The 144,179-nt window shown below is 33.8% G+C and overlaps 3 protein-coding genes across 7 annotated transcripts; 1 reads left to right on the forward strand and 2 right to left on the reverse strand.

The window, feature by feature from the left end:
- Positions 1-16,618: 16,618 nt before the first annotated feature.
- On the reverse strand, positions 16,619-60,950 carry LOC141544482 (uncharacterized). The gene is made up of 7 exons (XM_074270725.1): positions 60,538-60,950; positions 43,931-45,076; positions 41,917-42,016; positions 40,063-40,308; positions 23,681-23,814; positions 18,956-19,079; positions 16,619-17,572 (listed from the first exon to the last, which is right to left on the reverse strand). The coding sequence occupies exons 2-7, from the start codon at positions 45,048-45,050 to the stop codon at positions 17,413-17,415; spliced, it is 1,884 nt and encodes a 627-aa protein (XP_074126826.1). The 5' UTR covers positions 45,051-45,076; positions 60,538-60,950; the 3' UTR covers positions 16,619-17,412.
- A 4,648-nt stretch (positions 60,951-65,598) lies between these two features.
- Positions 65,599-108,712, forward strand: PRP4K (pre-mRNA processing factor kinase PRP4K). 5 transcript variants are annotated; one of them, XR_012482616.1, is made up of 16 exons: positions 65,599-66,423; positions 74,251-75,450; positions 85,274-85,450; positions 86,443-86,598; positions 90,690-90,771; positions 92,415-92,625; positions 93,903-93,976; positions 95,149-95,239; positions 95,799-95,946; positions 97,209-97,346; positions 100,005-100,158; positions 103,486-103,600; positions 104,255-104,406; positions 106,138-106,224; positions 107,193-107,954; positions 108,463-108,712. XR_012482616.1 is itself a non-coding variant. In XM_074270738.1 (15 exons), the coding sequence occupies exons 1-15, from the start codon at positions 66,299-66,301 to the stop codon at positions 107,394-107,396; spliced, it is 3,114 nt and encodes a 1,037-aa protein (XP_074126839.1). In that variant the 5' UTR covers positions 65,599-66,298; the 3' UTR covers positions 107,397-108,712. The 5 variants fall into 5 exon arrangements, 2 of the variants coding, with proteins under 2 accessions (XP_074126839.1, XP_074126853.1); XM_074270738.1 differs by having other exon boundaries at positions 107,193-108,712; XR_012482617.1 differs by lacking the exons at positions 106,138-106,224; positions 107,193-107,954; positions 108,463-108,712 and adding an exon at positions 103,696-103,857 and having other exon boundaries at positions 104,255-104,370.
- Positions 108,713-116,005: 7,293 nt separating this feature from the next.
- Positions 116,006-137,846, reverse strand: FAM217A (family with sequence similarity 217 member A). Its single transcript, XM_074270790.1, has 7 exons — positions 137,199-137,846; positions 134,951-135,056; positions 133,150-133,234; positions 133,012-133,025; positions 132,274-132,345; positions 132,114-132,184; positions 116,006-117,543 (listed from the first exon to the last, which is right to left on the reverse strand). Exons 1-7 carry the CDS (start codon positions 137,816-137,818, stop codon positions 116,316-116,318), a joined length of 2,196 nt encoding a protein of 731 aa, XP_074126891.1. The 5' UTR covers positions 137,819-137,846; the 3' UTR covers positions 116,006-116,315.
- Between the last annotated feature and the right edge of the window lie 6,333 nt (positions 137,847-144,179).

The following is a 144,179-nucleotide window of genomic DNA, read 5'->3' on the forward strand; positions in this document are numbered from 1 at the left end:
GTACAAAAGATTTTTAATTTGATGTAATCAAAATCTTCTATTTTGTGATCAATAATGATCTCTAGTTCTCTTTTGGTCATAAATTCCTTCCTCCTCCACAGGTCTGAGAGGTAGACTACCCTCTGTTCCTCTAATCTATTTATGATCTCATTCTTTATGCCTAAATCATGGACCCATTTTGATCTTATCTTGGTATATGGTGTTAAGTTTGGGTCCAGATCTAATTTCTGCCATACTAATTTCCAGTTTTCCCAACAGTTTTTTTCAAATGATGAATTCTTATCCCAAATGTTGGTATCTTTGGGTTTGTCAAATAGTAGATTGCTATAGTTGTACCCTATTTTGTCCTGTGTACCTAATCTGTTCCACTGATCGACTAGTCTATTTCTTAACAAATACCAAATGGTTTTGGTGACTGCTGCTTTATAATATACTTTACATCAGGTACAGCTAGCCACCTTCATCTGACTTTTTTTTCATTAATTCCCTTGAAATTCTTGACCTTTTATTCTTCCATATGAATCTTGTTATTTTTTCTAGGTCATTAAAAGAGTTTCTTGACAGTCTGATTGGTATAGCACTAAATAAATAGATTAGTTTGGGGAGTATTGTCATCTTTATTATATATATATCGCTCGGCCTATCCACTAGCACTGAATGTCTTTCCAATTATTTAAATCTGACTTTATTTTTGTGGCAAATGTTTCGTAATTTTGCTCATATAATTCCTGACTTTTCTTTGGTAGATGGATTCCCAAATATTTTATACTCTCGACAGTTGTTTTGAATGGAATTTCTCTTTGTAGGAGAATACATATTCATTAGTTATACTTGAATTATTTACTTGTAACAAGATGCCCAGAAAAACTGGATGGGTGCAAGCCTTAATGAGTTCCATAGCAGCTATTAATTATATTTCCCTCAGCTTCACAGTGAGATGGATTATGCCACTTTAGAAGAAAAACCTAAGGGTGGAAAACTGATGTAAACAATCTATTTCATTCACCATTTTTACTGATACTCACACTTAGTGCTTTAAGGTTTATCAAGTGCTTTCTCCTAAAGCAACTATATAGATAGTGTGTAGAGTTGAAGTCAGGAAAAATCTTGTCTCCTATACTTATTGTGTGACCCTGAGAAACTAAAAACCTCTTTCAATATATTTCCTTATCCATAAAATAGATAATAACAGCATCTACCTCCTGGGATTATTATGAAGATCAACTGAGAAAATAAATACAAAAATGTGCTAGATGATGATAACTGTTATCATCCTCACAACTCTATTCTATCAGGAACATAATTATTCAAGTCTGGCACATAATCTGGGGTATGGCTAATAACTTCCCACAATAGGGAATGTTTGGGCCACAGTAGCTTGGACTGCTCATTTCTGGTTCTGCTGTAGTACTTTGAAAAGGGGAAATTAACCTTTCTTGGCAACCAGAACTAAGTCAGTTTAGCTTGGGGAAGAAACTTCCAGGTTTAAGGATGGTAGTTCATTGGACTATTCTTATGAGAGGGGGAAATTTTTGGTGGATAAGCTTTTTAAATTTAAGCTCCTGCTCTAGGCTATGAGGACTCAAAAATAGATGTAAGAGCTGGCAATTCATCCCCTTTGGAAGGACCCTGAAGCTACAGATATGGGAAAAGGAAGACATGGAGTAAGTCCTTCAAGAGAAAGGTATGAAGATAGATCTATAGGAAGGTACAGGGAATGTTAGGAATTAAAGTATTAACACAGAGATGAGGCCTTAAATAGCAAACAGCCCTTTGTAGATATCTTGACAAAGACATTACATGCCAATGGACAAAGAGATAACATTTACACACACACACACACACACACACACAGACATTCTTATAGGTTTAAGTCAAATTCTCCCAGAGACGTAAAAAAACTCAGTTTGATAGATATCAAATAACTTGGTAGTGACTATAGATAGGTAGCAGAACCATTTAATTGTAAAAATAGTGTTTTTTTTATTTTTTCAGTGTTTTTTCTATTAAAGTACATTGTATTTCTGAACCTTAGTTGTTGTTGTTCAGTTATTTTAGTCTTGTTCAACTCTGTGATTCCATTTTGAGGTTTTCTTGGCAAAGACTCTAGAGTGGTTTGCCATTTGCTTCTCCAACTCATTTTACAGATAAGGAAACTGAGGCAGAGTTGAGTGACTAGCCCAGGGTCACAGAGCTAGAAAGTGTCTGAGGCCATATTTGAATTTCAGTCTCCCTAACTCCAAGCTTTAGATCTTTATCTATTACTCTACCTATTTACAGAGCTTTAGTTTACCATATCTTTAAGATGAGAATATTCTAGGGGCAGCCAGGTGGCACAGTGGATAAATCACCAGCCCTAAAGTCAGGAGGACCTGAGTTCAAATCTGGGTCTCAGACGCTTAACACTTCCCAGCTGTGTGACCCTGGCCAAGTCACTTAACCACTCCAATTGCCTCAGAAAAAAAAACAAAACAAAACAAAAAAAAAAACAGAAGGCTATTCTATTTGTATGTCCCTGCAACCTGACAGTATACTAGTGCCATGCCAGGAAGCTAAATCACTTTCATTTGAATTGTCTTAGGAAGATTCTGATGATCAATTGGGAAGATAAGATATCATTTACTAAAGTCCTTTCTTGAAAAACTGCCAAGCATTCAAACTCTACTGCAGAGAGCACAACTCGCTGGGCTGGCTATCTTATTCGAATGCCAAACATATGCTTGCCAAAAAGATTATTTTATGGAGAACCCATACAGGTGCTCATAAGGCAGTCAAAAAAAGCAATACAAGGACACTCTTAGGGTCTTTCTTAAGAACTTTATTATGTGACCAGCAGGATGAATACAGAGAGGCTTGGAAAAACTTAGATGAACTGATGCTGAGTGAAATGAGCAGAACCAGGAGAACACTATACACTTCAACAATGACACTGTATGAGGATGTATTCTGATGGAAGTGGATATCTTCAACATTGAGAAGATCTAATTCAGTTCCAGTTGTTCAATGATGGACAGAATCAGTTAAAACCAGAGAAGGAACACTGGGAAATGAGTGTGAACGGTTTGCATTTTTGTTTTTCTTCTCAGGTTATTTTTATCTTCTGAATCCAATTCTTCCTGTGCAACAAGAGAATTGTTTGGTTCTGCACACATATATTATATTTAGGATATACTATAACATATTTAACATGTATAAGACTGCCTGCCATCTAGGGGAAGGGTTGAGGGGAGGGAAGGAGAAAGTCAGAACAGAAGTGAGTGCAAGGGATAATGTTGTAAAAAAAAAAAAAAAAATTACCCATGCATATGTACTGTCAATAAAAAGTTACAATAAAAAAAAGATTTGCAAAAAAAAGAATAACTTTATTATGGATTGTACAACATGGGAGACATTGGCATAGGACCATCCAGCATGGGGTGCTCTCATCAGAGAAGGTGCTGTGCTCTATGAGCAAAGCAGAACTGAATTAGCTCAGAAGAAACATAAGATGCACAAAGTTAGAGAATCCACCCCAAATGTTCAGTGACTATTTTTGGCCAAACTGTAGCATTCCGAGCTTTTTTGAGCTGATCAACCATACTCAGACACTCTGTAACTTGACTTAAACAAAGTGATATTATTTTAGTCTTCCCTGAGAACAAACCCTAATAACAACCAATCAATTATTCTTATTTGTATTATTTATTTAAAAAAGCATTTAAAAAGTGATTAGTGAACTACTTATGTTAAGTATATGTTAAGTATAAGTATTAATAGCCATTAATGAATGTTGAGTATTAATTACTAATATGTTAAGGTTTAATAGTATTAATAGCCAGGTTCTTCTCTTATCTCTTGAAAAATATTTTTATTGAATTGTAGTTTTATGGTACACCTTTGATCTTTGTGGCAAGTTGACACACAATGTTTACATGAACACTTTTACAAAACTACAGTTGAAGACATTGTCTACTGATGCCCAAAGTCTCTTTAACAAGGATCCACATGATAAATTCTCCTGTGTTTAGTTCCCTGAAAAAAAGTTTTTCTTCTCTGTTGACAAATAATAATTTGTTTTGGCAGCCAATGAAAACTCTGTAATCTGACAAATGTCCCTTTTTGGCTATAGCTGCCAGGTAGTATAAGTGTCAAATTCAGTACCTAGCTATAGCAGTTAATTCATTCCAGGTAACTGGCAATATGTGCAGCTTCTTTCAAAACTTCTTTTAGAAGATCTATTTTAATTTTATTCTCAATTGTCCTATTTTTATATTGTTTAATTTTACAAGTTTCCTCAAATCCTTTTAGAATTACACAGTTCTCCCTTATCCCTCATCAAAAATTAGTTATTTCAATATCTTAGTTGATTTTGAATGAATGTTTAGAAGATATATTTAAATTTAGTATGATGACATCTAATATTCATCATTTGCTTTCCTGTAATTCAATTTTTTGGGGGCCTGGCCATTTTGAGAACTGTTTCTAGAATACTTTGTTGTACTTGGTCATCTAACCCATTGCCTACACTTGGCTTTAAATATATGCTGAGTGTCTCCACTCTTTCCAATTTTTTTTCTTTTAAAAACTATTACTATCTTCCACCCAAGATGGCAGAGAGGACACACATCTACTTTAACTCTGTCTTGCTCTCAAAATATTTTTTTTCATGACAAGCCTCTTGAATTAGTGCTTTGACTGAAAAAAACCATAAATAATTATCAACAGAAGGTATCCTTAAAATTCGCCAGAAAAGGTCTGTTTTTGCTCCTGGGCAGGGACAGTTAGATTGGGCGCAGACTGAAGGCAGGCAGCTGCAGCACAGCAGAGTAAGGCAAGCAGCTCACAGCCAAGTAGACCTGAGATGGGGTACAGTGGGATCTCAGCCGTTTCTGCGGGGAGAACTTTAATACAGTGTTGGCTACTTTGCCCTGGCAGCAAGCCATTAGATCAGCAGAGAAGCTAAAAACACAGGGGGTGAAGACTATAACCCAGAAAAGCTAGGGTCTCTCGGGACCTGACCACACCCACCCACAGTGACTCAACAAGATGCTGGTAATTAATGAAAAAAACCAATCAAATGAAGGTGGCCTAGCTGTACCTGATCTAAAGCTATATTATAAAGCAGCAGTCATGAAAACCATTTGGTATTGGCTAAGAAATAGATTAGTTGATTAGTGGAATAGGTTAGGTTCACAAGACAAAATAGTGAATAACTGTAGCAATTTAGTGTTTGACAAACCCAAAGATCCCAACTTTTGGGGTAAGAATTCATTATTTGACAAAAAGTGCTGGGAAAACTGGAAATTAGTATGGCAGAAATTAGGCATGGACCTACACTTAACACCATACACCAAGATAAAATCAAAATGGGTCCATGATTTAGGCATAAAGAACAAGATTATAAATAAATTAGAGGAACATAGGATAGTTTACCTCTCAGACTTGTGGAAGAAGAAGGAATTTGTGACCAAAGAAGAACTAGAGATCATTATTGATCACAAAATAGAAAATTTTGATTATATCAAATTAAAAGGCCTTTGTACAAACAAAACTAATGCAAACAAGATTAGAAGGAAAGCAACAAACGGGAAAACATTTTTACAGTTAAAGGTTCTGATAAAGGACTCATTTCCAAAACAGAGAATCGACTTTAATTTATAAGAAATCAAGCCATTCTCCAATTGATAAATGGTCAAAGGATATGAACAATTTTTAGATGATTAATTGAAACTATTTCCACTCATATGAAAGTGTTCCAAATCATTATTGATCAGAGAAATGCCAATTAAGATAACTCTGAGATACCACTACACTCCTGTCAGATTGGCTAAGATGACAGGAAAAAATAATGATAAATGTTGGAAGGGATGGGGGAAAACTCGGACACTGATGTATTCTTGGTGGAGTTGTGAACTAATCCAATAGTTCTGGTGAGCAATCTGGAATTGTGCCCCAAAAGTTATCAAACTGTGCATACTCTTTGATCCAGCAGTGCTACTCCTGGGCTTATATCCCAAAGAGATACTAAAGAAGGGAAAGGGGGATGTATATGCCAAAATATTTGTGGCAGCCCTTTTTGTAGTGGTTAGAAACTGGAAAATGAATGGATGTCCATCAATTGGAGAATGGTTGGGTAAATTATGGCATATGAATGTTATGGAATATTATTGTTCTGTAAATGACTAGCAGGATGAATACAGAGAGGCTTGGAAAGACATGAACTGATGCTGAGTGAAATGAGGAGAACCAGGAGATCATTATACACTTCAACAACGATACTGTATGAGGATGTATTCTGATGGAAGTGGATATCTTCAACAAAGAGAAGATCTAATTCAGTTCCAATTGATCAATGATGGACAGAATCAGCCACACCCAGAAAAGGAACACTGGGAAATGAGTGTGAACTACTTGCATTTTTGTTTTTCTTCTCAGGTTATTTTTACCTTCTGAATTCAATTCTTCCTGTGCAACAAGAAATTCGGTTCTGCACACATATATATTGTACCTAAGATATACTATAACATATTTAATATGTATGGGAATGCCTGCCATCTAGGGGAGGGAGTGGAGGGAAGGAGGGGAAAATTTGGAACAGAAATGAGTGCAAGGGATAATGTTGTAAAAAATTACCCATGCATATGTACTGTTGATAAAAAAAAGTATTAAAAAAAAGAAAAAAAAAAAGACAACCAGACAATCCTTTTATATTGTATTAGAAATCCTCCTAAGAGTAGCTGATGATGTATTTACTTTGAGTACAATTGTTTAAAACAACTATTGATATGCCTAATTCTACTGTTATCTAGATTATGAGGGGATTATGAGAAATTTTGTCAAATCCATATAATTATACCTACAGCATTGCCTTGTTTACCAGTTGAGTAATACAATAAAAAAGAACACAATTAAATATGTTGTACTCTCAAAAAAAATTAATTAAAAAAAAAAAAAAGAAAGAAAGAAATGACCATCAAGATGAATACAGAGAGGCTTGGAAAGACTTACATGAACTGATGTTGAGTGAAATGAGCAGAACCAGGAGATCATTATACACTTCAACAGCGATACTGTATGAGAACACATTCTGATGGAAGTGGATATCTTTGACAAAGAGAAGATCTAATTTAGTTTCAATTGATCAATGATGGACAGAATCAGCTATACCCAAAAAAGGAACACTGGGAAGTGATTGTAAACTGTTTGCATTTTTGTTTTTCTTCCCAGGTTATTTTTACCTTCTGAATTAAATTCTTCCTGTGCAACAAGAGAACTGTTCGGTTCTGCACACATATATTGTATCTAAGATATAGTATAACATATTTAACATGTATAAGACTGCCTGCCATCTAGGGGAGGAGGTGGAGAGAGCAAAGGGAAAAATCAGAACAGAAGTGAGTGCAAGCGATAATGTTGTAAAAAAATTACTCATGCATATGTACTGTCAATAAAAAGTTATAATAGAATAAAAAAAACTATTACTACCTTTCTATTATTAAAACACAATTATCATAGCATTTGGAAACCCTGGTTTTCTCAATTTTAGTAGATATTCTATATTTCTGAATCAGCTGGCCCAGAGACTGACTTTTGTCCTTAGTGACCTATATTCCTGAGTCAAAGAACCTATGATTTAAGAACAGAACCTATGATTTAAGAGTTCCCTTCCATAGGCACTCCTATGACCATAATTTTTTCTGGAAATCACCTGAGGGATGCTAATCCTGTATATTACATCATACTAATTAGAACCTAGTGCTGATTTATTATATAAACTTCTTCCAATTTATTATTTTCCTTCTACTATACTAGAAAGTCCTTCCAGTTCAACCTTTCCTCTATAACTTTCTGTTCCCCTAATCCCTGTCATTCAAAAACTATGCTTTTGGTATAAATCTCTTACCTCTTTTACTTTTATCACTATTTATCCTACATCTGAATTCAGTTCTCATGTCATCCCTTTTTTTTTTCCTTTCTCCTCCTATACATTCCATGATATATTCTGGAAAAACCTACTTTTTAGTCAACAAAATACTCATCCCTAGTCCTCTCTTAAACTCTTGCCATATATTGACATTAACTGAAACTTAACTTACTCCCATAGCTCTTCCCCAACTTAATTGCTGGTTTTCCCCTCTTCGATCCAGTAATGAGTATAAATCTAATTTTCTGTTGCCACTTTTTTTTTGCTATGCCACCATCACTGCTTCAGCTTTGCAATTCATATTACCTCCTGATACTTGTCACTACCAATCTATCAATACCCTACTTTTATCAATGACTTCAGCACCTGACTTCCTAACCTATTCCCTTCCATCATCCTCAGAGAAATTAATATCCATATTAATGACTTTCTGATAAACTAGCTTCTCAAGCCACAAGTTCACAAAATTTAAGAGTTGGAAAGGATCTCAATGGCCATATAATACACCTCATACATGAAATGTATTCCCATATTAACATTCACAAATGTGAAGTTCCTAAATTGCTTTAAATCCTACCATGGAAATCTCCATTCTATTTCATTCAAAATAAAACTATTCATCCTTCAAGATCCTGAATTCTACAATTTCCTCAACCACAATAACTGATCCCTCTTCTTATTTCCTCATTATTTATCTTCATCAGGACCTCCAATCTCTTGATTCCTCCCTTTTCTCTTTCTTTCACTCCTGTTTTAACTTCACTTTTCTCCCTTTATAGTCTTTAAATAAGCAGCCATTTTATCATTTTATCTACTCCATCTTTAGATCTATCCCTAATTCCTTCAATCCCTATCATGCTAATTACCACAAATGACCCAACCAATTTCATTCTTGTGTCCTACTCCCAGGTCTTAAGAGTTACAATAATGGAAATTGTGTAATTATTTTGAGTCTACTTTTTGTTGAACTGTTGCACATTTTTTCAGCCATGTTAACTCTCCATGACCTCATTTAGGGTTTTCTGGCCATTTCTTTCTCCAGTTCATTTTATAGATTATGAAACTAAAGCATGCTTGCCTGGGGTCATGGACAAGATGGGTGTAGTAAGTATCTACGGCCAGATTTGAATTTAGATAGATGAGTCTTCCTGATTCCAGATCAGCATTCTGTCCAATATGTCACATAACTGTCCTGAGTCCACTATATGTTTATATTAATTTCAAGTGGGTCTTTACAGGTACATCATCATACTTTCTTATCATATTTCCTCAGCATTCTACAGGTCTCCTCCAGTTCTTAGAATTTATGACTTTATAAATTTTTACTTTAGGAGGCTAAACAATTTTTCTAATGGTATTATCTTTATTTTAATAATTTTTAAAATTCCTAGAATAAAAACATAGACTCATAAGATCAGTCACTAAACTTTTATTAAGTACCTATATGTCAAGCACTGTACTAAGCACTAGAGTTACAAAAAAGAGGCAAAAAAATAGCCCCTGTCCTCGAGGAGCATACAATCTAATAAAGGAGACAACCTGCAAACAAATATATTCAAAGCAAGCTTTATACAGGAAAAAATAAATAATTAACAGAGGGAAGGCACCAAAATTAAGAGGAGTTGAAGATTTTAATTGGGACTTAAAGGAAAGTAGGAATATCAGTAGTTGGAAGTGAAAATGGAGGACAGTATTCCAAGTATGGAGGACATTGAGAGAAAACGTCCTGAGCTAGGAACTGATTTGAGTGTCTATTCATGGAACAGTTAGGAGGCCAGTGTCCCTGGACTGAAGAGTTGGTATTGGGGAGTAAGAAAGGTAAAAAAGTAGGAGAGAGCTAGATTATAAAAGGGTTTGAATGCCAAACAGAGCATTTCTATTTGTACCAAGAGGCAATAGGGAGTCACAGGAGTTTATTGATTAGGAGAGGTGAAGTGGTGAAATTTGTGCTTTTAAGAAAATCACTTTAGTGGCTGAGTGGGGGATGGATTAGAATAGGGAGAGATTTGAGGAAAGTAGACCCACCAAAGCAGGTTATCGTAATAATTTATCTGTGAGATGATGGAGATGTAGAGTGGTGGTAGTGTCAAAAGGGAGAGTGTATTCAAAAGATGCTGCAAAAGTGAAATTAACAGGCCTTGGCAAAAGCTTGGATATGGGGAATGAAAAATAGTGAGGAATACAGGATTACTTCTATGTTGTGAGCCTGCAGGATTAGGAAGGAGGATGGTGTTGTGCTCTACAGTAATAAGAAAGGTAGGAGAGGTGGGGAGGGTTTGAAGGAAATTGAGCAAATTGAGTGGGAAGGAAAGAGTGATCCTTATCTTTATGTGTATGAGTGACTTTCATGTGAATTGAATTTAAGGATGTCTATAGGCAATCCAGTTTGCAATGTCTGGAGATCCAAGATTGGAGGTCAATAGAGAGATTGGGAAAGGATGGGAAGATATGAAAATCATCAGCACAGAGATCTGTGTTAAAAGGAACAACAAGAGCTCTTTTAGTCAACTAATCCTGAACTAAAGGGAACACATTCTACACCATCCCTACCAGGTGGTCACCTAATCTGCATGTCAACATTTCTAATAATCAGGAATTTACTAATATATATCCCACTTTGGGACAATCTTCTAACCATCAGAAAATCTTTCCTTGTATACCAAACTGAAAGCTACCTTTGCAATTTCCTATACATTACTCCTATACATTCCTATACATCAGCCTTCTGGGGTCAAGTCAAATAAATCTCATCTCCTTTTCACATGAAAGTCACTCATATACATAAAGATAAGGATCACCCTTTCCTTCCCAATCCCACCCCACCCCACTCTTCTCTTTCATCTAGCAAAACTTGCTCTATATCGCTTGGAATTGCCCTTGGTAGTTTTGAGCAACACACAAATCAGCTTCATCGCTTTATATTCCCATTTTTTAAAATACAAAAATACCTTACTGAACTCTGGAGAAGAAAATTACAAACTCCTCCAGTATCTTTGCCAAGAAAACCCCAAATGGGATCACAAGATTGGATACAATTGAAATAAATGAATAACAACTACCATCAATTTATTTATAAAATTTATCTTTGAATAACTTGATTATTTAAACCCTATTCAAATTACTAAGAATATTCCAAAGAATGTGTTGCTGTCTTTGAAGGTCCTTTCAAAAGTAGTTGTTCCAAAAATGTTGTGACCTGAATCACTGGAATTACAAAACTTTTCAAGGTAATGATTCTCATTTGTATCCATGCAAGTAAGTTCTGATATGTTTCTTAAAAACCAGTCTCATCTTGCCATTATATCTTACACAATAAACTCAATTTAAAGGGCACAGCCCTCCTATTTTCTTGGCTCCTGAGTGAGCTCTGAGTGTAAATATGAGACAAAAATTCACCTTACTTATAATTGGATTTTGTTATCATACAAGAAATTCCTTGACACCAGAAAAGATGCAGTTGGGTCTATGAGACAGCTCTCTTCTGTTTAAAATCTAAATGCATCCAATGAGTAAATGATAAACATTGAATCTAAACAAACACCTTTTTCAAAGGCCTTCTTGACTTTAAGCCAACTGTGTTGGTACTGTGCTTTCTTGGGTTAGTTCTTCATAAAAGTCTTTTCCTGAGTGTGAAAGGAAAAGTATATGAGAGAACAAAGAGGGAAAGTTGGGAAAGGGGAAATAGGAGTACAGGAGACTTTTGTTTGCAGGTGACTTGTTACTAGCTAACATCAACAAATGATGTTATTTACAATATGAAAGTGCATGTAACTCAAGAGACCTAAATTATGTCAATGGAATATATGAAATTGAGCTAAAACTTTACAGTTTACATTATGTAAATTAGGAAGTGCTAAATATTACTTTCTAAATTTAACAGCAATTTGAACTTGAGTCTTGAGGCATATCATTAAATGTATTTCAACTAACAAAATAATATGTAATATAATTATCAATTATTATTGATATAAAGTCATGTTATTACATAGTAACAATAATTATTTTTATATTCACTGATGTCTTTAACAAGAAGCTGCATTTTACTTCAATGATTAATTCAAACTGAATATAAAATTTTTTTAATTCCTGTCACAGGGACTTAACAAGATCAGCCAGCCAATCAGTGACAGTGAGAGAAAATCTTTTATTAATAACTAATTATTGAATCAGAACCAAGGTTCTTCCCTTTTTCTACATTTCTGTCCAGAAATCAACTAGTGTGGGAAAACTTGGGCAGAGAATTGGTGAATTTCTGTTTATTTGTTTGGTCAGACAGGTCTGAGGTCGAAGTGGACTCTCTCTTTTATATTTATATATGTAATAAAGTCTCTTTGACCAAGATTTGGGTTATCCAATTCAGATACTCCCAAGACCATCATTGGAATATAGCCCAGCCCCTCATTATATGTTCATTCTCATTGTTAACCAATCAGAGTTGATTGTCACCCTCAGGACATCTAGTCTTCTAATGGCATATAAATAGAGCCTACCACCATTAAGGGTGTTTGGTTTAAGAGAGATGGTCAAATGATCATCCTCTTTTTTAAAATGCTAGTATTCTTAATAAAATTACTAATTAGTCAGAAATTATGTCTCTCAAATTTCCTTTTCTACTTAAATATTTCTATTAATCACTAAGTAAGCACTTTGCATCTTTTACAATCTAGCTTTCCATTCTTACACATTACTCCCCAACACATAATTCAGTTCAGTGACATTGGATTCAATGGCTATTCTACCAAAAAAAAAAAAAAAAGACATCTCTTGGCTCTGGTAATTTTCCTCTGGCATTTTTCCTATGCATGGAGGAGTCTTCCTCCATTCCAGCAACTGACCCCTTTGGTTTCTTTTAAAGTCCCAACTAAAATTCCATTTTTTACTGGAAGCCTTCCCCAACCTTCTTAACTCCAGTGCCTTTTATTATTTCCAATTTTCTTCCCCTCTATATAGCTTGCTTTGTATATATATTAGCATGTTCTCTCACTCATTACATTGTAAGCTCCTAGTAGATATGAACTGTCTTTTACTTCTTTTAGTATCCCCAGTGCTTAGCAGTGTCTGAAAACATTTATAAATGTTTTCTGGTTGATTGGTTCATATTTAAATTATGTATCAAACTATGGTCATCATTACTTCAGGGGGTTAAATTACCAGCAATATTAGCAAAGTAATTACTAACTCAAATCAAGCACCACTCTATGGGACCTTTTTTAAAACTTTTACTGTGTAGTATGGTTATGGGAGATGCAATCTTTGATTTAGTAGGCTTTTTTTTTTTAATGAATAAATTTACCTTTAGCAAATATAGAACTGTTGGGTTAAGGAATGGAAGAAAATAACATCTCTGTAACATTGAAAACCATTAGTAAAAGATGGAGAGGGAGACTCAGAAATTGAGAGGTTAGGAAAGATTTTATGGTCATGGAGTATCATATAAATACATAGAAATTTGACTTTTAAGTAATTTGTAGATAGCTTCTTTATCTGATGAGGGAAGCATAAAACAATTTCTTAATCTTCCATTTTTAAAAAAAATTAGCAAGGACATGAGCATTAGAGCCTATGGTAATACTCAATAATCTCATTTCTTTAAAGCTAAAGATTACACAGTAATTGGGCAAATATCAAATTGCTTGATTGAATTAATGCATACAAATTATTGTGCAAATGTGTATATTTATAACATACTAACACAGAGAGGGGTAACCTTTGTACTGTTTCTAAATAATCCAGAATCGGCCAGTTACATTAAACAAATCATTAAGTTGTCAACAAAGGACTCAAATACAGGCTTTCTACTCATTTGCTGCTCAGCTGGTATTAGTTGGTTATGGATAAATTATTTAAATTATATTCATCTTAGATTAGAAATATGAAGAATTGATAGAGGCCATTCTCTTGGTTCTAATTAGTTAAACTAAATCAATTTTTGAACTTCTATGAGAATTGCAAGACACCTGTTAATATACTTATCAATTTTTAAACTATGGCTCAAAAGTGATTAAATTATGCATAGCCTTTGATCTAGCAGTACCAGGTCTATAGCTCAAAGAGATCAAAGAAACAAGAAAAGGTTCATTATGTACATAAGTATTTATAGCACTTTTTTATAATGGCAAAGAACTGGAAACTAAAGGATTGCCCATCAATTGGGAAATGACTAAACAAAATATGGTATATGAATGTTTTGCCAGAATGTCGAGTACAATTCCAGTAGAAACTGATGCAGAATGAAATGAACAGATTGAGAAAAACACTATAAATACCACAAAAGTAAAAAAAAAAAAACAACTTTTAAGTCCATTAATAAATATTTATTAAGCCCATGTTATGTGCCAGGAACTGTGCTAAGAACTGGAGATACAAATACAAATGAAAAGATAACCCCTACCCTCAAGGAGCTTCCAATCTAATGGGATAAGGCAACATAGTAAAATTGAAAATTGGAGATTTGGAAGTGATGGTGGTGTGCTTACAATGTATTTGAGAAACTGACTTATCCTGAGACCCCTCCTTAAACAAAGGTTTTGGAGCACATGGTTCCACCCAGAGGGTAACAGTGAAATGTATATCAAGATTTTCTTCATACACTAAATAACTCTGATAAACCCAATAACCAAATATATTTCCAAGGGACTGAATAATGAAATATGGTTCCCATATATCCTATGAGAGAAGTGAAAGACTTGGTAAAAAATTAGACATTTCTTGGACACAAAATTAATTGTGGGAACTGTAAACAACTGTGTATTGTCATGAAGGATTTAATTTTGCTTTTTTTCTTCAAAAGAAGGTAAGGGAAGAGGTGGATAGGGGAAAAACAAGATTTTCCGCAACTAAAAAAAATATGTATATATATATATATATATATATATATATATATATATATAGAAAGCTTTTGCCAGGTGTCTTGCAGATTGAATCAAAAGGACTTCAAACTAAAAGGGATGAGAATGGGGAAGGAAGCCTTCTTATGTACATCCTTACAAGTTAAGTACTACAGAAAAACTACAAAGAATCCAAGTTTTCAATAGTAAAACCAATCAATGGTCATAATTGACAAAGAAAACCTAGAGGTCCTAACACAAAGAGGTAAAAGTTACTTCTTAGGGATCACTAAGATTTGGTGGGTGATTGGACTAAGGCTCTAAATTTATATCTATATATGTAATACACAAACACAAGCTTCATATGTCTCCTTTGTCATAAGTTTGTTCCATTCTTTGACCTTGAATCTCAATCACCTACAATCACCTAACAAAGCATTTGGCAAAAAGTAACTATTTCAATCAATTAATGAATTAATGAATTCAAGTCACCTGGCCTAGAATTATATACTTTTCTGGAAAAAAAGGCCTGACAGATGTAACTTTTGAATCAGTCAATTAACAGTCACAGGCACTGTGAGAAGGGATGGAGATACAAAAAGAGTCAAAAGATTTCTGATCTCAAGGAGCTCACAATCAAATGGGGGAAATAACAAGCAAATATAAACAAATAAGCTATATGCCAGGTAAATAGAAAATAGCTTAAAAAGGGAAGTCATTAGAATTAAGTGGAATTGAAAAGTGTAATGGAAAGACTTCCTAGAAGATGAGGTTTCAGTTGAGACATAAAGGAAGGCAGAGAAGCTGGCAGGTAAAGATGGGGAGGGAGAGAAGTCAAGGCATGGCCAACAGTCAAGGAAAATGCCTAGAGCTGAGAGAGGGAATTGTTTTTAGAAAACAGAAAAGAGATCAGTGCCACTGGAATGCAGAATATTTATATGGCAGGGAATGAGGGCTAAGAAGAATGGAAAGGTAAAAGGCATTATGAAGGGTAATACTTTTGCATTTCACAAGGATGATAAGGGAAAGGCATGATCAGAGCATTTGATGAAATATATCTGTTTTAAGCAGACTAATTTTTAAGCAGACTCTAAACCCACTGAGTCAGCAATGTGCTATGGCAGGCAAAGGAAAAAAAAAGGGGGAGAGGGGGAGAAATTTGGGCTGCACTAGGAGAGTCATGGATTCCAAAAAGGAGATGGATGTCAATCATACTATATTCTGCCCTTCTTAGGAATACTGTTCTGCTCTGAGCACCACAATTTACATAGAACTTCAATTATTTGGAGTGTTGAGAGGAAGGCAATCAGGATGACAAAAAGCCTAGAATCCATATCTTTTGAAGATTTGTTGGAGGATGTTTAGTCAAGAGAAGAGAAGGTTCTTTATAAAAGGGAAAAAGTCAGAATATTAAAATTATAGTCATGTAGTTGAAAGGGAATATTGTTATGGAAGAGTGATTAAACAGATTCTGTTAGTTCAGAAGGCAAAAGTTGGAGCTGTAGGTAGAAGTTCCAAAGAGATAAAATGAGACTTGACATCAGGAAAAACTTACCAACAATCAGGACTGTACAAAAATGGGATGGGTAACCTTAAGGAGGAAGACTGCCACTTTCTTGATGTCTCCAAAGAGAAGTTGGATGACAACTTGAAGGGTATGTTATAACAGGGATTGGTTTTATGTATGGATTGGACTAGGTGACTGCTTTGTTCTAATATTATTCTAAAATTCTACCACTCTATGAATTATGACCACCATAAAAACACAAGCTTCTTGCCACATTATTGATTTTAGATTTGATGGACAGTTTTCCTAAGAGTTAAAGTAAGTGTGTGTGTATCTGAGTTTCAAATATACCCAAAATATGTAATAGAATGAGACAACTTAATTTGTAAAAGCAGATTTATTGGGTGTTTCTTTTAGCATGCTTTGTACATTTACTATTTCACTATTTGACCAACAGTGAATAATCTGCATGTAATAAATAGTATATTAACTAGTCAGTGCTTCTTAAGTATCTTTTTTACTTTGATAGGATGGGAAAGAATATTACGTCAATAATGAATGTACTCTGACCATTACTTTAAATGATAGCCCTAGGATTTGATACTACCAAATTGATATTTTGATTAGTTTCCATTTTCCTTTCAAATTACCCCAGAAAGCAGCAGGAGACAAAACTCTACTCAATCCTGTTCTACCACATACTTTTAGCACTTAGAGAGTGCTAAGAAGTTAATAGCAGAGAATTATATATGATATAAAGTTAACTCACATTTGTATAGAAATTTAAGGTTTAAAAAGCAATTTCCTCACAATAATTTTGTGAGGTATACAGTGCAAGCATTAGCTCCATTTTACAGAAAAGGAAACTGAGGCTCAGAGAGATTATAACTTTTTCAAGGTCCCAGATTAGATGTCACAGCCTAAACTCAAAGGTAGGTCTCTTCAGAGTCCAATAGCAGTGTTTTTCTACCTCATTGTACTTCTGCTAAGCATTTTGTAAGGTCCAGCAGTACCAAGTTGTATAAATAGCCATAAATTCTTATCTCTTGTCACAGATACTCCCTCTGGTTATAGTGATAAAATCAGTAATGATTTGAGAGTATTATTATAATGACATCCCTTTTGGAAAGACTTCTATAAGGGAAACTGTGGATTAGTTTGAAAGTCATGGTTGGTTAAGTGTCAGCCAATGGAGTTTCCAAATTGAGGTGGTATTTTTTAATATGTTTCCGTAGGAGCTGCTTATCAGGAGAGGAGTAGCAGCAAAAACTACAGCCAAATGTCTCGCCTGTGTGGTGTCGCCGTATATGAAGGTCCAGGCTTTTCTTCTGAATGCTGTAATAAAAAAGAAAATGAGCAAGTCTTTTTTTGTGAAATTTTCTTAAAATGGAGGCATAAATATTTCTGTTTTCTAAAAGCAGTGCCTTTTGAAAGTTTTTAGAAAAAGACTAAAAAATAAAACTTCAGAACTTTGTAATCTGAACCAGAATGTTATAGGTATAGTTTATGACTGAGAAACTTTCCTAATGCCAATTACTGTTTCAGTCAAACAAACTAAAATGGAACATTACAGTTTAGCTTTATTCTACAGGGCAGAGAACTCTATCTCTAAATCTGTTTCATGGAACCTATTTACTTACGGATAGTTAGGCTGCATCCATATGTTTTGCTATGTTGTTGCACTGTTCTTATCCTTGAGAAAATTATCAATTTTTTGTAATTTGTTCCTTGAGTCACTATTTTTTAGGATTAATCTCCATGTAACTTGAATTCTTTCTTCAAATGCCCTTCATTGATTACACTTTTTATTACATTTTGGTATAATTATGAGAGTTGTTTTATGCCACAAGCAGTACATGATTATTTTTATAAAAGTACCATACGCAGCAATTCTCTCATTTTGCAATCAACATAATTTTCCATATCTAGCTTTTCTAAGATTCTCTTCAAATTTTATTGATTTTTTGGTTGCCTGTTTCTTCTTATAATTTGAATAGTTCTTTTTTAAAATATTGAGATGTCATGACATTTTTTGCTTAATATAGTCTCCCTATTTATCTTTTTTAACCATCTCTGCTTTTCCTATTGCCTTTTCTGAGATTTTAATGGCTATACCAGTTTTTCTGAATTTCCCTTAAGTATAATAATTCTTCCCTGACCACTCATTTTAATTCTGTGTGATTCTTTATATTTTAAAATTTTGTTATAAATTTATTGTTGGATGTTGCCTTCTAATCTGTTAAGCTAATTTCATCTATTTTATGGGTAAGTGTAACCACTTTACATTCATGGTCAGAACAATAATTTTGTCAAATGCAGAAAAGATAAAAAAATTATCCTAAAAAATATCCTTTCCATAATCACTCCAAACCACAGCAGGTAGCATAGAACAATCAACTATAAACATTTCACATTATTATAGGAGAATAATCCTTTAGTTACTCATGTCAATATTTCTAGAGGATAGAGCCTTAGGGGAAGGCAAAGAGAATGAATATAATAACTGTGAAAACAACAGAAAAGGTATCCTTACAAGACAGAGACAATTTTAATAAGATAAACTGTCATGTATAACATATTAAACTAATAATTTTGTTATAATATAAATAAACATATATGACTGACCTTTTTTTTTTTCCTTTTCTTGCCAGGAATAGCAGAGTCTTGTCTTCTACTTAATTTTTTTTTCTTTTAGAAATGGGAAATTTGTTAACTTACCTACTATATGAACAAAGCTGGCATTTGTAGGGTCTTTCCCGTGTGTGGGTCCTAAAATGTCTGCGAAGGGAACTGGCATCAATTGAAGCATAGGAGCAAATTTCACATTTAAAAGGTTTCTCACCTATTGAGAAATGTAAATAAAGTCACAAAAAGAGACGTCAATTGCATACAAAATATCAGCTCTTCAAGATGAAAATAAAATATATTCCAGAATTTTAGAGAATCAAAACTGGAGGAAAGTTTTAAGTAGTTTAGCTCTTGCTGATTATAGTTACACAAAGATTCTTAAAGGAGGAAAAAGGAAGAAAGGACTGGAAAGGAAAGGATAGGAAAAAGAGGGATTCCTAAACAGACACACTATTCTGGGCAAATGCTATCAATACTATTAGTATCTCAAGATATCTGAATAGTCAATTCCATGGACATTTTCTATTTATTTTTCAAAGAAGTAAAATAATTTAGTACCATTTAATCACTTGGAAATTAAATTGGTAATATTTCTGGTCACCATAAATCTAAAAATAAAAAATGTCAAGAATATTAAAATGACAGTCAAAATCACCCTATGATATTAAGAGATTTGCTTTATGTTTTATTCTTATAAATATGCAACTATGGGCCATATTTAGTTTCTGAAAAGCAGGCTGGATTTGGAGAAAATGACTGATGTTATGACAAATTATCAAAATAAAATTATTTTATAAGTAATCTGAAAACACCCAAATTAGAAGCTCGAGGAAAAGATTGCTGGAAATGTAAATCTCTGTATCCCTGATAAAAACATGAGAGTTGAAGCTGGGACAAAAGTATTTACCTTGGGAATGGAGTAATCCATGGGAAGATACTGCAATTGGAGACGGGAAAGGAAGAGAGGTTGAAGGAAAATTAGTATGGCACTAAAGACTAATGAGGAAACAGTTTCAAGAAAGATCCACCAAAAGATCCAGGAAAACGTGACTTAAAAAGGCAAATGTATCATTTGTTCAAAGAGCAATTCAATAGCAGCAAGAATTCTCTCATTTCAGAGAATTAGAGAAAAATGTAAGCAGTAGCTGTGGTCCAACTCATTAAAGATATTTGAAAGTAAATGATAGAGAAACAGATATTAGGGCAGTAGAACTAAGAAGTTTTTAATTTTATTTTAAGGTGAGGGAATCTACATGTGTTTAAAGACATCAGAGAAAGCCTCTATAAGAGAAAGATTACAGATAAGGAGAGATGAAAGATGAAGTTACCTAGAAGCAGGAAAGAATGAAATCTAGAGCAAAGATGAAGTCAAGGAGCATTGTTTTGTGGGGGAAGTGTGATACCTTTTTTTTCTGATTTCAGGGAATTGCACCTATTTGCTCTCTCCCTCACAATCTAAAAGTCCCTAATCTTTCATCCAAATTAGATATCAGATTACTTAATGTAATTACTTGATTAATTGTTTTTAATGTATAAGAGTCTGTCTCCCCCCACATTAGGGTTCTAATGCCAAAACTGAGGAATGTACATATAATTCCTCACATAGAAACCTGACATAACCAAAGCTAAAAAAAGATCACACGAAGGGGCTATAACAATGTAAGTAGAAAGAACAACCAATATAAAACAATAAAAAATGAATGTTGCAAAATTACAAAGCATCATAGTTTCAAAGAAGAACTATGAGAAGACAATTCCACTTTAGTCCTTTATGGAAATGAGAGGTCCATGGATACAGAATGTATACATTTTCATCCTTTTTCTATTTAATAAGTTTGGCTCATTTTTTTTTTCTTTTTAAGTTTGCTTAGTATTCTACATAAAATATTTTTATTAACTGGAGAGTATGTTGGCCAGGCTTTTTCAGATATCTTAATAATTATATTTAAGTATATAAATGCTGCCTGAAGTGACTAATTAGCATTGTTTACATATATGTGTATGTATGTGTGTTTTTATGCGTGTGTGCATATGTGTATCAAAAAAGACTACATCACTGGGGGAATTAAATCCAGAGTGTATCATAGAAATATTTGTTCAAATTAGGCTTAGGTCAGTCATGATTTCCTTGGTTCTCAATGTCACAATATTCTTTAAAAGAGAAAAATAAAAATGGCCAATGTCTTGGAATGTCTAAGAATCCCATATAAAACTACATTAAAACAACACTTTGTAGTAATCCAAGAACTCTATGACTGCCACTTATTTTCCAAAAGGAAGAAGGAAATGGGTATAACTATGGAAATGTATTTTCTATAAACATAAGTCTCAAACAATCCTCTAACTCCACCAAACCCATCAACATCAATGAAATAAGGGTCCTACTTCTCTAACAGAGAACTTAGCATTATATGAAACAGTAAATGAAAAGAAATCTTTCCTGAAATGAAAACTTCTTCAAGAGAGCCAATCTCATACTTTTAAAGCTGAGGCAGATGCCTTTTATTTGAGGAAATGAACAACTGTTAGGAACTATAGAAAAAGGCTTTAAAAAAAAAAAAAAAGCAGATTATGTATAGCACATAACCTAAATTTTGCCATCTTGTCAAAAAAAATTACAACTTAATTATACTGTGATATTTCAGTTCTGGGGTAGATTTAGCAATATCTGTTCTATTTGCTGACATGGAAAAGGTATGTAGAAGAATTAATAATATTCCTTGATTGAAACCTACTTAGAAATACCTGGAACCCAAGCAAATTTTTATAAGTTGACACTTTCTTGTGCCAAGGGGCTGCCTATCATGTCAGAACATTTTTTTTTCCTTTCAACTAAACCATTAAGATGAAGAAGAAAACAAGATGCTCTTTCCTAAAGGACCATGGGGAAACTATTTTTACCTCACCCCCTAAACTCCATCTTGTGGCTCTAAAATAGAGCACACTGAGAATGGGGCTTAAAGAGTATTTCTCTGCCAGGGGCTAAACTGTGGGAAAAGACAATTCATAGCAGGAAGGGAATGAATATTAACTTAACTCATGCACTTTTTGAGTCACTATGAACTTTCCATTCATTTAAAGCCTAGAATACACTATGCCATATATATGTATAAATGAACATTTAATAAATGTTTAGTGACAATAATAATTCATATTTTGAAAGGTACTTGGCATATAACAAAGAACAGTGAATATGCAATCAGGAGCTAGACAAAACTATAAAAATATGATATATCATTGCCAATGGAAAGGAAGAAGGGATTATTTATAATGGCTGTCAGAAGCCACCAGCACTAAAATTCTATTCTTTCCTAGCTCTATTTAGAGAAACAACTTTACTGGCTAAGTAACTGAAAGTTCTTCAAAGACAGGAAAGATGAATGAAAAAATTAAAATTTATTAAGTGCTATTATTGTGAAAAATGAAGAGGTATGCTAAGAAATAAGCAAGATATCATCACTTCATATATGTATAAAACTTAGATTTTTCACATCCATTATTTCTGACCCAAAGAGCTTATATATACTCCAGCTCATTTTAATTTTAGAGAGCAAAGGAGGATCAGCCTTTCTCAAAAGTAGGAAACAATTTATTAGCAAGATAGAAATGGTTATTTTTAGGTAAAGGTTGACCCAAAAGTTTTATGCCAATACTGATATTTCAGCTTTAGGCATAAACATTTTAAAACAAAAACCCCAACTCTTCAAAACTAAGCTGCTGAAAGAGCATGTTAGAAAAGAACAAGGACCAGAATATTTGTTGAAGAGCTAATTCTATTTTTAGGCAACTCTCTCTCAGCTCCTCTAGACAACAACAAAATAATCACAACTTAATGCTTCAAAATGATAATGACTGAGCTTGGTCTTAAAAAAGACATGTGGGGAGTTATCTCTCCTGATATCTTTGCAGAAGTAAAGTCAGTACATGTGGAACACTGCATATTACTTTTTCAATATGTTAGTTAGTTTTGTTGGTTTCTCCCATCCCCTGCCTTTTTTTTTTTTTTTTTTTTAAAGGGATGACTCTCTAGAAGAGAGAGTGAAGGAGGATATATTGGAAATTGCAGATGAAAAACAAAATATACCAACCTTTCTGGGCCTCAGCTCCTTTATTTGTAAAATGAGTGGTTTGGATTAGAGCTGCTAACATTCCTCATAGCACTAATACAATGCTAATTTCTCCAATAAAAAAAAAGGACAGGAGAGTTAGAAGTTCTGTATATTTAATACAGTGATATGATTGAATTTATGACTTTTTTCTAAGGAAACAATACCTGGGTACTTTGAAAGGTTCTTTTTTACTATTTTCTTTTCCTTTATCCCCCTATCTCTTGACAGTTAGCTAAACCTTGCCTTTGTTGTAAGTGGGAGTTCAGTTAAAATTACTTAAGTGCTTTAGCTTCCAAATTCTGATTCTGGTTCTTGCTTTCCCTTTTCATATAGACCTAAAAATTCGAAAGGCTTATTTATGGTGACTAGTCAAGATTTAGATAACTGTTAAGCAACAGGGAAATAAAGGAAAAGAGAATAGTGAAAAAGGACCTTTCAAAGTACCCAGGTATTGCTCCCCTAGAAAAGTCATAAGCACGATCATGTCACTGTATTAAATATACAGAACCAATTTTTTAAAAAAGAAGAAAAGAAAAAGGGAAAGGGGGGAAGAAGCCTGTTCTAAAAACTGTAAGATAGGACTAGAGCACCACCTACTGTAAAAGAACTGGCTCTTTATATAAAACAATGACTTAAGGATTTAAAGGGCTTACTGAGTGTTTGTTGAAAGGCAGTTCAAGCAAGCAGAAGAAAACCACTGGCTTACCAGTATGAATCCGCATGTGTTGTATCAATGAAGCCTTCAGTCTTGTTTTATAGTCACAGTGCTGACAATGGAAGGGCTTAACTCCAGCGTGTATACCCATATGTCTCTGCAAGGCCAATTTGGAGGAACATTTCCTATTGAAAAAGAAACAAGATTTGTCAAAATATAATAAGATAATTTTTTAGTTACTCTTCTATAAAATGGAGGGGTTAGAGTAGGTAAACTTGAAGGTACTGAAATCTAGATACTAAGATATCAAGACTATTTCTACACTTTACTAAGGAATATGAATCTAAAAGTATGACTACAATTTTAAAAAATCACCTGGAAAGCATCAAAATATCACTGCAGATGTTACTTTTCTGATCTAAATGTCTAGCAAGAGGATTCTTTAATTAGGAACACCACAAAAAGTAATTAGTGGGTGGCAGAATGGATAGACCACTGAGCTTGACTTCAAAGCTATGTGACCTTGGAAAATCACTTCAGCACTCTGTGCCTCAGTTTCCTCATCTACAAAAAGAGAGGGATGGACTTGATGGCCAATAAGTTCCCTTATGGCCCCAAGTCTATGATCTTATGACTCAATGTCCTCTAACGATTTTTAAATTTCACATATGAATGAGCACTATCAGAAATGCTTATTAGGCTGCCAATTTATCATGGAATCTTGTTAAATTTTCTACTCAGAACAGCTCATATTATAAAAAAGAACTTATTGACAAAGAGTACATTCAACTAACAAGCATTTATTAAGCATCTATCTTGCACAGCATGGTGGACAGACTGCTAGATTTACAGTCAGGAAAACTTGGGTTCAAGTTTTACTTTGTAACAATGAAAAAAATTCCTACATCAAGTATTTGTTAGAACAAAATTATAAGAAAGGAAAGGGACCTGTATGTGCAAATATATTTGTGGCAGCCCTTTTCATAGTGGCTAGAAACTGGAAATTGAATGGATGCCCATCAGTTGGAGAATGGTTGGGTAAATTGTGGTATATGAATGTTATAGAATATTATTGTTCTGTAAGAAATGACCAACAAGATGATTTCAGAAAGTCCTGGAGAGACTTACAAGAACTGAGGCTAGGTGAAATAAGCAGAACCAGATCATTATACACTTCAACAACAATACCATATGAGAATCAATTCTGATGGAAGTGGCTATCTTCAACAATGAGAGGGTCCAAATCAGTTCTAATTGACCAGAACTAGCTACATTCAGCGAAAAAATACTGGGAAATAAATGAGTGTGAATCACAACATAGAATTTATACTTTCTGTTACTGTTTGCTTGTCTTTTGGTTTTTCTTCCCAGGTTATTTTTACCTTCTTTCTAAATCTAGTTTTTCTTGTACAACAAGATAACTGTATAAATATGTTATACATATGTTGTATTTAACATATTTAACATGTATGGGACTAACTGCAATCTAGGGGAGGGAGTGAAGGGAAGGAGGGGAAAAGTTGGAACAGAAGTTTTTGCAAGGGTCAATGTTGAAAAGTTACCCAAGCGACACTGATACATTGTTGGTGGAGTTGTGAAAGAATCCAGCCATTCTGGAAAGCAATCTGGAATTATGCCCAAAAAGTTGTCAAACTGTGCATACCCTTTGACCCAGCATTGCTGTTATTGGGATTATATCCCAAAGAAATACTAAAGAGTGGAAAGGGACCTGTATGTGCCAAAATGTTTGTGGCAGCTCTTTTTGTTGTAGCTAGAAACTGGAAGATGAATGGATGTCCATCAATTGGAGAATGGTTGGGTAAATTATGGTATATGAAGGTTATGGAATATTATTGCTCTGTAAGAAATGACCAGCAGGAGGAATACAGAGAGGCCTGGAGAGACTTAAACCAACTGTTGCTGAGTGAAATGAGCAGAGCCAGAAGATCACTATACACTTCAACAACAATAATGTATGAGGATGTATTCTGATGGAAGTGGAAATCTTCAACATAAAGAAGATCCAACTCACTTCCAGTTGATCAATGATGGACAGAAATAACTACACCCAGAGAAGGAACACTGGGAAGTGAATGTAAACTGTTAGCACTACTGTCTATCTATCCAGGTTACTTATACCTTCGGAAGCTAATAATTAATGTGCAACAAGAAAATGGTATTTACACACATATATTGTATCTAGGTTATATTGTAACACATGTAAAATGTATGGGATTACCTGCCATCGGGGGGAGGGAGTGGAGGGAGGGAGGGGATAATTTGGAAAAATGAATAAAAAAAAAAAAAAAGAAAGAAAAGTTACCCAAGCATATGTTTTGTCAATAAAAAGCTATTAAAAAAAAAAAAAAAGACTTGAACACCATCTAAAAAAAACCAAAAGAACAAAATTATAGTTATGCCACCCCCCGAGGTTTTTTTTGTTTTTTTTTTTGCACTCAGGCAGTTTACATTTGCATAGAGTAGTGACAATCAAAAGACAGAGAGCTAAATACTATTGATTAGTTTAAGTTTAAAATTTATTTTATGTTAATAAGATAAAAGTTGAGAAATTATAGCAAGAAGAGTATCAGAAACAATAAAATTTATGCTAAAAAAGCTTTTCTTGTTCAGTTGTGTCTAACTCCATGGGCCATAGCATACTAAAGCTATCCATGGGATTTTCTTGGCAAAGACACTGGAATAGTTTGCCATTTCCTTCTCCAGTAGATTAAGGCAAACAGAGTTAAATGACTTGTCCAGTGTCACACAGATATTAAGCATCTGAGCCCAAGTTTGAACTCGGGTTTTCCTGACTCTAGGCCTGATGTTCTCTCTACTGAGCCACCTAACTGCCTCCAAGCCATTTATTAAACTTTAAATTGGAAGCTCAGAAATTTTCTAGAATTTTTATAAAAGTCCATATAATTCCAGTACTCATAAACTAGAAAAAGATAGGAAGCCAAAAAATTCTATTAATTTAACAAAACTGACAAAATTTAAGAGCAAACACTTATATTCTGAAATTCCGATGCCAGCAACTATGTCAAGGTAATGTACTTAAACAATGTTTTTTATGTGACAGTCTCAAGAGCACCAATCAAATCAATTTCTGACATAAACAGGACAGGCAGTGGATGGAACATCAGGCCTAGAGAGAAGACCTTATTTCAAACCTAGCCTCAGATACTAACTAGCTATGTTATCTATTCCTAGACAAGTCACAACCTTGTTTAACTCAATTTCCTCAGCTGTAAAAGAAGCTTGAGAAAGAGATGGTAAACCATTTTAGTATTTTTGCCAAAAAAACCCAAATTGGAGGGGGTAGATATGACTGAAATGACTTACCTGTTATACACAATACCCTACAAATCACTTCATAATCAAGACTGAACTGATAGAGATTATCGGTGTTATATAAATGCAGTTATTTATGTTAAAATGTTATCTCTATGGTTGTTTCTTCATCTGTAAAATGGTGATGAACCCATAGCTTTACAAAAAAAAATCTTGACAAATTCATCTTTACATCTCTCCCATCCATTTCTAATTACAGTTACTACTCTATTTCATAACCTCACTTACCTTTTACCTAAACTAATTTTCACTTCTAATTATTCTCCCTTTCCCAAATTCTTATTTCACACAGATGCCAAATTGGGCTTTAAAGCACAGGTCAAGCCATGTCACTCTAATACCCTTTTTCCTCTAGGAAAAAACACCCACTCTTTTATTTGGTTTTTCAAGTTTTTTATAAACTTGCTCCAGCCTATCTTTCCAGACTTGATGTCCATCATTTTCTTTCATGTACACTGTAAACCAGACAGTCCAGCTTGTTGTTCTATTGCATGGATTTCCTCCATGTCTGGATTGTACTCATTCCTCACCTCCACCTTATAAAATCCTTAGCTTCTTCCTTTGATCTCAGTTCAGTTTCCTAAGAAGCTGTCTTGATCCTGCCCTATCTCTAAACTTCTGGGAGTGATGCCCTCTTCTCTCCAAACCCCCACGTTAGAAAGTATATGTATAATATATATATATATATATATATATATATATATATATATATATAATACCTATTATGTGTATTATACACATAAATTATGCATATATTGTTTTTTTCCAATTAAATGTAAGTTCCTCGAGAGAAAAGGGTCAATTTTTTCTCTGTACTCCTAGCATTTGGTACAATGCCTATCACAAATGCTTAAGTGTAAAATGGATATCAGAAATTATTTCAATTTTTGACATATTTTAAAAGGTCCTTTTGAAAAATTCTTAGTGATGTTTCCTACATCAAAATTACTATATTCTTATGAGAGAAATCCTTTAAACTTCTACTTAAAAAAAAAAAAAGGTTCTACTTTTAAGTAACTATAAAAAAAAAAGCTGAGTTCAAATCTGTCATCTGTTAAATTCTGCCATTTCCTACCTATGTGACCTTGGGCAGATTATATTACCACTCTGAGTCTTCTACATCTATAAAATGAGCGTTTTTAAGTGAATGACCTCTGAGGTCCCTTTCTTTACAGGTTTAGTTTTCTTTTTTCAAGTTGTTTTTTTGAGAAAGACTTTGTTCATTAGTTCCTTGAAGCTTACTATGTTCTAGTGACAGAAATGAATGAGGCATCCAAACAGCCATGATAAAAATCAAAATAAAGGGCATCTTAAACCACTTATTAGAAATAAGTGAAGTGGAGACTCATTGGGAAAAGCAATTTAATCCAAAGTATCATTTGAAAATGCCTTATTAACCCATCTGTAATGCCATTAAAACCTGGGTATAGAAAAATTTAAATGATGAAAGCTGTTAATAATGACTGCATAGTTTACAAAATAAGATTTGATATTTTTTTAAATATGGAGAAATTACAGAATAAAAATCTTAGAAGCAAAAATATAACACCCAGTATGAAAAGTTATGTGACATAAAAAGACTTGATTGAGAGCTGACGTAGTATATAATTGAATCCTGATTTGCCTTCAAAAAACCAGAATTCCTAGGATCATACAACTGGAGCTAGACAGGCCCTTACAGGTTACCTAGTCTAACTTCTTAAAGATAAAACTGACGCAGGAAAAATTAAGTAACTTGCCCAAGGCACATAGTTTGAACTCATGCTCTCCAACTTCAATGAACCCAACAATATTCTTACCCTAACCTCCCAGCCCAAGTCTCCTACTTCCAAGCTACAAGGCTCTGCACAAGACAATGACCTTCTCAAAGTCAGTGTCCTCACAGATAAAATAGGATTAACACTTATAATACTAACTTCATTCAAAGGGTTGGTGAAAATACAAATGAGAATATGTAAAAAGTCAACATAACTATTCATTGTTAAGCAAATAACATTTATAAATTGTGTATAATTTATATAAGAGGATCACAAATTCCTGTGACAATCCTTCTTCATCTACATTGATGGCAGGTGACGGTTATAGAAGAAGCAGTTCAAAATTACCATTTTTACATTTTCTATAAACATTAACTTGTTGGTTTTTTAAATGAAAGATTAAAAGAAATTTGTAACCAAATGTAAAGATAACTTACAAGTTCCCCTAAGAAAAATAGAAATACAGAATTGTCTTAATTGTTTATCAAAATATAAGAAATATTTTACAAGACATTTGGTGATCTTGTATTGGAGTGCTTCTTCTGTAATGCATTTGCAAAATTCCATCATGAAAACAATCACATCTTATGTTCCAATATTTATTACAGAGGATATAGAAATAGAAATTCTACAAAGAACTCAAATCTCCCAACTCTTCCCCAATTAAATCAACATATACTGTAATGTTTTTCATTTTAGTGCAATGGTAAGCATAGGTGGTTCAAAAAAGTAAGAGAGGCCAAAGCTTACAGACTTACACTGAGATCACACATATCCTCATAAATATGAGGATAAAGTCAGAAGGCATTGAATATGGCAAATGCCAAACAACAGAACAAAAAATTAAATTGATTTTAATATATGATATTACATATATGATGCTGATTATAATGTGGCCAACTTTTCTAAATCAGCTACCTATTGTGAGACCATTAACTGATCAATTCTAATGAGATTAATAAGGATCCTGAACAGCTACTACTAAAAAAGAGCTGAAAGACAGGATACCTAGTGCTTGGAAAAAGTCATGTGCCTTCAATATGGAAAGCTACAGATTCATCTTATATACATTAAAAAAAAAAAAAAAAGTTGTTTTGTACAAAGATCTTCAATTTCACAAAACAATTCTCTTTTTCTCTTTCACTATTTATCTATTAGGTAAGATGTGCAAATTTAAAGATATATCCACTCCAAGTGGACTATCTGTGCATAGCCTTCTGAACTTGTATTGGTATGATCAAGTAGAATTGAACACACTGTACCTTGACTCCAACATAGTGATGTCATTTTGGTCCTCTTTTGGAACAAAAGGCAATAACTGATGAGGACGAAAATGAGGCTCAAAGGGAAAGATGGTTCAATGCTTCCTTTTCCTCCTAAGTACCAAGGCCGGGTCCATTAGCGAATGAATTCGCTACTCAGTGCTGTGTTAAAACCAAATCTTTATTGGTTAGGAAAGGGATAGACAGGCAATTGGCCTCCACGGAGAAAGACCAAACTGCCTGAAAGGGGACACTGCAGCAAAGTTGATGGGCACAAGGCAGAGAAAAGCCTAGTGCAAGGAATAGAATTTTGGAGATTCATTTTATACACAATCAGGGTCATAAAACAAAGTTGTATTTGAAAAGGACTTTTCTACTTCCTTCGGATATAGAGATGTTTGTATATCAAAGAGGTTCCTGAGAGACTTGTAAATAAGATAGGAATTTCTCTTATGGATGTAAAATTCTATTAATCATTTGTGTCTCAGGTTATCTCCTTTAACCTCTTCTAAAACAGGAATTTCTCTGTTAATCATTTGTGTCTTGGGCTATTTCTTTTGATCTCTTCATAACCATATATAGACAAGTATCCATTTGATTTAGTGTTTAAGTTCGGAAAGAAAAAAACTTATTTTAAAAACCCTGGACCTTATTTTTTTATCCATCACCTACCTTCTGAGGGAATAAAAAACAAACAAACAAACAAAACCTTTCTATCACTTAGTCTATGACAAAAGCCCCAAATCTGTAAGATGTTTATCTGTAAATATGTCGATAACACTATTAAATTTTGAGATGAGAATAAGAAGGCTTTCAAGAATATTAGTATATACCTTGCCCATAACAGGTCCTTAATAAATATTTGATAACTAAAATATTTGATGACTAAAATATCATCTCTACAAGTTGTTTTGTGTGTGTGTGTGTGTGTGTGTGTGTGTGTGTGTGTGTGTGTGTGTGTGTGTGTGTGTAGGGCATTTGGCCTTTGAAGTTGGGAAAAAAGAAAGAAGTATTTTCATATTACTATTTAAATTTTTAAAAATTTACTTTCTTTTTTTTTTCTTAACTGAAATCATGAATATATTAATGTAGAGACTTCTCAATGGAAATTCCTTCTAATGTCACAGATTATCATCTTCTCTTTAACAAGTAACTTTTTTTTCAGGGAAAAGGTTCCTTTTTCTTTTTAAAAACTATTTGTTTTTAGCATTCTTCTGTGAAAAAAAATTTGAGTTCTAAATTCTCTCCCTCTACTCCCTCCCCCATCCTTTGAGAAAGTGAGCAATATATCAGTTATGCATATAAAATTATATTAAAAATTTTTCGTATTAGCAATGTGCAACATGTTGTGATTGTTGTTATTTTATGAGGCAAGTAGGGTTGAGTGACTTGCCCAGGATCACACAGCTAGTGTCAAGTATCTGAGGCTACAAATCACTATTGATCAGAGAAATGCAAATTAAGACAACTCTGAGGTATCATTACACACCTGTCAGATTGGCTAAGATGACAGGAACAAATAACGATGAATGTTGGAGGGGCTGTGGGAAAACTGGGACACTGATGCATTGTTGGTGGAGTTGTGAAAGAATCCAACCAGTCTGGAGAGCAATCTGGAATTATGCCCAAAAAGTTATCAAAATGTGCATACCCTTTGACCCAGCCATACTACTACTGGGCTTATACCCCAAGGAACTACTAGAAAAGGGAAAGGGTCCTGTATGTGCCAAAATGTTTGTGGCAGCCCTTTTCATAGTGGCTAGAAGCTGGAAGATGAATGGATGTCCATCAATTGGAGAATGGTTGGGTAAACTATGGTATATGAATGTTATGGAATATTATTGTTCTATAAGAAATGACCAACAGGAGAAATACAGAGAGGCTTGGAGAGACTTACATCAACTGATGCTGAGTGAAACGAGCAGAACCAGAAGATCATTATACACTTCAACAATGATACTGTACGAGGATGTATGCTGATGGAAGTGGATATCTTCAACATAGAGAAGAGCTAATCCAATTCCAATTGATTAATGATGGACAGAACCAGCTACATCCAGAAAAGGAACACTGGGAAATGAATGTAAACTGTTATTTTTACCTTCTGAATCCAATTCTTCCTGTGCAACAAAAAATTCGGTTCTACACACATATATTGTATCTAAATTATACTGTAATATATTTAACATATATAAGACTGCTTGCCATCTGGGGGAGGGGGTTGGGGGAGGAAGGGAAAAAATCTGAATAGAAGTAAGTGCAAGGGATAATGTTGTAAAAAATTACCCATGCATATGTACTGTCAAAAAATGTTATAATTATAAAATAAAATAAAAAATTAAAAAAAAATCTTTCTGAATATCAGGGAAAAAAAAAAAAGTATCTGAGGCTAGATTTGAATTCAGATCATCCTGACTGAGCCACTATAGCTACCATGAGCATTTAGTCTTAAAGAACTGCCTGGAATAACCTGTTCTGAGAGGTTAAGTGACTGTCGTGAAAATTTAAAGGGGAGCTCCATTAAAAGAGAGAAACTTAAATCTGAATCATTGAGCATCTATTAGGTGCCTAAATGGCAGAGCTGGGATTTGCCTCCAAATCCAGTGTTCTTTATGTTACCAAGTCAACAAGCATTAAGCAACTACTGCATACCAGGTACTGTATGTACTGTGGAAACAAAGAAAGTAAAATAGTCTCTCCCCAGGGAATCTCAGTCCAATGGGTGAAAAAGCATAAAGCAACTATGGCACAAACAAGATTTACACATGACAAACTGAAGGAAATCACTAGCATTAAAGGGTATTAAGAAAAGTTTCCCAATTCTCCTTCAAAGGTAGAAATTTGAAGGATTTCAAAGAAATCCAGAGATAAAAATGAGAAGGGAGAGAATATCCGATAGGGAGGATAATTAGTGAAGATGCACCAAGTCAGGAGTAGTATTGCGTGTAAAAAAACAGCAAAAAGGCTATTGTGGCTGGATTTCAGAGTACTTGGGCAGGCAGTGCAGTAAAAGAAGACTGGAAAGATAGGAAAGGGTAAGGTGTGAAAAGCTTTAGACAAGTCAGAATGAAAACTTCATACTGATTCTGGAGGTAACAAGGAGATACTAGGATTTATAAATAATATATGTCTATATAGGAAGAATGTATGTGACATGGTCAGATTTGCCCTTGAGGATATCAATTTGACTGCTAAGTGGAAGGTGGACCAAAGTGGGGAGAGACTGGAGGGAGGGAAACCAACCTGAAGATTGATTATTGCAATGGTAGAAGCATGAGGTGATCAGGATAATGGCAGTATTGGGGAAAAGAAGGCAGCCTATGAAGAGAAGTTACAAGAACTGATAGGAAGCCTATAAGAGTCAGTAGTTTCAGAAAAGGGAGCCAGGAAGAAGACAGGATTTGGGGGGAAAGGATATCGAGTTTGGTTTTGGAGAAGTTTAAGATGTCTACATAACATCTTAAAAGTTAACAGACATGATGTCTACTACATGCAAAATGTCCAATTGGCAGTTGAAATGTGAGAGGAGGTCAGAAAAGAGGTTAATGTTGGACAGGTAAATTTGAAAATTATCAGCAGAAAGATAATTGAATTCATGAGAAGATGGACAAGATGGAAGCCATAAGAGAAAAGAAGGTGATCAATGACAGAGACTTGGGGCTACATAAAAAGACAGTTTGATTTTGCCTCTCTATTAGGCCGGGAATTATTTTTAGCTAAGAGAAGAGCCTGTAGGGTTCCTACAAATGTTGTGTTGCTTACAGATGGCTTATTCATATTTCAAAGTGGAAAAAAAAAAACAGTAATGTAAGCAAATTCTAGTGAATTATATACCCTGGATGCCCAGGGAAAGTTAAAATCTTAAAGTCATAAGTCTATGTGGACCATCTTTATTCATAATGATGGCCATCAAACTGTTAAACGAGGCTCCAGATATCTCACTGTCCTAGTTCTTTATATCATCTCTGTGGCTGAGAGCTTACAGTTTGTTTTATGTCATAATACTTTCAAAACATTTAAAATAAACCTTTGAACCATGATACATAAACATTATTTCTTGAGGTCTGTTAAGGCCAGAGTGGGGAACTATTTTTTTAATGAGATCTTTTAGTGATAGAAAATAAATCAACTGTTAAAAACAAATTAAGTTGGTTTAAAAAGTTTTGGAAAATGACTATAAATATTTTAGCTAGCTACCTTAAAATTAAGATCAAATTCATGAAAAGCAGCAAGGATTGTCATATTTCAAAAATGGTACTGAAACCAGGAATTAATGGAAAATATAAAAATACAAAGAGTCTGAGATTACAGGATCTCAAATTATGTTACAAAATATTAATCATCAAAAAAAAGATGGGAGAAGTAGATCCAGGAATAAGATTATAAAAACATGATCTAGAAGAATATTAACAATATTGCTCAATGTTTCTTAATTCCAAGAACTATTGAGCAAAGTATTCTGCTTCAGAAGTATAATTAGCAAAACCAAAAAATGATTCAGCAGAAAATAACTTTAGACCAAGATATCATTCTATCACAACCAGCTAAACCATGACTAATGTAATTCAATCCATAATGTTTTGTTTGTAGATGCTCAACCTTTCCTATAGTGATATTTTGACTATTTAGGATTTTTTAAAAACTAAAATAACTACTTATTTGCCATCTTCTATGATCTTTTCAACTATGTATCTAAAATTATATATACATGTAAAAATATTGTAATATATGACTTTTGAATCTTGCATCTCTTCCTCTGCCTCATTCCCCACATTTCTTTATAAAATTTATCACTTTATAATATAATATTCCATTGTCATATCACAATTAAATGTCATATCCCAATTGTAAGATATATTATTATTTTTTGGTGAGGCAATTGGGATTAAGTGATTTCCCATGATCACACAGCTAGTGAGTTTTAAATGTCTGAGCTCACATTTGAACTCAGGTCCTCCTGACTTTAAGTTGGTGTTCTATCCACTGTGCTACCTAACTGTCCCCTACCTTTTTTTTAAGGAAATGTATTTTTAACCAAATAAGAGAGAGAGAGAGCTAATTACAAACTATAAAAAAGATAACATTGATTATTTGAAACTGAAAAGCATTTGCATTAACAAAGTTTTAGTACACTTAGGATAAGACAGGAAGTGATCTAATAAGAAAAGAAATCATATATATCAAAAGTCTCTGGATAAAGATTTTAAAACCCAGTAAAAACTAAACACACACACACACACACACATCTGTATGACTAATAGCCATTTTTCAATAGATTATTAGGTAGCTAAAGGATATAAACAAACATTTCTCTGAAAACTGTAGAGAACCACAAGAAAAAATGTTGAAATAACTAATAATGACAGAAATGCAAATCAAAATAAACTTGCGATTTTATCACATACTGTGCAAAGTGGTAAAAAATGACAAAAAATTGGCAACAGTCAATGTTGGAGGGATTGTAGAATGATAAGCACACTAATACACTATTAGTGGAGCTGTAAAATAGTCAAATGGAAAGCAATTTGGAATCATGCAAATAAAGTTAACTAAAATGTCCCTATCCTTTGGACCCGAAACTCTATTACTGCTTTTATACCTCAAGGAAGTCTTACATAAGAAATCCTCATAAACTCCAAAATATTTATGGCATCATTATGTGGAAACAAAGTAGATCCCCATCAATTGGGGAACAGAGCAACAAAATGTCATTTATGATATAAAAGTAATAGAGTATTATCATACTATATGAAAAAATGATGATTGTTGTTATGGTACAGGAGTCACCTGCCAGTGGCTGCTGGAGTTCTAACTCAGACCTGTAGTATGGATCTCTTCATGTGAGAGGATGTTAGGATTTTTATAAGGTGCTAAGTCACTGGAATGGATATAATTATCTAATTTATCATGGTACTTAATAGTTACCTAGTTCAGTAATGTATTTACTAGAATTCCATGAGATTCACACTTTTAAGAGAGCATACTTTCAAGGAGCTCCCATAAGCCCAGGGAGAACCCACAAGCCCACTCTAGGAGGTAGAGTCTGATTCCCACACTCTAGGAGATTCAGAGTCAAGAGAGTCATTCGAGATTCCACCATGGTGCTGACTAGAGACACTGGGGAAGACGAGAGGGAGCTAGAGGCTGAAGCTGGAAGAGACAAAGGACTAGCAGCAAGAGCTTTTGGGAACCAAGGAGAAAGGAAGACCTCCAGAGAACTAGCCGATCCCCCAAGTGAAGGAGCTAAGATTTGGGAAGAGACAGTAAAGGACTTTAACTTCTGGCTGGATTTGGGATTGTTGAACTGAACTGAAACTAAGGCTGCCTCCAGGAACTCCCTAAAAAATCCTGCTCCAAGAGAATGATTACAATTTAGAGAAATAGAATTTTACAAGAGGATGATGACGATACAAGGAGACTGAAAGGAAGTTGCTGTTCTCTGACCTCTCATTGAGGGAGTTACATTGTCTGACCTCTCTCTTCTTTCCTCTGCCTCCAATTTATTTCATTCCCAGTACACAAGCAAGTCTTCCCTGCAGCTCCTTCAGATGTTATGATCCACAGCTGTGGAGGCTGTAGGAGAATTAATTCATCTGCCCCTTCACTTAGGCATGGTCCTTAACAAATTGTGATGATAGGTAAGCAGAAAATGAAGATCTACAACATTAGCATTGGAAAGAATAACTATGCACCAAAATAAAATAAAAAGTAACTAGCAAAATTATTGAGCAGGATAAAGGGATATGAGTGCTCCTCTAGCCCACCCTTTCATGGAGATAGGAGATCAACAGATATTATAATGTTTTCATCAGATATCATATATATTTTAATCATTTTTCTATGTTATGCTCATTTTTTTTTTCCTTCTCTAAAAAAATACTATTTGTCATGGGATGGCTCTCCGAGGGAAGGGGACACAGGGATACCTGGAATAACTATGATGATATAAGAAACAAAAAATACCAACAAAAACTTATTTTAAAAAGTCAGGAGTAGATAAGGTAAAAAAAAAAAAAATTTAAGTAAGTTCAAAGAACCCAGGTTAAGAACCGTACTGTAATCTGTACCCTTCCTTTTATAGTTTATTAAACTGAGGTCAGAAGAGATTAAATAACAGCCCAGGTCACACAGGTAGCAAGTTGCAGAGAAGGCACTTGAATCTAGGTCCAACGGACTCCAACTCTAATGCCCTTTTCACTGTATCATGTCTTCAACCTATGTTATGATCAATTTTATAATTATCATCGCACATTATCCTATAACATGTTCTCCAAAAAGTCTGTGCCAATTTATATTTCCACTAAGAATGTAACAGAATTTCTTTTTTTTTAACCATTAAACTCACAATAAAATAAGCTGAATTTTATAATTTCAGATTATTTTCTTCCAATTTTATGGGGATGCCTCAGTTTTTCATTTACGTTTTTCTTCCTTCTGAGAACTTTGCCTCATATTTTATTGAAAAAATTGAGGCTATTCATTTTGAAGGGGCCTTCTCTCAATGTTAATCTCACCTCTCATCTCATATTACTCGGGTACTTTCTGCCACTATCTTCTTCACCTGTATCTCATCTGAAGAAGTAGCTCTACTTGCTAAGGCTAATCCTTCTATCTAAAAAAGTGACCCCCATTTTGTCCCATCTCCTCTGGCAGTTTGCTCCCTCTATAATCCCCACTTTTTCACTTCTTTTTAATATTTCCCTATTTACTGATTCCCTACTGCCTATAAACATGCCCTTGTCTCCCTCATTCTCAAAAAATCTTTCACTTCAGTCTTCCATCCCCATTAACTATTGTCCCAATTCTCTTCAGACACTTGTGGCTAAACTTGAGGCTACCTACAATAAATGTCTCCACTTTCCTTTTTGAAACTTTCTGAACTCTTTATGACCAGGCTTCTGGCCACATCATTCAACTATATATTTCTTTCTTTAAAGCTCTTAGAACATCAGTTTCCTTTACTGGGTCTTCATTTAAAGTCATGTCCATAGGGTTCTGTCCTGGACCTTCTTTTTTCCTCCTACACTACTTCAGTTGGTAACCTCAGCTCTCAAGGATGTAATTATTATCATCTTTGTGCTAATTACTCTCCAACTTAATTAAATTTCCCTCATCTTACTTCTCCATGCTTTTACTCTTTTTTTCTTCACTCAGACTCTTTAGTTTCCCTGGCTTCCTTCCAAATCCAACCCAAATCCAAATATATGCTGGAGGTCCTTTCCATCTACTCCCACTCCACACTAGTGTTTTCTCTCTGTGATTATATTCTCTATTCTATATGTATCCTGTATAATCATATTTATTTGCATGCAGTCTTCATTATTAGACTGAGATCCTTCAGGTACAATGTTTCTGCCTTGCTTTGTATCCTCAACACTTAGAGTTCTTGGCACAAAAATGCTTACGAAATTTTGATTCAGTGAAGTAAATAGGAATATTAGCACATATTAGCATTTAACAGGAGTTTTTAATATTGAAATGACATGTATTGCTCTGTAGCCCAAAAGCTTAAAATTTATGGACAAATTAACACTCACTTAAAGCAAATACACAGTGACTTATAACAAGTATAAAATAATACGGCAAAAATTATATCTTCATGCAAAAAATAGATTGGTAGAAAGGAGATAATTATGCTTAGTAAAATTAACATGTGTGAAGGCCCAAAAGAATTTATTGGCAAATTAAGACACAGAATGGAAAGCAGATTGCCAGTTAGTGCAGAGTTATGCTGGGTAACAAGAAAATTAGATCCAAAAGACAAGACTAAGGAATCAATTTTGTTATATGAAACTATAATCTCAAAGAGAAACATAGAGGCACAATGTTTTATATGATCTTTGTTTTGAAATTAAGCTTTTGAAACTTAAAAATTTATATAAGAGGAAAAGTAGACAATAGATTTTTTTAATAGAGGGATAACTTTTTAGGTTTTCATTTACATCTGTAGTTGTTGGTCAAATGCTATGGAGTAGAAAAACTTTGGTTATGTGACTGCCTGCAATACTCCAAACAAAGTATATAGTAGGGGCTTAAAATAGGTTGGTCCTGTGGAAATGTAGTTCATGTCTTAGAGATATCACTGGGGAAATGCAAGATAAAGATAAGAAAGGAGTATAAAAGATGTCAAAGCTATAAGACTAGAAAACTAAGATGATGATGAATATTAATGGCACTGGAGAAGCTAGGAAATATTTGGGGAAGGCAAAGTTAAAAACATTTTTTTCTAACACAATAAGTGAATATTTAATCACCATATCCTTTTCCCAAGTAAGTCAAATTATGACATACTCTTGTCTATCCATACATATTTTAGACAATGATAGAGCTTATGCTCAAGTTAATCTGATATTAGAAGGGTATTTATTAATGTAAAATGCTATTAAATCCTAGAAATTAATGCTTAAAAAAAAAAATCCTTTTTATGTTAGTGACAAAAATATCTAAAGAAAGGATCATTCTACTATGGACAGAAAAGTTGTATAACAATTGCCAAATATCAAATCAATATATGAAAGGATAAGCAGCATATTATATTCAACAGATGACATGTATAACACATGAAAGATTTGTATTTTAAAGAATTTATAACTTGACTATTTAGAGTATCAAAAAAGGAGAATCCTGGATGAGAGGTAGTTCAACCATAGCAATCCAGTCTTGGATAAGAACCATATCCATATCTGCAGTCTCAAAAATTATTTCATGAAATATATGAATAGCAAAGGAGCTTTTACAACTTAGAGAAAATGTGAAAGAGTAAAGGGATCCTGATCAAGTAACATGATTTATACAGTGTTTAATACTGTCAAATGTTAATGTGTTTCTTTATTCCCACCAACCTCCTATTCAGAATACATAAAATTCCAGAATCCTGTAAAATATCTCACTACAGATTTGAAGTAAAGCTTAACACAGATACAAAGTAGCTAATATAGCATTAAATGAGCAGAAACAAGTAAACTCAAAAATAGACAAAATAATATTAAGTAGTAAATGCCTTGATGCTGGTGAGAGTTACCATATCTAACCATAATTATCTAACTTTAATAAGTCATACCTGTTGCAAATTTTGCAGGTAAATTCATCAGCATTTTTCCTGGTTCTGGCTGTGGCTTCTGTGCCTGAATAAATGAGGTTAATTTCTGTTTTTTTTCTTTTTTTTCTTTCTTTTATGTTCAGTTTCTGATGTACATGCTTATGATGCCTGCTCAATTGACGTCTGTATTTGAATGTCTGGTCACATAATGAACAAAGAAAGGCCCTGGCTTTCTTGTGTTTGGACATATGCATCTTCAAATCTGTTCTATATAAATGGGAAGGAAAAAACCAAATCAAAACAGAAGAATTCATGGCTAAAATAAATTTCAAGAAGTGCAGTTCCATTTACATTAAAAACTGCTTAAAAAAAGAAAAACAAAAAAACACCAAAAATCTTATGCCTTGGATACAAGATATTAGGTCCATTAACTAGTACCACATCCAAGCTAATAGGAAGCTAATTTAATATTTAACATATCAATGCTGAACAAAATCCAATAAAAAATTCTCCAAGATAGCTTTAAGCAATCAAAATTGAATGCTAAAAAAAAAGATACCATAGTATCCTGTACAATGCTTTTCATTTCAGAGTCTTAGAGCAATTTAAAATTAGATTTATATTTTATGGATATTTAAACCAAAGTCTAAAATGATTTAATAATGATTAAAAAATTATTGACATCCAAATAAGACATCCAGACCTATCTGCTATGTTTTTAATACATACAATCATCTTTCTTATCATTGTAAAAACTTGTTTTGTTCTTGACCACAGACTAACGAGTAGCAACTCAACCTGAAGAAGTATGTTTAAATAGCTATTTGGTAGGTATTTTATTAACTAGTGAAGATAATTTTTAAAAGCAGATTGGCAATGAAACATGATGTCCATTTCTATTTCTACTAAAATTATACAATGAACAGCATTTTCAAGTAAATAAAGATGTAGGGAGTTGCATTATTCTTGTGATGTTTTCCTTTTATTGGGAACAGAACTACACAAAGAATAGGCTACATGATGTTAAGGCTCAACATCTCTGATCCAATTGGACAATTACATAACATCATATAATACTAAATGGTGCAATTCTACTAGAATTTCCTGAAATGAAAAAACAAGAGTAAGCAGCATAATATATTTATCTGAAAACTCACTTTCTAAAGTTCAAAAATTGCTTTATATATTTTAGTCTGAAAAACTGAAAATTCAAAAATTTTTATAGAATAGGTCCTTTAAAAAATTATGCCAAATGATTAGAAAGAAAAAGAGAAAAATGAGGGTAATAAAATGCCTTTAATTTTGGGAAAATCTTTGAAATGAAAGTTCAGAGTAATGCCCTAAGAAATGGCTAAGAAAATAGCTTCTGAAAATTATAAATCATTTAAATGGCTTCTGGGATTTCCTAAAGAATGGACTTTTTGGGGGGAGACAAATTACTTTCATAGAAAAGAATGTAAGAAATTTTGTGATTTCATATATGATATCAAATACAATCTACATGCTGTGAAAGACAACCACAGTAACTATAATAAACATTTCTTAGAGTTTTGCCAAAAATAAATTAACACTAAATTTTTTGCATCATTAGGGGATTTAGCATATTGTCAATCTACCAATGACAAATATACCAACCATGAGATAGATTACTAACTTGATTTAAAAAAAAAAAAAAAGTCTTTTTAAAAAAATTTTAATCAAAATCCAATCTTTATTTGCTTTAAAACACTAAAAAAAAGAAAATCTCTTTCCCAGGATTCTTGATATACTATCATCTCCTTCTGCCACCCTGCTCTCAATTTCCCCACCTGCTCTTAATCCTTGAAATTTCAAACAAATTAGTTTCAAAAGAGAGTTATGATAAAGGTTACCTACATTCTGAAGAACTTTTTTTCACACTCAGTACATGGATGTGGGTTGGCATTATAGTCATGGGTACTATTCAGATGTTTGTGGACCTTAGGCCAATCGCTATCTGTTTTAAAGATTTAAAAAATAAAAACAAAAACAGAAATATATGCATTTAGAAGAACTATTAAATTACAATTTTTGGCATGTTTTAATATTAGTGGCTACCAGAAATTCTTTTATTGTGATTATATTCAGTACACATACTGTAAGCATAATTTTTAAATTATATTATAGATTATCTCCACTAAAGTCCTCCTTGAATGTTTCATTAGGACACAGATTAGATTCTGAATTCTCAAAGCCTGTGCCACTGGCAGGGGCAAATTCCAAGAAATCTTCAAATATGGTACTGATGATTATTTTATATATCTTGTTTAAAGACCAGCCTGGCTCAGTTCAGAGAGATTACTAGGAAACTGGTCACCATGAAGTTTTTGGTAATAATTCAAGAAAACTGCCTGAGACATGGAGGGGCTATAATCTGCAGAGAAAAGAAATTGAATCACCAATCTTTTCTAATATATATATATATATATATATATATATATATATTTATCACTAGATATCAAATAATCTAGTGCTATCAAAAATAAAGTGTAGTTCAAGAAACAAAACATAAATGCTGCCTCTAAGGTTAACAAAATATCTTCCCTGAAGTTTCCATAATCTGTTTTGAATAATCTCCCTTGCACATCTGTCCTAACTCCTCTATTTTGCTATTCTGCTTACCTTGAATCTGTGCTCCTCTTTTAGGAGAGTAATTCACTTCATCTAAGAATGACTATCATTAATACACACATAAGAACTGTGGTTTGTTCTCAAATGTGTTCTGGTGGTCTGTGGCTAATCTGCGGGTAAAGTAACTATATCTGAATTTTATTTCTGTAAAATTTATTGAGAGGAACTTTTAAAAATTTATAAACTCTCAAAGGTTCATCCAACAGTTACATTCTCATTTATTTCAGTGAAATTATAGAATTATAACTCAAGAACTAAAAAAAATCTCAAAGACCAGGAATTCTTTTATGGGAAGAGATAAATTAAACAGTCAATAAGGACTTTTTTCCCCTCCAACATGAAATACTACTAAAAGGAAAAAAACAATAACATGACAGAAAGAAACTATAACTGCATTTTCCAAAAACATATTAAAACTTGTTCAGGGATTTTTTATTTAACCTTGCTCTTTGGCTCTGATGATCCCTGAGTAAAATTAGCATAAGAAGGTCCCTGTGTGTAAAGTGATCATTTACAATATTTGTTAACCATGTAAACTATCTGCTATGGAATTTATATTTTGAGTTTGATGACCTTAAAAAATAAAAAGGAAACTTAAAATTATTTTTAAAATTAAAATGAGAATTTGCCACATTTCTTAAGGAAAAAAAGAGTTAACTACTGAATAATACTTTGTCCATGATAAGATCCAAAAATGTAGAGAAAGAAAAGTGCACCAAACTGAAGTGATAGTGAAATCACTGAATAAAATGTGCAAATATTAATTTACAGATAGACATGGAATCATTTTACTCCAATCTTTATAATCTCAAAGAGATAAATTTATTGCAGATTAAATAGAAAAATTACTGAAATGGCAAAATTAGATTTTAAGAATCAAAACTTGGTTATAAAAGTTTACAGAAACCCTTTACATTTTAATGTTATTTTTTTCAAGTGATTACAGGTTGAACCAGAAACATGGGTATGGAATAAGTTGTAGAAATTATAGACTAATAGGAGAAAATGTACCAAAAAGTCATTTTCTACATACACATTTCCATTAGAACTTATTTATATGAAATTGCCCTGTAATTACCACAAATTGTAAGATGCTGATAGTAAAATTGGGTGCATTAGGAAAGCAGGGGAGCACCATTAATGTCTAATACAGAAACCTCCAGAGGTTAATGATGAGCAATGATGAAGCCAACTTTTCAGAGCTCACCAATAAAATCACAGTGAGGGCACTTAAACAAACCTTCATGATGGCAGGCCAAGGAGAGATTTTCTGCTGGATCTGTCTCATAAAGTGGCTTGCCCTCTGGGTGCTGAAGAAGGCCCTTCCTCCCATGGTGACTCTCCTTATGGCCTTTCCAGGCACTCTGGGTCATAAAAACCTTCTCACAAATTAGGCACTGATAGCTCCTCCTCACCCGTTTGTGAGATTTTAAGTGTTTATCCATTAAACTCCACTCAGTCACACTGAAATTACAGTAAAGACACTGAAATCCTTGATTTCCATTATGGCATCTATCATGTATTTCAAGGGCATCTTTGGACATGAACTGCTGGTCACAAGAAGCACATCTTAAATGTCTTTTGTCACCACTCTTTAGGGAGTAAATATCTTTCAATGGTTGAAATGAGTTATTTTTGTCAATTGTGTCTTTTTTATGACTTCTACCTATTTCCTGTTTGGTATCTAATTTGGGTATCTTTTGTTCCATGCCTAGAGATTTCACACTAGAAATACGGCACAAGCCAAGAGACATTAGATGCTCAGACTGGGCTTCTTCATCTTCTTTGCTATTTTTAGATTCAGAGAGATCTGGTGAATAGGACAGTGCATTAGATACCATGGAACTGGGCTCCTCCAGATGGAATTGTCCAGATTCTTCTTCAAATAGTGTGTTTACATCGCACGAGTTGGGTGCATGGGTAGTGTCACTGTGATTATCCAGGCTTATATCACAGCATTCAGGGCTCATGTTATGAAGCATTCTGTACATGGGCAAAAGGAAAGACATTTTCTCCAGATTCTCTTCATTCTCTTTGTTTTCTTGACTTATTTCATCTCCGATACTGTAGGAATCATTTTCATCTGGATCTGTACTCATTTCTTGGCATTCAGAACTAGGATGGCATCCATCCTGTTCATGAATATTAAATACATGTGTCTTGATTTTGTTTTTTATGCTGCTAGTGAACTGGCAAAGCTTACATCTGTATACCTCTACAAGAAACATTTCTACCAGACTTGCAATTTTGGCTTCAAAGCCCTCCACAGAAGTGGAAGATAGCTTGGATGTGGTGATTTCTTCAGATAAATGCACAGTCACAGGTGGTATGTATTGATATTTAAATTTAAATTCATTCATTTTTCAAAAGTACAGCTTATGAGGACCTACAAATAAAAAGAGAATAGTTAAAAGATGTTATGCAATTTTGCAAATAGCCTAACAAGAATTTAGGTAGTCGGTGACTTAGCCTAGGTTCCTAAAAATGTGGAGCATAACATAAATGAAGCTTTTTACTATTGTTATTAAATGTGGGCTATGAGAGGCAATAAGGCATAGTATGTCACCTATTATCAGGAAGACTGAAGGAAGTGAAATGTTCTACTTAATCACATTTCCTAAATATATCAATTCCCAGAATAGTAAAGACTTTTATTTATCTATATGGAGATGTTATTTTTAATATTTATTTTTAAAGTAAAATAAAAATAAAAACCTATTTGAGTTTGCATAGAATATGAGATTCAATTCAAATGAATATTTTAATAAATTTTATTCTTTTAAAAAATGTTTACATTATTTTCATTTCCAAATATGTTCTCCCTTCCTTACCCAAACAACCTTATCCTAGTGATAAAGAAAAAAGAAAAAAGAAAAAAGAAAAAGAAAAAAGAAAAGTAATTCAACCAAATTAACCAAGCCATCCCCCAAATCAGCCAATACATTCAGGGTCCCTAACATCTGCAAACAGAAAGTACATTTTCTTTTCCCTTCTTCAGAGTCAAACTTGTGATTATCTTTCTTCTTGATCTTTCTATTTACATTGTCTCAACGGAATATTTGTAAAGTTCTTACCACTAGTTGCCAGATACAAAGACAAAATTCAAACAGTCCATTCCTTGAGGAATTTACACTCAACTGGGCAAAAACAATGGATACACATATAAATACAAAGTTAATTCAAAAGGAAGAGAGTAAAAATACTGGAGAAGGATGGAGGGGGCAGGGGGAAGGAAGGAGTGTAAATTTAGAAAAGCCTTCTAAAAAGGTGGCATCAGAGCCATGCTTTGAAGGATGTGGCTACTTTAAGTTGTAAAGGTGAAAAGAGTATTTTCCAGATGTGGAAGACCACTTATGCAAAGGCACCGACAGGAGATGGTACAATGTTGTATATATAGAACAGCCAGAACATCAGTTTGGCTAGAATAGAGACTGCATGAAGATGAAGTAATACAAAACAAGACTGGAAAGGTAGGTGGCAGCTAGACGAACTTAAAGAGTGATTTTGTTTTTTATTGCCTCTAAAACAACAGGGAGCCATGAAAAGCTTTCAAAATGGTTAGTGTATATTTTAGAAATATCAATTTGACTGAGTACAGACTAAAACATATTTTAAAAACTTTTTGTTTTGTTTTATGCATGTGTTATGTGCAACATGGCTAAGGAAGAAATGAATTTTGCATGACTTCACATGTATAATAAATATTATATTGCTTGCCTTCTCAAGGGGTAAGAAGGGGGAGAATTTGAAACTCAAAATTTGTAAAAGTCAATGTTAAAAAATTTTACATATAATTGGGAAATATTCAATGAACAAAAGTGTTTTAAAATATCAATCTGAAAGATGAATGGTGAAATGAAAAAATGGAAATAATTAAAATAATTCATATTTCAATTGGCCAAGAAGGAGAGGCCTGAACCTGAACTAAGACAGAGATTTTGTGAGTAGAAAAGAAAGGGTAATATACTGGAAACAAGACTGACAAGACTTGGCAACTGATTGGCTGTTAGGATTGAGAAAGAGAAAAGAATCCAGAATGATGCCAATATTGTAAACTTAGGTGGTATATTTATCCACGTTGGCCATCTTAGGGCATCTGGGACAAAAATCATAGATCCCTTCCAGGGTGAATTAACCTACTCAAGCTGGAACTCCCTCTGAGGTTTATTTGGTATCTATAAGCTTGTGCAAATTATATCTAACTAGCCTCAAACCATGTTTCACATGCATAGATCCTGGACATATTGTTTTCTGTGCTGCTGTCAAAAAATAAAACAAAAGGCTGGAGTAGAATGCTATTATGCTTCTAGAGATTTTTTAAAAGTAAAGATGGAAATCAGATAAGGCAACAATGAAAGGAGATAAAATGGTTACACTTAATGACACCTTGGATAATGAAATATCAATGTTTGCTAAATAAATGGCATGGCATTTATGTGTTTATTTCCCCCCAATAACATGAAAAACAATTAACATGTTTTAAAACTTCAGAGTTCCAAATTCTCTCCCTTCCTTCCTCTCTACCCTTGTCATTGAGAAGGTATATGTAAAGTTATGTAAAACATTTCCACCTCACCCTCCAAAAAAAGAACCTTAAGAAAAATAATGTTTAAAAAATTATGCTTTAATTTGTATTCAGACACAATTGATTCTTTTTGGGGCATAGATTACATTTTTCATCATAAATCCTTCAGAGTGGAGTTGCCTTAGATCATCCTGTTGCAGAAAATAGCAGTCACTTATAGCTGCTGATCATTGTTTATTATTGCTGTTACTTTGTACACCAAACATTTCACTTTGCATGAACTCATTTCTGAAAGTCCAGGTTTTTCTGAGAGCATCCTATTCATCATTTCTTACAGCACAATAGTATACCCATCATAATCATACAGCACAATTTATTTAGCTATTTTCCAGTTGATGGGCATCCCCTCAATTTCCAATTCTTTGCCCTAAGAGCTGCTATAAATATTTTTGTAATATAGGTTCTCCCCTTTAAAAAAAAAATCTTTTTTTTTTTAATATGAAATACATATACATGTATTTCAGAAGTGGTATTATAAGGTCAAAGGTTATGCATGAGTTTATAACCCTTTGGATATAGTTCAACATTGCTCTACAAAATGATTGAATGAGTTCAAAATTCCACCTACAATACATTAATGTCTCATTTCCCCCAATATTCCCTCCAACATTTGTCATTTTCTTTTTTTGTCCTATCAGCTAATAGGTATTAGGTAGTACCTCAGAACTGTTTTAATTTGTATTTCTCCAGTCAATAGTGGGTTTTTTTTTCATATGACTGTAAATATTTTGATTACAAACATTTCATATCTTTTGATTGTCATTTGGGGAATGGCTTTTTCATATGTGTGTATATATATATATATATATATATATATTTAACTCTGTTCCCTATATGTTTGAGAAATGAGACTTAATGAGAGAAATTTGCTTCACAATTCTTTTCACAATTACTATTACTAACTGTATTTCCCTCCTACTCTATTTTCTCTCTTTTCACCCTGTCCCTATTTTGCTTCTGATAACCTCTTCCTCCATTATACCCTCCCTTCTCATATCTCCTTCTCCCTCCCCTACTTTCCTGCACACATCTATATCTTTAAAAAGAAAGGTTAAATGATTTAAGGGGAAATAGCAAAACAGTAATGGTTAGGGACCTCAGCATGTCTTTTTTTCAAGCCTAAACAAATGTAACAAAAAGATAAAACAAGAAACAAATTAAGGACCTAAAGAGTATTTTATTAAGAAGTTAGAATGCTTTGGAGCTCTGGTGATCGGTAAATGGGAACAGAAAAGAACATACACTTCTTACCAAACTGGTGAGACATATGAATTGTTGCAGAGTGAAGAGAGCAAAACCAAATCCATGTAAACAATAACAACAACATTGGTGAGACAAAACTTCGTAAGACTTCATTAAGAACTTTGATCAATAAATATGAAGTCCTATGATTGCAATGGACAGATGAAGCATGTTACTCAGAGTGGGATATATTCAAGATTCAGAATGTTACATTTTCAGAAATAGCCAATATAGGAATTAGTTTTGCTTGACTACAAAGCCTTTGTTTTTCTTGTTTCTTAATTTGGGAATGGTAGGGAGTAAAGATGGAAGGAATAGCTAAGGATACAAATGCCCCAAAGGAAAAATAATAATGATAGACTATAAAAATATATTTTTAAAACACAGAGAAATCAAAAGGAATCAGAAAAAACAAGACAGCTTTGAAAGTAAAATATGAGACTGTATTTAGCATATACTTTAACATATGTAACATGTATGCGCCTACCTCCCATGTAGGGAAGGTGAAAAGTTGGAACAGAAGTTTTTGCAAGGATCAATGTTGAAAAATTACCCATGCATATGTTTTGTCAATAAAAAGCTAGTTAAAAAAAGAAAAAAAAAAGTAAAATATGGGGTCAGTTAAATGGTACAGTGGATAAAATGCCAGCCCTGAAGTCAGGAGAAACTGAGTTCAAATCCAGCCTCAGATACACTGTACTTGCAGTAAGATGTTGGATAAGTCATCTAATCTTGATTGTTTCACACACAAAAAAGTAGCATATTGAATTCATTCTATTTTAAAAGAAAAGCTAATTATATATAATAGAGATTCATAGTTTCATATACATTCCTTCCCATACTCCTAAGTACATGAAAGTATTCACAGATGAAATGTTAAGTTCAGAACAACTGTAAACCAATAACACTAATGGAATATTAACATAAAAATACTAAATAGCAAAGCAACTATACTAACATACTAAAAAGATGATTATACTGCAGATACAGGTAATATTATCAACATTAGGGAAACTATAAACATATCATATTAACATAAAACAATGGAAAATAACATTCATACATGCCAATACAATCTAACTTAACTTTAGTATCATATCAAACAACCAAAGGATTACTTTATAAAATTAAGACTAAATGGAATAATGAAAAGTAGGCAGAAGGAAGAGGATCTAGTAGTAGAGTTTCAACTATAGTCAAAACAATCACTGTTAACAAAAATTGGCAGTAGTTAAAAATAGAAAAGCTGATTAGTAGTACAGACAAAATACAGAAGATACATTAGCAGTTAGTAATTTAATAAACACAAGAACACTAACTACAAGGATAAAGGACTTATTATATCACCCAAACTGCTGAGAAATCAGAACACAGTTCAGGAGAAATTCAGCTTATGACCATGTATCATTTCATATATCTTAATAATCTTCAAATGAATAACAACCTAGATATAAAAATGAAGATACTTTTTGCAATTATGGATAAGAGATAGAGTTAATGATAAAACAAGGGACAGAAAGGTTGTCAGGAAATAAAATGGATAATTTTGACAAGACAAAATTGAAGACTAATGAGTCAAAACAGAAAAAGTTAATTGGGAAAAATTAACTTTGTAGCAAATTTCTGTAAGTCTGATATCAAAATTGTGTAGGGTACACCATAAATCTCACTGAGATTTAAACTAACATAAATAATACTTTAAAACTTTATTAGCTCAAAAATGAAGTAAGACTTTTGGAACAGTCTTACAAATATATAAGAACTAGAGCCATTCCTCCCAAAATTAGTGACTCAAAGGAAGAAACCCAAGCTATCAACAACTGTTCTGGGGAAGAAAAAAAAAAAAAAAAAAAGGCAAATTAAAACAACCTTAAGGTTCTAGCTCATAACCATCATGAAATGAGAAATGACAATCATTGGAGAAGCTGTAAGAGGGGAGATACTCTGTGAAGTGGTCCAATAATTCTGGACCAAAAAATTCTGGAAAGTGAATTGAATTATAATCTAAAAGTCATGAAACTGTTTCATACCCTTGATACAAGGATACCCCTTCTCCAAGAAGAATGAAGACACAGGAAAAGGATCTATATGTACAAAAATACGTATACCAGTGCCTTTTAATTATAGCTATGAATAACTAAAGGGGTGCCTCCCCTTAATTGGTGAATGGCTGAAAAAATTATTATATATAAATAGAATAGCACTGTGCTTTAAGAAAAGATAAATTTGGAGAAACCTGGGAGGACTTGCATAAACTAATGTAGAATGAAGTGAAAAAAAGGGAGTAAGATGATGAAAACATTTGCAACACTTAAAAAAAAACAAACAATGATGAAAGATTTAAAAGAACTCTTATTAGTGAAACAGCCAGTCACAATTTCAGATAGCTAATGTTGAAGTATACTTACCAATTCTTGACAGTGATAAACTCTAAATTAGAAATAGGGGCACGTAGCCTAGATTACACAGTGGATAGAGTACTGGTCTTAAAGGCAGGAGGACATGAGTTTAAATTCAGCCTCTGATACTAAACTAGCTATGTGACCCTGTGGAGTCATTTAACCCCAAGTGCCACATATGCTCCCCAAAAAAGTTAAGATATTGCATGAGACATATATTTTTGAGCACAATCAACAAGTGCAAATTTGTTTTGCTTGAATATGTTACCAGAATAAGGAGAATAAAGGGTGGTGAGGAGTTGAGGATAATGATAGGGATAACAGGAAAAAAGAAAAGTCAAAAGTTATTCAAATACACAAAAGAAAAATCAAAAGACACAAGTAAGAAAGGTAGTGTTAATACTACCAATGTATTCATGCTTTAAAATAAAAAACAGGCTGTACACAATAGATTCACTGTCATATGCAAGGCATTTTCTGTTCTAAGAATAAGAAAATATTTATGTCACATATGTCTCTCTATATATGTCTATACACACACACATATCATAATAAAATATTTGCTCCCCCTCCCAAATTAATCCTACAGATTGTAAAAATTTTCATCTACAAGTCCAGCAAAGTTTATCTGAGGACCAATCTATTTAATTATGAAAACCATAACACTCTAAGGCTAGAGATCACACTCCACCCCTACCCTCCCTGCCCCATACAGCAACTATTAAACATGACCATAAGATATAGAGGAATTGTGAGATGTGTCAGCTGAGAGGATACTCAAGCCAACAAAACCAGAGTTTTTGTTGTTGTTGTTGTTGTTTTTTAACATTCCATACCTTTAATAATAAACAAAAGATTTTAAAAAAACATTTTACAGTCAGTTATTTCAATAAAGAGATATAAATGTAATTTGTAATGAGAATTACGTACCTGTACTTACATTGTTATTGTTTTTAAAATTGAAATATGCCCATAAAAATTTTGGGGGAACCTATCATGTATTATTAATTCTTCTGCCAAGAAAAACAATCTCTAAAAATATCAAGGGAATTAATTACTTTTAAAAGGCAGGAATGAAGGAAGAATAGCACTTATAGGCCTCAAACAATATTATACAGCAACAATCATTAAAAAAAAATTTTTGGTAACCAAAATATATAAACTGACATATAACCAAGTCATTTCCCAACAGATAAGTGCCAAGAGAATATGAACAAATATTTCATAAAATTGTAAATAATTTTAATCATTTAAGACTACTCCATAGCCTTAATAATTAAATCCTAAGTAGTATGTAAATCAAAGAATAAATCATAAAATAATTATGTAAAATAAAATTATGATAATCAAACAACAAATTTCTGAAACACCCTTAAAATATCCTAAGAGAAAAAGTATTTCCTTATAAGCATATTGACATAATAGACTTAAATTAATAAACTAAACATATAAAAATGTCAAAAAAAATTTAATTTAAATTTTAGAAAAATATTTTAAAACCTAGAGACCTAGCAAATAAACAAAATTAGAAAAATAGGGTGTGGAGAGGATTTTAAAAATTGGAGAAGAAAAAAATCATTGGAAAACCAAAAGACTATAGAACTGATAAAATTAAAAGCTGGTTCTTGAATACTAACAAAATTCGTAAACCTTGGGTGGACTTGATTAAAATAAGGAAGTCAGCAAAGCAAAATCAACAAAATAAAATTAAACATAACAAAGCCAGAATAAATTAAAATAATGATCAGAAACTAATAGCCAGCAGGATGGTACACATATCTTGAGCTTTGTAGTTCAAAGTTGTAGTAGCACTAGGTGGATTCAGAGTAATCAGATTCTGCATAAATATAGTGAGTTCCTCTGGAGTAAGAGCCCCATAGGCATATGAGGGGTGAAATGGCCCATGGCAGAAATAGGCAGGACAAAGCTCCTAAATCTAGCAGTAGTGGGTTTATAAATAAATAGCCTGAATACTTTAAGTGGAGAGTGAAAAAGGAGAAGGTAATCTAAGGAAAAGGAAACTGCTATGATTTGTTTCAAAATTGTAAACACAGGAAAAAGATTAAATTCAAAAAGATATAATAGTCTTATACCTGATAAAATTCTTAAAATAATCTTTTTTTCTTTTTCTCTCAGAAAAGGAAATAAGAATTACTGCAAAGGAATTATCAAGGAAAACATTCTGGTCTTGATGGATTTACAGGACAATTCTAAGAAACTTTTTTTTTTTGAGAGAGAGTTTATTTTTATTAAAGTTTTTATTTACAAAACAGATGCATGAATAATTTTTCAACATTGACCCTTGCAAAACCTTCTGTTTCAAATTTTCCCTTCCTTCCCCCATCTCCTGCCCTACATGGCAGGTAGTCCTATATATTAAATATGTTAAAATATATGTTAAATCCAATATATGTATACATATGTATCTTGCTGCATAAGAAAAATCAGATCAAGAAGGAAGGAAAAAAAAACTGCAAAAGAAAAATGTAAGCAAACAACAACAGAGAGAGTGAGAATGTTATGTTGTGGTCCATACTCAGTTCCCATTGTCCTCTCTCTGGGTATAGATGGCTCTCTTCATCACTGAGCAAGTGGGACTGCTAACAAACTTTTAAAGAACAATTAATACTTATATAAATTATTCTCCAAAATTGAGAAAACATTGGAACAATGCCTTTCAAGTTCAATTTCATGGATAAAGCAGGAAACCGCAAATCAAAATAGAAACTATTAGACAATATCATTAATGACATCATAAGTGAAAATAGATTCAAAAAATTTAAATATAATCCTGTTAGACTAAGGCAATATATCTAAGAAATCATTCATTATAATCAAGTTGTATTTATATAAGAAGGTATGAAAGGTTAATTATTAGTAAAACAATAAAATTAATCACATTAAAAATAAAGTTATCCAAAACTATAAGATTAGCTCAACATATACAAACTCATTTACAAAACTCATTAAAAAAAAAAAAAAAACACTATAAAGTATAGGTAAAAAGGGATCTTTTTTAATATCATTAAGAAAACCTTTCTTAAACCCAAAACCAATCATCATGTGCAATGGGACTATACTATCTTTCCCAGTTTATAATAACAAAGCAAGAGGAACAATTAAAATCATAAATTCAGGCAAAGAGACAAAATTATTCCTATCTGTTGACCGCATGATGGTTTAATTATAAACTGGAGTTCTTTAACCTTTTTGTTGTTATAAATTCCATCTCTGTCAAGCTGGTGAAACCTATTTAACCTTTCACAGGATAATTTTTAAATGAATAAAATTTTTAAAAATTTTAGGTAAAAAGATATCAAAGCAAAACAATTATATTGAAATATAGTAATCAAAAACAAAAAGATTTAAAACTTCTTAGAAAATCTTAGAGAAATTAAGCAAGAGACATTAACTGGAACAATTAACAGCTTTAGCAAAGTTGAAGGTACAAAATAAACTCACAAAACACGAAATAATATTTCAATATAATAATCAATAATAATGGAATTTAACAACTCTGTTCAATAAATCCCAAAATATCCATTTTCTAGGTAGTATTCCCTATCAAATAAGAACTTTTTGGGGAAAAAATTTATAAGTACTCTGGTAGAAATTAGACTTAGACCAATATTTTAAAACATTTTACAATAATTAAAAACACACACACACAAACTATATAATCTGAATATTAAAGATCATAGAAGAGATATAGATAATTTGCAACTCTAGCTAAAAGAGGGCAGGTAGCACAATGAGAATACTGAACCTGAAGTATGGAAGAGTCCAAATTCATCATCGGACACTTATTAGCTAAGTAATAATACTGGGCAAATTCTCTTTAACTCTTAACTTTTTATGTTATCATTTATAAAAGAGGAATGATAATAGCATATTTGTAAGGGCTTTGCATATGTTTAAAATGCTTTATAAATGCTACATGGATTAGAAGATATATATTTTTTAATTAAATTAATTTTTAAAATTATTTTCAAAATAAATGCAAGAATAACCTTCAATATTCATTACAAAACCTTGTGTTCCAATTTTTTTCCTCTCCCTTTCCTCTAGGCAGCAAGTAATCCAATATATGTTAAACATGTGTAATTTAGAAGATATATTCTAAATCAAACAAGGAATATAGGCAAGTAGAAAAGATAAATAATTTTGATTACATATATGAAACTGTCAAGCTTCTGCACCAAGAAAGTACCAGAGGAGCTAGGAAAAAAATTGGGACATTAGTGCAGTGTTAGTGTCTAAATAAGCACAAGCAATTTTGAAGGGCAATTTGGAATTATGCAAACAAAATGACAAAAATGTTCAGACCCATTCCCATTCACCTCAAAGTCATAAATAAGAAAAAAGCCCCCCCACATATAACAAATTATTTGCAATAGCACTTTTTATTGTAGCAGAGAATGATTAATAAAGCACATATCAGTCAATTAAGAAATGGCAAAACAAACTAATACATGAATGAATGTAATAGAATGAATGAAAAGGAATATTATTATGCTAGAAGAAATGATAAATATGACAATATAACGAAGTATGGAAAAATGAATGTTACAAAGACTAATATGGCCCCAAAAAAGAGAAATAAGAAGACACACCCACCCCAATTCCTTTTCATATATATCCAGTTTTTTTTTTTATGCATTCATCAAATTTTATTGACTTTTTTCTTCTCTTTTCCTTAAAAATTTTTTTTTTTTTTTTAGTTACATGGGTTGTTTTTTTGGGAAAGGGGAGGTAAACATATTTGAGAGAAATTTTTATGATAGAAAAACACAATATAACATTAAAAACATTTTAAAACAAAAAGGAAAGAAGTTATCTGGGAATTTTTTCTTAAATATCTTTAATAAAAGCTTGATATCTAAGACATATAGACAACTAACAAATATATAAAACCCCAAACTATTCTCTAATAAGTAAGTGGTCAAAGGATATGAACAGTCTTCATATGAAGATTTGCAAATTTCAATAATATGAAAGATTGTTCAAAATCACTAATAAGAGAATTGAAAATCCAAACAACCTTAGCTTTTTACCTTACACTCAACAAAGTGATAAAAGATGAACAAAATGAGACCAGTCAACATTAGTGGGGTGTGAAAGAGGCACTCCAATATGTTTTTGGTAGGGCTGTGAATTAGTGAAACTCTTCTAAAAAGCAATTTAGAATTATGCAAATAAAGTAACAAAATATGTCCACAACCCAGAGGTACCAATGCTAAGCATATGCTTCCCCAAAATGATTGTGACAAAAGACTCTAAATACAATTCAAAATTAATGTTTAAAAATTTATAAAGAACAAGCTTGACCACAAAAAAAGAAATATGAGAAGATACCCTTTTCTCCTTCTTTGAAGAAGTATGGAACTTTGCCACATAATGATGTGGTGCAGTTCCTAGGGAGGATATAGCAATATCCTTAAGACCACCTGGTCATATAGAGTAAAGTGGGGCAGTGATAACCTAGGGGAAAGAAATATATCATTTCCAACTATATCACTCCCAAGGACCTTAGGATTATTGGTACATCTTCTTTAGAAGCTGCACCAAATCAAGGTCAAATTTAGAGGGAGTGAATGCACTGATCAGTTTTGCAAATTATTTTGTCTTCTTTTTTTCTCCCTTTAATTTTTTTCTGTTATATGTGATTTTTTTGGGGAATGGATATTTTGTGTGATACAGTACATGGAAAACCTAGTGATATCAAGAAAATTTATTTAAAATTTTTATTTAAAAATTAAACATGGTCACTAAAATCTCTAGTTAAGTTTCATTTACAAACCTTTTCTTGAGAATAAAACATAGTGGGGAAACTAGGTGGTGCAGTGGATAGAGCACCAACTCTGAAGTCAGGAGGACCTCAGTTCAAATCAGACCTCACACACTTAACACTTCACATTTTCTAGCTGTGTGACCCTGGGCAAGTCACTGAACTCAATTGCCTCAGGGGGAAAAAAAAAGAATAAAACATAACTAGTACCTAATTACCATAAATAGAAAATAATTAGAATCTAGCAAAGTAACAGAGTGATTGAAAAGATTTGTAATCCCTACTATAAGAGGAGCAAGGCTGATAGTTTAAATTCAGGAGTTTTGATCAGTAATGATGTTGAAGTTAATCAAAGAGCCACACTAAGTCCTGAATCAATATAAGCAGCTAGGGGAAAGGCTGGGTAAGCTTAGTTACAAGGAAGGGAAAACCAGCCTGATGGGATGAATGGACTCTAGCAAAAGACTATGTCCCTGGCAACAACTCAGAAATTGAGTGGGCTCTTGGGAAAACTATCTCTTCCTGCTGCAGGAACAAACTGACCCTGTAGAATTATGTAGTACAAACAGAACTGTCCTGCACTAATGCCTACCTTATACAATCTGGAGGTTAAGCTATAAACACCAACTCCCAAGGCTATCTTGTATAAACAGAATGACCATGAACACCAAGGTCTTCTATGATATTAAAACTAGATTTGTCAGACGCTTTTCATAGATGAATTTGTTTTCCTTTAATGAAAACACAAGAAAGAAAGTTAAACTCTTAAGAGCAAGAAGAGGTGGTATTTTCATAATTACTGATGATTGAAGGCAAGTGCCTCAGAAAGGAGGGAAAAAGCAAATTCGGAAAGAAAACAGCTAGTGCTTAAGAACATGGTATCTAAGAATGGAATTTCGATTTGTAGCCAAAAGCTTCTAACATAGGAATGACAGGCTTTTGGTCAAAGATAGACTATGTCTAAAAAAGAGCTGGTGAAACTATCTGGCTGGATTCTTAGAAATCAAATCAAAGAGTCTTTAATAAACTGAGAAGGAAGATAAAGGAGAATTACTCATATATCTCAATCAAGCAAAATAACATGGAGAGCAACTACAAAATAACAATAGAGAGGTAGAAAATAAAGACTGACACGATTTCACAGGAAATAAATTCCAGGGAGCATTGGCCAACAAACTCATTTGCCTCAAATGTATAGAAAGAGGAGTTACTAAAGTGAGGATGAAAATTTGACTGATGTTCAGTGGGATGTATTTCATGACTGGAATATTACTCTGGAAGGCTATACCTTATCAAATAACTGTACAGGAGAAAGGCATAGAATAAATAGTACTGGATAAGAAAGCACACTCATATTGAGAAACCCAGGAGTTAGATTTGGCAAGCACAGTGAAAGTGTCTTAGATGATACTCAACTTTAGTCCAGAAGCAGAATTGACTGTCATTAGAGCACTCTACATATCATCAGGGCAGAAAAAGGAGTAGTAGTTTAGGAAAGAGATCACAAGCCTGATATGGAAGCATCATGTAGTAATAATGGGAGAGGGAGAGAAAAATTAGTCAGATATCTGCTACAATTTTCTACTAGAGACAAAGTAACTAAATAATTTGCCTTTGTGACAATTTCATCTTTCTGTTTTGAAAGCAAAGTGATATAGTGGACAGTGTGAAAGATATGGGGAGCAGTAGATAACAGCAGGAATGCTGGTCAGGAACCTGAATTCAAATGTGGCACTTACTAGCTGTGTGACCCTGGGCAAGTCACTTAACCCTGTTGGCCCCAGTTTCTCATCTGTAAAAATGAGCTGAAGAAGAAAATGGCAAAGTTCTCCAATATCTCTGCCAAGAAAAACCCCTAAATAGGGTCACCAAGAGTCAGACAGTGAAGTCTGAACAAGAACAAGAATAAGCTTGTACTAAATCACAACCTTTTTCAGTCTCACTTTCCTAGTCTGTAAACTAAGGGGACTGAGTTCAGGAAGAAATAACTTATCTAGGATCTATAAAATTGTTTGCTGTTTTAAAACTATGACCATATTGATTCATTTCTTATCAAGAACTAATTGCTGAGTGTAAATGACTGGAATAGTTGAAAATACCAACTCTTGCAGAATATGATGAAAGTCAGTCACACTAAAAACTAGGACAATAGATTTGGGACAATAAAATCCTTTATATATTATCAACCAAAAAGGCATTGAAGGTTCCTAAAATTCTGAGAACATGAGGGGGAAAAAAATCCCAGAACAAAGTGCAAGAAACTTGTCAACACACACACAAAAAAGATCTGGACAGTAGAATTAAGAAGCCTAATTGAAAATGTATATAAATATGTGCATGATCCTGAAGGAAATGGTAGGAGCACTTAATATTCAAGATGAACTGAAATAATTAATTTCTTTACTATTAAACACCTACTATTCTCCAAGACTTGTGCTAAGAGCTGGGGATAGAAGTAACAAAGTCCCTGTCTTCAAGGAGGTTACCATTTAATATGGAAAGACAATAGAAAAATTAGCTGGAAGGAGTGGGAAGAGGGGGAATAGAAGAACACCACTTGTGCAACAGAGCAGAAACCAAGCAGAACTACAGATGGAAAGTGGAGTGACTTTAAAGTCCAAATCTTGACTCCAAGGAAAAATGTTGGAAGGAGTTTAGTGCTCAATCCTCCAATATGCCAACGGGAGGATCTCAAGGAGGCTGCAAAGTCTTGTCCTATATAAAGGGCAGGAATTGGTCTTAACTAATTCCACTCTCCATTTGCTACTATACTGGACTTCGCTACACAGATCAAAATGCGCTTCCTAAATAAAAACAGATCACCTCTAATCTCATCACCTCACAGATAACAGTTTAAATACAGTCTTTCCTCTCTATAGCACGATCATTTTTCTTGCTAGACAATGGTGGACTAAAAGTGAATGGGAAAACCACTAGAGAAACTTTAAATTCTAAGGGGCAAAAAGGTGTTATTGTGAGCTAGATTCGAATTGAAAAAATTGGAACCTTAATTCTGCTGTGTGTTATCTTGGGCAGGTTATTTACTTCTTTCTTCAACTAAATAATGAGGCTGGAAGAGTGCTGTTGTCCTAAAGTATTCTTCAGCTGAAAATTCTATTAACTTCTGCGTGCCATACTTATCTTTATATCCCTATATTATATGTAGCAGACAGCTAAATGAGAGAAAAAACAAAAAAAGCTTCCCTATTTCTACCTGGAGTTTATCTAACAAAGTGTAAGCATGAATAGTCTGGAGGGTGATGGGGGGGGAACCAAGATGAAAGACATAAAATTCCCAAGGAAATAATGTTTTATTCCTTTGAAATGAACTCTTTCAGACCCTGGGCCAGGATAAGGAAGCCATGAATTCCTCCAAGGTAAGAAACTGAGGTCCAGAGAGTTGACCGGATATTCCTCATTCTATTTAACTCGCATTTATTGCGCAACTGCCAGAGATTAGTCGTAGGGCAAAGCCTACGCCGTAAAGACAAAAATACAAAACACCAGCAGCAAAAAAAATGTCTTCGCCAGCCCTCACGAGGCAGGTGTTGACGCCTCTGCACCAGGTCTCCGGGCCAGGTAAGTGGCAAAACCCAGGACTCCACTTCGCCTGAGCTATAATCTAGAGCCCCCTAGGGCATAGCTTCGAAAGAGGAAAAATCTGCGCCCCTTAAACAATCACATCAAATCAAACAACGGCGCGCGCTTCCCGGAGTGGCCAAAGAGTCGCCAGCGGAGGCCGCTCCACCCAGTCCAGCTGCAGGCGATCTGCGTCACTTGCTCCCGGCCCCGGGCTCCCCACCTGTAGGCGCCGGAGCTCAAGTCAAACTCACCTACAGATTGGCCGGGCCGGCGCAGCGGGCGGCATCCACTGGCTGTTAACGGTAACAGCCGTCGCAGGGTCCGCGCCGGGCGCGCAGCGAGGGCTCCCGCAAGGGCTGGCTGGGACGGCGGCCGTTGCGGGAAGTCTCTCTCTCTCTCTGCCGGCCTCAGCTGGAGGGAGTCGACCCTGGCCGATTTCGGGGGACCCAAGGCGGAGCAAGACTGGGGCCGCGCGGCTCCCCCTTTTGAGCTAGTCAGGTTACCGCTTCCCCGTCCGCTCTAGTCCACCTGTTCCTTCCTTCCGCGCGGCCTCTCCGGACCGCCCCCACGTGTGCTGTTAGGCCGGCGCCTCCAGGCTGCTGCGACAGCTGCAGACTCCCTCCCGACCTGGTGGCTCTCCTAGCTCCGCCCCGCCGCCAGGACAGCTAGGGACGCCCCGCCTTTCTCCCCGCCCCTTCTGTCGGACACACCCCCACCTCCTTTCCCTCAATCCCCACTACAGGACTTCCGGGGCCTCGCGGGAGGGCCCTTGCGGGAGTTATTGGAAACCCTCCGCCCCGAGGCTTAACTCTCCATCTACGTGAAAGCCCGCCATGCTACCCTTCTACCGGGCGGGGCGAAAGGGTCGGAGTATGGCAAGAGCCTAGCGTAGAAGTGGAGAGTTCAAGAACAGTTTTCCAGGATCTGCATCGAGTAGAACTGTTACATAACAAAACCTTTATTTTACGATTGAAAGAAATTTTACTTGCTCTAATCTGGCAATGTCTCCTCCAAGTGTAAAGCCCAACGACATTGGCTTTTCTGGCTTTTTTCAAGTTTCAGCTAAAGCTCTGTTCTTCAATTTTAATGCTTTTCCCCTGAAATTATCTCCATTTGATCCAGGCTATATCTTGTTTGTGGATAGTTGTTTGCATGTTGTCTCTCTCATCAGACTTTTGAATTCCTTGTGAGCTTAGATGCTTTTCACGATGTTAAATTCTAGACTCAAAGGTGAAAAGTACTTGTTTATTCATTATCTTTCCCTCTACTCCTCTTCTCCCCAACTTCCCTGTTACTGTACAGGGCAATGCCATCCCCCCAGTCCTTCATGCTCGAAACCTAGAAGTCATCAAGAGTTCCTCATCTTTCTCCTCCTGCCCCCTAAATCCAATCTATTTTCAAGGCTTGTAGATTTCACCTCTACAACATTTTCCCCAAATCCTCATTTATCCTCTGACATTAGCAGCACTAGTGAGGGCTTTCACCTCACATTTGACCGTGGCAATAGCCAGTTGGTGAGTCTTAACTTCAAGTCTGCATCCACTCCAATCCATCTTCCTTTTAACCACTGAAGTGATTTTCCAAGAGTACTAGTCTGATTATGTCACACACCCTAGGCCTCCAAATATTATATGTAAAATTCCATTTAGTGTTCAAAGTCTATCATAATTTAGCCCCCCTCCAACCTCAGTCTGATTTCATACTTCCCAACTAGTACTCTTTCATCCAGCGTCTCTGACTTCATCTCTCTGCTCCTGGCATTTCTTTCAGGCTGTCCTCCATGCCTGGAATGCTGTTCCTCCACTCCAACTCCTGACCTTTATAGTTTTCTTTACGTTCCAACTTAAACATCTCTTCTTTCACTGGAAGTTTTCCTCAATCCCTCTTTGCTTTCCCTCTGTTAATTCTTGTTTTCCCTATAAGTAGCTTGCTTGTATACATTTGTTTGTGTGTTGTCTTCCTCATTAGATTGTATGCTCTTTGAAAACGTGCTGCTTTTGCCTTTTTTTTTTTTGTTTGTTTTTTGGTATCCTCAATGCTTAGCTGGGTGCCTAGCACTTAATAGGCACTAAATAAGTGTTTCTATTAGGTAGCACTGCTAATTGACTACTATTGGTTGTCTATGAAAATATACCAGTTCTTTTTATGGTAAAAAAACAAAACTGGAAACCAAGGGTATCTGTAAGAAACAAAATATCTTACCAGCTCCACTGATTCTGATGAATGCAGGAAAGAAAATTTTACATTCTTGTAAGAATGGGTGGCTAGGTTAGCAGATATATCTTTGAAACTCCAAAGACAAAGTTTTATTTCCTATCCTGAAGCACAAATCCTTCCCCTTATTCCCCACTAATTAGATGTTACAGAAGTTTCATTTCCCTAATTTAATTTTCATAACTGTGGAAACCAAATAAATGCCCATCCATTTCTTACAGTATCCATCAACAGGTAGAATGGCTTAAATTATGGTATATGAATATAATGTAACATGATTGGAAAACATGTCTTATGATTTGTGAAATAAACAGAATCAGAACAATTTCTAATATAACAACAATGTAAAGAAAAGTGACTTTGAAAGACAAGACTCTGAATAGTATAGTGATGAATCTGTACATTCAGAAGACTGACAATAATGATGATGTACTTAGAACATATGACATATCAGAACATTAATATTGGATTGTTTTGTTTGACTATGAACATATATATGTATATATATATATATATATAAGAGAGAGAGATTTATACATATATATATATGAAAGTATAATAGATGAGGAAGGAGGCAATAATATTTGTTGTTCACTCATAACTGACTCTTTGGGACCCCATTTTAGGTTTTCTTGGCAAACATACTATTTCCTTCTTGACTTTTACAGATGAGGAAACAAGATTCACAGCTAATAAATGTCTGAGATCTGAATTGAACTTAGTTCCTCTTAACTTCAGGCCCCATATTCTATCCACTGTGCCACCTAGCTGCTCTAGGAATAGCATAGTTAAAAAAAAACAAAAGGAAAGGAAGTGAAAGGTTCAGTGAAACATCTGTTTTTCTTAACTACAGTACCGCAGACCAGAAAGAAAAACAGACCACCATCCCCTACAACATGTACATTTTCTGCTTCCTTGGTTTAGAATGTAATCTCTTTGAGGTTAGTAGGGACTGTCTATTTGCATATTAAGCACTTAATAAATGCTTATAGATGAGATATGTTATTACATATATTTAAAAGAAAAGCAAGAAGTACTATTTCATGTACATTCCTCTGTTATATAGATATATGAAAATATTCATTTGTTAATTTCAGAATAAAAAGATCACATAAAAAAGGCTGATTTAGAGTAAACATAAAGCCATACACATGGATTCAAACAATCTACTTCACCTGTCCAAGAATTGGGAGTGGAGGGGACTGAAAGACACACATACTTAAATGAAAAAAATTGGGGGGGTTTTGAATATATACTACAGTATCAAATATGAGATAATAGTATGATTTTGTAGCCAAGAATGTAGTGAAAGGTGCCAAGAGAGGAGGAAAGCAGAAGAGAAGTAAAGCATTATTCAGGGATTTTCTGAAAGTGATTTGGGAGAGGTGGTCACTCTCTGGGGGACAGAAGAAGAGTGGAGGGGAAATTTAGAGTGGAAGCTCCTCATTATCTGGTATAACATGGCCAGACCATAGCCACTGAATGGATCAGAGAAGTCGGAGATTAGAACTGTAGACCAACTAGAAGATTATTCCAGAATCTGAGCAAGAAGAGAAGTAGGATGGTATCATGGAGAGAAGGGAATAACTACAAGAGATGTGTGGCTAAAATCAATAAAACATGACTACTAATGGGATGTCTGGAAATGGAAGAGTGACTCCAAAGAGTAGTAATTTATAGAATGATGGTATCTTCAATAGAAATAGTTGTGTGAAAAGGGCAAATTTAGAGATGAAGATAGTAAATTCAATTTTAGACAAAATTTGAAAAGGTAACTTCAAATCATTTGTCCTTTGTTAAGGCACACTTACAAAATTGTCAGCCTTATTTTCTCTTCCCAAATCATTAAAGTCCAGTGGCAAGACAAAAATCTGGACAACCGATCATATTCTATAAAGCAGTGAATGACGTTGGCATCTTTGATATCTTACCAAATCTCCACAGTATCTGTTTCACTTTCCTTGATGGACACTGGAACAAACTGTTCTCATGTGCCCATTCCACTGGGGAAAGTCTCCTAATGCTTGGGATGTTTCTCTTAACTCACAGATTTGAAGTCTCAGTTACCTTCAGTCTGGTATAATCCATCTGCCAAGATGGTTTATCAAGTGTGGCTGCTGTGATTCCTGTAGCTACATTCCTGTAGCAGAAGCTGTAGCATATTGGAATCACTAGTGAGAATTGGATGAATCCAAGTAGATTCCAAAGATGAACTGCCCCAAAAAGGTTTGGCAAATCCTCACACCTCTTGAACACTCCACACAATAGATATATCTAGATAATTAAAGTTGTCTAACCATATGAAGTCATGGCTCCTCTTCAAGCTTTGCCAACTTTTCCTGAGGACTTTTTTTTTACCATGACTTTTTACTTTCTCTAGTATGCTACCTTATTCCCTACCTCATACCCCCATTTCAGCTCATTTTTATTATTTTCCCTCATTAAACAAGGACTACTTTTCTTGAATGACTTCAGCAGATAGTGATGTGGGACTTAAAATTCTGGGGACTGATGAGGTTTGGATATATACATTTGGGAGTATCAAACATTACCCTTGAGTATATAGTAGCAGATGTGATCAGAAAAAGCCCAGGACAGAGTGGACAACCATACTAATGGTATAGAGAAGTCGGATACTGCTCTTGTAAAGAAGAATGAAAAAGAATAATCCAAGATAGATCAAGTTTCAGGGAAGTCAAGAGGAGCATAATTTTTTTGTTTGCATGAAATATATCCCAAATTCTATAGAATTTTTTTTTTTATCTTCTTCCAGATGAAGGTCCAGGTCCTATTAGTGGCTTACTCAATAGTTTATTCTTTATCTGATAGAAATACCAAGAAACTTTGTAGAAAGGCATGTCAAAACAAAAATCAGAGGTGTAAAATCTAAATATCTCTAAACTTTGCCTTTATTTTTAGGCCTATAAGGTTACCTAAAGCTTTCTGGGTTTGTTTTTTTTTGTTCTGTTTTGTTTTGTTTGTTTTTAAAGCTTGCATGACAAGGTGTTTTAGGAGTTGCTTCTTCACCCCCACCCCCCCTTTTTTCTATTCTGGGATTTGATAAAAAATAACATTTTCCTATGCACACCTTCAAAATTGCATAGCATCACTTTTATTACCTTCTTGGATGTTCAAGAGTATACACAGTTACTTCAGATTTTTGTCCCTGCCACCCAGTAAATGTGGATGAACCAATGTAAAAATTTTATTGTCTTTATAAGCTTAGAGTTAAGAGTCCCAGACTTACATCACTAGCTGTGTGGCTCTGGAGCAGCTGGTTATCTTTTGCGCCTTAGGAAATCGTCTAACAAATTTTTAAAATACCGGAGACAAAAAGCAGTCGGGACCTTTGAAATGTCCACATTGCGCACCTATGAAGTGACACGTCCTTGGTACGTGGCCGGCATTAAGGGATTTTAAATTTTGGTTCAAATCTATGCCAAAACATGAGAATTAAATTCTTGCTTTGGAGACAGTAAATGGGAAGGGGCCGGGGACAAAAAGAAACTGAGAAAGGATGCAAACAGGACTCCCTCTTTGTACACTTAACTATAAAGACAAAGGTCAACGAGAACCTTTAGAAAGTTAGTTCTAAAACTAATTACTGCCCCCAAATAAGTGCTAGAAATATTAAACTCCCCAGCCCCTCAGAAGGATAAAGGAGCGTATCACCGCGCCCCTCAGTCTGCCGGAAGTGCGTGTGGACGTCCTTACGCTCCACCCTCCGGATGAAGGGTTTCATATCCGGATTGTTATTGGGGACTCATTCCTCCTTTCGTTCTTCTCCGGGTGGGGCGCATGCGCGACGATTCCTTTCCAACTACCACCTTCCCCTGTCCCGGCAGCCGCAGCCGCTGCCGCCAAGGAGTCGGGAAGTTCAAAATGGCCGCCGTAGAGTCTCAGCCGCCGCGGGAAGCGCCTGAGTAAGTGATAATTCTTGGTAGCGTAACGGCGGGAAGGCTAAGACCCGAGAGGAGAACCAGAGGGCTGATACGGGTGAACTGCATGGGGGGGAAGGGAAATTGAGGCCTAAGAGCGAGAACCAAACTTTGCCTCTCTCTTTCTATTATGCTGTGGGAAGTGGAGGACGCAGTGGCAGCGAGAGGAGGACGGCGAGGAGCTGGCGGGCAGCTCGCGAGCCTCGCTCTGCACCCCTCTTGCTCCGGCAGTGGCTGTTAGAGCCCGAGGCGGCTGCGGCCTGACGCGCGTCGTTGCCCCGGGAGGCGCAGGCGCGAGCGGCCTCTACAGGTCCGGTGCGCGTGGCCGGCGCCTGCGTCGCCCCTCCCAGGAGCCCCTCCGGAAGCGGGCTGGGGAGCGCTAGCTGCAGTGGCCTCGCGCTGGGAGTGGGTTCCAGGAGCGGACGTGTGGCTGTTGCCATGTGTACTGTGCCCTACTTTTGTCACCCTATCCCCATGTAATGAGATTTTAGGATCCGGAAGGGGGGGGGGCGGCGGCAGGGGCACTCTTAGATCGCTCAGCTTAAAACTTAAATCACAGACTATTTTTTGGCAGATGGCGGCGGGCAGGAGGACCACCCAACTCCTTGTGCCACCCAGTATGTTTCTCAGTATTTATTGGCTTTCTGATCGCTGACAATGAAACTTAAGTATCATGTATCCTACCGTTTCAAGGGCTCGAGGTTTGGCTCCAGGTTGTACCCTTTATGAGGAGGGAGGAGGAAGCAGTTATCTAATGAAAATAAGGATTATCTGCAAAAGTTGAGATGATATATCTGGTAACTTCAGAAATATAAAAGATAAAGATACCAAAAACAGCGTTGCTTGTACCGTGTGGATGCTTTTTGGTTTTTGTTCGTCCACTCAAAATAATTTGTGGTTCACACGCCACAAAAACTGCCGGTGAGAAAGGGGTATAACTGCTTTTGGAGGGAAAAAGTAGTTTGTATCTGGCATTTGTAACTTGGAGGCTAAAGTTTTTCCAGTTAAAGGGACTGAAGCTCACGTTGTCCTCTGTATGTTAGTCCCCCCTTTGTGAGCCCTTTAAAGTAAGCTTTTTACTTTTGCCACTATAAAATTAAAAGAGTTTATTATTAGCGATGTTTTGAAACTGTCTCTGATCTTATACAGGAATTCAGATTTCCAAGTCAGATGCCAACTCTTTTTAACTGATGGCACAACTGGAACTAGAAGACTGCTTTGGGTTGGAGAAAGTTTGTTTTTCTTTTGATCAATCCAAAAGCTTGCACCTACTTTGAAATACTTGGATTTATTTATTTATTTTTTTTGAGGGATTCATTTCTATTTGATTCATTTCAGCAATTATTTGCATGCCAATTAACAAACATTAAGTGCTTCATGTCCTCATCATTCCTATATTTTAATGATCCTTCAGTTTGGAATAGTAACTGTGGATTTTTATTATTGAGTAGTTTCAAAACTGTTGATTTGTTGAAATTTAAAACTGTTTATCCAACTATAGTTTTAAATTTCAACAAATTAGTTTGTTTAGTAAAACATTTATTAAACATTTATGCACAGAAAATATTTTGTTAAACATAGAGATAGATGAAAACAAGGTCCCTGTCCATTTGAAACTTACAGAATAATAGAGTGATAGGACAGACAAAAATGAGTAGGATATTTAGATAATCCATAAAAGATCAAAATAATGTTGCATAGGTACCAATAGAAACAAAGGCTGATTAAAAGGTCTGGCTAGAAAAATGGTCATTGATGGGGAAGGGATTTCAAGGAAGACCTGAAGGAGATGACATCTGAGGTAGGTTTTAAAACAGTTCTTAATGGGGGGAATCCATGATCTTGTTTTTGTTTGAAAAGCATTTTGATAATTGTATTTCAAATTAATTGATTGCCTTAATAACATATAACATACATGGTCAACAAGCCTTACTTTAGATGAGTAGCTGAAAGTTCAGATAGAGAGAATGAAGAGGGCATTCTAGATATAGGAAACACAGTAAGGCCTGGAAACTAAAATATTGGACAAATACAGGAATGGTTAAGTAGTTAATGTGTATCATAGAATATGAGGATTGATTAATATGAGATGATTCTTAGACTTGGCTGGCCCCAGATTGTGTTAAATGACAAGCTTAGAAAATTGAACCATAGTCATTAATCAGTGAGAGTCCAGGAAGACTTTAGACCAGAGAAGTATCCTACCATCTCTGAATAGGGTATAATAGCAGTATGAAAGAAATTTTGAGTGAGAATTTAGAGATTAGATACAAAAACTATTAAAAGTTATTTTCATAGTCTAGATAATTCACAAAACATGGTTGTTTTGGAGATGTAGGAAAAGGATGTGAGAGATTATAAATGTAGGATTAATTCCTCCCATAACTCTTCATGTCCAAGGATAGCATCATAGTTTAAACCCTGGAAGACTGAGTAAGTAATGTTTCTTGGATTCATTAGTGCAGTATAAGATACTTAGAAGTATATTTTTCATATGCGGAATACAGTTTGAGTGGAGAGATGTAGATTTGAACATAGTTTGCTTAAAAACAATCGTTGAAGTGCTAGAAGTAAAATTCTCAGTGGAGTCCAAAATAACTTTTATATGAAGGATCCAAGTGATTAATTATATGGAGAAAAGCAAGTGAAGAAAATACTGGAGGAATATTTAAGAGGTGTTTTAAGAGTCCTGGGAACTAGAAAGTGAAGAAATTTGGAAGGGTCTGTTTGAGAAATAGGAGTGCATTGTTTTTGATGCCCAGAGAAAAGGGAAATTGATCTAGTGTCAAATACTAGAAATGTCTAGGAGAATAAAGACTGGGATTGATGACGAGGAAATTATCAATAACCAAGAAGTTTGAACCTAAAGGGAAGCCTTCAGGATTTGGGAGACTTGAGCATATTTATAGATAGAGGGAGAAAAACCCATAAAGAAGTAGAAGATTGAAGCCAGGGAAAATAGCTTCACCATCAAGCTTTATCTGAGCTTTACTTATGTCTGTTCTGAGCTCCATACCTGTATTTAAAAAGAAAAAAAAAAGTTTTATTGGTTCTTTGGTTTTTTTATACATTGTTATTTTCTTGTATATGACCACCTTTCCTGGAATTGAGTACTCCTTTGTAACAATGAAAAAAAAGTTAGAAAAACTTTTTAGAAAGTTTTAGAAAAACTGGTTAGAGTAACCACATCAGGCAGATTTAGCAACATTCTGCCCTCTTGAAATGTCTCTTTTAAACAGTAGTCTTTAATCACTGACTTCTTGATGAGTATCTGCCTCATTTACTTCTTGAACTTGGCATATCCAAAATGAAACCCATTTTCTCTTCTCAACTTCTCCTTTAAAGTTTTAATTTATTTTCTTTTTCACTATTATTTAATAATCACCAAACACATAATTCACTATACCAAAAAAAAAAAATTACAGTAGCTTATATAAGAAACATTGAATCTTGGTTATGTGTTTTTGGTGTTTTTTTTTTTATAATGTGTAAACATTCTATATTTCAGTTTAACTAGGTAGTAATAAACCTGCTCTACTTGTTTCTTTCCTTTTAGAAGTGCTTTTGTTTTCTGTGATTTTAATAATGTTTTCATTAATTACATTTTGGGGAAGTGCATTTATTACATCTCTAACTTAGCACCTCCCACAACCTCTAGTTAGAAGCCCTTACTTATTACACATACATAGTCCAACAGAACAATCCAACCTCTTTCATTCTGTGTTTTGAGGCAGTAACCCATATTTCCACTTGTCTTATATATTATCACTTGATTGTCTCACTGGTACATCAAACTCAAAAGAATACAAAAGTGAGCTTCTCTTTAAGACCTTGCTCTTTATGATGACTGTAGGCAATGTCCTACAGTTAGTGATAGGGAAAGTAGTGAAGTCACAGATAGAATTAGTTTGATCTAGGAGCAGGTACACTCCCTTTTCTGAAACAGGAAAAGAGAGAAGAATGACTGATAATGTTCACAACTTTTGAGTAGAAAGGGGGAAATTGAAGAAGCTTTCTTAAAAAGATTTCTCCAAAGTCTTAGTGATAGAGGAAATTAAGTGATCTGCTGAAAATAGGAGTTGGGAACATTGTAAGCTTGAAGAGAGAATAATCTAAAGGGAATAAAAACAGGTATTGCTTAAAGTAGAATAAGATTTTTAAGCTGTAAAGAGGGCAAAGGTGAAGTGAATTGTCAGTTTTATTAGCAATTAAACAAAAGGATTGTAGGGGGGAAAAGGTCTTTTGATTGAGTCTGGCTGTTCTAGGAATAGGGCTAATTTTTTTTCCCCTGAAGCTGGGGTTAAGTGACTTGCCCAGGGTCACACAGCTAGGAAGTCTGAGATCAAATTTGAACTCAGGTCCTCCTGAATTCAGGGCTGGTGCTCTATCCACTGCGCCACCTAGCTGCTCCATAGGGCTACTTTTAACAGTTTTTTTCACATTTGTTCTTATTGTGTAAAATGTCCATGAGTTCGGGCTTCCATGACTAGATTAAACAAATGGTTTTACATGAAAATACAAATTCAAATAGTGTTTTCTGAGAGATTCAGGATATAATGCAGAAGAATGCAGATGGTGTAATATGTTTATCTAAAAACAAACCTTCCACTGCAGTCCTATTCTGCAATGTTGTGATCCTCGGGTAATAGCTTCTCTTATCCTCACCATTCCAACACCTCAAGGCCTAATAGAGCACACAAGCTTTGGCTGGTTCTAGAAAGCTGAAAATATTACAAATATAATCCCACAGTCTAGCCCCAGGTTGCTTCCATCTCTTGATTTATCACCCTAAAAACATCATCTCCATAGAATTGTTAACTATTATTTGTTTCTGTGGAGTTATCTGTTATTTGTTTCAATGAATAGAGTGTCTTCATGGATAACAGGTCCTTGAAATATTGAAATTACTATCACCTGTAGATCTATCTAGAAGACACAATTTACTTCTGTTACTGTTTTAATTATATCCATTTTATAGAATGTTAGCCTTGGAAGGAACTTAAAGAGATTAATCATTTACTTAGTGAGGAATCTTGATAACATTACTAAAAATGTTCATCCAGCCTTTGCTTGAATGACTTTGATGACAGTGTGGGAGGTAGCATATTTTAACATTTTCTAAAAACTAGTTAAACTGATTAGAAAGTTCTTCCTTAGATAAACTGATTAGAAAGTTCTTCCTTAGATTAAGATGAAATCTGCTGCATTTCTGCTTATTTGTGTTGCTCTCTTGGTTGGTATAAAAGTTTGTGCTATCTTTCACCTGTTAGTTCTTGAAATATTTTTATCAATGTCCCTATTGAAATAGGCTACTCAGACCTGAGTTCAAATCTCACCTTAGACACTTAACACTGATAACTGTGTGACCCTGGGCAAGTCACTTAACCCCAATTGCCTCAGCAAAAAAGAAATAGAATACCTAGAACAGACCTAATACTTGTCTGATCAATATAGGATATATTATAGTGAATTAATGTCATTCTCACATGGATACTGTTATGACCTAAAATTACATAAAAATGCTTCTAGGTCTTTTTTTTTTTTTTCTTTCTTTTTTTTTTTTTCTTTAAACTTAGTAGGATTTTTTAATCAGAAAAATATTCTACTCAGCAGATTTTGTGAAGCATATATAGTCTTTGCCCTTATGGAACTTATGATATGTATAAGATAGAAAGGACTTAGAGGCAGATAACTAAACTTGGCATGATATTACATAATCATAACGTTTAGTCAAATACCTATATCCCTATTAAATATTATGAGATCTTTTTGAATTTTGATTTACTGAAATACCAAATAGCATTTACCTTTGTATTTGTGGCAGATTTGAAAAATCATGCCTTCATACCATTGGAGACATCCTTCTAGATTGAAATGAAACCATCAAGCTAAAATAATAGTTTGTATTGTTCAACCAACTACAAATTTGTTTAAATAAATGTACTTTAAGCCAGTCCACATAGGTTCATTTTGTTTATAAGTATGTCAAGACATTGTCTGGATAATGATTGAAATCATATTATACTTGTTGCATAGACTTTTTTGACTTTAATATTAATCTAATGATCTTATGCAAAAAATTAATGGGTTTGTTTGCAATGTTACATATGAGTTATTTGTGTGGGTTTGGTGAAATCTATTCTCACCCTGGATAAATTGTTCATGACTTTAATAAATTATTAAAAATAGCAGGCTCATTGGTTTATAGTTATACTTATTTAGAAATTAGGATAATATATTGTTATTCCTAGTCTCCTGGAATCTTTTGTTTTTTAATATATATTTTTTCCTACCCTCTCCTTACTGGCTTATTTTAGTAGCAGCATGATGTTTTCCTAGTTACTTCTTAAGATTATCAGGGATCTCAACTCTCTCTCCCTGGAGCTTGAAGACCTGTTCCGTGAAGAGAGCCTATACTGTCTTTTGTGGCAAGATAGAAGGCAGAGTGACAATTGAAGAAAAAAATAAGGGTGCTTTCTTGTTCCCAGGAAGAGCTGATAGTACCATAAATCTACATTAGGTTGGAGAAAGACTTGCTTAAAAGAAAGGGTTCCTATACCTAAATCTAGGTATAAATCTAGAAATATTTTTACTTAATGACAAAATAAAAGTACCCCACAGCCCAGAGACTAGTAGGTAAAAGAGCAGGGATTTGTCTCTTGTGTTCAAAATTCAGGTCTTAGTTTTCCTCTCACACTATATCCTAATTTTATCTCCTAGAGTGCTCTACCCTCAATACCACCCCCATAGTTTAGATCACTGCTAGAAAGGAAACATTTTCCATCTGTCTTTGATTGGATGTCTTCTAAAAAATTTGTTATGAGAGCAGAGGGTGGGGGAAAAGTAGTAAAATATCAATTCCTTGTTACCAGTTTCCTCAGGCAATTTTTAAGAACTCATTTCCAGGCCAAAGATGCAAATACATATTTATGCTTGCTATGAACCAACCATATTCTTCCATAGGAAACCTTGAGAGTTAATGCTGGCCTATATTAAGTCAAAAAATTCAGAAAGATCTTGTAGGTTTCACGCCTGCAAGGCAACCATTAAAGGTTGGGGTGGGAATGAGGGGGGAAGATAAACAGTCATTCTTCCACTTCAAACACAAACATATTTGTTATTTCCTTCTCCAGAAAGGGAGAGGTGGTCATTCATGTTTTTTATTTAAAGGGAATGATTTAGATCTTATTTGAAACCCTCCCTGGTTTGGATGTAATTCATTTGTGCCTAGAACTTTATATGTGGCAGCTAGGTGGAGCAGTGGGCCTGGAGTCAGGCAAACCTGAGTTCAGCTTTTGCTTCAGATGTTTTAAACCTTTCTATGCTTCCAATTCCTTAAATGTAAAATGTAGATTATAATATCACTTATCTCTCAGGTTTGTTGTAGGAATCAAATGAACCACACACACATACACATATACATATGTATTATTTATTTATTTAGGCTGAGGCAATTGGGGTTAAGAGACTTGCCCAGGGTCACACAGCCAGGAAATGTTAACTGTCTGAAGGCAGATTTGAACTCGGGTCCTCCTGACTTCAGGGCTGGTGCTCTATCCACTGTGCCACCTAGCTGCCCCTAATCAAATGAAATATTTGTAAAATACTTAGCATTACATTAAAAGTGTTACGTAAATGATAGTTAATATAATGTTCTAAGAAGAATGTTAAGTCATTATTACTTTGGTTTGGGGATATCTCTTAGTGTTTTTCAAATGCCATACCTAGAAGTTATTTTTAAAATGAATCATTTTGTATGTTACAAATTTTTAAAATTGTGGCTTCTAAGATTTTCATTTTATATATTTCTAGGATGGAAGATGCAGATAATTCTGAAAAGAGCATAAATGAAGAAAATGGAGAAGTATCAGAGGAGGACCAATCTCAAAATAAGCACAGTCGACACAAAAAAAAGAAGCACAAACATAGAAACAAACACAAGAAACATAAACATTCTTCAGAAGATGACAAGGACAAAAAACATAAACATAAGCATAAACATAAGAAACATAAACGAAAAGAGGTTATTGATGCCTCTGACAAAGAAGGTGCATCTCCAGCAAAAAGAACTAAAATTGATGACTTAGCTTTGCTGGAAGACTTGGAGAAACAGAGAGCTTTGATTAAAGCTGAACTTGATAATGAGTTGATGGAAGGAAAAGTTCAGTCTGGGATGGGGCTAATATTACAGGGATATGAGTCAGGTTCTGAAGAAGAAGGAGAAATACATGAGAAGGCAAGAAATGGGAATAGATCAACTGCTAGGTCAAACACTAAGGGGAAACTTGAACTTGTTGACAATAAAAATAGTTCAAAGAAAAGAAGCAAAAGCAGATCAAAAGAACGGACTAGACATAGATCTGATAAAAAGAAAAGCAAGGGAAGTGTTGAAGGAATTAAAGAAAAAACAACCAGAAGTAAGTCTAAAGAAAGAAAAAAGTCCAAAAGTCCATCTAAAAGAAGCAAATCTCAAGATCAAGCAAGAAAATCAAAATCCCCAGCACTTAAAAGGCGATCTCAGGAAAAAATTGGAAAAGCCAAATCCCCTCCAGAGGATAAGATTAAAGTAGAAGATAAAAGTAAATCAAAGGATCGAAAGAAATCCCCAATTATAAATGAAAGCAAAAGTCGTGATCGTGGAAAAAAATCCAAATCTCCAATAGAACTAAGAAGCAAATCCAAAGACAGAAGGTCACGATCCAAAGATAGGAAATCCAAACGATCTGAGACTGATAAAGAAAAGAAACCAATTAAATCTCCTTCTAAAGATGCTTCTTCTGGGAAAGAAAATCGATCCCCAAGTAGAAGACCAGGTCGTAGTCCTAAAGGAAAAAGTTTATCTCCCAAACAGCGTGATAAATCAAGGAGAAGTAGGTCCCCCCTACTTAATGATCGGCGATCTAAGCAAAGTAAATCACCATCTCGGACTTTGTCTCCTGGTAGAAGAGCAAAGAGTCGATCAGTGGAAAGAAAACGGAGAGAACCAGAAAGGAGAAGGCTTTCTTCTCCAAGGTAATTTTATTAAAATTTTTAAGCTCAATCCTTTTAGTAAATTTATCAGTACTTAAAATTTGCCCCATCTTTTAAAAAGTTGCTAAGTAATTTTGGTGAATGTTTTAAAGGATTAAAAGCAAACTATTAAATTCTTATTCACTTTTTAATGAATTAATGGAGGAAAACTGGATAGTCTGGAGAAACTTTTCTTTATTCTAACTTGAAAAACATACCTTTTTATTGCCTGTGGGGAATTGTATAAATGATTGGTTAGCCTTAGGTCATTAGTTGGAATCATAAAAGCACTAATTTGTAGCTGGGTAGGGCCTCAGAGATCAACTAATCCTACCCTTTTGTTGTACAAATAAGAAAGATGACCTCTGAGTCCCTTTGAACTTGTAATCTATGATAAAATCAAGAATCTAACCGTGTAGCCTGCCCATGACTTAATAAAACTATACTGGAGTTTATTATAGAGATAGTAGGCTGCCTTTTGAAAAAGAATAACTAATCTGGAAGGGATCTTTGTTCATTTATTGATTCTGTCGCCTTCTATATGAGTGACTGAGTAAATCACTTCATCTGTCTGGGCACATGAAGGACCCTTCTAATGGTCCAAAATTTTTCTGATGTGCACGTATGTTACATGTATTGTGGAGAAAGCAGTTTTATATAGACAGCTTCCCTTGTTCTAATCTCCTAGATAAAGATAGCAAAGCTCCAGGCCTTAATTAAAATTTATCCAGGTTATGAAATAAATACTAAGAACTGTACTAACAAGGCTTTAAGTATCTTTAAAGGTATTTATATTACAGAACTGGAGTTTTTTTCCATGAGAGTATTTTCTCTTTTTTTGTGTGTGTATTCTCATAAGAGTTTTCATTTTTATTTTCTATTACATTTGTTGAATGACTTGTTTTTTAATTCTAAAAGCAGAAAATTTTAAGTTTTTTTTGTTTCTTTTAAAAATTAAATTGAATTTCTCCACACACGTCCTTTCCTTTTATCTACATGACAATATTAAAATGATTATGTATCTTAACTCTTCTCTGTTGTCATCATAAAGAAGAATATTTCCTTAGTGCAGAAAAGTGAATAAAGAAGCTAGTAGGACTGAACAAGAACTCTTTTTTTTCTCCATCTTTTCAAAACCCTTCTTGTTTCACCTCTAGAGAGATCTGAATATTTTTTCCTAGTAATAAACAATAATTTACTCTCAGAGAATAAATTCAACCCTTCCGTGCTATCAGCCTGTTTTCACGAACTAGAGTGGCAATCTCTGATCTTTCTGGTCTTGGGGAAGAATATTTACTTGATTGAAAATTGCAGGTGATGTTTGAAAATTTTAGGTAGATAATATGAGAAATGTTTTTCTTGGAAATGTTTCTCTTTTCCCATCCCCCCAATAGTTTGAGGCCTCCTTCAAATTGTAAACTACCTTCTATTTTGTTTATAAATCGAATTACCATGACAATTAGGCATTACTAGATAGATAAATGTTCACCTTTAAAAGGATTATAGATTTTGAGCTGGAAGGGAGAGTCCAACCTTATTATTTTACATGTGAGGAAACTAAGTCGCCACACAAATGATTTGCCCAGGATCATACCAGCTGTCTCAGACAAGGCTTGACACAGGTCTTCTTGATTGCATTTCCAGGATCCAGTAGGTTTATAGTCTTTTACAGTGATTGATTCTGCTAATACAGAACAAAACTTTTTCTGCAACTTAAGAATCTTATTCATGAGCTAAGAGCACTGAGAAATTAAATGACTTAGAATGTTCTATCTAGTGTCAGAGGCTGAATTCAAATTCAAGACTTCTGACTCAATGCACAGTTCTAATTACATAATTGAATTTTATTTTTAAATATTTTTTTAAAATTCCTAATTTGTAACACATATCAATAAAATACTATTATTTGCATGACTTTTTAAAGCTTTTACACATTATGTATCAAGTTAATGTTGTTAAGCATATATGATAAATGATTTTGCTTTGGTTCCTATCTGAATTAAACATTTAAAAATTCATATTTGTAATTCATATTAATTGAACTACAAATTAAATGCTATGGGAAGTAATCCTACTTTAGTGAAAAATAATTTTTATCAAAATCAGTGCCATAATACCACTGGATTTTATATTGTAATTAGATTGTATACATGTATAATGTGCTTCAAAAGTTCTTGAAAACATTTTTTAACTTTCCAACTCATGACTCTTTCCTCTCATTAACAAATCTCCTTCCTACCCAGTCAACTATGTAGATTGTCTCCACAGCCACCACCTACTTAGGACTCTCTACACCTCTTAACTGGACTTGAATCTTTTAATGTTCTATTCTTGAATTAGTCTTTTAATGGTCTTCCTGCCCCTAGCTTTCTCTCCTTTCCAATCTAGCCTCCATTTGACTACCAAATATTTCTTTTTTTTAAATAGCTTTTTATTGACAGAACATATGCATGGGTAATTTTTAAAACATTGTCCCTTGCACTCACTTCTGTTCAACTTTTCTCTTCCCTCCCTTCACCCCTTCCTCTACATGGCAGGCAGTCTCATACATGTTAAAGTATATCTTAGATAAAATATATGTGTGCAGATCCATATAGTTCTTTTGTTGAAAAAGAAAAATTGGATTCAGAAGTTAAAAATAGGTAACCTGGGAAGAAAAACAAAAATACAAGTAGTCCACATTCATTTCCCAGTGTTCCTTCTCTTGAGTGTAGTTGATTCTGTCCATCATTGATCAATTGGAACTGAATTGGATCTTCTTTTTGGCGAAGATAGACACTTCCATCAGAATACATCGTCATATAGTGTTGTTGAAATGTATAATGATCTCCTGGTTCTGCTCATTTTACTTAGCATCAGTTCATGTAAGTCTCTTCAAGCCTCTCTGTATTCATCCTGCTGACTACCAAATATTTCTAAAGAATAGGTCTTAACATTTTTCTTGTCAGGAACTCTCCATGACTTCCCTTCAGATTTTTCAGTTGAATAGTTAAAATCCTCTGCTTTCCAGCTTTTTAGCATACTTTTTAGCTTAGTTTTCATGCATGTTGTGTTCCAACCAAACTGGCTTCAACATTCCATCTCTATCCTTTGCATTGGCCTTTGAACAGACTGGCACCTATAACTGAAATGCATTTCATCCTCACTGCCAGCCTCTTAGAATGCTCAACTTTCTTCACATTCATTTACCCTTTCCTGTGTGGAGTGTTTTTGGATTCCTCTAGTTGACAGGCACTCTTCTTAAATAATGAGGTATATATTTAATTTTTTGTTGTTGTTAATTGTACATTCCCAAGAAAATAAAAGTAAGCTTATTACAGTTAGTTGGTGCTTAATAGAATGCTTTTTGGGTTGGTAAGCTTTTTTCCTGGAGATATTTATGTCACATTTCATATTATGCTTATGAAGTTGCCTATTTACTTCAGTATAATTCTAAATGAAGGAAATTGCAATTGTGAATTTTCTAGTACCTATATAATGAGTGTCATAGTGGCTTTTAAATGATGACCTTAGATATGAAACAGTTTATTTTATTAAGCAAGTATCTACTATGTGCAGGGGGTGGGGGGGTGGGGGTGGGATACAAAGACAAAATGAAACAGTAATTTCCTCCAAGCTACATACATTTTATGAAGGGGGTTATAACACATTCAAAAGTAAGTAATACAAAATATATACAAAGTAATTTCAAGAGGAAAAACATACTAACAAGCAGGGAGGGATTCAGGTAGTTAGTGACATTAAAGCTGTAGTTAGTGATATCAAAACTGTACTTAGGATTTTGGTTAAGTGAAAGGGAAGTCCTATTCCAGAAACAAGAAACCATTTATACAATGCCACAAATATAAGAAGTGGGATCTTGTGTATAGGATTTAGATTAGCCAGGTTAATTTGACTATAGTGGAGAATTCAGAAAGGGGAAAAATATAAAATAAGATTAGAAAGATATATAGAAGCCAAATCGAGGAAAGATTTTAAATACCAGTTTAAGTTTGTATTTTATCCTAAAGAGAATAGGAAATTTGAATAGGGGAGCAATATGGTTGGACTTGTTCTTTGGAAACATCAGTTTGACAGCCATGTGGAAGATAGATGGAAATAAGAGAGTTTTGCCTTGGAGGCAAGGGGATGAATTATGAGACTTTTGCAATAGTACAACTAGCAAGATCTGAGTACCTGAAACAGGGAAGAGGTGTATGATTCTAGAGTAAGGGTTGGAAGCCATACTTGTTACTTGGTATTTGATTAGACAGTGGAGATTGAGAAAGAGTCAAGAATTAAAAGATTGTAAATGTATATAAGTAGATAGTGGTGCTGTCAGTTATAAAGGAACTTTTAGAGTAAGTATAAGTGTGGAAAGTGGAAATAAAATAAATTCTTTTCCATTTACATACCATAGTTTGTTTTTTTTTTTTTTTTTTATCCATTCTTTTACCAGTGGACACATTTTGTTCTAGTTCTTTGATGGATTTGTTCCGTCGCTTGTTGTGTTCAATTCTTCATGACTCTGTGAACCATCTATGCCAGCTCCTTCTAGCTATCCTCCTCATATTGTCTGTCCAAGTTCATGTTCACAGTTCCCATGACACTATTCCTCTCATCTTCATTTTTCCCCAACATCAGTCTTTTCCAATGAGATCCATTTTCACATTATGTCTTCAAAGTTTTAAGCTTCAATTTCAGTATTTGATCTTTTAGTAAAAAGCCTGAATTAATTTCTTTATGTATTGATTGATTTGACCTCCTTGCTATCCAAGGGACTCTCAAAAGTCTTCTGGCACCATAAATTGAAAGTATTGAATTCTGTAATAATACAGTTTTTCTTATAAGTTCACCTTTCACAGTCATGTATTACTAATGGAAAAACCAAGTTTTTAATTTGCAGTCCACCTTTGCCATAATTTTCTTTTTAAGGAGTGTGGTAGCAGTTACTATTGCAGTGATCTTTGAGTACAAGAATATAAAATCTGACACTGCTTCCATTTCTTCTGTTTGCAAGGAAATGATGGGACCAATTGCCATGTCCTTAGTTTTTTTTTTTTGTTTTGTTTTTTTGATGTAAAGCTTAAAGCCAGCTTTTACACTCTCTTTAACTTGCATCAAGAAGCCCAACTCTTTTTCTTTTTAATTTTTAAACTAAAAAAAAATTCAATAATATTTTATTTTTCCAAATATATGTAAAGATAGTTTTCAATATTCATTTTTGTAAGACTTTGTTCCAAATTTTTCTCTTTCCTTCTTCAAGACAGCAGGTAATCTGATATAGGTTGAACAAGTGCAGTCCTTTTAAACATTTCCAAAGTGAAAAAACTATGTTTTAATCTATATTCCGTCTCCATAATTCTGTCTCTAGATATAGATAGAAATTTTCTATCCTAAGTCTGTTGGAATTGCCTTGGATCGCTGCATTGTTGAGAAGAGCCAAGTCTATCACAGCTGATCACTACATAATCTTTTTTGTTGCTGTGTGCTATGTTCTCTTGGTTTTCACTTCACTTAGCAACAGTTTATGTAAGTCTCTCCAGGTCTCTCTGAAATCATCCTGCTGATCATTTCTAGTAAAACAATAATATTCCATAATATTCATATCCCATAACTAATTTAGCCATTTCCCCGCTGCTGGGCTTATCCACGCAGTTTCCAATTACTTGCCACTACAAAAAGGGCTGCTACAAATATTTTTGTACATGTGGGTCCTTTTCCCTTTTTTTATGATCTCTTTGGGATGCAGGCCCAGTAGAGACACTGGTGGTTCAAAAGGTATGCAGTTTTATAGCCCTGTGGACATAGTTCCAAATTGCTCTCCAGAATGGTTGTATCATTTCTAGAGGCTCATCTCTTAAAGACTAGCAGAAGATGGGAGATAAAGGTTTTGACATACTGAATGAGAAAAAAAATTACACTTTTCCTCACTGAAAATAAGAGATGAGGCTCTCCAATGAATAAGAAGGGACTGTGGAATGATGGAGATAATACTTGAAAGAACTATTTTTTATTTTATTTTATTTTTTTTTTCCTGAGGCTGGGGTTAAGTGACTTGCCCAGAGTCGCACAGCTACAGGGTCTCGCAGCTAATAAGTGTTAAATGTCTGAGATCAAATTTGAACTCGAGTCCTCCTGAATTCAAGGCTGGTGCTCTATCCACTGCACCACCTAGCTGCCCCCTTGAAAGAACTATTAAGAGAATGATTTAGGTACTTACTGGTTTTCAGTTGTGTCTGACTCTGGAATTCCATTTGGGATTTTCTAAGCAAAGACACTGGAGTAGTTTTTTATTTCCTCCAGGTCATTTTGCAAAATGAAGTCAGGAGGACCTGAGTTCAAATTTGACTTCAGACATTTAACACTTATTAGCTGCAAGACCCTGGGCAAGTCACTTAACCCCAATTGCCTCAGCCCCTCCCCCCCAAAAAAATAAAGGAAGAAAGAAAATTATGAGTAAAATATTTCTGTTTCATAACTTTGTCTTCTAAAGTTTACTTAGTTTTAAATAAATTATGTCTTAACTCTTCCTTTATCATCATTTGCAGCTTAAATTACCTCAGCATATCATATTTTATAAAAAGCAAGAATAAAGTATTTGTAATCTTATATTCAACAGGATTTTCAAATAATTGGTTTCATTGAGAATCTTCTACCTTCTTCTACTGCCCCATTCCTTTATGACTCCTGTTTAGTAAACTCCTATAGATCATCTCTCTCACCTCCAGGTTAAAAAAAAAAATCCTTTTTGACATTCAGAACTTTTAGCACAAGACAATCCCATCTCTAGAATCTGGGGATTCACTGGCTATTTCTCATGACTGAAATACCTTCTTACCTGTACCTCTTGGCCTCTCTGCCTTTATCAGCTAAAATCCCATTTTTCTTTGGGAAGCCTTTCTTGATCTCTGTTAATATTAGTGTTTTCCTTCTACTATCTCAAATTTTTGTTTTACATAGGTTTTTGATTTTTTTGCAAGCTCTCTCATTAGACTGCTTCCTGAGGGAATTTTCTTTTCTTTTTCTTTTTTTTTTCTTCTTTTTTTTTAATTCTTAGTTCTTAGCAGTGCCTGGCACATAGTAGTAGTTACCTCATTATTTGCTGACTTTTAAATAATGTGTTCTGTTTCCTAAAGGGTCAGATTTTGAAGTATCTGCAACAGAGGTAGCATGGATCTAGCACTTAACTACCTAAACTTTTGAGCTTAGATTGCTATTCCTACCTAAATTAGGATGGAGCTCCACTTAAAGTACTGTAAGGCAGGCTTTATTCTAAGTTTTTCTTTGATATTAAAAAGAGTTTTATATTGGGCTTATATTCATCTCATTGTATAAGCAGATTTATTTGTTAAAATGACTCCTTCCTTTTATTCTCCCATATAAACAGGAAATGTGCATAATTAATGACATTTGTATTTACATCAATCATTTTCATCCTTGCTTCTCCAGATTGAACATTCTTTGTATCAAAGAAAAATAGTTTTAAACAAAAACATCTTAAGCAGTGACCACATTTAACAATATATCTAATATCTAACATTTGTTCCAGTAGTCCCATGTTTTGTTTCATTACCTGTTCTGTGGGAGTTTGACTACTTTTGTGAACTTTTCATTTACTTGTAGTCATTATATATATTAACCTTCTTTCTGTGTATTTTATTCTGCATTACTTTATACAAAGTTTATACAAAATTCTCTCAATTTTATATATTCTTAATTTCTTCCTGAACAATAATATTCCATCTCATTTATGTGAGTTTTTTTTTAGGTGTCCCTTAATCATTGAACACTTGTTTTGTTGTATGATTATTTTGATATATACCTTTTTTTTTTTAAACTTCATTTATATTGTAGTCATTGTGTATATTGTTCTCTAGCTTCTGTTCATTTTGCTCTCCATTAATCTCTACCAATTTTCTCGTGCTTCCCTGAATTCTAAAAATTTATTGTTTCTTATAGCACAATTGAGATCTTTCTATCTTTGATCTCTTTGATCCTTTGAGCATTTATTTATGTATTAGACAATGATTCTTCATGATTTTTGTTTTGGAGATTGGACTATTGATATGTGGTGCAAAGAATTTTTCATTCTGCAGTTTCTTTACTAATTTTATCTTTTTTACTTTTATTTATGCAAAAACTTAAAATTTCACAGTTGTCTTTTTCTTGTGATCTTTTTCATTTTCTGTTAAGAAAAGTACCCAGTCTTATTTATTCTCTTCTAAATTTTAAGTTGTGACCTTTTGTTGAATTCATATTAAATATCCATGTTGATTATACTGTGTTAATAGTGTAAGATGTTGGACTACATCTAATTTCTACAAAATTCCTGTCTTAATTTTTCTTTTTTGCCAGTTTCTGTAAAAATGCAAATAGTTCTCAACAATTCATTTTCTTGTATTTGTCAGATTTTAGGTTACTATTACTTTTTTATTGCTTTATAATCTCATTATTTACTTTTGAGAATTTAGGTGTTTTGTTCATTGTCAAGCTCTCAAAAATATCCCTTTGATATATGAATATAATAAAGTGGTGAAACAAATTAGATAAGTAATTCATTTTTATGGAGCTAATACAGCCTAACTGATCAATCTTCTTTCAAATGACTTAAGACTTTTTGAGTTTTTTATAAAGTGGTTTGTAGTTTTGTTGATCATTGTATGTTATGCAAATTTTTCATCTTAACTGAAAAATTATTTCCTGTTTTATAGTTTTTTAAAAACTGAATTTCTATTATTCCTAGGTTTTATTAGTACTATACAAAAATACTGTTGATTTTTATGAATATTTTTCATTCAGTTACTTATTTATGTTGTTTTATATATTTATTACAATTTATTATTAAAATTAGTTTATTTGCTGATTTTCTTTGTATACTATCATGCCATTTGCAAATAAAGGATATTTGTGTATTTTGTTGCTTAAACTTTTAATTTTTATTTTAAGTTTATTTTGTTCTATTGTTTTATTCTCTTATTGCTATAGCTAGCATTCCAGGAACTATGTCAAATAATGGTGGGAGGATGCTTCCTTTGTTTTATACCTGTTTGTACTGAGAAAGTCTCCAGTGCTGGCGCATGATTTTAAATATATTCCTTATCATATTAAATAAGGACTCTTTCCTGCCTGTGTATTTTCAGTATCAGTGAATACTATTGTTTTCCTAATATTGAATCATTTCTGAATCCTTGGTATGAATCCATCTTGGATATAGTGAATTATTTTGTTGTGTTTTTATTTTCTGAATTAATTTTTTAAAAAATCCTAGTCATAGAGTCTTTAAAGATCTGTTAGTGCTATACATATGTTCTCATTACTAGTAATAAGTACAAAAACCAAAACCCAGAAATTATCTTGGCTTTGAATAATAGTGATTCACAAGCATTTATTAAGAACCTACTATATGTCAGTCTCTGGGGATTCCAAAGATAACAAAATCATTATAAACAAAAAAGGAGAGAATCTGGTTCTTATGTGGGAATTCCTTTTTTTTTTTTTTTTTCTTTTTAATCCTGCCTATCAAGTCAGAGCCAATAAGTCTAAAATAAAATTAATTTTTTAAAAATAAATTTTAAAAGTTCTTGTTCAGCTGCAAAGTCAGGGCAGAGGGCTTATCTGGGCTTGTACAAGTAGGCTATAACATTAGAGAAAGTTTCACATAAGGAAACTTGAGGCTCTTTCTAAATACTCCTCTCACGCCCTCATATTGTTTGGTGCATGTGTGTGTGTTTGGGGTTTTTTTTAATGTTGAAATTTTTTTTCTCTTCCCCCCCCCCCCCAAATATTCTAGATAATAGAAGGATTTTAATTTATTTTTTCTGCTCACTTTTCTTATTCTTTCAAGAACACGTCCTAGAGATGATATTCTTAGCAGACGTGAAAGATCAAAAGATGTCAGTCCTATTAGCAGATGGTCTCCAACTAGAAGAAGGTCAAGTAGATCTCCTATCCGTAGGAGATCTCGTTCACCACTCAGGCGAAGTAGAACTCCAAGGAGGAGAAGCAGGTCTCCAAGGAGGAGGTAAAAATCCAGTTGAGAATAATTTCTTTCTCTGGGAATGGTAGCATGTTAATAAATAACTGATGTTCTAGGAATAGAAAATTTTTTTACTTAATATAAACATATAATGTTTCCTAGCAAAATATTGTAACAGTTGTACTATCTCAGATCCATGATTTTCATGAGAATTCCTTGTTTTATGTTAATTTAAAAATTCTGTTAGGGTAGCTAGGTATGATAACTTAAATCTAATCCTAGCTACTAGGGTAAGCTGAAGTTGATGGCTTTCTTGGGCTTAAGAGTGTTGAGCTGAAGTGTTATTTTTTATTATATTGGGTATGTACTAACTTTGGCATTAACATAAAAAGCTATTTTGCCCAGTGGGTAGAATGCTACATCTGGAGTCAGGAAAATCTCAGATCAAATTTGACTTCATATATTTACTGAGATGTGTTACCTTGGGCAAAACACTTACCTTCCCCAGGCTTTAGTTTTTTTCTTCTGCAAATTAGAGATAATAATAGTACCAACTTCCTAGAGTTCTTGTGAGGATTTGGGGGGAAAAAAAAAAAAAAAAGTACTTTATGATGAGCTCTCAGGAGCATGCAGACTGATAGCACTTTCCATTCCAAGTCTTTTGGAATTCCCTTGAATCACCTCATTGTTGAAAAGAGTCAAGTTCCTCATAGTTAATCATATAATCTTGTTCTTTTGGGAAAATTTTATGCATTTTGAAAACAGTATTTTAGTGTTTGTTTAGAATGAATTTCACAAAATCTTTAGTAATTAAAGAGTCGAGGATGTAGGTAGTATTCAGTATTTGTTAAGCAGCTATAATGTTTTACAATTCAGAAATAAAAGAAAAATGTTGGATTTCATCCTACAAAGAGTTTACTGTCAAGTTCATACACATTTGAAATAACTAAAGATCAGAATTATAAAGTGCCACATTGTACTTATTTTCAAATGAATAAATTGCCATTATTTTCTTCAACAAATTTTTTCCTCAACAGAGATAGAGGTAGGCGGAGTAGATCTCGGCTTCGACGGCGGTCTCGATCACGCGGTGGTCGTAGACGCAGAAGCAGAAGCAAAGTAAAGGAAGATAAATTTAAAGGAAGCCTTTCTGAAGGAATGAAAGTTGAACAGGAGTCATCATCTGATGATAAGTAAGGATGGAACTGTACTGGAATTATTTTATTTATTTATTTATTTTTAAATTAATAATTTTTATTATATATATATATTTTTTTTATAATATTATCCCTTGTATTCATTTTTCCAAATTATCCCCCCTTCCCTCTATTCCCTCCCCCCGATGACAGGCAATCCCATACATTTTACATGTGTTACAATATAGTCTAGATACAATACATGTGTGTGAATATCATTTTCTTGTTGCACAATAAACTTTAGATTCCGAAGGTACATGTAACCTGGGCAGACAGATATTAGTGCTAACAATTTACATTCACTTCCCAGTGTTTCTTCTCTGGGTGTAGCTACCTCTGTCCATCATTGATCAACTGGAAGTGAGTTGGTTTTTCTTTATGTTGAAGATTTCCACTTCCATCAGAATACATCCTCATACAGTATTGTTGTTGAAGTGTACAGTGATCTTCTGGTTCTGCTCATTTCACTCAGCATCAGTTGATTTAAGTCTCTCCAGGCCTCTCTGTATTCCTCCTGCTGGTCATTTCTTACAGAGCAATAATATTCCATAACCTTCATATACCATAATTTACCCAACCGTTCTCCAACTGATGGACATCCATTCATCTTCCAGTTTCTAGCCACAACAAAAAGAGCTGCCACAAACATTTTGGCACATATATGTCTCTTTCCGCTCTTTAGTATTTCTTTGGGATATAAGCCCAGTAGTAGCGCTGCTGGTCAAAGGGTATGCACAGTTTGATAACTTTTTGGGCATAATTCCAGATTGCTCTCCAGAATGGCTGGATTCTTTTGCAACTCCACCAACAATGTATTAGTGTCCCAGTTTCCCCACATCCCCTCCAACATTCATCATTATTTGTTCCTGTCATCTTAGCCAATCTGACAGGTGTGTAGTGGTATCTCAGAGTTGTCTTAATTTGCATTTCTCTGATCAATAGTGATTTGGAACACTCTTTCATTTATTTATTTTTTAAAATCAGAATTCAAAGGAAATACTGCATGGTACACGAATTTCTTTGCAATCTCATTTTGGCTAGCTGAAAATCTGTCATGATCAAGTCTTTTGTGGAGTTTGTGTTTTTTGGGGGAGGAGGGACTCAACTTCAAAATTAGCCTTTTAAACATTTAATGAACATACCTGTTTTATGTCCTCCGTTAATATCAGTGTGATAATAGGGTTTGATTTTAATTAATTTTTTTTCTTGGTTAGCAAGTTTCTTTTCACCTATTTCCCCTTCCACTCTCCACTATTATTATAAAGAAAAACAAAATTTTAGTAACATCATTGTGGAGTAAAATTTCTGTTTTTATCATGTCTCAAAATATATATATATATCATTCTTCAGCTTGAGTATTCTATCAGATGGTTGGATAGCATTCATCATCATCAGTTCTCAGCAGTAGAAGGCTGATCATTGTATCAATTAAAATTCATAAGTCTTTCATTGTTTGTCTTTCTAAAACATTTTTATTGTTTAAGTTCTCCTAGTTCTTCTCATTTAACTTTATATCATTTTATACAGATCTTTTCTGGTTTATGTGAAAAAATCTTTGATCTTTTTTTGGCACAGTTGTATTCTGTTATATTCTTATACCATAATTTGTTCAGCTAGTTCCCAATTAATGGTCATCTATTTAGTTCTTGTTCTTTGCTACTGCTACAAAATATATGTATGCATATGTGTGGTGTTCTTAGTGGAATCAAAGGATATGCATAATTTAGTAACTCTTGGGATATACTTCCAAATTGCTTTCCAGAACAGCTGAACCAATTCAGATTTCCAAAAACATTAATGTGTCTGTTTTCCTACATTTATTTTCTAACATTTGTCATTTACCCTTCCTCTCTTCCCCTAATTTGTCAGTGTGATGGTATAAGGTGGAACTTCCTTGCTTTAATTTGTGTTTTCTAATTATTAGAGGAAAGGGGCATTTTTTTTCAGAGGCATTCTGGTGTAATGGTTAGAGAGAATGCCTGAGTCAAGACAACCTGTAAATTGTGTTACTCTGGGGCATTCCCATTAATTTTAAGTGCCTTAAGAAGAAACTAGCTTAGAAATTGAGGGTAAGTAGGTCACTATGCTTCTTTTGTTTTGATATCATTAGGAACACTTTTTCTTCAGCAATCTGTCTTCTATAATGATTACTTGTGAAAACAATTGATTTATAATACCCGAGAACTTTGATACACTGAATTGAAGGGCACATATTCTATCCCTTATATGGACAGCAAAGTAATCATGCTAACTAGTTTCTAAAGTTGTGTTAATACACAAAAGTGCTAAATTTCTATTTTTGGACACTTCTTCTGTCTTTCATCTTTTTAATCTATAAGGAAAGATTTAAATGATTATATAGCGGGTCTTTAATTTTTTTTATTTTTTAATAAAATTTGATCCAATGAAGAATGTATAGAGAAACCATTTTCTTTGGTACAGCTTGCTAAATCTTAACGAGAAAACTGGCCAACAGTAAAACCTATTACTAAGTGAACTTAATATTGACTGACAGTTATGTTAAAATCATTTAAAGCAACATGTTGTATCTTTGCAATGAAGCTTTTCAAGCAAGCAAAATTAAAATTAAGCTGTAGGTTAAAATGTAATACTTAATCATTTCCTAAAATGTTTGTAGGATTGTAGACTTAAGAAGAAAGATCACCTAGTCCTAACTTTTACAGGTGATCAGGCCCAGAGTAGTTAAATTAATTCTTTTCTGTAGATCTCCCAGGTTGTAATTTGCAAAACAAGTATTTGGACTCAGGCCTTGTTACTCTAATGTCATTGTTTTTCCAACATTAGCCTACATAGTTTTTTCCCCTCATTAGTATTTTATCTTTCCAAATACATGTAAAGACAGTTTTCAACATTCATTTTTGTAAGACTTTGTGTTCCAAATTTTTCTTCTACCCTGATATAAGCTAAAACAAGTGGTATCTTATTTGTCATGTTGTACAAGAAATATCAAGACCAAAATGGAATGGCATTTTCCATCCCAAATCTATTGGAATTGTCTTGAATCACTGTATTGCTGAGAAGAGCCATGTCCATCACAGTTGTATATATCTTTAACAGAAAATATATATGAAACTGGCAACAAGGAATAGTAGTTTTCCCTATAGTGAATAGGAGAGTAAGCAACCCCAACATCTTTCCTAAATATCTGTGAACTGTTCATTTTAGGACATTAAAAAAGGAGAGAGGAAATCCAAAGGTGGAAATCTCAAGACTTCTTTAAGTCTAAAGTAAATTTTAAAAAGGTCTGTTCCTTTTCTTTCTATCTCATCTTAGGTCCTTTAAACATTGCATACCAAAAGGCCCTGTAGCCACAAAAGTCCTACAAATCAGAATTTCTAACATTAGCGGGAACTTGTTGACTTCTTTTAGTTTTTATAATTACCTCTTTCCTTTGAAGAAAAGCTGGCCTATTTTTATATCTCTTAGTATCTTCCAGTTTTTTTTTTTTTTTTTTTTTTTTTTTTAAACTTATATTCTCTACCTTAGACTAGGGCCTCTTTGCCTCTATTTTTTGGACTATTGAAATAGCTTTCTGAGTAGCCTGCTTGTTTTTAACCTATCTGCTTTACAATTTTGTCATTCATCAGTTTTAAGACACAGGTCTAGCTGTCATGTCACTTCTGTTCAGAAATGTTCTATGGCTTCTTGCCTGTGGGACAAAATATAAACTCCTTGTAGCATTTAAAGTCTTCTACAATCTATCTCCAGATGATCTTTCCAAATTTATTTTTACTTTATATCAAAGCTAAGCTAGTACACTTGCATGTATTTTCCTCTCGTATCAGTATAAAGCCAAGGATTTTGCTCTGACTTTCCCATATATACACTTCCAAACTACCATCTCTTAGAATATTTGGTTTCTTTGAAAGTTCATATAGGGTGGCACCTTTGGAAAATTTCTCCAAATTATGATGTATTTATTTATTTGTGTATGTATTATATCCTTTTTTTTTTTTTTTTTTTTTTTGATGTCTACCCCTCTTTCCCCCAAAGAAATATAATGCTTTGTTAGGTAACAGTTGAAAAATAATTGATAAGATACTAAATTATAAAATTTATTCTTTTAGCCTAGAAGACTTTGATGTTGAAGAAGAAGATGAAGAAGCCCTAATAGAGCAGAGAAGAATCCAAAGGCAAGCAATTGTTCAGGTATGTGCTTATAAATAAAATAGTATATATAACAGTGGCCAGGTTAATTTAATTCAAGTAAATAAACATTGCCTCAACATATATGAAATTGTCACTACCCTAAAATCTTTGAAAAGATTTCAAAAATTTTTTGATTTTGACAAACATTAATCTAGTAGCAGCATAAAGGCAAGACTTTGAGTTGAGAAACTGACATTTTAAAGTATGTTAGAGTTAGAATTTCATTAGGCCTTTCTGTATTGTTGGGTTTTTTTCTTTCAGATTTACATAATTCTAATTTAAGCCATTTATCTACTCTCCAAAGAGAGTAGATATAGTTGATTCTTCCCAATAAGTTATATGAGCTGAAGTTATTCTAATTTTATTTTAAGTTGCCTCCAAAAGTCTCACAGAATAAAACATAGTTACCCAAAACTGATTGTTTGACAAACAAAATGTCTGCCTAGTACAGTGACAAAGTTGTGAAAGATTTTGAAATTTAGTTACATTGAAAAATGTTTTAGACATTAGTTCAAAATAAATAAAATATTCAAGTAGGCTTACAACCCTTGTTGTCTGAAAGTGGATTAACTCAAGAACTTTCAGAATTTTTGTCTAAATAAAATCCACACTCAGTGTAATAGGTACAAAGGCTGAGGACAGCCAGAAGTAGAGAAGAAAATAACAAATGAAATTGGTAGAATTTCATCATCATAACAATAAAATTTATTTGAAGTGAAAAAGAAAAGTGGGCAACTTTTAAAAGCTACATTTAAATAGTCACTTGTATGCAATAGTTCTTCCTTTCTGAGAGAGCCAGACTTTTAGAATATAGACTATAATCAGGCTAGTCAAGCATTATAATTCCTTAAATTACTGAGAAAATTGTATGTGTTTTACAATTATGCTGTAACCAGTAAGGGTTTGATGCCTTCATTAGTGCCAAATACTATATTGAAATAAATTCCTAATCATAGGTAGTATGAAATGGTAATCCCCTAAAAAATATCATGGCTTCTAGTGGAGCTTTGTTAATGCTGGCTCCTAGAGTGCCTTATAAAATGTGGAAATGTCTTTTCTTGAGGTCAAGATATTCCTGTGCCTGATGGTACATGGTGTCTAACAGATATGACAAAGGGTATGTAGTTAAAGGGTGAGCTTTTTATAAATACTTACCCTAAAGTAAAAAATAGAATTGGAAGAGGAAATTGTCAGAGCCGTAATGGCAACTCGGATACCACAGGGACCATACTCACACTTTATCCAGGTTAGTATCAGGCTACTAATTTTAAAAAGGAGGTAGAAGGCAGGGATAGGTAGTGCTGGAATTTGTAGTAGAAGAATTAGAGGGACACATTGGCAAGGGAAGAAAGAGTGATGACATAGTGCATACAACCTGGAGTCTGATGTACAATTATGAGAGAAACTTAATTTATTAATATAATACTTGGTCCCATGTTTGTGATAACTAGTGTCTTTTATCTGCCTTAGCCACAGTCATAGCATTACAAACAATAGCAGAGACTTTTCTAAGTTCATGTAATACTTACTGGCTTAATTAATTTTCTAGGTTTAGAGTTACAAGAAAGAAAACTTAAATGTTTCTTTAATAGTGAGTATATATTTTACTGAAAATAAAATTTTATTGAAAATTCCTATTGCAGAAGTACAAATACCTTGCTGAGGATAGCAATATGTCTATGCCATCTGAGCCAAGCAGCCCACAGAGTAGCACTCGAACACGTTCACCCTCCCCTGATGATATTTTAGAACGGGTTGCTGCTGATGTTAAAGAATATGAAAGAGAAAATGTTGATACATTTGAGGCTTCGGTAAAAGCCAAACACAATCTTATGACAGTTGAACAAAATAATGGTAAGTAAATAAAGTGATTTTAAAGTCATGTAATTAAATTATTAATGCCATAATTTAGTCATAAGATTCATTATAGGCCATATGGATGGGCAAAAAAAAGTGTTGACATTTCTTGCTCAGTAAAATGTTAAGACTGCATTACTCTGAATATTTTTTTTAAAAATAATGTTATTGATAGTTTTATTTGTATTCATCTTCTATGTAATGTGAACTCTCCCTTATATCAGATTTATAAAGAGAAAAAGAAGTTAATGAGAACTCAACAACACATTAATCAAGTCTGACAATATGCGTTCCACATATATAAGTCCCTCATCTCTGCAAAAAGAGTGAGGTGCATTTTTTCTTTTTCTGGGACCACATTTGATCAGTGTAACTACAGTGTTCAGTTTCATTTTCCATTTTTATCTCTCGTGTGTGTGTGTGTGTGTGTGTGTGTGTGTGTGTGTGTGTGTGTGTGTGTGTGTGTGTACACAAAGAGGGATAAATTTTCCTGGTTCTGCTTCATGTTGTATCATATTCATCTTTTTTTTATTATTATTAATTTTATAATTATAACATTTTTTGACAGTACATATGCATAGGTAATTTTTTACAACATTATCCCTTGTACTCCCTTCTGTTCCGAATTTTTCCCCTCCTTCCCTCCACCCCCTCCCCTAGATGGCAGGCATTCCCATATATATTAAAGCATCATATTCATCTTAAGGGTTATAATAAATCATGTGCCACATTTTTTTTTTTATTCCTTTCTCTAGTTATTGGTTATCTCTCTTGTTTCCATATCTTTGCTTCCCCCAAAAAGTACTGCTATGGATATTTTGGTATTTCTTTTTGTCTTTGACCTCCTTAGGGCATATATCTAGCAGTGGAATCTCTGGGTCAAAGGGTATGAACATTTTGGTCACTTCTTCAATATAATTTAAAAAAAACCATTTTTATTCTATTAAAAATATTGCTTACTTAGTATCTAGTATAATAATTATTTTAAAAAGAAAGATAACTTTCAAGGGAATTAGTAGGGAAAATTTGGATTATGAACATAATAGGGCCTCTTCATTAGAATTATGTGAGATACATCTATAAAATGCTTGAATAAAGGTTACATATCCTCATAAATATTTAAAAGGATTTTCGAACTGTTATATAATGGAAATCCTTTTATTAGATAGAATGCATTTTGTATTGCCTTTAGGACAATTGCTTTTGAGTTATTCTATTTTCTTTTCATAATCTATTTATGATAGTACTAATGATTGTTATGAATTTCCATTAAGGTTCAACTCAGAAGAAGCTGTTGGCTCCTGACATGTTCACTGAATCAGATGATATGTTTGCTGCATATTTTGATGTAGGTAATTTTAGAATTTATTTCCAGCTTATATGTGATAGATCACTGAATGAAAATTGTATAATAGTAATAATAAAAAGCACAAGTCTGGAATCTGAAAATATAGTAGAAGTTTGTAAAGCTAAGTGGTTAACATTTGAAACATAACAATCTGAAGAAATACTAAAATGGTCAATTATGTTATAAAACAGGAATACCTTTAAAAAGTATCTGGCAGGTCAAGATAAATATGAAAAACATCAGTGTTTAATAATCTTTGTTCACTTGAATAAAAATAAAACTTTTTGAAAGCAATACATATTATAAAACTTAATTGAATGAAAATTAAATGATTTGTAGGCAATAGATGCCCCACCTATTGTTAATTTAGATGGCTTAATTTTAGCAACAGCTGGGTGACTTGTTGAAGAGGATAAACTTACCTTCATTTTTCTTTTTCTGTAAAGCATATTCAATATGTTAATCTCATTCAATTCTCACATTTTATCTTTAAGGACAGAAATATAAGCATTACCTCTGTTTAAAGATGAGAAAACAGAGGTACTTTGAACTTAAATGACTTAAACTGTGGCATGTCCTGGATTTTAATCCTAGTCTTGAGGCACCACAATAAGCGTACTTTCCATTCTACAACACTGCTTGCTTTCCAAGAAATACTTTACCTCTGGAGTGTGAAATTTGAAATTGAGTGAATATCCTACGTATCAAATTTTTATTTACATTAACCAGCAGAGTTTTATCCATTACAATGTATGGCATGTAGTAGGCATTTAATAAATATTAATATTTTTTATTTCTTTATTTGAAGAATGTTAATAAGTAGAAGTCTAGATAACTGGGTTGCTGTTAGTTTTAACATCTGCCTATTATATATGTCTATTGAAAAAGTCTTATCAATGAAATGGTTTTTTATATAGTCCTCTTTATTGTTATTATCTATTGTTTGCTTTTGGAGATATCGTCCACAGTATTAGTTTATGAACTATATTTGCTACAAATGCCAAATTAATTTATCATTACTTTTAAAACTGTCACAGAGCAAAAAAAAATCAAAATTCTATCTTATTTCTGATCTTTCTTAATGAAAATACTAAAATGGTTTTATTTGGGAAGATTTCACTGACTCTTGCTTATTTAGAAACGCATTACTTCATTGTTGCTTATTCTTTCAGAGCGCTCGTCTTCGGGCTGCTGGCATTGGAAAAGATTTCAAAGAGAATCCCAACCTCAGGGATAATTGGACAGATGCAGAAGGCTATTATCGTAAGTATATATTCTTTAAAGTTATTTGTAAGGTGTTTGTTTCCCCCCCCCCCCCCCCACTTTTGAAAGCATGTGTGTTATGTGCTAAAAAGCATTTTTCTTAAATTCTGTGAAAATACCATTGTGCCATGTGTGGCATATTTGGCTGATACCTAAACTATTAAACAATAAACTATTAACTAAAGCTGCCTAGAAGTGTGCCACAAATTGAAGTGAATTTAAACACTTAATAGAAAATTTTAAATGCATCCAAAGTTATTTTTAGTTATAAGATCTATCTCCAGAAGGAAAGGGCATATCCAGTATTCAGGGTCATCAATTAATTTTCATAGAATGGGCTTAAGTGGGTATACAACATCTAACTTCTTAACTAACATCTAACTGCCAGTGGCAGCATAGTTTTGGTTCTTATTGTTCCTCACAAAACCTAGTGAATAGCAGGGATTTGTCACAATTTCTAAGTGACAACACTGTATTTCCTTCTGATTTATACAAAATGTTTTAATTTTTTATGAGTACTCTAATACAACCAATTCTCTTTTAACGTTTTGTTTTTTAGGTGTTAATATAGGTGAAGTCCTAGATAAACGTTACAATGTGTATGGCTACACTGGCCAAGGTGTCTTTAGTAATGTAGTAAGAGCCAGAGATATGGCAAGAGCAAACCAGGAAGTGGCAGTGAAAATCATCAGAAACAATGAGCTTATGTAAGTTATTTTGTACATTTAAATTATGACATATCAGGAAAAATATTATTGAAACTGCTTATTCACCATTTAGTTTTAACTTTTGATTTAGATTTTGCTCAAATTAGAGGATTTGGCAACACATTTAATGAAACCCACTTTATTTTTCTGGTTGAAGAAATTGGTTCATTTTATTTAGAATTTGGTGTGTGCATGAGTCTTTGCAATCTGCAAGATAGATTAGTTTCTGATTTCAAAGCTTACTCTGGTAAACAGAAGCAGGAAAAAGATACAAATACTGATAATATAATCTAAGAGAATATACATCTTCATTCTAAGGTTGGATCTGATACTTTAATTATATCCTGAATGAAGAAACTCCTTTATTACATAGAGACTACTATAGATTTTATTGATATTTTGCCCATTGTGCTATTTCTGAAATTCAATAGTGTTGAGAAAAGGCATTGATTAAAAATTAAGATTTTATCTGTTAATCATTAAAGTTTAATGTGGTCAAGTTTGGAGGTTTCAGTTGTATTTTTTTAAACATATGTAACCTTTTGTGTTGTATTTTTTTAATATATGTAACCTTTCCACCAATACTGCCAATGATTGAATTAGCAATGAATTGAATTAGCTCTTTTAATATATTACCTGCTAATAACAAGCTGAGCTGTTAACAGACAGTACAAACAACATTTCAAAGAAAATAAACAACAGTGAAAAGAAAGAAAACTGGTAGCAGGAAAGACATGAGGTAAAGGAAACATAAGTAATTTAATAGAAATTTGTAATTCATTGAGATAGAAAGTAGCTAAATGAACTTCTTAATCTATTATTTTGAGTGGTTATTTTAGGTAACTTTCTAAGGATAAATATTGTAATTGTATAATAATGTATGTAAAAGTAGAAAATTGTTAGATGAGTTATAAGTACTAATTGATATTAAGAAGCTTGTATTCAGGTCAGAGCTGAGTAATATAGTTATAACAGTGGTTATAATTGTTTTGTAGAAAAAGTCTGATTTTAAAAAGATGGCAGATAAATTTTCCTTTATTGTTTAATAAGGTTTTTTCGTTCCTTTTCATCTAATTCAACTTCTAAAAAATGTTACAAAATAATGTATTCTGTTTTTCCTGTCAAGTTTGATACTCTTAGTAATTTCTTCAAATACATTAAAATATCTGTAAGATGTAAAACACAACCAAAACAGGACAAATTTTTTTTGTTCACTAAATATTGTTCCACTAAACTTATTATTGGTTATTTTTTGTTTTTAGGCAAAAAACAGGTTTAAAAGAACTGGAATTTTTGAAGAAACTTAATGATGCTGATCCCGATGACAAATTTCATTGTCTACGGCTCTTCCGACATTTTTACCATAAACAACATCTCTGCCTTGTATTTGAGCCTCTAAGGTAAAATGTCAAAATATGTAAATTAAATAGAAATTTCTTTGTTAGCCTCTTTTAAATTAGGCAGAACTTTTTTTTTTTTTTTCCTCAATTACTTGTAAAACTTTTTTTGGTTATACACATTTTTCTTTCTTTCTTTTTCTTTTTCTTTTTTTTTTTTTTAGCATACTTTCATATGAATGATATTGGGAAAGAAAAATCAGAACAAAAGGAAAAAATCAAGGGAAAATAAATAAGAAAAAACAGTGAACAAAATATGTGTTGATTTACATTCAGATTCCATAACTCTTTCTCTGTATATGGATGGCATTTTCCATCCATAGTTAATTGGGATTGCTTTGGATCATTGAACTGCTGAGAAGAAACAATCCTATCATAGTTGATCATTGCACAGTCTTGCTGTTGCTGTTTACCATATTTTCCTGCTTCTGATTGTTTCACTCAGCATCATTCAGATGTTTTCCAGACCTTTCTAAAATCAGTCTTTTCATCATTTTTTATAGAAGAATATTCATTTCTTCATATATATGTATTATTTTTTAATGTACTTAACACTATAGTGAAATTTTATTTCTTGATCTAAACAGTTTACATTTATGGTTAGCTTCTTTAATTAAGAGCCCACTGTCTGATTAGGTTATTCTTTGAAACAAATTTAGCTAACTCCTAGAAAATATTTAAACCAGAAAGATTGAGCTAAGAATAAAATAGGAAAATGTTTTCTTCTGAATCAATTTTTTAAATGTAATTTTGTTATTTTGAAATTCATATACTTTTTCAAATGATCTATGATTTAACTGGTAAGGGTATTTACACTTTCTCTGCTTATTATTTAAATAGAATGTACCAAAAGCTTTAGCTTAAAACTTTACTAAGACTTTTGGGATGCCCTATTTTGTATTAGTCATGTTTGGGAGAGGTAAAGCAATTTTATTTATTTCCTGATTTGATGTCTCCATTCCAGTGTTGCTTTTCATTTTATTTTAATTTTAATAGTTTTTACTTATCAGATATATGCATGGGTAATTTTACAACATTGACAATTGCCAAACCTTTTGTCCTAATTTTTCTCCTCCTTCCCCCTCTCCCTCCCCCCCATGGCAGTTTGACCAATACATGTTAAATGTGTTAAAGTATAAATTAAATACAATATATGTATACATGTCCAAACAGTTGTCAGTATTGCTTTTTAAAAAAAAAACAACTTTTTTTTTTCCCCCTGAGGTTAAGTAACTTGCTCAGGGTCACACAGCTAGGAAATGTTAAATGTCCGAGGTCATATTGGAATTGGTGATCTCTATCTACTGCATCACCTAGCTGCCCTTAAAAAAAACCACATTTTAATAAAATGTGTATTAATTCCTATGATTGAACTTATTTTAAGTAGCCTTATTGTACTGTAGAACAGATGACAATAACCTTCTCTTAACTATCACCATTACCTACTACATGCCTCACTCATCAAACCCTTGGTTTCTACTCTGCCCTGTCTCCCTATCTTCTGGGTAAAAGTCCTTTGTTAAGTCTTAGAACTACAGAAATATACTTCCTGCTCTAAGCCCATGAACTTATTCTCATTTTACTTCTCTTCAGTGGTTTGCCTACTTTTCCCACTTTGCCATTGTTCTTTGCTAATTTTGTTATCCTCTTGCCTACGTGGTTGTTTACCCTTGTACTCTGTGTCTCCTTGACAATTTCTTTTGATAAATTTTAGCTTTCACTCTGTGCATGTGTCTGCCAGATATGTTTAAATAGAGCCCTAATCTCTCTCCTTTTGTTTCAGTCTATATCACCCACTAATTGTTGCATAAGTCTACCTTGATGTCAAATAAAAGTCCAAGTCATTTTCTAAACCTGCTCCCGGTCACTCCTATTTTTGTTGATACCATCACCTTGTCTACTTAGGTTTGAGTTCTCCCTTCATTCTTCTCTCCTCTGTTGTTAGTTAACAAGCATTTGTTAGTTTTGCACACTTTTCTCCCATGACTATCTTCTCTGCTTAGCCCTGCCTTGTAGAGAAAGGATTGTTAGCACTGCCTGATTGGGCTGTCATGGAGCAGCAATACAGTGGTATACTTGATTCTTCCCCCTTCCTCTCCAGCCCATCCTTTTTACAAGCTGCGCATTATTATTATCTGTCTCTTACCTAGATCTGAGCATGTTACTTTCCTAATGAAATCCTTTCAGCAGCTTTCTGTTACTTAGAAAAAATGCAAACATCTTCCTCAACCAGACTTGAGTCTACTTTTCCACCTTTCCACCCTTATTTTTGTTTTGGAATGAAATGTTCCTCTATCACAACCTGCCTTAGTATAATGATGTAGGCATTCACCTGTATCTGAAATGATTTAAAAAAAAAAAAAAACCTTTTTGATGTTGGGCAATACTTTTGACTAAGAGAGGACTTAGTAAACATTACTTGGTAAACTGAAAGGAAGCCAATACACATTTTTCAGAATGGATAAATCTAAATTTTTGCAAACAAATGGTTTTCCCTCAAAGTCAAGCTTTTAATTATATGGAATGGAATTCATTCAAAGGAAAAATTTTCTTTTTAATCCAATATTGCCATTGTGATTTTTGCAAATGTTTATTTCTAATTTTATATTTATAACACACATTTTTGTAACTTGTTTTTTTTTCCTCTTTTGTTGTAAAAAGTATGAATTTACGGGAGGTTTTGAAAAAGTATGGAAAGGACGTTGGTCTTCATATTAAGGCTGTAAGATCCTATAGTCAGCAGTTATTCTTGGCATTAAAGCTTCTTAAAAGGTGCAACATCCTACATGCTGATATCAAGCCAGACAATATCCTGGTAAGTGAAATATACTTTCAAAATATTTATTTTGATAAAAATGAATTTTCTGTTTTCAAACTACAACTAATTCATGAACATATAATTCGATATTATATTGAGCAAAAAATAGACAATGCCTCTAAAATAGTCCCTTTTTGAAAGAAAAAGGAATACTGGTACTGATTATAGGTTGTCTTTGGGTTTTATACTAATCATATTTTCTGACCAATGCAAATATTCTCAAAAAGTACTTTTTTTTTTATTTGAAAGAATAAAAATAAAATTTTGCTCAGCAAGAATGGATTTTCCAGAGGATTAGAAAATTAAAATTAACTTTTAAATTAAAATGATTATTCTATTTGAATAGTGAGATAAAAGAATAAGATGTTGGTTCCTTCCCTTTTCTTCCTATGTTTATGAATTTAACATAGCACTTATTGTGCCTCCTCTTGTTATAGAGATGATTATGAATTCAGAAAGTTTATGCTTCTATAAATACATCTACCTATCAAGTTTCACTGAGAAAGCATTGTAATAGATCCAAGGGCTCTGTCTTATAAGAATCATCATAGCTCAATGCAAAGGGTCTTATCACTAAAGACAGCCATGATTCTGTAGAAGTGTGATATGGAGTTATAAGTGGAAAGGAATAGTCAAAATGATGTAAATGAGGTATCTGGAATTGGCCACAGACTTCAAACACATGACAATAGATACCATTTAAATAGTACCTACTATATGCTGGGCACTGTTCTGAGTGCTTTAGAATATTCTCATATGATTTTCACAAGAGTCCTGGGAGGTAGATAATTCTCCCCATTTTATAGTTCAGAAATGGGCAAACAGCAGATAGGTGATTTTTTTCAGAGTCACAGCTAGTAAGTATTTGAAACTGGATTTCACTCCAGGTTCAGTGTTCTACCACACTACCTGACTACCTCTATTTAGGCTATATTATATTGTCTTTTGTAGGTTCCCAAATTACATTTTGTGATTTTATTTTCTAGAACAGACAGCATCAAAATCTTTAGCCATAAACCTTTTCCCGTACCATAGTTGCCCTGTGTTATTTAATTCAAAATAACCTGATGAGCAAGGGCAACCTAGAAAGTTACCATTTTTTGTTGTTAGCAAGTTAATGTTTCCTAGGAGTGTTTCTTAGCAGCTCCACTGTTGCTGGTAAGGTGGTTGGTGGTGGTGGTGATGGTTTTTTTTACACATGTGTTTGAAAGGGATCAGTTTCTTTGTGTGAGCAAGTCAATTTAGGCTTTAGTTACCACATCTGTAAAATGAGGAGTTTGGACTACATGTCCTCTTGTAAGTCTGCTAAATCTATTAGCCAGTAAAGATTTCTTGCTGATGTTTTTTAATTTTAGTATCAGTTTCGATTTAGTTGCCTTCTGTTACTACTTGACTTATAATTTATTTCTCATAGTCTTGTTCCTCAAGGAACTGGGTAGTAGCTTCCTAATTTCTGCTTCTATGGGAACAATTCTTACAATTAGACAAGGTTCTCCCTCCCTACATTGGGTTCTCAATGCAAATTCTATGTCATACATCTTTGTCTTTAATTATGTACTTCACTATACCATTTTGTTTTTATGGTCTCTGAGGGAAGCAGTATTTCAAAGCATACTATGTTGTGAGCAGTTTTGATTGTATAAAATAAGCTGGTAGGTACCTTAATATTTATTTAGAATTGAAATGTTAAAAAAAACATTGCTTATGTCTTACTTAGGTCAGAGTCTTAAATAAGTTCACTTATAGTTAACCATAATTATATATAATGTTAACTGTCAGTTTAATAAAAAAATTTTCTTAAATATTAAGCTACATGAGAAAATGTATAAAGACTTAATTTTTTTTTCCTACAAAATCCTTTATTATTGTGTTATGAATCTTAACAATGAGAAGTAAAAAAAAGTGCTGAAGTACTAGGAGGTTTTTAAATTAAATAAATTTGCTTAGTCAACTTGAGTTCTATTTTGCAGAATGTTCTTTGTGATTGTTTTGGTAGACCAGCATGAGTCCTACCTTTCAAGCTTTCATATAGGATAATGCCAAATATGGGCTTCATTTGAGGTAGTCCCCTATGTTTATTTTCCCTTCATTACTCCCAAGAAAGAAATTTTACCTTGGAGGATGAGGATTATAATAAGGCAGTGAGTTCAGCAAAAGATTGCCATTTGGGGGAATGAGTAATATATAAAATGTTAAACTATAGCATATACTTTGATTTTGATGGTGCTATATGAACTATTCCATATAGTACTATATAATATATACATCATACGTGTTTATTTTCAAGAAATCTTAAATCCAAGCAATTCACTGATGACAGATTGATTTGAAAATTCACTTTAGAAATTTTATGTTAAGCCATTAACATTGCCATATTATAATGTCTCCTAGAAGTTAAATAAAATTGATGCTTTAAAATGTCCTTTGGCTTTGGTGGTTTCCAGTTTCAGAAGGGTTATTTCTATTTTGCCAGAAATAAAATCTTAAATGAGTTTACTCTGGCATTTCTTGAACAATTAATTATATGCTAGTAAATTAGACATTATATTTATATGACTTTGGGGTGGGGAAAGTAGCCTGAGTTCAAGTCCCAACTCAGAATTTGTGTGTGTCTTTTTTAAAGGGGGGAAGGGACTCTGGAATGTGAATTATCTTCACTTGTTAATCCTGATCATGCTTCTGACTCATGAGTGGCAGCAGTCATGGGAGCAACTTCCAGCCTTTCTCAGCAGATGTCACTGTTACTGTGTATGTTGAAATATTTGAAAAGGGAAGAAAACAAATGACTAATATACAATTCATATTTATATTTTTAAATGTTTGCTGTTTTCTTGACTAATATATGGGGGGAGGATGTATTTCAAATTTATTCCATCTTTTTCCAAGTGATTTCTATAAATTTGAATATTCCAGCACCTTTGGATGAAGAATACATTTTGACATGGTGTAATGATTCTGCCTTTGTTTTCATTGAAGTTACATCAATAATTAATTTCTTATCCATTTAATATATAGCAACTACTAAATTCAGGGAAATTTTAAAAGACATTAGCTTCTGGGTTTCTTTCTTGTATTTTACAGTATTTAGAAAAATGGAATTAAATAACTTTGCCCAGCATATCATCATTGAAAAAAAACCTCTCTTATTAAACTGTAATCAAGTGATAAATATTTGTTTCTTTTTAGATTATTTTATAGCAGCAAATATAAACTTAGTTTAAAATTAAGTTCTATGAATGTGTCAGTTAACTTCCCAGTTTTCATTTGTCTTGTTTTGTTTTAGTTATCTATGGATCAACAACAATTTTTTATAATGTTTTACAGGTTAATGAATCAAAAACTATTCTAAAGCTTTGTGATTTTGGATCGGCTTCACATGTTGCAGATAATGACATTACACCCTATCTCGTCAGTAGATTTTATCGGGCTCCTGAAATTAGTAAGTTTCTCCAAATGTCCTTTTGCTCTGGGGCCATCACATGCTGTGGAAACAGCATATTTAATTTCTAAGTACTGTTTTCCATCGTACTTCAGCAGCTGCTCGAGCTCATTCATGAGGAAGGGAACCGTAGCAAGTTCAACCTCCTCAGTTGGAATGATGGTAGTTGTGACAGGAGTCTTGATCATGTCGGGCAAGAGTAGCAAAACAATTGTGGAAAATCCTCGACTTTAGAAGACTGCTCTTGATTATTCAAGGTCTGATTATCAAATTTGTGGATTATCTGGGACCTTTGCTTTTTCTTCTCCCTCCTGTTGGCCTGTATTCTGAATTTACTGTTCATTAGCACCTCTGCCAGAGGTGGGAATGGAAAAGGAGGTGAAAACATTTTTGCTGGGTTTTTGTTTTTGTTTTTGTTTTTTTTGTTTTTTTTTTTTGTTTTGGTTTGTTTTTTTTAGGCTCTCTGTTAAAAAAGATTTGGTGGGAGAGAAGTTCAGTCAAATTATTAAAATGAGTTTTGGGAGTTATATGTCTTATTTTCCCAGGCTAATCTGAATCCCCGATTAATATGAATGAGTTGTCTTTCATTATTATTACCACCACCACCTCATTGATTTTTAAACTTAGTTTTATTAAAATATCTTTCTGTTTCAGTTATAGGAAAAAGCTATGACTATGGTATAGATATGTGGTCTGTAGGCTGCACATTATATGAACTTTATACTGGAAAAATATTATTTCCTGGTAAAACCAATAATCATATGTTGAAACTTGCTATGGATCTTAAAGGAAAAATGCCAAATAAGGTAAGAAGTTAGCAGGTGTATTCTTTCTTTTTGCTCTGTTTTCCTAAATGGTCTTTAATAACAACAACTTTAGTTTGTGTATGGAGAAATAGCTACTAAAATGGCTATAAGCAGAAATATAGGTTGACCAAGTTAAGAGACTAAATTATATTTCTTTTCTGCTGCTCCCTTTCTCCTCTCCCCTTTTACCTTTATCTATAAATAGTAATTTTAGTTTAATAGGAAAATGATCAAGAATGAGACTGCTATTAATGCCAGATTAGATATATATAATCAATGTATAGGATATTTACTTCCACACCTCTATTTTCTATCCTTCTACTTTTTAGTTGGTGTGTGTGTGTGTGTGTGTGTGTGTGTGTCTGTCTGTCTGTCTGTCTGTCTGTCTGTCTGTCTCCTTCCTCTGGATTTCTGTTGAAAAAAGATCTGACAAAGTATGTGATACTGTGATCATAAGAAGAGAAAGGACTTTGACTCAGAGCTTTGAATGATTTGGATTTTGGGGAGAAAGGATAATAATTGTATTTGGAGCTGAATAGTATGATTACTACTAATGGTAAACTGCTTCATGATTTGTTTCCTGTTGGTCTCTCTCTTGTCCTTTAAATTGTTATTTGTATTAGCAATACAATAGGAATGTATTTAAGAAGGGTGGCTAAGAGAAGGAATTGGTGAATGTGTCTAATAAGAATATAATAAATATATTTAAGAGATGGGAATTGTTTAATCTTGAAAGATAACCCCCAAAAAGTGTTGGTAAAGGAGGAATCGGCAAAAGTTACTGAGAGGCAGAATGTGCTTTCATAAAAGTAAAAACTTCCAGAATTGGAATTGGTTGACTTAGGAAATAGTGGTTTGTTATCATAAGAAGTCTTCAGATAACTTAGTTTGCTACTGGTGAGATAACATGGAGTCCTATTCATGTATATATGATATATAGGTGGAACTTTGCCAGATGGACTTTTTTTTTTCCCCCTGTGGCTGGGGTTAAGTGGTCACACAGCTAGGAAGTGTTAAGTGTTGAACTCGGGTCCTCCTGAATTCAGGGCTGGTGCTCTATCCACTGCGCCACCTCGCTGCCCCCTGCCAGATGGACTTTCATATTTTCTTAAAGGTTCTATGAATAAGGGTAAAATTGTTGAATATGACAATAACTTGATTTGGAAAGATTTTAAAATAGCTTTCCCCCTATTCTTCCATTCTCTTCCATACATAGCTATATCTATTTTTAAGAGACTATGTCTTTATTTTTTCTGTTATGGTAGGGATTGATTGGGAAAAAAAATGAGCCTTTGAATAGACCATGTCCTTTTAATCATGTAAGTTCTCTTAGTGGTTGTTGCAATGGGATATGGCCTACATCATAAGAGATGTTGGAGAACAATTTACACAGATTGAAAGGTATAATATAGGAAGATATGAAATATTTAAAGAGTTGAATGACAACAGAGAAGTAGCAACACATGATCTTGGGAAGGAAATTAAGAAAATTATACATCAAGCTAATGGATTTTTTTGTCCACTTGACATTGTCCATTAGAGTGTTTATAATTATTTTTCAGAAGTTACATTAAATATCTTAGAATCAGAGATTATTAGTCCAACTCTACCTACTCCTTGTACAGATGAGTGAATAAGCTCATAGATAAAGTAATGGCAATCAGTTATTTGTAAAGGTTAAAGTAGTGGGTTTTGAAGATCTAATAATAGTCTAAATGTAATTTTTTTCAGATGATAAGAAAAGGTGTGTTCAAAGATCAACACTTTGATCAAAATCTCAACTTCATGTATATAGAAGTAGATAAAGTAACAGAAAGGGTAAGTATTTTAAATGTAATAATTACCAAGCAGTATTTGTTTCTAAATACTGTTACTTGTACGTGACATTTAATGTTCAAATTTCTGATTAAAAGCAATGGAAAAATTACATTTCTAGCACATAATGATAGTTATACTTTCATTTAGTCTCATTCCACATGAGTCATCACAGACATAATACATAATGCTAAAACACTGTTAGCTATCTGACTTTCTAGAATAATTTTCTTTTTAACCATAGCTCATATATTCAACCTTTCTTGCATTTATGATATAATTGCTGACATTTATATAGTGCTTTAAGATTTACAGAGTCCTTGACATAATATTCTTTGAGTTTCATAGCAGTCATATAAACTGATAATTATGCATATTGTCCTCATTTTACAAATGAGAAAGTTGTGACTCAGAGAAGTCATTTGCCCATGATAATATAGCTAATGTCATAGGTGTATTATTCTAAGTCAGTTTGAGGCTAAGAGAGAAGACTTTTATTAGGTTGGCTTTCCCAGCATAACTACTATTTGAAAGCATAATTCAACAGTAAGTATCATTTACTATTTATATTTTTACACTTTTCTGGTCAGTGGACATAATGGAATATTCCTTTGGTTTTCTAATATTTGAAATATGCTGAATGACTTAGGGATTGCATGTATAGATGAATGACATGGTAACTGTCTTCAAGGACAATGCAAATATAGTGGTTACAAAATAGACATTTTAAGATAAGATTTTTTAGTATTGTACTTTTAAGAGTCTTAACTGTAATTGATTGAGCTTCTCAATTAGTTTTAATTGTTCATATTGCCTTTTTTTAAAAAGTTAATGAGAATGGATAAGCTAAAGGATAATAGTGTGTAGGTTGGTTTTTGTTTTGTTTTACAATTTAATTAGGAAATAATATGCATATCAGTACGCAATTTTCTCAGTCATTTTTATGTAAATATAAATTTAACTGTTTTTAGGAGAAAGTTACTGTCATGAGCACCATTAATCCTACCAAGGACCTCTTGGCTGATTTGATTGGGTGCCAGCGACTTCCTGAAGACCAACGCAAAAAAGTGCACCAGCTAAAGGACTTGTTGGACCAGATCTTAATGTTGGACCCAGCTAAACGAATTAGCATCAACCAGGCTCTACAGCATGCCTTCATCCAGGAAAAAATTTAAATGAGATGAAGAAGCTCAAAGGGTTTGAGTAATTAAAATACAAAGACTGAAGAAATTTCACAGCAGTTTATTAATGTATATAAACTTATAAATATTTCCCCCGCAAATTGAGGAAGCATGATATATTTGAATTAACACCAAGGCTGATATTTCTTTTAGAAATGTTAGAGTAAATCTGTTTGTGTCTTATGTGAAAATTTTCACTGTAGAACTGTTTTAATTGCTGAGACTGCACACAAGTACAGTGCTAATGTAAATGGTTGCAGTTCACATCAAAAAGAAAAAAATCTGTTATAAAATGAACAGTAATACTGGGTGGATGATTGGTTTTTTAGCAGACTTGGCTTCATTTTTGTCTTTAAAAAAAAAAAAAAAAAAAAAAAAAGGCCAGCATAAATGCTGTTTATATTCACGTTTTCCTAGGTGTGTGTGTGCAGGCCACAGCAGCATGCCCTTGGTGTAGTCAGTGCCGAAAGGGGTCTGTTCCTTCTTGAGCCTGCCTGCAGGGATGGTCTCCTCTTTTAAAGCAGGTTGTGTACAACTTTCAGTACACTGAAGGTAAGCTAAACCATCAACATCACTGGTGTTTTAAGATGTTATTTTACTGGAACAACTGGCAAATGAGGGACAGTAGCTTTGTGGCAGAATTCCCTGCATGTTCAATAACTGATCTTGTTTTATTTTTTGGCATTGCAACTGTGGCGTAGTTACAACTTCTGTTCTGTTCATCACATTTAAAATTTGGAGAGTGCGCGCTTGATGGGTAAAGCGCCTTCAGTGTACTGTTTCTTATTACTTTAATTTTTTAAATCAACTTGCTATAGACTTTGTATACATTTTGTTAAATACAGTTCCCGATGACATAGTACCAATACTTACAGTTTTCATTTACTAATTATAAATGTTGGGGTCTAATTCTGAAAGTCCTCATTTAAAAGTTAGATAGACAACATAATGAAATTTTTAACTATTTGTATGTCATTTTGAAAGTGTACTGCTTTATGGTAAAAGTGTTTCATTTGTTCATTGTTTTCATTATTTGTGATCATGTTGTCTTTCAATACAGGCATAAACCTTCCACTCTTGAACAAAGCAGCTGCTTTTTAAAAGCGGTAATTGCTTCTTTACCTTTTATTTCTTTTGTAAATGAAGCTTTTCTTTAAGATGTGACTTTAAAGTGTTGTCTATTACATAAAACAGTTGACACTCACTTATTGTAAAGTGAAGATTGTTCTGCTGCATGTAAAGTGGACCATGCAGATTTCTGTATGTTTTCAGTATGCATCATTAGATAATAAAGTCTTTTGTGAACAAGGCATTTGTAGCCATTTTTAAAAGTTTTTGTCTTCACTGCTGGTAAGTCAGATAATCCGTAAAAGTTGAAAGAAACCTTCCATTTTTCTATAAATCCTTTATTTAAAGGGATTAGTAAAAGATGTGAGAATTGCCAAGTTCATATGAGGCAAATAATTAGAATCCCAATTATTTTCGTAAAATCCTGCCAATACTGTGAGCTTTCATTGTAGTGCATTTTTTCCTGTAGGTTATGGGATTTAATTCAGGATATAACTAATGTTTCTGCTGTTTTCTCACTTTTCCTTTTGATGGTGCTGAAAGAGAAAAAAAGAAAGCGGGGCACAGGCCATTCAACGCCTTCTCCAGGGGGCCTGATTTGCTGAGACACCAACTTCACCTTCTTAACAAGGTTATTTCTGACAGCATGTGTAGATAAACATTAGCAAAAAAGTTAAAAGAAAATCATTTAAATCAGTTTGGTTTTTTCAATTCCAAGAAACAAGAACATAGTAAATGTCAGTATTTTTTAAATGATAGGGAAATCAAGTATAGCCTCTTGTATTTGTTGAGCAATAAAAATAATTACTTGTTTACTTAACAAGTATGGAAAATCAACTTTTAGATTTTAAAATAGTTTAAGAAATAGTAAATGGGTTTTTTTTTTTTTGTTCACCTAGGCACGTAATTACAACAAACAGGCACATTTGGTGCATTCAAGGATGGAAAATCAGAACAGCAGGCATTCTGCTGGTGGGTTGTGCCCCATTAAGGATATGAAACTACAACAGGCAGGTGATGGGTGATATAACATAGCTATCTGAACCTAAAACCTGTCTCTTCATGTATAGTCCTTAAAACCAAAATCAATTTTTGTACTAAGTCTTTTGAAGACAACCAAAAATGCAGCTTTTATACCATAGACTACTAGTTGTAGTTCTTCCAGTGTGTCCTTTATTTTACATAGGTGATAACATGCTGCACGTTTGAATCTTCTCATAACAGTTCCCTACAGATATAATTTTGATGCTTCTGCTGATTTCATAGCACCATTTTACATCATTATTTAATAATGAAATGTGATAACATCCACTAGAAACACTTCACCTTATACCTTCAAAGCATATTAACTATTCTTTAAAAACATAAAGTTGCTTGTTTACTTGTTCTTTGTGTTGTAGGTGCAGCTCAAGGAAGATGATGACAACCAGAAGACATGAGCTAAGGTTTCTGTCCTATAAAAGATACAAAAAATACTCTCCATTTAGTTTTGTCTAATTTTTTAGTTTTCAGCATTCCGATTTAGGTTTCATGTTTTTGTATTCTTGATGATTCCTAGAATAGTACTACTATTGTGATGTTCATCTGTAAGGTGTTCTTGTTTGATGGCTGTGCTTTTTCTTTGTTTGGAATGAAGGAAGAGCATAAAATGGAGCAGATCTGTGACCCCTAAGGTCCAGCTCTTAAGTCTATGATCCTGTCATTTGAATTTTTTCATTCAAAGTCACTTACATCTTTTGCTTTCAAAAGGCAACCAGTAATGAAATTAGTTGTTGTAAATTATATATTTTAAAATAGCAACTTAAAAATTTTTGTTGTTGGGGGGAGGGAATGGAGAGTCATTTGCCAGAATCCATCTTTTCTTTAACTAGTTATTTTCAGTCTTAACTTTTGTTAAATAGGCCAGGTGCAGGGAAGATTAGCAAATAATTTACCTCCCAGTGATTCTTAATCTTTAATACTTATTTTAAGAAAGTATTCCATTAATGATCTTGAAATTTTCATACCAGCAGGATAATCAAAGATTATTTTTTCTTTCTCATCACAATTATAAAATCTAAGTGTTATATAGTAGTAGTAGGTGTGAAAAGCTTAGAGACAGGCATTTTAAACTTATTTTCCTCAGGCTCAAACTTACTTTTGCCAGAGACATTTAAATTAATAAAAATATTGAAGCTCTTTTATGAAGATCTTATCTATTTCAAGCTCCTACCAACCTCTGTAGTTATCCTTAACTTATAGCCATGCTAATTTCCCAATGTACTAATGGCTCACTTTTCATACTGATTGAAAAAATACCAGATTTTAGAAGATGATGTCACATATATCTGTTAGCATGTTCCTTAAGTAAAATTCAGGTTGTTCTTGATCATTTTAGTAATTATCTTTGAACCTGGGGCATTTTTATTGTACTGACAAATTAGCTTGTCAAATTGTCATGTAGAAGACATAAAATTTGTTGTTTCATTCCAACATTTGCTTTCCCCATACTCTGCTTTATCTGTACTTTATTTTCAGAGTATTTGATCAGAAGCACTGTGGCTCTGTAGGCTGATAACAAAATTTTTGTCATTAAAACAATCCTTTGCCTACTACAAATTTAGGACAAGGAATATATCCTGTACATTTTGTTATTGATAAAGATTAGAGCTGCTTCTTTTTTGAGGCATATTATGAAAATTAGAGATGTATACAGTACTATATTACCAAGTACCTAATCATACTCTACATGTGCCAGAGGCACGATTTTTAAACTTTTACTTCTGGATGGAATGTACTATACTATTTTACTGGAATAATCACCAAGTTCATTTGTCTTTACTGTGTCATAATGTATTCTTAAGTTAATTTATAAGTACTCTGCAGTCATTTTTGTAGGTAAAATAGCATGCTATTCCTTTCTTAATCTCTCTTTTCCCTCCGTATATAGGGTAAGTGACTATTCTTCAGAAGAACCTTTTGCATTTAAATGATCAAGATATGGGAGCCTGTTTCTCTGCAATGTTGAAGATACAACTTAATTATTTCATGGCATGTTGAACTGTAATAAGCATTAAGGAGCACATTTTCTTTGTTTACTTATTGGTCACTTGATGAAATGTGCCTCTCTTACTCTAGTTTTTTTTTTTTTTTCCCTCTCCATTTGAATTTGGTATTCTATATGCCTTTATTTTAGAAGGATGATTTTCAGAAACATTTCTAAACTGCTAAATGGCAAAAACATTGTTTTAAGTATTTGTGTTGTATGTTTTATTTCTTTTAATATACTTTTAAAATACTTGATTGTTTCCCACAGTATCAAAGGCATATGCTGTAACCTTATAAATTATTAATAAAATGCTTAGGTGTGCAAATAATGCTGTTTAGCTTTTACTATCTCAAAATAGCTTTCAAAGATAGAGCATATATATAAACCCTAAATCAGATCACAATAATTTTTTAGCATCAAGGAAAATACAGTACAAATTTCAAATACAGAAGTAATGTACAATTCTTTCATTAAAGGACACTCATTTGACAAGAGAAAGAAAATTGATTTCAGCATGCTTTTTTTGTTTTTTTATCTTTTTTTGGGGGGAAGGGGGCTAACTTTGATCTTGAGGTTGATGTGTGTTAGCTTTTTTTCCTAACTGGTCTTAGGTGTGCCAGGGAAAATGGTAAACTATTGGTTTAGAAATGGGTAGCCTACTGCCATGAGTGCTCAAAAAGCCTATTATGTGAAGGTTTGGTGATTGGAAAGGGAACTTAATCCACTGTTTATTTCCTACCCTTCACCCTAAGACTAAAATGAACAAATTTCTCAAACATTTTTGAGAATTTTAAGATACCTTATCAACCAAAGTTAGAATTCACCACTTCTTAATTTAGAATTATTTGTTCTATTTTCCAAATATTTAATGCAGTGGGCTACTATAAAACTGCATTATAGTACATAAAAATTGCTATGTTATTACTGTACTATTTCTATCATTTGCCATAAATATTCTGAGGCATTTAATCTTCCATATTTTGTAGCCAATTAAGTTTTAAAGTTAAGATTATAAGAAGTCTGTTTTGGAAGGATAGATTTCTTATCTCCAGTCTTGTTTGCATGCCTCTGAAATGAATTAAATGGGGAAAAAAAGCAACTTTTTTGGATACATCTTACAATAAGATGTAAGGTAAATGGAGTATCATATGAGAATGAAAATAAAATATTTCCAAGTTTTATAAGGACACAATGAAGACCCACTAATTGGAGCATCCCAAGGCTCTATTTAGTTTTGATTGTTTTGAAATTGATTATCCTGTCTTTGTTTTCTACATTTGATTCACTTACTGGTTTTCTTAGACCACTGTGCTTATTTAAATAGACTGTACTTGTATTGGAAGTAATCAGCTTTCAAAGAAAGGATAATTTCAGTTTTTTGGTCATTTAGCAAAATTATTTGTAAAGAATATCAACAAAAAAACAGAACTAAACTTCTTAAACTTTGAAAGACATGAAATTTTAAGTTAACAGTACAAATTTTGAGATTTCTTCTTTTATCAATTTGAACTGTATAACATCATAAGAGTTTCTGAAATAAATATGCTTCTCTGAAAATGCTCTTTTGTTTGTTTTTAAAAAGTGGGATTGATGATGACTGGGATTTATTTTTCCAGATTGAATCAAATGAGCTAGTTATTGTTTTCCTTATCTAAAAAGGAATTAACATCTACAGTACAAATAATGTAGGGGGGAAATTCTGAGAAGACTTAATTTGGGCGTTGAAAGCAGCAGATCAAGAACATTTGCAACCCTACAAAATGTATATATTATATGTATATTATTATAATATATATACAATATGTATCTATTAAATGTATACATATTATTTACATGAATCTTAAACAATTATAGGAAATCTACATCTTTCAGAGGAATAAGTATCAGGATGGGGATGTGACTTTACCCTTAACACACATTAACATTTATTAAGCAGCCAGGTCACAATTAAAATAACTGACTCCTGGCAAGTCACAGCTTCTGTCTGCTTCATTTATAAAATAGAAATGAGAGCACCTCCCTCCTAAAGTGATTGATTATAAAATATTAGGTAAAGGCTTTGCAAACATTGCAGGGCTATATAAATATCATTACTAATGGGACCCATTCCCATTCAGATTTGCCATAGGACCTATTCTGACCTATTCCTTTCACCTGGGCCAGATTGTCATCCCTTAGGAAAATATTCTCGGGGACTTGCTGACTGATACCTAACTCAGTGTAGACAGCCAATTCCCTGGTCATATTTAAACCTTCAGAATATAAGCTTGAAATCTTCGGTCTCAGGGTCCCTGCTGTGCCATTATGTCCTGCTTGATCTTCATATAAATACAGAAGTGGCCTGAAGTCATGCAGCATGGAAGATTTGGGTTCCTAGTGCTAAATGATAGAAGCTGTGATGGCAATTCTATATATTCAGCCTGCTGCAGGTAACTAAGACTTGAATGAATTGCTAATACGCTTTGATTGAGGGATTCCACAGGGGGAGTTCATACTCATAAACTTGTAGTTCCAGGCCACCTAAAATCTTATTCTAAAGTTTCATGGTGGCATGAAAATAACTGGTTTCTTGAAGGCTAAAGGCAACTTCCAATAGGTCTTAATTTAGTTGGAAATGCTAAATGAATCCAGATAAAGTGGGATTTTAAAAAGGCTCATCAATGTATTGGCCAGAGCAATTTAATCAGATAATGAGGTATAGAGGGTCGTGCAATGCATGCTATTGGGAGAAGTATCAGCATATAAAATGGGCTATAAAAGTCATAACTGCCTCTATAATACAAATCATTTTATATCTGTTTTTTGAAAATATTTCAGTTAATTCCCCTCCCCCCATATATGAAAGAAATTCCCATGTTGGCAGTCTTTGCAAAGTAAAAATTTCAGAAATTTTGAATACAAAATCTCATTTACTGACGTTTTTCTCATATAGTTATAGTCAAGGTAGAGTTTTTCAAATTGAGGCAATTTTGAAAGTCAATTGCTAAATTATAAATTAGTAATTAAGAAAAAAAAGTTGGTGTGATATTCCAAATGAAGGGAATAGAAAAGCTAATAACTACCATCACTTCTTACATAGAAGGATTTTTCTTGTCACTGCTGTTGGATTACAGCATTTTAAGACTAGATAAGACCTTTGAGGCCATTCAGAACAATCTCTTTAATAAAAGGCAAAAAGCCTGGTTACATCATTATACATTCAAGATGGCCATTCAGTCACATTGCTTTTGATAAAGATATCTTTGAAAGCATCTCTTACACAGGCATTGTTGCATAATCTGGATGCCATTCTAATATTTTTCTAAAATCTATACCCTTTGGATCTTAATTTTCAGTTTGGAACAATGTAACACAAATTTGCTCCCTGTTCTATGATAGTCCTTTTAAGTATTGAAAAGTTGAAATCAAAACTGCTGAAAATTTACATGTAAATTCATATATGATCTGGTACACATAAGAGTTTTATATGTAGCAATGAGAGAAACATTAGAAATAATAACCAAGCTGTGGTTTGGTGGTAGGAAGAACAGAATTTAATTTAAAAATTGTTTGAGTACCCACTATATGCATACTATATCAAGTGCTGTGGGAAATAAAGTGAAATAAGACACACTGTTATTTCATGATTCAATCTTCTCTACAGAGGCAGCAGCCAAGGTTAGCAAAAATCCTGTCTGAAAATTACCGTATGTCTCTAGGCAAATCATTCAACAGGACAATCTGGACAATCTACAAAATTTCTGAGCAGCATTGGTGGAAAAATTAAAAGGGATGGTTTTCCTACAATGATTAAATCACAGTTTCTTTTTCCTAATGTGCCTGTGAAACAAGTGGACCTAATTTCAGATCTTTTTGATTGATCCTCTAGCATCCTTTTTAAAAGTACTTGACAAGGCCCAGGAAATAAAAATAAGTCTTCAAAAGGCATAAGTACATGGTATTATTAATTTAGCCCTTGAGTTAGTAACCACTTTAGCTTTAATTGCTAATATGAACTCCCTGAAATACATAGGCAAAGGACAGGTATGAAAGAAGGAAGGATAAAAAGGAATGAGTGAAAAAAAATAATTGTGGTTAGGGCTGGAACTCTGGAAAAGTATACTTGAAACAAGGATAAAGTTTTAACTCAGTGGAATCATTCTCTAGTTCACACATATTTAGTATACTATAATGATGCAATTGTAATAAGGCTGTAAAGGCTGAGAGAACTAGGGACAAGGTCAGTCAAATCAGTGAACAGACTGAAGGAGTTAAACTGGGAAAAACTAAAGGAGACAGTAAACTATCCTGCTAAGACTTAAGGCCCATCCGAAGGACCTCCAGAAAGCTAGCCTGGACACTACATAATTGGAATAAGGAAATTTTTTTTTTTTTTTTAAGTTGCTGTAAGAGGAGATGGTAGAGTATCACCAAAAATTGCTATTATAATACCAGTATATATTACATATATTCCTTTTCAAACAAAACAAATGAATATTCCAATGAAATAATTAGCAGTACAATTAAAGACAATTATTCAATTTATTGATGTTTGATGTAATTACACTGGAAAACAGTCACAGCAAAAGGACAGTATAGAATTTGGTTTTCTCAGTAAAAATGTTTCTTGGTGACAAAACAAAGATTTCTTAAATCTGTCATCATTAAAACTCCCACTTTTATGTGAAGACAAAGTAATTTTCACAAGATTTACTTCACATCAAATAATCTTTGGGGTTTAAGTTTGAACTATCTCTAACTGGGAGTGAGAAATCAGATTTCAATCGGTTTGGTGGGCTAGGTTTGTTCCCAATGAGAATAAAGACAGAAAAAAAAGGTTATTTTTGGTCAACATGTGAACACTTCTCACATTTAGCTGTAGATGAAGGAGATAAACAATGCCTCTTCTGAACATGTAATGGTCTATTTACAGCTATATTTTTCCGATAAAGTTTCTTTTTGCTTCTTGATGGTTTGCCTTCTTGTGCCTCAGGCAAAAAAAGAGAGAGGGATGTAACAGGTATCGGAGACTTTGGCTGTAGACATCTTGTTGAAACCATTTTAACCAATGGTTGAGTTGCTTGAGCAATGGAATGGCTTGACGTGGGCCTGGATGAAACTTCTTGGCATGGACTTAAAGAGGAACCTTTGGGGATTTTAAAGTCATCATAAGTAGCAATGATCTGTTTTGTAGTAGAAGAGCTTCTGATAGATGGTGGTCTGGAATTCCACTTATATTTACCACCATTGTTCCAACTGCATTTTGAAGTATTCTGCTCAAGTTTGCAAAAATTAGTGTTTTTTCTTTTTTCTCTATTTTTATCTGTACAAGCTGTCTGAAGGGGCACAGATTCAGGATATCTTGCTGGCTTCTGTTTGGATGAACCTTTGGATGAACTGGGCCTTTCAGTAATGACTTGAGTAGAGCAATTGGCTGGTATCTTTGGCTTTTCCTTTTGTATAGTTAGATGCTGTATCCTTTCCATCTCCAATAAACGACCTATCAATTGCTCAATGGAACTTTCTATAGGATCTAATGCCACTTTCCAATTTTCAGATTTTGAGAAGGCCAGTTTGTGCAAGTCTATAGTATTAAAAGGTGGTGGGAGAAAATCAGGATATGAAAATACTTCACTTGGCTGTTCTAAAAATGATTCTTCAAAGTCTTCTATTACTTCTGGCTTTAAGTTTAGGTCCATCTTTTTAAAGTAAGTGAGTAATGTATCACTTACTTTTTCATTTTCTGATAAATCACTTTCGTCAGTAAGATTTTCTTCTATGCTGCTATTCCCATATTTCGTGTTCCAATTTGAAGCAGATAAAGTTTCACCATTATTGCTTTCTATAGCTAGATATGAGTTACTCTGAGATTCACTTCTATCTTTACAAAAGTCTCCATCAGCATAAGGCCAGCAGAGACTTAATGGCATGTCTTGTTGTAGTCCAGAGTAAGAACTAGCTTGCTTGTCAACTGAAGCATCTGTTAGTGAATGGTTCAGAGTGAAGAGCCTTAGAGGATTACTATTTATATTAAAGCCACTTTCCATTGAAGATTTTTGGAAATCCCTTCAAAAAAATTAGATTTATTTACTAGAGTTAGAATGCTATAGAAATGAACAAAGTAACATAAGTGATAAAATTTGAAGACTGACAAATAGCTATTTTGAATTTTAACTATAGAAACCTATAGAGAAGATGATAACTTTAAGAATCCTTAATAATTATCTATGAACTAAACTAAGTATTCTGAGTTAAGTTACCAATCAATTATTAAACCATATTTCTATCTAAAGGCCAGGACTTATTTTGCATAAATATGCAAGGTAAAATTATTTTCAGTTCTAATTACATCTCATATTAAAGGCATGACAAATTATTTTTAAATTAATTTAAGCACATTCTAGATTAGGGCAGATTAGAGATTACAAAAGTCTATCTACCCCCTCCCCCCACCAGAAGCATCATAACCATAGTACCTTTCCTATTCATTTATATATAATAATAATAATAATAATAGCTCACATTTATATAAGTGCTCTAAGATTTACAAATCTGGCAAGGTAAGAAATATGACTCACAATCCCAATTTTCCAAATGAGGACACTGAGCCTCAGAGAAAAGGCTTACCCAGTTTCATATGGCTAATAAGTGTCACAGTTGTAACTAAAATCTCAGGTCTTCTAATTGCAAAACTAAATGTAAATTGCTATATAAATGTCAGCTATTATTTATTAGAAGGAGCAACATCACATTTCACATCTAATCCAAATTCCTGTCTGATCATAAAGGCTTCTCTATCTTCCTCAATCTTCCCAATTTCACCAACTTAATTGCTTGTTATTCACCGACACACATCCACCACAGCCTTTCACATTTGCTGGCTCCCCTAGAATCGCAGAAGAGTAAGAGCTTAGAAGGTACATCAGAGGTCACATTGTATCCTTTCTAATAACTAAATTATAATAACGCTGACAAATGTTCAACTAGTTTGGGCTTAAAGATTTTCTCCCAAAGCAGCACATTCTATTTTAGATAACTCTCATTCTAAGAAAGATTTTCTATATATTGAACAGAAACTTGCCTCTCTAACTTTTACCTACTGATTCTTGGGGTTACATAACATTCTTTTTGGGGTTACATAACACAATCTCTAATTCTACAAATCTTTCTAATATCTGAATCTTTTCCTCTAGGCTTTAACATTCTCAGTTCTTTCAAATGACATTTATATGACATGTTTTTGAATATATGTATCCTCAACCTGTCACTATTCTTTCAAGTCCTTGGGAAAGTCCAGAATGAAACTCCTATATATGTGGTCTGACCAGGACTATAACCTGCTCTGGTATATGACAGAGTCTTTCATCCAGTCCTTTGCACCAGCTATTATTTCTCCCAATAAAATACATAGTTCCCTCTTTTTACCCACTGAGTTTCCATTCTTCAAAATCTGGTTCAACTATATCTTCTAAAAGGTATCCCCTAACTTATCTTGACTTATTTCAATCACTAAAGTACACTGTTTTACATATGCCTCACCATATCAAAGTAGAGTATGATGCTTTTAAAGTATTTTTAAGACCACCTTCTATGCCATGTACTTTTATGTATTTTTGCATAAATACCACACATATCCCTTTTTCCCATGGATTTAATTCCCACTTTAGCTTTAATATCTAAATCACAGAATTTAGATCTGGAAAACCAAAGCAGCAAGGAATAAAAGAAAGGCAACAATACTGGACTCGAATTCACATTCACATTCCAAATTTTGCCATTTACTAGCTACATGATGATGAGAAAGCCAGTTAAATTCTTCAACCCTCAATTTCCTCATCTGTGAAATGGGGATAATTCATATGTTACCTACTCCACAGAGTTGTTTGTAACAGTATTTTACAAACCACAAATCAGTAAACAAGTGTGAATTGTTAATATTTAGTCCACAAACAGATGAGGAAAGGAAGACATGGGTGACATGTCAAATTATATAGCATGTTAATCCCAGAACCAAAACCACAACTCAGATTAGGGATTTTTAAAAATAGGCTATACGACATTAGGGATGTATCTGCTTTCCTAATTCAAGGAAAAGTATAAGTGTTTTTAATACATTAAGAAGAGAGGAAGAAAAGTACTATGCAATCACAATTAAGAAAAATAGGGCATTATATTTAAAAATTTCTTGGCAAAAATGGCATATCATACTGTCAAATAAAAGAGGAGGCTTCAGAAGGAAGGAAGATGCAGGAAGTGAAAAGCTTCTTAAAAATATGTGTCTGAGAATAGGATATAGAATCCTGGTACAAAGACTTAAAATACTTACAATGGGTCAACAAACACTGATAAAATACATGTTTTTTCCTTTATTTGAATGGCTTTAAACAGAAAAAGCAGCAGGAGGCCAGAAAGCACCAATTATAATTCTGAATATAAGAATAACAGTAAAGAGGCCCAACATTCAAAGGAATCTATAATCAAGAAAAAAAAAACTGGCAATGAAATCCACAGCTTCAGCTATTTATAAGTGAATGCAAAAAATATGGGTGATCAACAGGGTAAACTAGCAACCCTGATGGAGACAAATTTAAAACACATATGCTATCCTTAAGACTGAGTGGGATTAGACTTATTACTGTAACATGACTATAGAAAGATAAAAAATTCTTCTATAGCTATACATCCAGATCCTCACACAATGCTTGGCACACTGTGGGCCCTAATGGACTGAATATTTAGTTCAAAAGGAGTAAAAAAAGAAAGGAACAGCAAAGTAGCACTGAATATTGAGGAAATAAACACAAAGTAAGAAAATCCAAGAACCAGAGAAAAGAGGGGAAAATGGAAAAAAGAATAATGTAGAGAAGATCCACAGGAAAAAAAAGTGATACTATTGTGGGAGTAAATTTTATAGACTCCTTGGAAAAAAAAAAACAGAAAAGGAATTCAGGAAACATAACAAATCGGATGCTGAGCTGGCTTATCTTAATGATGAAAAACTTTACATCTATTCACTTCACAAAAAAGCAGAAACTTAATGGTTATTTCTTCAAAATAAAAGAAGCAAGAAAAAAGTTACAATGCTGAATCTTAATCTAACCAATAAGGAAAAAACTGCTCATGTCAAAATTATGGTAACTTTTTTTTTTTTTTTCCTCTGAGGCAATTGGGGGGGTAAGTGACTTGCCCAGGGTCGACACACAGCTAGAATATGTTAAGTGTCTGAGGCCAGTTTTGAAGTCAGTTCCTCCTGACTTCAGGGCTGGTGCTCTATCCACTGTGCCACTTAGCTGACCCTTATTATTTTAACTTAAAAAGAAACTGACCACCCCATCTTAGAAACAGTGATGCAGGAAAAGAAAGGTAGACATAGTCTGACATGTACTCTAGGTTTATGGAAGAACATATGTGAAACAGTTCAGAGGCAAGAACCCACAGTCTAATATTACATCAATCCAAAAATGAGAAACTCAAAAATTAAATGTCTATAAAACATGATTCTGAAGGGGGAAAAGGATAGCTACCTAAGGAGACAAATGTACATAAAAAAATTCAAGTTGAAAATTCAAGATAAGCGATATTGGTAAGAGTGCTTCTTAGCAATCAGTCCTCAAAGTGGTCAAGTCACCAAGCCCCGATGAACTATTACATAGTACTGAAAAACCTGGAAGTTATGGTTGCTGAGTCACTGTCAGTGAGATCTATGTTGCCACTATAGTTTTATATTATCTCAGTTTAAAACTGGAAAGAATTTCAAAGACCATGGAGTCTAATCCCTTCATTTTACAGAAAAGGAACTTAGGCATAGAGATTCGTTAAGTGATTTGCTCATGATCACAGAGTGGAAGAACCAAGATTTTAATCTAGATCTGTTGACTTAAAATCCAGCATTATTTATGCTATACCACAAAGATTAGACTGTAACAGCAACTGTTGAAAGAGTAGAAAACTCTGTCTTGTAGTAGTGGAGTAGAACTGGTGTAGAATATTGAAAATACTGTCTGACAGCTACTTGTCCATCTATCCCTGTCTGTAGAGGAAGCTGGTAACCTCTTTGCTCTGAAGGCAGACCCTAAAGGCTTTAAAAAAGTGAGTAAAAAAGCAAAGTGAGTTCTAACTATAGATAGCTTCTATACAGAAAGAGAGCAGGTTTCCAACCCTGAGGAGACTAATAGCAGACAGTCTCCAGACAAAATCCCAAAGGGGGATATAATCTGATCCCCTTCACGCAAGGCTCTCCTAGAAGAAATTATAAAAGATCTTAAAAGAGAGCTAGAAGAAAAATGGGGAAAGGAAAGAGAAGCTCTGCAAGAGAGCATGGAAAAGGCATATAGCTCACTAAAAGAAAGATTTGATAAAGTGGAAAAAGAAAACAACTTCCTGAAATGTGAACTGGAAAGAAAAGAACTCTCAGGGAAACCGAATTTGTGAATTGGAAAAGATAAAGAACTCTCAGAAAAATAGGATTTGTGAATTGGGGGAAAAAAATAGCTCAGTAAAAAAAAAAAATTTAGTGAAATATAGCAAAACAACTCATTTAAAAACTCAATTGGATATATATAAAAAGAAAAAAAGCTAATGAAGAAAATTACTCATTAAAAATCAGAATTGAACAAATAGAAATGAATGATTCCTTGAGATATTAAGAATCAGTCAAGCAAAACCAAAAAATGAAAAAATAGAAAAAATTGTTAAATATCTACTTGGAAAAACAACAGATCTGGAAAATATATCTAGGAGAGATAAGCCAAGGATTATTGGACTTATGATAAAAAAAATAGCCTAGATACTATTTTATAGGAAATCATCAAAGAGAACTGCCCAGATGTAATAGAATCAGAAGGTAAAATAAGCATTGAAAGAATTCATTAAACATCTTCTGAAAGAGACCCCAAAATAAAAACTCCATGGAATATTGTGGCCAAATTTCAGAACTATCAGACTAAGGAAAAAATATTACAAGTAGACAGAAAAAAAACAATTCAAATACCAAGGAGCCACAATAAGGATCTCTCAGGATCTAACTGCTTTCACATTAAAGGATTGAAGGGCCTGGAATCTGATATTCCAAAAGGCAAAAGAACTTGGAATGCAGCCAAGAATAATCTACCCGGCTAAGCTGAGCATTTTCTTCCATGGAAGAAGATGAACATTCAATGAAACAGGTGAATTCCATTTATTCCTAATGAAAAAACCAGAGCTAAACAAAAAGTTTGACCTCCAAATATAGGATTCAAGAGAAGCATAAAAGATAAAAAGAACTCTTGAGAATTATATTTCTGTTATGGGCATTTATAAAGAGCACATGTATAATTTGATTTTACTGTTATAATGCAAAAAAAGGGAAGTAAAAGTAGAAAGGGGAGATAAAAAGAGGGAAATTACATCCCACAAATAGGCAAAGGAAATCTATCATATCTGAGGGAAATTAGGGACGGGGAAGAACATTGTGTGAATCTTACTCTCATCAGATTTGGCTCAAAGAGAAAATAACTGACATGTTTATTTTACAAAGAATTCTCTCTCACGTCATTAAAAAGTGGGAGAGGAAAAGGGAAAAGGAAAAGAGTAATAAGGGAAAGGTATAAGAAAGAGGAAGGGACTCAAAGGGGGTGGGAAGGATTCTAAAGAGCTGCATGACGCAAGTGGGGCCCATAAGTTTAATACTGGGGGGGCGGTAAGGGAGGAAAGAAAAAGAAAAGCATAATCTGGGGATAATATGATGGTAGGAAATACAGAATTAGTAGTTTTAACTGTAAATATGAATGTGATGAACTGTCTCATAAAGTGGAGGTGGATAGCAGACTGGATCAAAAGCCAGAATCCTACAATATGTTGTTTACAGGAAACATATTTATTTATTTATTTTATTTATAATTTTTTTTTCATAGTATATATGCATGAGTAATTTTTTTTATAATATTATCCCCTTGTATTCATTTTTCCAAATTATCCCCTCCCTCCCTGTACTCCCTCCCCTTGATGACAGGCAATCCCATACATTTTATATGTGTTACAATATAACCTACATACAATATATGTGTGTAAATTCCATTTTCTTGTTGCACATTAAGTATTAGATTCCGAAGATATAAGTAACCTGGGTAGATAGACAGTAGTGCTAACACTTTACATTCACTTCCCAGTGTTCCTTCTCTGGGTATAGTTATTTCTGTCCATCATTGATCAACTGGAAGTGAGTTAGATCTTCTTTATGTTGAAGATAACAGGAAACATATTTAAAGCAGGGAGATAGAGTAAAGGCAAAAGACTGGAGCGGAATCTATTATGCTTCAGATGAAGTCAAAAAAGCAGGGGTAGCCATTCTGATCTCAGATCAAGCAAAAGCAGAAACTGATCTAATTAAAAGAGATAAAGGAGGAAACTATATCTTGCTAAAGGGTAGCATAGACAATGAAGCAATATCAATACTAAACTTATATGCATTAAGTGGTATAGCATCTAACTTCCTAAAAGAGAAGTTAAGAGAGCTGCAAGAAGAAATAGACAGCAAAAGTATAATAGTGGGAGATCTCAATCTTGCACTCTCAGAATTATATAAATCAAGCCACAAAACAAATAAGAAAGAAGTTAAAGAGGTAAATAGAATATTAGAAAAGTTAGGTATGATAGATCTTTGGAGAAAATTGAATGGAGACAGAAAGGAGTACACTTTCTTTTCAGCATTTCATGGAACCTATACAAAAATTGACCATATATTAGCACATAAAGACCTCAAGATTAAATGCATAAAGGCAGAAATAGTAAATGCATTCTTTTCAGATCATGATGTAAAAAAAAAAAACAAAAAAAACTACATTCAACAAAAAGCTAGGGGTAAATAGACCAAAAAGTAATTGGAAACTAAATAATCTCATCCTAAAGAATGAATGGATGAAACAGCAAATCATAGACATAATTAATAATTTCACCCAAAAGAATGATAACTATGAGACAACATATCAAAATTTGTGGGATGCAGCCAAAGCAGTAATAAAGGAAACTTTAAATCTTTAGAGGTTTATTTGAATAAAATAGAGAAAGGAAAGATCAATGAATTGGGCTTGCAACTTCAAAAGCTAGAAGAAGAGGCAAATTAAAAAACCCCAATTAAATACTAAACTTGAAATTCTAAAATTAAAAGTAAAAAATTATTGAATTAATAAATAAAACTAAGAGTTGGTTCTAGGAAAAAACCAACAAAATAGATAAACCCTTAGTAAATCTGATTAAAAAAAAGGAAAGATGAAAATCAAATTGTTAGTCTTAAAAATGAAAAGGGAGAACTTTCCACTAATGAAAAGGAAATTAGAGCAATAATTAGGAGTTACTTTGTCTAACTTTATGCCAATAAATTTGATAACCTAAATGAAATGGATGACTTGACTACCTTCAAAAATATAGGCTTTCCAGATTAACAGAGGAGGAAGTAAATTGTTTAAATGGTCCCATTTTAGAAAAAGAAATAGAACAAGCTATTAATCAATTCCCTAAGAAAAAATCCCCAGGACCAGATGGATTTACATGTGAATTCTACCAAACATTTAAAGAACAATTAACTCCAACGTTATATAAACTATTTGAAAAAATAGGGAATGAAGGACTCCTACCCAAATTCCTTTTATGACACAGACATGGTACTGATACCTAAACCAGGTAGTCTGAAAAGAAAGAAATTATAGACAAATCTCCCTAATGAATATTGATGAAAAAAAATCTTAAATAAAATATTAGCAAAAAGATTACAGAAAAACATCCCTAGGATAAAACACCATGACCAAGTAGGATTTATACCAGGAATGCAGGGCTGGTTCAATATTAGGAAAACTATTAGCATAATTGACTATATCAATAACCAAATTAAAACCATGTGACCATCTCAATAGATGCAGAAAAAGCCTTTGATAAAATCCAATATCCATTCCTATTAAAAAACACTTGAGAATATAGGAATAAATGGACTTTTCCTTAAAATAGTCAGTAGCATCTATTTAAAACCATCAGCAAGCATCATATGTAATGGTGATAAACTGGAACCATTTCCAGTAAGATCAGGAGTGAAACAAGGTTGCCCACTATCACTATCACCATTACTATGCAATATTGTATTAGAAATGCTAGCTTTGGCAATAAATGTTGAGAAAGAGATTAAAGGAATTAAAAGTAGGTATAATGAGGAAACCAAATTTTCACTCCTTGCAGATGATATGATGGTATACTTAAAGAAATAATCCACAACTTTAGCAAAGTTGCAGGATACAAAATAAACCCACATAAACCATCAGCATTCTTGTATATCACTAACAAAATCCAACAGCAAGAGATACAAAGAAAAATTCCATTTAAAGTAACTGCTGATAGTATAAAATATTTGAGAATCTATCTGCCAAGGGAAAATCAGGAACTATATGAGCAAAACTACAAAACATTTTCCATACAAATCAAGTCAGATTTAAATAATTGGAAAAATATTAAGTGCTCTTAGGTAGGTCAAGCAAATATAATAAAGATGACAACTCTACCTAAACTAAACTATTTATTATTTAATGCTATCCCAGTCAGACTCCCAAAAAACTATTTTAATGACCTAGAAAAAATAACAAAATTCATCTGGAAGAACAAAAGGTCAAGATTTTCAAGGGAACTAATGATAAAAAAAAAAAAAATGAAGGTGGCCTAGCTGTACCAGATCTAAAACTATATTATAAAGCAGAGGTCACCAAAACCATTTGATATTGGCTAAGAAATAGACTAGTTAATCAGTGAAATAGGTTAGGTTCACAGGCCAAAATAGTCAATAACTTTAATAATCTAGTGTTTGACAAACCCAAAGACCCCAGCTTTTGGGATAAGAATTCACTGTTTAACAAAAACTGCTGGGAAAATTGGAAATTAGTATGGCAGAAACTAGGCATTGACCCACACTTAACACTGTACACTAAAATAAGGTGAAAATGGGTTCATGATCTAGGCATAAAGAATGAGATTATAAATAAATTAGAAAAACATAGTATAGTTTACCTCTTAGACCTGTGGAAGAGGAAGGAATTTATGACCAAAGAAGAACTAGAGATCATTATTGATCACAAAATAAATAATTTTTATTATATCAAACTGAAAAGTTTTTGTAGAAACAAAACTAATGCAGACAAGATTAGAAGGGAAGCAATAAACTGGGAAAACATTTTTACAGTTAAAGGTTCTGATAAAGGCCTCATTTCCAAATTATATAGAGAATTGACTCTATAAGAAATCAAGCCATTCTCCAATTGATAAATGGTCAAAGGATATGAACAATTTTCAGATGATGAAATTGAAACTATTTCCATTCTTATGAATGTTCCAAATCACTATTAATCAGAGAAATGCAAATTAAGACAACACTGAGATGCCACTACACACCTGTAAGATTAGCTAGAATGACAGGGAAAGATAATGCAGAATGTTGGAGGGGATGTGGGAAAACTGGGACACTGATACATTGTTGGTGGAATTGTGACTACATCTAGCCATTCTGGAGAGCAATTTGGAACTATGCTCAAAAATTTATCAAACTGTGCATACCCTTTGATCCAGTATATATATATATTATTTAACTTATACTTTAACATATTTAACATATATTGGTCAACCTGCCATCTGGGAGAGAGGGTGGGGGGAAGGAGAGGAAAATTAGAACAAAAGGTTTTGCAACTGTCAATGGTGAAAAATTACCCATGCATATATCTTGTAAATAAAAAGCTATAATAAATAAATAAATAAATTAGAAGAACATAATATAGTTTACTGCTCAGACCTATGGAGGAGAAAGGAATTTGTGACCAAAGAAGAACTAGAGATCATTGTTGATCACAAAATAGAAAATTTTGATTATATTAAATTAAAAAAACTATTTCTAAGTCTGATTTTTCTTGTGCAGCAAAATTACTGTATGGATATATATACATATATTGTATTTAACATATATCCTTCCACACAGCTGCCAAAGCAATTTTCCTACAACAGGGTAATTTCCCTGTTCAATAAACTCCAGTAGCAACTTGATCCAGTAGATAGAATATAAATTTCTCTATTTAGCACTTAAAATCCTCTATAACATGACCAATTTCTCCTTTTTTCTCAAGCCTTATTATAGAATAATCTACTTCTATAGCATACTATTTTAGTAAAAACAAACTGGCCTTCTTTGGGTTCCTGTCACACAATAATTGATCTCCTATCTCTATAACTTTTATAGCCCATTCCCTATGCCTGAAATGGACTTTCCTCACCTTAACTTTTAAAAATTCTTAGTTTTCTTCAAAACTCAGTTCATGTACTACCTGATAAAAATCCTTCTTTAAACTGTGCATACTCTTTGATCCATCAGTGTTACTACTGGGCTTATATCCCAAAGAGAACTTAAAGAAGGGAGAGGGACTGTATGTGCAAGAATGTTTGTGGCAGCCCTTTTCGTAGTGGCCAGAAACTGAAAATTGAGTGGATGCCCATCAACTGGAGAATGGCTGAATAAATTGTGGTATATGAATATTATGGAATATTATTGCTCTGTAAGAAATGACCAGCAGTATGACTTCAGAAAGGCCTGGAGAGACTTAAATGAACTGATGCTAAGTGAAATGAGCAAGACCAGAAGATCATTATATACTTCAACAACAATACTATATGATGATCAATTCTGATGGATGTGGCTCTCTTCAACAATGAGATGAACCAAATCAGTTCCATTTGTTCAATAATGAAGAGAACCAGATACACCCAGAGAAAGAACTCTGGGAAATGAGTATGAACCACTTGACATAGCATTTCCAATCCCTCTATTTTTGTCCATCTGCATTTTTGATTTCCTTCACAGGTTAAGTGTACGTTATTTCAAAGTCTGATTCTTCTTGTGCAGCAAAATAACTGTATTGATATGTATATATATATATATTGTATTTAACACATAGTTTAACATATTTAACATGTATCAGTCTACCTGCCATCTGGGGGAGGGGGTGGGGGAAAGGAGGGGAAAAAATAGAACAAAAGGTTTTGCAATTGTCAATGCTGAAAAATTACCCATGCATATATCTTGTAAATAAAAAGCTATAATAAAAAATAAAAGAATAATAAAAAAAGAAAGAATCCTTCTTGATCCCGTCAGCTACTAAGTGGTCCCTCTCCCCACCAATTACTTTTTATTTATTTTATATATAAACATGCTTAATATATCCATATTTGTTTTATTCTATACAACTAAAGCTCCATGAGAGCAGGGATCATTTTTAAAAAAAAATCTTTATTATCCCCATTGCTTTGCACATAGTAGGGAATTGTTGATTATCTGAGTTTCAGGTCCTGGATTAGGTCCCAAAAGTGGGAGTATTAATATCTGATGCACTACTCCCGGACTAAGTCTAAACTACCAACAATCTTTTCCCTGGTAGGAACATGCAGCTAGCATGGAGGGCAACAGACAGAAATGTGGTTGAAAATATTTAACAATCTGCCCTCAAAAAAAAAATGACAGATATACTTTTAACCTTAATTTGAATTAGCATATTTTTCCATTCTATTATTAAGTCTTGACAATAAAACAATATATGTCAAACCAAATTTATATGGTTTGTCAGTTTCTTGAAGTATTAATGCTCACATAGCAAACTGAATAATTGGCTCAGCAGAGAGTTCAGGAGGTCACAGCATCCTTCCTTCCTTCACCCTTTTTAAAGCTCTGTTGCAGTAAGCTGAGATGGGACAGTAATGACTCCAGGCAGTTGTTTGGTGGAAAAGAGGCTAAAGGAACTCATATACAAAGCTATCCTGACTGCTCTAATGATGCCTGATTTTGTCATTCAAATAACACTTGGCAATTGTTAAAGAACTCAATAAATATGAATAGTAATATATTAATAAATTTGGGGTTGGTAAAATCATATTATATGAGAATCTCTTCTATTGAGAGAAAGGATGTTAAATTCTAAAAGTAAAGAGATCCTTTAGCTAGAAAGGAAATCACAGGGTCTTAAAAAAAAGGGTAAGAGTCTAGATGAAGTATGATGCTAAAACATTTTAACTTGTTCTGAAAATAGAATCAACATGCTATGAAGGTGAATAACAACTTAACTTTCTTTTCCAAAAATTTTCACCTCAGTTTATATTGGGAAATTTAATTCTATAGGAACATACCTTTATAACTGTAATGAAAGTCAATGTGAAGAAAGGATTTGCTTTACATCTAAGAATGCATCTTTTACAAAAAATGAAAGATAAACATTAGTGGAGACCCTAGTTTTTACTTATCTTTGCAATAGAAAAAATTTTTATTTTATTGTTTAAATTTTATTTTTATTATTTTTTCTATAAGGCAAATATCTCAATATCACTAATGACATGTAATTGTAAGAATAATTATAAATTGATTATTACAAAGTTAATGATAAAACATCCCTTGTATGTCCTTCTAGAACTAAAATTTACTCTTGTGAAATGTTTGAATGATATTAAAAGCTTCAAAAGATACTCAATATTATCTGATCTGCAGATAAACAAGTCACAGACAAAATTTTGATTGGCACAAAGTGTCTTAATTAGTAATTAAAGAAATGATTTGCCATTAGAACAAAAGCAGCTAATTATATTCACATTTTCTCTATCATCATAAACAAACAATACCTTCAACTATCATACTGAAAAGCACCAGTTAACATTGAAGCCACATGAAAAATTTTATCTTATTTGTCTAGAATGAGAGATAAGAAAGTTCTTATAATAAGTAGGTGAGATCATTTAATCATGATTCCGGTTATGCCAATATGTGTTTTAAAAAATAATTCTGACAAACATCAGCAAATTTAAAAGCAAAGTCAAAAATTTAGAGAAAAATCCAAAATAAAATACATAGCTTCTACCAAAGAAAAATGTTTTCAGGAATAATCATCATTTTTAAAGTAACACTAATAATGACATGAAAAGAACAAAGACTGTGTGGCAGAATCTTGATATTAATGTGGAGAATAAGTATACTTATTTTGGCTTTTTATTTACTAAGCTAGTTAGAAATATTAATACTACTGAACTCTTCATATAAAAAAATGCAGTAATACGATTTTCCTGATGCTTATAAATCCAGCTTTCCTCAATCTAACATAAAAACTACACATCAAATCTGTCTGAAATTTTTTGAAAATTTCATTTTTTCTATTAAAATGGAGGGAAAGTATTATTTTTTGGACATATAAGTCAGTTATGTTGGTCCAATCTTAAAAAAACAAGCACTGAAAATTCATTTTAAACATTCTATTAAGTTTGTCTCCTGCTATTAGGTTGGGGGAGGGGATAATTCTTAAATACTGACTCAAATACTGACCCTTGCAATGAAACTTGTCTTTCTGTAATAGCTTATCCCCAACTCCAACTTAATAAATTATAATTCCCTATCCCCAGAATAAAATTCAACTTTTGGAACATTTCATTACAGGGCACTTTAAGTCTCTCAAAATGAAAATTCTTATCCATCAATAAGCTCCACTGCTTTGACAGCAGCCCTCCACCTAACAGGATCTCTACTTGTTGGGCATACACATTAACAATATATTTTAATTGTCACCATGGATGACAAGTTGTGATGTGACAGTAACAGAAGGCTTACTACAGCTTACCTTTTTTTTTTTTTTCCCCTTCTGGTAACTCTAATACCATCCATTGACCACAAAGGGAGATAATTTATTTAGACAGCTGTTAACTATGGGGATGAATGTCACTTTTTCAGAACCAGTGAAGACTTTGAAATAAACCTTCTTGATCTAAAACATTCCTCTTAAAATGATAGTATATTTTTTCTTCTCTTCAGACATACACACATATTATACATGTAAATTGTATGCTTATATATGTATAAGTGAAAGAACACATATTAGTGTCTACAATGAGGAAGTCGATTCATGAAATCTGCTGTTCAGTGCTCTATTTCTAGAAACAGAAATTTAAATAGTACTTTCATTTAGTCATCACTCACTAATGCTGAGATTCAAAAGGATGCCAAAAGTGAGCTGAAAAATGTAAGACAAGAGAAGTGAAATAGCACAACTTGTTCAGTGACATCATCAGAAGATAACCTGACCTATCCAATAGCCTAAGTGACTAGATGGATTAGTCAGAATGTGAGAGAAGAGGCAACCCTATCACAACTGTGCAGTAAATCAAATACTGTCAAACATACATTAAAACATTATACTTGACAGTTAATTCTTAATTATTCACACATGGAGTATCATATGACTTTCCTATTACCGAAAGGAACATTTTTTTTTGTGATGTTCTACTGGAAAAGGAAGATTTGAATCAGAAGATCTGGATGTGAGTCCTGAGTCACAATTTCTCTGAGCCTTAGTTTTCTTATCTATAAAATGGGGGCAGCACTTCACAGTATTATTTTGGAAAATATTTTCTGTGTACCATATAAAATGCCTTATAAATATGAGCTATTATTTTTATCCATACTAATATGCTTTCCTCCTCCAGTTAAAAACTTAGTAATCAGTAGAAAGCTTTGAAACATTACATATCTTGAAGATTTCATATTTAATTAGCTAGCTCATCTAAAAAAGTAATGTTGCTTCATTTGATTTAGCTTTGAATAATATTTCTCTTACCGATTCTCCACAGTTATTGCTTCATTATGAGGGTAGCTCCAGAACTGAAACATCCCTGATTTACTATTGTTCTGATAACAAAAAATTAGCATTTTAAAAACAGCCAAAATGCAAAACAAAATTAAAACATGTTCTTTAGTTTATGTTGAATATATCTCACCTGTGATCTTTTCTGTGGGTTCTCTGACAAGCTAAGCTCTATCAGTTGTTCTACTGGGATTTCCAAATGATTCTATAAAGCAGAACAACATTTTTTTAAAAAAGAAAAATATAATGTATCTCAGATCCCTGCTCATGTTCTATGTCAAGAAATACACAGAAAAACCCTGAAATAGGGTGCTCTTACATACAAATAAATAATCCCTGCTAATTTTAGCAGAAATAATCAACATATGCTGAAAAAAGAATTAGATACATTTGTTGTGTTAAAACTTTTGTATATAAAAGTGTCAATGAAATATTAACTGTTCAGCCCTAAACAATCTAAAGTTTACTCTTTTTAAAAACATTTTACTTTTAACATTTTAATCAAAATTGGAAGGATAAAGTATTTTTTACAACCTCAAAATGAATTATTGACAATAATCTCAAACTTTAACAAAATTTACAAGGCTATTTGCTCCTTCCAAAAATAAATAGGAAATGTGCTCATTTTATTATCAATGCTAACTTCTTTTTGTGGGTTTACTGAACCTAATAAAAATTTAACATATCAATCAAGTATTAGTTACAATGAGTAGTCTACAGCCTCATTAAATTAACTAATGGTTCTAAACATGTAAGAATTCTGAAGAACTGAAATTTAAAACAATAACTGGTTAAAAAGAGGTCTTAAAAATACTACATTACTTAATAAAAATATATTTTATATATTGACATCAAACTTATTTATCCTTACCTTTTTCAGTTTACCTGAAAGAACATGTATGAAAAAATAACAGTTAGTCTTTATATAAGTTTGGTGGTATATTAAAAATAAACCCCCTTTAAAATGAGTTATCTTCCAAGAGAAGTATGAACATCTAGGATTGCTTACCACCTGCTGCACTCTCCCTTCCAGATGGGAGGTTTTTACTTTCAGGAATGAAGACATCTGATTCCAAACTCCAGTGAGGTAAATTCTATAACAATATTTGTTTTAGAATAGACTTAACGCTAAGTATTAAAGAAGGTCAGCTATATTTTCTTAATGCAATTTTTATTATTCACCAAACATTATAATATATAAAACTACATACTCTAGAGTAAGCAATAATGCTTCAATTTCTTTTTTTTTTTACCCTGTGCTTATCATATACATTGTGGTTCACTACTAAGGTTGGGGAACAGACAAATATTGTTATCAATCCAATACAAACCTGAAACACTTGATGCAAGCTTTTAATCCAAAGGAAAGAGATAGGGACTGGACCTGTGATTTCACTGATGTAGAGAACTTCCAGATGAAGAAATTCCTTCTACCAATGCAAATTGGCACCTTCTCTGCAATTTATAGTCTTAAAGAGTTGCCTAGCACACTGAGAGGTTAAATTACTTGCCCAGGGTCACACAGCCAGAATAGGTCAAAGGTGGAACTTGAACCCAGGTCTTCCTAGTTCAGAAGCCAGCTCTCTCTTTCTCCACTATGCAACACTTCCTTTTAAGCCAAAGGAAAACAGGTTTTTAAAGGGGCTAATGCTTTAATTATCACAGATGTATTTAAAATAGTTTAATTTCCCTCAATTGGCACTTAATTGCATGTTCATTAAACTTTCTGCATCTGGGGAACCACTATCAGATCTGAGATGCCACAAAATTCTTACCATATTTAAGCCCATTGTTCCCATTAAATTCAGCACTGGTCATACCTTTACTAGTACTGGACTCCATAACTGGAGGAAAACTTAGGAAAAATTCAAAAAGAAACTAAAATTGATTAGAAAATGAAAGAATAAAGTCCTCAAAAAAGAGTGGGAAAAAAAAAGACTAAAAACATATGGATCAATTCATTCTAGTGAAAGGAGAAGTGAGTTGTGATCTTAAAAAGCATATGGAAAATTATTTTATTAAGGATCAAGAGCAGCTGTCCTTTATCTCCACTGAATATGAATGAACTCAGTTTAATTACAAGAAAAAATGTCCTGACAGAAGAGTTAGTCATGTAACAATGGAATGGAATACTAAATGGACTACAGAATCTCCTCCTCTTTGACTGATTTAAACCCCTTGTTTCCATTTGGGATAATATGGGATTGTGACTATGACTTTTTGAAAGTAACTTTCAATTTAGGGATTTTATTAGTACTCTAGCATACTACTCTAACATGTGCAGCAGAAATCATATAAAGGGAAGTTTGTGAACTGTGTTAAGATTAGGTGGGAAACCTTTTCAACAAAACCCAGTTTTGCCTTCAACTGACAGTCTGAAGACTTGGCTCATCAATCAACCATCATATTCTATACTATACTGTATCATGTCAGCCAGATTGTGTTATGGGAATTTGATCTTAAGGGTAGGGACTGCCTTATTATTATTTTTTGTATACCTCATAGTACCTTGCAGATGATATTCAAAAAAATTTTTTATTGATTTGTTGACTGACAAGTCCTTTTGTTGTGAAAAGTGAAACAAGAAAAAGAACACTGCCTGAACATATTAGTGAAGTCTTTTCCAATTAGAAACATATTTAAAGCACAAGAAAAACTGATTTCACTTGATTTACCAAAATACCAAATGAAAAACTGATTACACCTAAGAATGAAATTTAAAAAGGATTCTTAAGAGAATGATTCAATTCCACTTGGTACTAAGAACTGCTATTCTTATAAAGTATTTTAAATTCCAAATGATATCTTACCTCATGAGGGACATTTGAGATAGGAAGATGACTGCCACAGATCCCACCAAACGAATTTCTTTTCCCCATTATGTTGAAGTTGCTCCTCTGTTTCCTCAAAATCCTCCTATGTAAATGTAGGACAGGCACATTTATGTAAATGTCTTACCCACAAAAGTAAAGCAAAATTTTCACATTTCCTGCCTAAAAGAGGATAAGGGAGTATCAAGAAGACAGAATACATAAAATGCCAAGTGACACTGTAAGAAATCAGCCAGTAAAAGAAAATTAATTATAGTAAGGAGATACTTTGAAGACAGCTAGAAGCCAGAAAGATCAGGCTAACAAGAAACCAAGAGAGGAAAGTGAAGGAAGATAAATTCTAGAAAAAGTAAAACAGAGTGAATTATTTGGAATTAATAAAAGTCATGGGTTTTCCTTTACTAAAGTCCATTATGATCTACACAGGTCATAGACTTAGAAACAAGGCAAGCACCACATACTTAATGCAAAATGAGGGGTACTAAAGATTTACCTACCTAAAGATCTCTACCCTTTTAAAATTCTAATAAAGTGCAATTTTGTTCAAACTCTCATGCACTTATATCTATTTTGTAAGTTGTTACCTCTAAAGTAATCTTTCTGCTAAACTGTTCTTGTTAGAAAGTTGGTAAAAAAAAAAAGGGGGGGGGGCAGTGAGTCCCTTTGTTGGTGAAGTGAGCACCAGCCCTGAAGTCAGGAGGATTTTGGTTCACATCTGGCCTCATGAATATTTAACACATCCTAGCTGTGTGACCCTGGGCAAGTCACTTAACTCCAGTTGCCTCAGCAAAAAAGAAAAAAAAAAGTTGTTAAAAAAGTGTTGTTTGCTTAAAAAATAAAAAGAGCAATTTTGTTCATACCTCTCATGCATTTATATCTATTTTGTATTATGGTAACCTGTTATCTCCTAGGTTGTAATCTCCCTATTACACTGTCCCAGTTGGTTGATATGTGTTGTTTTGCCAAAAACAAACAAATAAATAAATAACTTGTTTATGCCTTGAAGGCTCAGATCTATTTTATATTATGATAATTTGTTATCTCCTAGGCTGTAATCTCCCTACTAAACTGTCCTTGTTAAATACGTGATAAAAGTGTAGTTTTGCTCATCTTTTCCATGAGGAAGCTAAGGATCAGGGAGGGGAAATATTCATTCATTTGTCAAGGTTACATGCATAGGTGTAGTATAACCTATACACTCTCTCACTCTCTCTGTCTCTCTCTGTGTATATATATATAACCTATACACTCTCTCTCTCTCTCTCTCTCTCTCTCTCTCTCTCTCTCTCTCTCTCTCTCTCTGTGTGTACATATATATATATATATATATATATATATATATATATATATATATATATATATATATATATATATATATATGTATACACACACATATATATGTACACACACCCACACACCCGATTCACCATAAATGGAGAAGAACGAATTCAAATTTTCTGAGTCCAACTTTGGTATTATAGGACTCAGCTTTTTTACTCTCTCCGCCCTCTTGTATTTATTTCTCCAGCCCAGATGGGTGTTTTTCACAATAGGATCAGGAGCCACTGCACACATGCTTGTGGCTGAAAGAGTCCTCCACTCCAATTTCTGTTACCGTGCCAGAAATCCACAGCCTCCTTTGGTGCTAGTTTGCAAACATGCCCATTACTTGGGAGTGTGTGAAAGATTCAGCAATCTCTCCGGGCGCCACACTAGGAGCCAAGGAGGCCTGTAGAGACCATGAGCTAGAGTAGGCAGAAGCTGGTCTGCCGCGAGGAAGGAGAAGTTTTGTGAGGTCTATTAGTGTGACCCAGCGCCCCCGGCCGGGCCACGGGACGGACTCCCAAGGCTGGGAGTGCGGGAAATGAAGGATGAGGAAGGGAGGGGAACCAGAGCTGGGGGTGGGCGGTGGGCATAAAGGCCCAGAGGAAATGGTCCCGGCAATAGGGCTCGGGCCTGGGGGAGGTAGAGAACCCAACTTGGTGGGAGTCAGAGACGGAGCATCAGAGACTGTCATTCCCCCTCTAGTGTTGCCCCTTTTCGGGCCGGTGGGCAGTGATCCCCGAGGGTTCAGCGGTAGCCCCGGGGGGGGGGGGGAGGCTGCTTGAGAAATGAGGGATAGAGAGGCCTTGAAAGGCCCTCCTCCCTAGGCAGGTGCTGGTCACAAAGCAGGGAAGGGGAAGGTTGGGCGGTGGGAGTAGGGATTTCCGGGGGGTCGGCCGCTTACCCCACGGCGCCCTGGGCCCACGTGCCGTCCCTGTCTTCCTTGGCCGCTCCTCTCCCCGCCTGGACGCTGGCCTCTTCCAGGTGCAGTAGGAAGGCCCGGGAACAGAAACCCGGACCGGCCACACTGAGGGAGCAAGGCGGGGAGGTGCACAGGGCTGCATCGCCATTGATGGACATGTGGGCCCCACAGCCCGGCGCGGTCGAGGGCGCCGGGCCGGACCGCGGGCCTGGGGAAGTGACCCCTGGCCGGTGACGCGGCGGCTGCGGCAGCGGCGGCTCCCCCCGAGGGGTTTCCTGGGCCCGGGTCGCTAGGCAACTACAATTGCCTCCGGCCTCCTCCTCCTCAGGGGCCCCGTTCCACCAGCACGGGGAGCATTCCCGGGGCCGGAACCTGGACCCCGAGCCCGGAGGGGTCCTCACTACTGCCTCGGGAGATGGGCGGAGCCGGGGGGAGGATGATGTCGGCCGGCGGCTCCGAGCAGCCTCGGTTTCCCATTTCTGCAACTTGTCGGCGGCGCGCCGTCTGGAGGGCGGTCTCGAGGGCTCTAGAGGGCTGGGGAGGCCCCATACCTCTAATGGAGGAGGGCGCCCTGGAGGGGTGCCAGCGCCTCTGAAGGGCATCCGGGCCCCTGCCGACTGCCCACGAGCCAGCTCGGCTGATCGAGAGCCTCGGCTGGCACCCAGGGACCCGTTGCTCCTGGTCCTAGGCTGCTCTGCCAGCCTTTGGAAGCCCAATCACAATGACTGCCGGTTCTGGGTAGGCGCCCAATCTCCACGTGCTCACAGGCACCTCCAGCTTCCGAACCACGTGCTCCTTGTCACTTTTGGCTCTCCAGTCACCACGTGCCCCCCAGGCGTGAGGATGGGCTCTAGGTGTCTTCCAGCCCCAACCTCGTTCTCTTGGCTGTGCTGGGTCAACGAGTGCTCCCTTGTCGCTGTACTCCCAGTCACTGCCTGTTCCCGCCTGACACATGCTCCCCCAGTCACTAGGTGCTCCCCATCACTCCTCTCAGCAGCCTCAGAAGTGCTCCAAGCTGCTGCCTGCTTCCGGCAACTCAGCCTTCAGAGACTTGACGCTCCCAGTCCCTCAGCTCCCCATATTATGCTGTCAGTTGTCATTCTCCTGGCTAGGTGGCAGAGCCACTGCAGGGCTGGGGGCGGGGTTCAGCAGACCTGATCAGGTTCAAATCCTGCTAGCTTTGATCCCTGAGCTAGACTCAACCTTCTGTCTGCCTCAGTTTCCTCAACTCCGAAATGGGAGCATAGTACCACCTCCCTCCCGCCTCTATGCCCTGCCGTCTAGCTTACTGTATAAGTATGTAAGCACGCTCCTTCCAGCCACTCTTTCCCCAGTAATGATGCTCCTGCCAGGTTGGGCTTCTTGCTTTCAGGTTGTACCCCTGGCACTGGTTCCACGTGACTACTTTCCATCATACTCCCGAAGAATAAAACTCTCAGTCTCTTCTCAGTGATTATTTCCGGGCAGCACTTCGGTTTTCATCATGAAACACAAGCGTGTTACGGATGATATTACTCAGTTAAGTTTCCTGTCAAGCCTTCTTTAAGCTTGTCTTTTCCTTCCACTGGTTCTTGATGTTTTTATAAAGTAATAATTCCTCATAATCCTCTGGCATTAAACAATTTTATATTTTAAAAATCTTTTTATTACAAACCTGACAAACATGAACAATATTTCCTTAAAAAAACGGGAAAAATGTGTCAATGTGTGACACTGAATATTTAAAGGTTTTAAATGTTATTTTTTATTTTATTATGTATAGAATAAGTCCCCCCCAAATGATCATTTTACTATACAAAGTGTAGTAGAAAAAGAAGATTTTATATGTGAAAATGCAAACCTTTATTACATAAACCTTAAGTATATGATAAATTAACATGTTTAAAGTTCTCCTCCTTGCCTATGTTTCTTTGGACTTTTTTTTGTTTTTTTTTCTATTTTGTGTATTTTTAAATAGCTTCATTGACTCTTTTCTTTCAAGTTTTTCTTTAGTTTCCGCAGTAAAACAGTATTTGTAGTATGCCTTCTCCCATCCAAATACAGCTCTTACTCCCAGATGAATAAAACACAATCTTTACAACAAATAGTCAAGCAAAATAAATCTACACTTGCTGTGTCCAAAGATGTCTCATATACCCTGAGTCTATCATATGTCAGAAAAGTGTAGAATGCTTTATCTTTGGTCCTCTTGAGTCATGGTCGTTGTACTTGTAACTCTGAAGTCTTTCAACCTTTTTTTCCTTTACAAGGTTACTATGCAAATTATTTTCCTGGTTCTGCTTAATTCACTCTGTATCAGTTCATAATCTTCCCAGGTTTCTCTGAAAGGGTCCTTTGATCATTTCAAATTATGGAATTACTCAGTATTTCATTGGGGGTTCAAGGACGACTAATATTTCGGTTGTGAGGGGGCTTGCCAGCTTCTTTTCAGGGCTCCTCATCTGCCTTTGGTGTCTACCTAGCATAATTCTCTCACATAAGCTCCAAGAAGTTGTAGCATGTGCAGTGTTCACACCCCAGGAAATGATCTTGGCAGATAGGCCAGACCAAGTTGAAAGTAACTAAAAGACCTCAAAAACCATTGATGAGATAGGGGGTATCTATCCCAAGCATGTGAATTTTTCCCTGGTGGAATGGGGAGATGAGAATAATTTGTTCCAAGGGCCGTGAAGCAGGTGCTGTGGAGCACTCAGAGGTTGATCAGACAGTGAAGATGCCAAATTCATCCACTACATCTCAGGCCATCACAAGTTGTCTTGACTTTTATCCTGCTACTGGACTTCGATGACTCTGGAAGAGAGAGTGAGGCTGACAATTCTGTGTAAAATTGTCTCATTTAAATTAAATTCATGCATGAGTCAAAACATCACCCTATGATGTCTTTGGGTTTCTTTGAAAATAAAGGAAGCAGATTAGCTAAGATGACAGGAAAACACAATAAATGTTGGAGAGGATGTGGGAAAGCTGGGACATTAATACATTGTTGATGGAGTTGTGAACTGATCCAGTCATTCTGGAGAGCAATTTGGAACTAGGCCCAAAGGGCTATCAAGCTGTGCACATCCTTTGACCAGCAATGCTTCTACTGAGCTTATATATCCCAAAGAGATCTTAAAGGAGGGAAAGTGACCCACACGTGCAAAAATGTTTGTGGCAGCCTTTTGGTAGTGGCTAGAAACTGAAAATTGAAGTGATGCCCATCAATTGGAGAATGGCTGATTAAGTTATGGATGTATAAATGTAAAGCAATATTATTGTTCTATAAGACATGACGAGCAGTCTGATTTCAGAAAAGCCTAGAAAGGCTTCTTAATGAATGGATGCTCAGTGAAGTGAGTAGAACCAAGAGAACATTATACACAGTAATGAAATTATGTGATGATCAGCTGTGGTGAACTTGGCTCTTTTCAACAATGAGGAGGTGATTCAAGGCACTATATTGACTTGTGATGGAAAATGCCATTTGCATCCAGAGAGAGAACTATGGAGACTGAATTTGGATTAGTATTTTCACTTTTTTGTTGTTGTTTGCTTTTTTCCCCCCTTTGATCTGATTCTTCTTGCACAGCATGACAAATGAAAATATGTTTAGAAGAATCACATATATTTATTTATTTTTAAAGTATAGCTTTTTATTTATTTATTTGTTTTGCTGAGGCAATTGGGGTTAAGTGACTTGCCCAGGGTCACACAGCTAGGAAAGTGTTAAGTGTCTGAGTTCAGATTTGAACTCAGGTCCTCCTGACTTTTCAGGGCTGGTGCTCTATCCACTGTGCCACCTAGCTTTCCTAGCTTTTTATTTTCAAAATATATACATGAATAATTTTTGACATTCATCTCTACAAAACCCTGTGTTCTAATTTTTTTCCCCTCTCTTCCCTCCCCTTCCCCAGTCAGCAAGTGATCTAATATATGTTAAACATGAAGTTGCACATATTTAATCTATGTCGGATTGTTTTCTGTCTTGGGGACAGGGAAGAGGGGAGAAGGAGAGAGGGAGAAAATTTTGGAACACAAGATCTTACAAAGGTGAATCTTTAAAACTATCTTTAAATATATTTGGAAAAATAAAATACTATTAAAAACATTAAGAAACCTATATGTTCTTGTCATCACATAGTAGAATAATTTATTCATGGCTTTAAGGTTTGCAGAGCACTTTAGATTTGTTAACTAATCCTCACGACAACTTTATGAGATATTGCAATAAGTTCCAAATGAGGGGCAGCTAGGTGGCGCAGTGGATAGAGCAGCAGCCTTGAATTCAGGAGGACCAGAATTCAAATCTGGTCTCAGACACTTAACACTTCCTAGCTGTGTGACTCTGGGCAAGTCACTTAACCCCAGCCTCAGGAAAAAAATAAATAATAAAAAAAAAAAAGTTCCAAATGAACACATAAAACCTATATATAATTTGTCATACTATGTATGCATAGGGGAAGATTTGATAACCAAAGGATTAGAAGGAATCAGATATAATAAAATGAACAATTTTATACACATAAAATTAAATTTTTTGTATGATCAAATCTAGTACAGCTAGATTTGATGAAAAATAGTTGACTGAGGGGGGAAAAAATCTATGGAGTAAATTTCTCTGATAATTTCTGTCTTATTCCAAGACATTAAAAGAATAGATTCAAATTTGTAAGAAAAAGAACCATTCCCCATTTAGTAATTAATAAAAAGATATGAAATGGCAGTTGTCAGGGGAAGAAATCCAAGTTATCTATCACCATATGAAAAAATATTCCAAATTACTAATTAGAGAAATGAGAATAGATTAAATTTAGAGAATAATTAAGGCAACTTTGAGGTTCTATCTCAGATCTAAAGATTGGCAAAGATAACAACATAAAAATAAAATGACAAGTGTTGAAGGTAGAAGGTGAATATAGTCATGAAGATGCACCAGGTTCAACTATGAATTAATTTAGCTATTTTGGAAAATAGTTTGAAACTGTGCCAAAATATTACGAAGGTGTTTAAACCTTTTGCCCCAGCATACCACTGTTAGACCTATATCTCAGAAATTAAAAAAGAAAAAGGTTCTATATGTTTAAAAATATTTATAGCAGTCCTACTAAGGGTGACCATCAATGAAGAAATTGGTGAACACATAACATATGATTACAATGGAATATGTGCTGTATGAAGGAGACAGTTGTGGAAAAACCTGGGAAGACTAGTATGAACCAATATTGATCAAAGTGAGAAGAAGCAGGAGAAAAATTTATATAGAATCATGGTAAAAATAACAGTTTTCAAAGACTTAAGAACTCTAATTAATGAAATGATCAAACATGATTTCCGAAGCTCAGTGATTGTCCTCATTGCCTGTTAGATAATGGATTAAATATGAAGAATGAGATACAAAATTTTGGACATAGCAAAATGGGATTTGTTTTTTGCATGACTACACATATTTGTTACAAGACTTCTTTTTTCTTTCCTTTGGAATAGGAAGGAAGTGGAAGTAGAGAAATGTTTGTTAATTGAGAAGTGAAAGTAGAGAAAATAAATGTTTAATTGAAAAAAATTAAATAAAACAAAAGAATAAAACTAAATTGAATAATATAAGAATAGAATAAAATTGAAAATTAGTATGCGATCTGGTTTCTGCTTCCCTTAAAGTCCTTTAGAAACTCTAAAAATAATAATTTTAATTAGTCTCATGTATTTTAGATATTAGATCTTTATCAGAAAAATTATTGCAAATATTTTCCTAGTTAAGTCTTCTACTTATAATAATAACTCCATTGTTTGTACAAAAACTTTTCAATTTTATGTGATATAATTTGTTCATCTTCTCTATTCCTTGCTTGGTCATGAATGTTTTTTAATCCATTGTTACAAAGGGCACTTTCTTCTTCAGTCCTGTATTTTTTTTTTCTAATTATGTGAGCTTTTATATCTAGTTTATCCATTTATTTGGAGTTTTTTGTGATATGTGGTGTGAAGTGTTAGTATAAACCCCCCCCTTTTTTTTTTCTCAAACCGCTTTTCCAGTGTTCCCAGAAGTTTTGTTAAAGTTAATCTATACCCTAGAAGTTGAAAACTTTAGATTTCCTAACATTTTGATATTGTGTTCATTTGCTTCTATATGCTAAATACTTAATCTACTTCACATATTAATTTTTTTTCATGTTTTTACTGATAACAATAGTTTTGATAAATAAAATTTTTAATATATAGTTTGAAATCTGATACTGACAGGCTCTCTTCCAATTGTTTTCATTATTTTCCTTGAATTTTGAATTTTTGTCATTCCAAATGGATTTGTCAATTTTCCTAGCTTTCTAAATTCTTTCATAATTTGATTGAAAATTAATTAATTTAGGTTAAATGAATTAATTTAGGTAGCATTGTCATTTTTAATATTGTCATTGTTAGCAATAAATATATCTCTGCTTACTGAAATGTCTATTTATATAAAGTTTTTCATAATTGTTTTCTTAGAGTTCTTATGTGAATCTCAGTAAATGGATTCCTAAATATTACATGTTCTTTAGTAATTTTGAAGGTTATTTATCTTTATCTTTCTTCTGGACTCAATCAAGTGCACAATCAAGTGTAATGAGTGCCGAATAAGCATCAAGTGCTGAAGCGTTTTTTTTTTTCCTCATAGAAATGCCAAATTTGAAAAGTATAGAAGCAGACAAGTGCTGAGGTACTACTATATTTAACAAGTGAAAAGGCAAGTTTTTGAAATAAAAATGCACTATTTGGCAAAAATCATTGGGGAAACTGGAAAATAGTATAGCAAAAACTGGGTATAGGTCAATTTCTTGCACCCTTTAACCAAGATAAGGCCAAAATTGATATATGACTTAAATATAAAGAGAAATTTTGAAAGAAAATTAGAAGAATATGAAATGGATAGCCAAAGAATTTATGAGTAAACAATAACTGGAGAGCACAGAAGAAGAGAATGATTCAAAAAAAAAATCTACAAGCAAAGCC

This window comes from Sminthopsis crassicaudata, chromosome 1 (genome assembly GCF_048593235.1).
Source record: "Sminthopsis crassicaudata isolate SCR6 chromosome 1, ASM4859323v1, whole genome shotgun sequence".
NCBI lineage: Eukaryota > Metazoa > Chordata > Mammalia > Dasyuromorphia > Dasyuridae > Sminthopsis > Sminthopsis crassicaudata.

What these genes read in the sequence shown, in the direction of transcription:
- LOC141544482 (XM_074270725.1), bottom strand. Translation starts at nt 45,050, where the DNA reads ATGAATGAATTTAAATTTAAATATCAATACATACCACCTGTGACTGTG. An exon ending in CTTGGCCTGCCATCATGAAG is followed by an intron (nt 42,017 to 43,930) that starts GTTTGTTTAAGT and finishes TCTTTAAAACAG; the next exon opens with ATAGCGATTGGCCTAAGGTC. An exon ending in ACCTGCAAAATTTGCAACAG is followed by an intron (nt 23,815 to 40,062) that starts GTATGACTTATT and finishes CTTTTTCAATAG; the next exon opens with GAAATGTTCCTCCAAATTGG.
- PRP4K (XM_074270738.1), top strand. Translation starts at nt 66,299, where the DNA reads ATGCGCGACGATTCCTTTCCAACTACCACCTTCCCCTGTCCCGGCAGC. An exon ending in GAGTCATCATCTGATGATAA is followed by an intron (nt 86,599 to 90,689) that starts GTAAGGATGGAA and finishes TTATTCTTTTAG; the next exon opens with CCTAGAAGACTTTGATGTTG. An exon ending in AAGGAAAAATGCCAAATAAG is followed by an intron (nt 104,407 to 106,137) that starts GTAAGAAGTTAG and finishes AATTTTTTTCAG; the next exon opens with ATGATAAGAAAAGGTGTGTT.
- FAM217A (XM_074270790.1), bottom strand. Translation starts at nt 137,818, where the DNA reads ATGCCCTTCAGAGGCGCTGGCACCCCTCCAGGGCGCCCTCCTCCATTA. An exon ending in TCTCAAATGTCCCTCATGAG is followed by an intron (nt 133,235 to 134,950) that starts GTAAGATATCAT and finishes ATATTGTTATAG; the next exon opens with AATTTACCTCACTGGAGTTT. An exon ending in ACCCACAGAAAAGATCACAG is followed by an intron (nt 132,185 to 132,273) that starts GTGAGATATATT and finishes TTTTGTTATCAG; the next exon opens with AACAATAGTAAATCAGGGAT.